Raw genomic sequence first — 144,179 nt, forward strand, 5'->3', positions numbered from 1 at the left:
ATTTCACAACAACTGTGCATTCCGTTGACCAGAAAACATATAACAAGGCAGACATTTCAAGAAATGACTTATGGCAAAGATGACATCCTATGACAGTGACACATTTAAAGTCACTAAGCTCTTTAGCACAACTTGCACTACTGCCAGTGTTTGTCTATGGTAATAGATGGAGGTAGATGTTTTTAATAAAGTGGCCAGTGGGGAGAATTAGGCAACTCTAGACTGGCCTTCATCACTAACAGCAAACATAGGTTTCTCTAGGAGTAGAAAGCGGAAATTATGGCTTTCTTTCTCCTATTAAATCAACAGTCTTACGAAATAATGACAGCATTTGCTTTTATTCAGAAGTGTTGACAGTGAAAGTTCAGAGGAAAGATATAGTTTACATGGTTTGAGCAGAAGGGCAAAAACAGCATATCAGATTATTTGTTGAGCCAGATATGTTCAGTATGATTCCTTCACTTCCATAACAACATAGAAATGGCCACAGCAGTGAGCAGAGAGAACTGGCCAGAAAAAGTGCAAGTGGAAGTGTACCATAATAAATAGGCCAGTGAGTGAACGTAGGAGATTTCTAATAAAGTGTCCAGTGAATAGACATAAAAGGGAGGTGTTTCTAATAAAAGTGTCCAGTGACTGGAAGTAGAAGGTAGGTGTTTCTAATAAAGTGGCCAGCAAGTGGACATACATGGTAGGTGTTTCTAATAAAGTGGCCAGGGAGTGGACATACAAGGTAAGTGTTTCTGATGAAGTAGCAGTGGAAATAGGAGCTAAATGTTTCTAATAAAGTGGCCAGTGAGTGGACATACAAAGTAGGTGTTTCTAATAAAGTGGCCAGTGAGTGGAAGTAGGAGATAATTGTTTCTGATAAAGTCGTCGGTGAGTGAACATACAAGGGAGGTGTTTCTAGTAAAGTGTCCAGTGACTGAAAGTAGAAGGTAGGTGTTTTTAATAAAGTGGCTGGTGAGTGGACATACAAGGTAGGTGTTTCTAATAAAGTGGCCAGCGAGTGGAAGTAGAAGGTTTGTGTTTCTATTAAAGAGGCCAGTGAGTGGAGATACAAGATAGGTGTTTCTGATAAAGTAGCTAATGAGAGGAAGTACATTTATATTTAGTTACAAAATCTCAAAGTACCTCACATAGAAACATCAGCAAAACATTCAATAAGTGTATACATTCCAAGATTTGGTCAATTTTGTAAATATCCCCAAATTTTATAAGCAAAAAACATGTTGAAGCCAAAAAGCATATTCTGATAATGTTTTGGTTAATTATGTACAGAATACAGTCATAAACACGCTGCTATTCAAGTGAACAACAGCGTCCTCTAGAGATAGAAAAGTGCAAATGTAAAAAGAGAGGCAGTGTGATTAGGGTTAATGCCCTCATTCATAAAACTACACTTTGACCAACTACAGGCAGCCTCTATTTCATTTTAGGTCAGGGCCTTTCCAGCTTCATTTGATTTGCACCAGCTGAGAGAAAAATCTGTGGAATGTAATTACACCACAGTTCCTCAGCTATTTGATACTTATAATGATATAATTACACTGCAAGTATGATGGTAATATTCTTTATAGTGCTAGGGAAATATCAAACGAGGTGACAGGGTATGACAGGTCTACTGTTTTTCAACTGTTCTAAAGTTTTTAATTAAAGTTTCGCTGACTGTTAGTTTACTCTTTCAGTCAGTGAGTGGAAACAGATGCTGGATTATGTTTTAATCTCATTACCACGTTGGTGACATGTGAGCAGAGATTTGGTGAGATTAGGCTCAAGCCTAAACCAGTCTAAACTATGCATGCGCTCTCTCCCTCACACACACATGCGCACACACACTCCCGTTTCCTGGAACAGCAACAGTCTCAGCAGCAGTGTCCTGCCTACCATTGCTCTGTATCTATCTAAGAGACAGGGATTGCCTGGGTAAGTGTGTGTGCGAGAGAGACAGTAAGAGGGAGGTGAGACATGTATGTTTTTAGATGTGCTTACCACGTTTACAATTGTTAATTGTTTGATGATTAGGAAAAATTCTTTACCTACTTTGCTACACTTAATTTCTTATAAATTTAATGTGAATTGTTAACACCCACCATTGAGCCCATATACAGTTACTTAATGGCAGACAATAAAGCTAAGGTCATTGTGTATGAAGTTCTTTTTTTAGATCCTTTGATTTTGCTAATGGTGTACTTATTTACTTGCTAATGTCTGGCATATATCAATCATAACTGAGTGACTGAGAAAAAAATGAAAACCAACCTGTAACTGTTGGAGCTAAGCCTTCAGTTTAGGCCATAAATGGCAAGACTTGGTCCAAAATGAAATGAGAAAATACTTCTTTGATAATTCTAGGGATTCTAGCACCTGACGCTAAGCTAATGGATTCACATCAATATTTTTGGCCATTCAAGATTAAATATTTGAGGCTTGTCAAAAAAAAGACATCCTGTGTTTATTCAAAGCTTGTAACACACATATTAACATATACTTTGGCCTTGCAGCAGTTTCACAGTGACTCCTTCTGTAAAGAGATCTGGCATCTGTTTTTCATTGTCTATTCATAATTCCAAATGCACTGGTTGGACTATAGCGTAGAGCTAATTAACAGTCACTGCTGGTTTCCATGTATCACAATAGTCACTGGAGTTTGACAATTTAAGATTCCAAAAATACTCAATCAAGGCCTTTAAGATCACTCTTAAAAACTTCATGGGTTCTGTAGTAAAGAAAATTGTTCTATACAGAACGAATCATTTGCATGTGTTAAGGATTCTTTGCTGCTACTATTATTACAATGGAAAACCCCTTTTTGGTGCTATATAGACCTGTTTTCAAAAAGATTAAATTTAGAACCATATTCAACGCATTCTCCATCAATCTAAAGAACCTTTTCACCATGCAAAGAACCATTTAAGCATACAAATGCTTCCTTGAGTGTTCATGGTTCTATATAGAACCAATGTCTTTACTAAAGAACCCTTGAAGAACCATCTTTTTTTGGAGTGATGCCTAAAAGTAATCAAATATGACTTGTCATCCATTTTCTTGTATTAAGTGTCTTCTTTTGATGTGCTACACTCTTTGGTAAAGAAAATGTTTCTATATAGAACCATGAACATTGTGCATGATTAAAGGGTTCTTTGCACCATGATAAGGTTCTTCAGACTGATGAAGAATGTGCTGTAGCTGGTTCTACATAGAACCTTTTGGAAAAATGGTTCTATATAACACCAAAAAGGGTTCCTCTATTATTACGATGTCAAGCCTGTAACAATAGAGGGACCCTTTGGTGTTATATAGAACCATATTAAACACATTCTCCATCAATCTGAAGAACCTTTTCATGATGCAAAAGAACCCTCTTAATCATGTAAAGAGTTCTTTGAGTGCATGTTTATTTTCTTTCAGCGGACATAATAGGTAATGTGGTGTTACAACATAACCAGTTGCACTGAAACTGGTTTCTGGAGAAAAGCGCATTTAAGGATCTGTAAATTGCTGATGGCTAGGGGGTACAACTGTATGATGGTATTGCACACAATAGCACAGGCATTTCAGACAAGCTCTTGGACTTGCAATCAGCATCCAGAAGGTCTAGTTCAACAAAAATGTATCCAACCCTTTGGAAATCAAAACATGATTGGTTGATTCCTCTGTCACATATTTATTATGTTAGTGAATAATCTTGCATGTCAGGCCTACAGTCCAACTCCTGAAGTCCTAATTGATGGTGGAGCTAGTGCTGCTGTATCTACCCAGATGCCACAGGAGGGAAAAAGTGGATCATTTTTTGCCTTTTGTTTCCAACAAAAACATGACAATGAAATGAGTATTAACTGAAATACCTGTAGAGTTTAAAACCAACAAGCATCATGATAACATTAAACAAAAGCAAACTAAAAATTACTTTGTCATGTTTTTCAGTCAAATCATTAGGCCTTGAAGGCACTGTGGGGGTCTTCAGTAGGAATAATAAAACAGTTCTCAAGCACCCTCTAAAAGTCTGATTTTTTTTCTTTTATGAGATAAAAAGCCACCTGTACAGATTTTAATGCAGCCACAGGACCACAGATTATTACTAAATGTGTTTTATCACCACCACTTTTTATCCTTTTTTAAAATGAAAACTTATTTCTGTTGTTTTTCAGGCTGGAAATAGAGGAAGGAGTGGTCATCCTGTGACTGACACTGTCTTTCATTCAGTGGCCTAAGGTTTGGGATGGGAGCAGCAGAGGTCTGTTTTGGGGTGAGTAATGAGTGAATCTTTAACTCATTTTGCTGCATGTGACTGCATGCATGGACTGTGGAAGCTCTTAGTATTTAGACAGTGAAAAGACAGAAAGAAAATACAAATAGGAGAGAACACACCTAAAAGAATGAGTTAGTGAGAAAATCATTAATTAGCTGTAATGGCACATATAGAGTAAGCAGCACTTAATCAGACTAGTATTTTCTAATTAGATAAGCAGCATTATTACATAGAGTTAGCAACATCTCAATTAGTGAATAATAGTTAGACTAACAATTCTCTGAATATAAGCAACACAATTTGTCTTTGTGTTTTGTCTGTCTTTAACAGATCTGTAAAATTTGACTAGCTAAATGTAAGTTGTTGTTCACTTTAGTAAACAGGAATCAGCTCACGTGAGTTTGAGAGGCTGCACTTCGATCTCTGTGGTACACCAGGCTCAGCAATGGCTGCAGCGGCAATGGAGGTGATGGGTTTCTTGATGTCCTTCATAGGAATGATAGGTAACTTGGTAGCCACACTTCTGCCATACTGGGAGACTTCGGCCCACATTGGTTCCAACATTGTCACCGCTGTGGTCAACATGAAGGGCTTGTGGATGCAGTGCGTCTACCAGAGCACTGGAAACTTCCAGTGCGAGACCTACAACACCATCCTTGGTCTGCGGACAGATCTGCAGGCAGCCCGGGCCATGATGGTCATCTCTTTATTATTGTCCGTGATGGCCTGTGTTGTGTCCAGTGTGGGGATGCAGTGCACCGTATGTATGGACGGGTCTTCTGTCAAGTCAAAGGTGGCTGGAGTTGGAGGGTGCCTGTTTCTAACAGCCGGACTTCTGTCTCTCATCCCTGTGTCCTGGAAGATCCATGAGGTGATTCAAACCTTTTACCAGTACAGTGTCCCAGAAAGTCTGAAGTTTGAAATAGGGGACTGTCTGTATGTTGGACTTGCTTCTTCTCTCATGTCCATACTTGGTGGCGGACTGTTGAGTGTATCCTGCTGTGATGACCTAGAGGTACGTCGAGGGTTCAGGCGCCAAAATGGGGGTTACCCATACCCTGACCGCACAGGTACTGGGGGTATGGTCCATGGTCGCTCACATTCCGTACCCTACCGTCCAGCCACCTTGCAGACTGGGATCAACTTGAACCCAACCAACAAGAACCAAACCCTGGCAAGCCATGTCAGTACCAGTAGCCACTCCACTCCGGCTGCTCACAGCTCCAGAAAACCTGCACGGCACAATGCTCCAGCCAGCTACGATGTTACGGGGTATGTCTGAAGATTTGTTACTGGCATTATGTTTTTCCTTTTGTGCCATCAACTTGAAAAGACTAAACTGCTTTATACTGAAGTGAGAGTAATAGCCAAGAGTGGCATTAAGCTACAAGCAGTTAGGCAACTGAACTGAAAAATGAAAGCTTAATTTCTTCCATCACAAACCATGACAGCATGTTATTTCATACTGAGACTCAAAACAGTAAGCCATGCTCGCAAATGAAATGAATGAATACCTCCTAATTCAACTGTGCCTGCTCTGTGTAAACACAGAGCTAATGTTTCACAATGACCTATTTGGCTGTTTGACAGTAAAAAAAAATATTCTTTTTATATGTTGAAAATGACTGAAGATGCATTTTCTACGATTAAAAGATGAGCTTTATTTTGTTTAAATGAATGTTATCAACATTGTAAATAAACATGATTGCTTGATTACATATCTGGGTTAACATTCTTTATAAATTCCTTGTGATCTAATTATATACACAATAAAATAAGCATGTCTGTGGGGCTACAGCAAAGAGTTGTCATTAACTTGTTTGTTTACATACATACATGAATTAATCAATTAAATTGCAGTTCCATTTTATTGGGTGTGATGTTTTGATAGATTTTATAAGACCATGTTTGTACTAATGTACTAAGATAAAATATTGAAGAATCAGTACTGTCTGGTTATCTTAAATGTGGATCAGTTATCAAAAGCCCAATGCTGTATAATCAGACTCAGTCTAAATGGCCTTACAGTTAGCAACACTGCTTTATCAATCAATTGATCAATCAGATAAATGATTTACTGCAGTAGAGCTTATTGGAATCAGAGGGATATACATTTTGATGAGTGACTCTGTAAGAAAATATGTCCCTGCAAAAACCACAGCTAGACTGTCCACATAAGGTTCATTGACATTTAGTCCAACCTCGGGGCAGACCACTCACAGAGCAGGGCTGCCGAGTGTTGGAGTGCGTAGCAAGTAAACATTACCTGTTTTCTGTTGCATCATTCACTCCAGAGGCATTCGGGAGCAACATCAGCACAATCATGTATAAAGTTGAAGTATATTTATATATGAATCTATATATATATATATACATATATATATATATATATATATATATATATATATATACACTGCTCAAAAAATAAAGGAAACACTCAAATAACACATCCTAGATTTTAATGAAATATTCTCATTGAATACTTTGTTCTGTACAAAGTTGAATGTGCTGACAACAAAATCACACAAAAATCATCAATGGAAATCAAATTTATTAACCAATGGAGGCCTGGATTTAGAGTCACACACAAAATTAAAGTGGAAAAACACACAACAGGCTGATCCAACTTTGATGTCCTTAAAACAAGTCAAAATGAGGCTCAGTATTGTGTGTGGCCTCCACGTGCCTGTATGACCTCCCTACAATGCCTGGGCATGCTCCTTATGAGGTGGCGGATGGTCTCCTGAAGGATCTCCTCCCAGACCTGGACTAAAGCATTCGCCAACTCCTAGACAGTCTGTGGTGCAACGTGACGTTGGTGGATGGAGCGAGACATGATGTCCCAGATGTGCTCAATCGGATTCAGGTCTGGGGAACGGGGGCCAGTCCATAGCTTCAATGCCTTCATCTTGCAGGAACTGCTGACACACTTCAGCCACATGAGGTCTAGCATTGTCCTGCATTAGGAGGAACCCAGGGCCAACCGCACCAGCATATGGTCTCACAAGGGGTCTGAGGATCTCGTCTCGGTACCTAATGGCAGTCAGGCTACCTCGGGTGAGCACATGGAGGGCTGTGCTGCCCTCCAAAGAAATGCCACCCCACACCATTACTGACCCACTGCCAAACCAGTCATGCTGAAGGATGTTGCAGGCAGCAGATCGCTCTCCACGGCGTCTCCAGACTCTGTCACGTCTGTCACATGTGCTCAGTGTGAACCTGCTTTCATCTGTGAAGAGTACAGGGCGCCAGTGGCGAATTTGCCAATCCTGGTGTTCTCTGGCAAATGCCAAGTGTCCTGCACGGTGTTGGGCTGTGAGCACAACCCCCATCTGTGGACGTTGGGCCCTCATACCATCCTCATGGAGTTGGTTTCTAACTGTTTGTGCAGACACATGCACATTTGTGGCCTGCTGGAGGTCATTTTGCAGGGCTCTGGCAGTGCTCCTCCTGCCCCTCCTTGCACAAAGGCGGAGGTAGCGGTCCTGCTGCTGGGTTGTTGCCCTCCTATGGTCTCCTCCACATCTCCTGGTGTACTGGCCTGTCTCCTGGTAGCGCCTCCAGCCTCTGGACATTACGCTGACAGACACAGCAAACCTTCTTGCCACAGCTCGCATTGATGTGCCATCCTGGATGAGCTGCACTACCTGAGCTACTTGTGTGGGTTGTAGAGTCCATCTCATGCTACCACAAGTGTGAAAGCACCACCAGCATTCAAAAGTGACCAAAACATCAGCCAGAAAGCAGAAAGGTACTGAGAAGTGGTCTGTGGTCCCCACCTGCAGAACCACTCCTTTATTGTGTGTGTCTTGTTAATCGCCAATAATTTCCACCTGTTGTTTATTCCATTTGCACAACAGCTGTGAAATTGATTGTCAATCAGTGTTGCTTCCTAAGTGGACAGTTTGATTTCACAGAAGTTTGATTTACTTGGAGTTATACTGTGTTGTTTAAGTGTTCCCTTTATTTTTTTGAGCAGTGTGTATATACACACAGACACACACTTTTTTCTTTCCTCCAGGTCATTCTGGACTGTTTCATATACGTGTGACAGTTAAGTGTCCAAATACTTCCATGTGTCCATGTGGCATATGTTGGTTTTGATGGAGATAAGCATAACAGCTTTCACTGATGCTGACCAACATACCAAACATATAACATATGTTTTTTCCAGCAGGGACAGATCAATTTGCCTAAGCATATCTTGCATTCTCCATAAATTTTCTGTACTTTTTTATGCTGATCTTGTTTGCTAACTGGCTCTTGCTGGGTCTCACTCACTATGTTAACAGTTAGGGGTCGGTCTGTATAGGGCTTACCAAAAGACAGCGCCACAAAGCAGCTTTATCTTAAATCCAGATCCAAACCCCTAATGAGCAAGACGGCAGCAACAGCAGGAAAAACACTGTGGCAGAAAGAAGAAACCTGGCTTACAGCCAATACCCAAAAGGGGAACCCATCTTCCTCTGAGTGGCATTATGTACTGATGTTACAATGTAGGATTTAAAAGATACCGACAGAGAGCCTATGACAAATGCCAACAGCTGACTAAAAATATTTGTTTATAGTTACAAATAAATGCAGTAAGAAAAAGCACTAGACCTGAACAGTACACGGTATGTTAATCAGTATTGCAACATTTGCCTTTGCAGTACACCTATAGCTGAAGGCTACAATGTGCAAATAAGCCCTCTAACAAATTGCAATATATTTAATGAGTGCTGTGAGCACTTTGACCAGTATGCGTCTTATCTTTTTGCTGAATGGATGTTTTTGCAATGCTGATATCAGTCCCTGATATTTTGGATAGTGTTAGAATATGACCAACGTTTAACTGTTTGATGTATACTAAGGGGACTATTTAGGCTGCATGTACCTCTCTGCCATGAATGTTTCTTAAAATGACATTTTAGCTCCAAGTCCTATCCTATAAAACTATTGTGAAACAACGTGTTGGGCATCAGGCCGCGTATTCATAACTACGTTACTGTAATAACTGTAATAAATAACATTCTGTGAGGTAGTTTTTGGAGACATTAAAGGGGAATTCCACTGATTTAAAAAATCTGCATAATTCAGATGTTGAGATGTAAATAAAGTCATTTAGGGTGGTCTGATACAAAATTGTGTGATGTCTACAATATAAATATAACCATTTCATTTACTAGCCAAAACCACCTGAGAATTTGAATTTTACATGTAATGTTAATAATAGTAAAATAGTTGTGTATCTGAAAAAAATGCGTTCTCTTCATGGAATACTTAGCCTTCCAGTGGCATTAAACTCTGCAGTCGTCTGGTTCCTATCACCACCATTGTGAACAATTCTAAGTTTTTTCTTTTTTCATTTCACACCAAACCACTCCAAATGACTCTGTTTAAATCTCAGTGGCTTAATTATGCAGACATTGTGGTGGAACCCACCTTTTAGGGCCTGGTAAAGTCACTTCCTTGTGCAGCTTCATAGTGTGTGTGGCAAAGCCAGAAGAAGAGGATGATTAGGGGGTCCTCTGCTGGTTTGAGGGAGAACACCCAAATTAGATGAGTGGGGAAACAGCCCTGCATTATAGTGAAGCTCCATTGAATTTAGCTGCACCATCAACAAAAGTGTTAAAGAAATGTACATACTGTTTTATTTACAAGATTAATATTTACAGCATTTTACTGTACGGTAATTTCAGAATGACGAGCAAAACAATTAGTTCTTGTAGTCTTCCAGAACCACTTGCGTTGTAGTTGTAGTGGAGTCTCCACTTGCATTTTTCCTCTCCCGACCAAACTCAATGACAAGAGGCTTGTCCAGCAGCCTGTACCCATTCAACATATCCAAAGCTGTGTGTGCAGTCTCTATATCTGCAAAACAACATACACTCCAAATTAAACAATGATGTGATGTTATCTACTGAAATATCAGAGCTGCTATGTGACTAAGATTTATACTGTGTGTGTAACATATTCTTAGATATGGAATGGAAAATTCAAAGGCGATGCAAAAGTATTCTGATCTGGAAAGGAGGTGGATTTTATCTTATGGCTGATTGGTGTATCTGCTTAGGTTAAGACAGTCATTCATTCAAAATGATTGAAAATTGTTCGAACATATACAGACAGTAGAACCTTCAAGAACATAAAACAAGGATATATTTACATACAAGAAGATCAGATACCAGGTCATACCAGAGAACGTGATGAAGGCTTGGCCTTTCAGTCTGCCCGTCAATAGGCGGTATAGAATCGGGTTAGTGTCATCCTTCTGAAACCTGGAGAACAGAGACACCAGCTGGGCTAGAGAGGCCCGAGGACTCATATTCTTCACACACAGCACCTGCTCAAAAACATGTAAAGATATGTTTATTAACATATGGATCACATGCTTTATGGGGTGCAGTCACAGTTCTGAAATAATACAGCAGAAATGTACTTAAATATTTATATCTACAAATTTAAATAGTAAAAACTGGTATGAATTAGCAAAAATGACTTGAAAAGTTTTTACACAATCCTGATCATAGTAACAATGCTCACTGTCGTCTGTCTATGTGCTGTGTAACCCACTGATGCCACTATATTCCTTCAAAAATAAATTAAAATAAAATATTACTGTAGCTCCAACATATTCAGAGATGCAGTCTTTGCTAGCTGATGTTTTGCATCCTGCGCAACAGTCAGCGTGGTCAGCAACAAGACAATGCAGAGTTGCTGCAGATACTGCATTTGTGCTACAGTTCAAAAGTTTGGAATCACTATTTAAAACTTTGTAATCGCTGTTTTCAATAGTATAAAACTACTGTTGTTGCAGAAACATGTATAAAATTATTCTAATAATTAATACTTCACATGTAAAAATGCAGACATTTTCAAATATGAATGGAGCTGCAGATTCCATAATAGCTGTATAGCACTGAGAGTACCCCTCTCACAATTCACCTGGTGGTCTGAGGTACATATATGTAAATAAAAGAAAAGCAGAAAGATTTATTGAGACATGTCACAAATCACACAAAAACAAGTTCTATTCTAGGTGCTATAACACATTCATAGAGAAGTGGTGATTAAATATTTACTTATTTTAGAGCTGTTTCTGCCATCAATTGGGAGCAAATTAGCTAATCAAATAGCTGGTCAATTTGGCCACTATTAAAGGACAATCTAATCACTAATCCCAATTATTTATACGGCAGTTAATCATCAGCGCAAATTTCACAATAGCGATAGGTCTAACAGAGAAAGAACTTCTAAAAAAAATTGATATTTAGAATGCCTCTTATTCAAAAAATAGTGTCCAAATAGCTTTCATTGTAATTCTGTAACAGGAAATTACACAAATAATTACACTTTATTATTTAAAAGCAATTCCTGTTCTTACAATGACATAACTTTGTTGTTCCCAAATTACTTTGAATTGTGAATAAACCATTGGCTGGTGTCTAGTTCATACAATTTCACTGTACACAGTGTGTTTCTACACTGTAAAAGTTATCATTGAATTGCAATTATTAATGTGAAAGTGATTCCAAACTTTTGATCAGAAGTAAAACGAACTAAAAAATAAGCAAATAATTAAATATAAGCAAATAAATGGCTAATGTAAACTATCATTATAAGTTTCACTCAGAGCTGTTGTAATGGAAATCTACATGTGACGGCTCTCCACGCTGGTAGTTCTGAAAGCGTGGAATTTTCCTGATGCCCTCTTCCATCTCCCGATTGTTCCTGATCTCCTCGTCTGTAATCTCCTCTATCCTTCCACTGACTGTCACTGGACCGTTCTGGATCTGCGAGGAAGAAGCGGTGAGACGTCCGATCGGCTGGTTCACTGTGATTTTCAGGCCACTGTGTTTCTCTTGATTTTGACACTGTGCTTTGTCAGCTATTGGTGGGACTGGCTCATGGCTTACTGATGATTTAGGGCAGTCTTTGGGGGCGTGCAACCGATCAGGGTCTTGGTCTGGAAGCAGTGATTGATTATGACAGGTATCTGTCTCTGTCAAATAAAGTTTATTTGAGGGAGCTAACAGAGGTGAGTGAGAGTCCAGTGTGCTGTAATCAGAGGCTTTCTGCTGGTCTTTGAGGAAGTCTCTATACAATGTATCCATTGGGTTTGAGGATGTTGCCCCCTGTTGGCCGTTCTGTGAATCTTCTTCTGTGAGTGAGAGAATTAAAAACAGCATTAAAATGAGTAAACACAAATAATATCATCTTAGAAATCTGATACTAGGCTGACATAAAAATCTATGATGCCTGATGAACTATTCAGACATATTTACTGCAGTTGACTCTCTCTTTCATTCTACTTTATTGAACCTTGATGGTAGAGGGCAGTAAGGAAGCTGCAGCGGTCGTTGCCATGGAAGAGAGATTTCTCGATCTCCATTTCTCTGCGGGAGAGGGCTCGACTGGCTGAGAAGCGCTGGGGTCGTGAGAGCAACTCCACTCGCGCAGTCATCTTGTCCCTAATGACTTGGAGCCGCGCGTCCCTCACCTCTGAAGCTACATGTACTCCCCGGTTCTGAGAGACAGCAATAAGCACATACCACTTACAGCCATTCTTTTGTGATAAGCACATTTTTTACAGCTATGAATTAAAAGTTAAATTAAAGTTAATGATAATTACAGATGAAGACTAATGAGATCAAGTTAACAGTTTATAATCATACCATTATAACTGTTCATCATTAGATTTCTTCCTCCCAAATCTTCTGATATTATTATGCAGCACAGAGGGTGAAACACCTACAATCCTTGTAATCACCTTGTAATAAGGACTTTATGTATATTTCAATAAAAATAATGAAGTGTATAAGGTAAAACATTAAAACTCTTGTCTGTATACTGGTTTTGTCCAAATTTATAAACCACTGTTTTCTGTTTTTATGCATTTTACCCACTTTTTGGAGTTCAGTTTGTACAATGATGGTAATATTTTCCTGCTAAAAAATTAGCATTAATGGTTACATCACCCTCTGTGTGGCTCAGAATCTACATGATACTGTATGATCAGGCAGTCCCTATTGATTATAGGGATGCACAAGAAGAATCAACAGATTTTTGCTCCAGAAATGCAATCAGAAATCAGCCAGTTTATTTTTATTTTGGTCATTCTGTTTTACAGTTGATTCATACTATTTTAAAAAGCCACAAGATTTTTCATTCAAAAATTCAAAATTACATTATGGCCCATTAAAGAAAAAATAACATTATTTATGTTGTGGTTATGTACTGGAACTGTGGCCACATTCAGCCCACACATTTTTTTCAGGTTAAATAAAAGGAGGAATGCATAATAATTCTGGAGTCATATGGGTAATTTACTGCATCTGTAATCTAAAATGTATCAGCACTGTGAAAAATATTTGGTATCAGCTGACAATTCTCATATTGGTGCATCCCTATAAATCTGCCAATCTGGCTGCAAAGAAACTGAAAATAGAACTGATGATCAGGTTATCCACAGTTGACTACAGTCTTATACAAAAGTTTAAACACCCGCAGTCAAATGATGTTTTGTTGATTTCTACACCATACATTCCCAACCCTGGTCCTGGAATACCCTCTGGCATGCACATTTGTGTGTTTTTTCTTGCTCTAGAACACCCACTTCAACGCAGGAAGGGCTCGCTAATGAACTGTTTAGTTGGATCAGGTATTTTGGGAGCAGTCAAACACTCAAATGTAGGGCAGGAGTACTCCAGGACCAAGGTTGGGAACCTCTGCTCTATTGGAACAAATTAAAAATTTCTGCATATTTTACTGTGCAATTTCTAATTATTTGTTCAGGTTAACAAATAAAATATAAGTTTCACATTTTGCATAGGCCACATTTTATCTTTTTTATTTTCTGATACATTCAATTCAGCAAACAAACAGTAATTGTGCATTGAAATGTAGACGTGCTCTCTGTAGAGGATGCGTTGACTTATTTTCACTTAGTAAACCAACAAAACGTGTAATTTAACCAGTGGTGCCCAAACATTTGCATAAAACTGTATAACAGATTAATCAAGAACTTATTTCAATGATTAATAGAGAAATAGGAGTTTTGCATAAACAAAATGCTTTTCTGGAAAAGGAAAAAGTGGGAAGCCTTTAAAAAGACTGTGTAGCAAAAATAGCAGATAAATATCCATGAGACTATCATTTAATGACTGATCATCATGCAAATTGCCAATTAATCATTGTCGAAGTACAGAAATTTATATATTTATATATATATATATATATATATATATATATATATATATATATATATATGTATATACACACACACACACGCCACTATATTATTTATATGCTTATTAACACAAATAGCTTATCAGCCAATCACATGGCCGCAACTCAATGCATTTAGGCATGTAGAGGTGGTTAAGACAACTTGCTGAAGTGCAGACCGAGCATCAGAATGGGGAAGAAAGGTGATTTAAGTGACTTTGAACGTGGTGTGGTTGTTGGTGCCAGACGGGCTGGTCTGAGTATTTCAGAAACTGCTGATCTACTGCGATTTTCATGCACAACCATGTCTAGGGTTTACAGAGAATGACCCGAAAAAGAGAAAATATCCAGTGAGCAGCAGTTGTGTGGTCGAAAATGCCTTGTTGATGTGAGAGGTCAGAGGAGAATGGGCAGACTGGTTCGAGATGATAGAAAGGCAACAGTAACTAAAATAACCAAGCAAAATTTCTGAGGAATGTTTCCAACACCTCTATGAAAGTATGGCACGAAGAATTAAGGCAGTTCTGAAGGAAAAAGGGGGTCCAACCTTTTACTAGCAAGGTGTGCCTAATAAAGTGGCTGGTGTGTGTGTGTGTGTGTATATATTTATTATATTTATATATTTTGTGTGTGGGTATTTGTGAAGTTAAAGTCAAAATAATATTATTTTGCAAGCTGTATGCTGTTTAAATTTCAGTAAGGGCTTTCCAGTTCTCTATGCTCATTTGCAACACTGGTGATTCACACATGTCAAGTTACTGCATCAGGTTTCTTGTCAACCATCTCTGATATGCAGTTATGCTGTCCTAATGCCCTAGTATTACTATGTTACCTTCCATTCAGTCTCTATCAGGTCTCTGCTCTGCCACAGCTCAATCTCAGCGTCAGTGAGGCCCAGCTCTCTCAAGCTGGCCAGCTCCTTCTCTCCATCCTGCAGTGCCTGGAATTGGGCCAGGCTGCGCACCCCCGCTGCCTGCTCACCGAAGGGCTTGTACAGGGCAGCTGGGGCAAAGCATTTCTTCTTAGCTACACAACTGCAGGAAGACGAAAAAGACCTCTTTATGGTCTACATTCAACCACAGTCATTAGTCATGATTACATGTACATGCTGACCAAGTTCTTTACCACTATATATCATTTGCTTTAGCTCCATTTTAAATTTATACACAAAGACCAAAGCCATAAACAATCAAAACAGCTCCTGCTGTTCCAGCTGCTCCAGCGTGCTCCAAATGTCAGTAAACACTTCTAATTCTAGACCTTCTGAATGTAATAAAATCCCACTAGCTATAAATGTCAGTAAACAACTTCTGATTGTTTACCACACAAACATGTCTCTTTGGTGCAGTCATAGTAAGTGTGGTAACAGGAATGCCAGAGTTACCGGTCTACGTTAACATCCGTATCAAGCTGCTGGAGCAATAGGCTGTGGAGCTGCCGCTGCCCCTCCGTCTCCTGCTCCTCAGGAACTGGACCTTCATCACACTCTTGACGCGTGACCCTGCAGAAGAGCCAACAACATTAGGATGCTCGTGTGTGCATATGGTTCATACTAAGGATGTAAATCTATAATCAAATTATTCAATTTTATTCAAATCCATTAGGAAATGATTCACTGCGCAAAAAAATCTCAAATTTGTCCACAATTTGATTCAAGCAGGTTGTTTTGAATAATAAATACTCAGTAATATGCTAAGGACTTGAATAAATCAGTGAATAGTAAATAATAAATTCCTTTACAAAAACAGTAAACACACATGAGTGTCTTTAATAAAACTCTGGAGAAAAGGATATTACATTTAAGAACAATCAGAGAATTGACTCTGACTGAACATTTTATTACAGTATTAATTATTATGGATGAATGATTAAATTGAAATGGGCAGATTTTTGCTGCAAAAATGCAATCGGCTAATGCATCATTTTTATTTTGGCTGATCTGTCTTGCAATTTTATTATGAATTATGAGGCACAGCTACTTGTGCTGTATTTGAATGTTCCTATTAAGCCTATTTCAGAATGTTGGAACATATGACTAAAATGTAATATCACAATACTTCCAGAAGTTTTCACAATACACGTAATGCCATAAGATTTTTGCTGTCATTTATTTGCTGAACAGACAAAGCAGTGTCACATTTAAAACAAAAAACTATGTTTTATTACTATCAAAAAACTATGAATCCAAACGTTTGTAATCCATATATCACATACTGTGCTGCACTAAAATACAACTAAATAGGACTAATTATGACCTCTTTGTAATCAACCATGCAGTTGGGGAGTGTTTGTAAGTACTAATATCACCCATAATATGCTCAGAAAAGCACACAGTGACATACTGTAATGTAATGTAATCACAATAACGGTAAATACTGTCATATTGTCCAGCCCTATAGTATCATTATTATCTATAACAAACTCATTTTGCTAAATGGCCTCTAACTTTCGATGTAAGCACTTTATTTGAATCCTGTTATTTAAAACAGACAAATGATTAAAGAGCAAATAATTTACATTTACAGCATTTAGCAGACGCTCTTATCCAGAGCGACTTACAAGAAGTGCAATAATAAAAAAATAATGTTATTTATTTTGCAACTGTGGCTAATAGGAAGTACTGGAAACATGCAAATGCGTGTGATGTGTTCAGTTATCCAACACAGACTGAGTTTCGGATTTAAAAAGGCTAATAATGGATGATTAAAATAGGACAAAAAGTTCTGTAAAGAAGTCAGAATCGACTACAAAAAAAAATCCTAAACTGTATAAAAATGGTTTAATTTTAAACTTAAATTTGATTCAATTGTCAGTTTATTATTGCATTCAACGTTATAATATATATAATAATATATAACAGTACACAAACAAGAGCTGTAAGGCTTTAGCCACAAACCAATATTAGCCCCATCCTAAAACTGATACAACTTGATACAATATGATACAATTATATCTCTAATATATGGCATACCAATAACGGTGGGTGTCGGTTTTGAGTAAATATCAGCAGAAAAACTGAATGAATTTGATTCAATTCTGTAACAAATCTACCCTGAAATAGCACCTACATTGCACTGTCAGATATGTATTTCTTCCTATGAGGGTGTTTGAGTGGTTTAATCAATTGAACCATTTTAAGTGCTTCAATTAAAAATCTCATTTTAAAGCTTAGTAGTTTTTAAAGAACAAACATCGGTTTCGGCGGGTAACCAAGGTTTTACTATCAGCATCAGTACAGGAAAAGAAAACGTGATATGCCATCTCTGATCACATTTCAAAATATATGTAGTTAAACTGCCTTCTTCAGCTGCATTTTTCCAAGTACACAGGAAAACTATAAATACTTACAGACTAATGTGCTGTAAGTTCAGACTAAAGGACTATAACCAAATGAAAGCCTCTCGCCAATGACATTAAAATGAACTTCCCTCTTAAAACGACTCTCCAAACGGATATGAAACCTCTCAGTTTTAGTTTTTAGGAGTTGCTCAAATTATACTGTCATTTAAACACTTTGTACCCGGTTTCTAGTATAGTTTCTAGTATAGTATACATACATATTTCAACCATTACCCAATGGCAGAAGCTAATCATAGTATTTTAGACTAATGGGAGTGGACCCTGACACACCTGCCTTACCTGTCTTCATGACGCTCACACACCCACTGACTAACTGACAGGATGAATACCGTATAAGTCATGCACAGCAAATCTGCTCTGACATGTTAATTTTAAAAGCTGTGTTCATACATATCAACCACCCAGAGAGTACTGCAGTCTTGCCTATGGGCTTAATATGTGCTTATGTAACTTTAAAACTGAAGTAACTACTCTCGCCCTGCAATTTGAAGTGAGCAGCTCAAAAGAATTATTACAAATTTCACATTAAAGCCTATATGACCTGGTAGAGAAAAAGATTACTCCAGGAGCAGCTACTGAAGTTTCCACACTTCAGGGTAGAAGGAATAGGCCCCTATTTGGCCTAAACTGCTGCTCAACTTATGGCTATAATAATATAATGAGATGTCAAATGCGATGTCTCCACTCAGTAAGGTTGTATGTAAGCCTGGATGATAATTTGAACTTAGACAAACAATTATTGTCTGAAGAATCATTTTCATAAATGAACTAAACACGATCCCAAATCAGTTACACAGTAACTAAACGTGGTCTGGTTCGTAGCAGGGGAGAGGGCCAGTCAAATCAACTGACTGGCAAAAACAACACACTGACATTCTTTTTCTGGACAAGTTCATCCACTTTACTCTCTGCCAGACACTTTTAGTTTCATTTCCACATTCCCCAGCACACAAAGGGAACAGTGTAATAAAAGCAAAGGAATGGTTATGATAGGAACCATGGGTTACAATATCTACAATAACACTGGGCAATATGACATTAATAATCATTATCATGATAAATCATATAAAGTAAAAACAGTGAAAACAATAGAAATCATCGTATTCACAGTATTTGATGGTATTTTTAAATGTGACACTACTTTTAATTTCCAACTTTTTCAAATTTGTCAAAAATAAATATATGTTTTGACATGTCACATATTGTGCTTTTTTCCATTTCATCCAGCTTTAATCTACAACAGAAATATGGCTACTTTATTTATTATTTAAAACAACCAGTAAATGTAAATGTCCTCTGACTTTTAATATGCTATGTAATAAAATAGAATTAAATCAGAAAAAGTCTTCTTTGGGAACTTTCTTGCCTTACAACACCTTGCATATATCTCCTTACCATGAATAAATGTGCATTTCATGCATAAAAATGCATTTAAGACCAAAAGCCTTTCATAAGCCATTTCATAGAATAACTTTCTGTGAGGGAGCTTTTAGAGGCACTAAACTCTTCAGATGTCACCATCAACAATTCTGGCTGTGTAAATTTCTCTAGAACAGAACATTTCACAACAAACCACTCAGAATGACTTTGTTTGCCACTTTAAAGTGAAAGTTCCCCTTTACATGGAAGCCATAGAAGAACCATTTCTGGATCCCACAAGATCCTTTCAATTGATGGTCCACTGTAGAGCCACTTTAGCAATTGACGTGTGAGTGTCAACCTATGCACAATGTTTCTTTCTTAGAACCAGACAATGCACAGTTATGTTTATTACCGGACCCCCATGGACCCTCACTGAGGAGGTATTATTTGGGTGGTGGATCATTCGCAGAACTGCAGTAACATTGATGTGGGGGTTGTTTGTTAGTGTGTGTTGTGCTGGTACGAGTGGATCAGACACAACGGAGCTGCTGGAGTGTTCAAAACACCGTGTCCACTCACTGTCCACTCTATTAGATACTCCTACCATGTCAGTCCACCTTGTAGATGTAAAGTCAGAGACGATAGCTCATCTGCTGCTGCACAGTTTGTGTTGGTTATCCTTTGGTTAGTGGACTATTCTTGGTCCACCAGTGACACTGAGGTGTTTAAAACCTCCAGCAGCACTGCTGTGACTGATCCATTCATACAACCCATATATGGAAATTAAGCTGTAAAAATTGTCCATTTTGAAGTCATTGTTTTCGTGGTGTCACAAAAATCACTGCATTTACATATACCAGCTTACTGAGTATACAACAGTTTAGCCCTGCCCGTTCACACTGAAGTTATAAGGTGTGTTTCAGCCCTGCTCTTTGAATGGATTACAATACATGGCAGCTAAACAGAACAGAGTTCATTTACATATAATCAGTCTTAAGGACATAGTAACAAATAAGCTTGGTTAATACTAAGGGTTAAAGAGAGGTTGGACAAAGGTCATGTGAAAATGACACATGACTTTTTGGTACATAAGACCACAGAAAACTAATGAAATAAAAATATAGCAAGTGTCATTTAGTCATTTACTCTTGGTTCTGGTGGAGCAAGTCCACTGCTGTTCCATACATTTTGTCATGGGCTAATCTTTCATGGAAATGTGCTATTTGGAACCAATATCATCATGTTTTAGTTTGCATAAAATATAAGGTTTTCTCAGGAAACTCTGGAATTCACAAAGCAGTAAAGCACTGATTATCTTGGCATTTCTTATATGCTAGATTGTCATGCTCCAGCTGGATAGCTAGGTTCTCTCAAAATGCATGCTTCACGACAAAGACACAGTTGTATTTAGACAGTGGGAAGGATTATACATAATTATACTCAATTTAGAACCAAGAGTGGTTAGAGTATTTAGAACTTTATCCAGTGGTGGGGATAAGAACCAGACATCCAAATTAATGCCCTAAAACCAATCTAACAGAAAGGTATTACACGAGATGAATAAACACACTGCCTTTTTGGGTTTTGGCCCAGAACATTTTTACTCATTACTTGTAGAGAGGTACATGCAGGGAATTGTTAGGCATTTTTCCCCATTTACCACTATTTTACCATCACCAACATTACATTAAAACACACATCTCACGCGTAGGTTCACTGGTCATTTTGGAAAATAAATAAAATGGCTATATTTGTGCTGTGGACATTGCAACCCCTGCCCAAATATCAGATTTGTGCTGATTCTACCTTTCCGCAAGTATTGGTTGTCTAACAGAAAGATGTTAGGCATGCAGGCCAGAACAAGGCAATATCTCGTGTCTATATCTATGAGCCAATTCTGGTGTGACTGTTGTAGACCAACAGTATAGTTGTTCCAGATTTAGGCCACATCAGTTAGTTCTACTCACTGTATAGTGTGTGGGCCAGATCTGGGCCAAGATCCCAGGCATATACTGGGCCAGAACAAACCCAAGCATGTGGTCCACAAGTGGGCATGGACAAATTTTGATAACTAGACTATCAGGTCCATCAGCATGATTAATCAATAGAACTGCCCTGCAACATTACTGTAACGTTTCAATTACACGCCAACCACTGAAACTTCTTAAGTTGAACCCAGCTGATAAGTACTGCATGAACCCTCCAAACTGTCAGAAACGGTGAGTGTGCGTCTGAACGAAGGCACATATAACTGTAAGAAAATCCGTATTTCTGAGGAAGAGTGGATGTCTGTTACTCAAACACTCCGACTGTCAGCTCGCTGCTAGCAGTGCTGCATTACATGGAGACGCTTAACCTACAGCTCATCTTCCGCACTGTAGATCAATATACGATACCCAAAAATATAAACACGCAATTTCTTCCCAGCAAATTTATCCACCAAGGCACAAACACATTAAACACACACTCTGTCACCCATTTGCTCCTTACCGCTTCATGTTTCCCAAAACATGTCAACTTCCTCTTCTCAGCGGAAGTGTTCTTGTCGAAATAAAGGGGTCTGGGATATGTAGTTCAACAGAGTTATGTGACGATGATGGTAATAATAATAATAATAATAATAATTCCAAAATGGGCTTGTGACCTTAAGAGACAGCTGTTATTCAGAATCTCTACGATATAAAGATGCCTAATGTGGTAAGACTCTCATACGAATCCTGTATAAATTCCTGCAGAATCATTTAATCGGAGTCTCTCTCTAAATTTGAGTAAATCTACAGATTTATTACAGTTTACCACAGGATGCTGCACAAGTATTATAGGAAAACAATATTATACAGAAATAAAAAAAACTATATATTTATAAAATACTATAGAAATCTTATCTAATCTATAACTTTTAAGGGCTGTATCTGGATTTCAAACGACAGTAAAAGACAACCATTGTGGAAAAGTGTGGCATTGACACCCATCACCCTTTCCTACCCCACCCCAGACACACACACTGAATATTCAAAAAGGCGTGCTTTCTGACAATCACTGCTGTCGAATACATTTGCACCTGCAAAGGGTCTTTTGTAATGCACAGCAGTACTGATGCTTTTGCATGGGTGTGATTTTGTTTCTGAAAGTCACTTAAACTGAAGAGAAATAACACACATTGACTCTGAAATACTCACATTATGCTTTCTGCCTCGGCTCTCTGACGTGCTGGGCAAATCATACATGCTGGTATACTGTGATATTACTTTTTACTTTTAGCAATATTTTTAGCAATTTATTTTTTTGCATAATGAGCATTATATTCATGCTGTCCATAAAATTGTAAAATTGTATTTTTATTTCTGTAATTTTGATCATGTACACAGTGGCACAGATGAGAAAAAATATATATTTTTAATTGGGTACCATTTTTCCTTCTGCATGCACCTCTCTGCAAATTAAAGATTTAAAAAAAAAAAAAAATTACATACAACAATGTCTCAAGCCTCATGCAATGTATTCATAATCATATTTGAGGTAGCTTTCAGAGGCATTTAAGAGGAAATATTCCCAAATTCTCCATAAGTCAACTGTTCCCGCTGGTGGTGATAGGGGCCTGACATCTAATGCCTCGAAAAGCTACATCACAAAAAGTTATTACAGGAAATTTGAATGAATATGATGCCTACAGCCTTTGCTCTGTCATTGCTCAATGATAGTTATGAGATAAACATTTGTGTACCTTTAAAATCCATTCATGCTGGACAGACACATGTAGGGCGTTTTATGGTAAAGAAAACGTTTTCCCTCCCAATATTGTACCATAAGCATTGCATATACACACTCAGAAGACTTGTGTAGGTTCACTGGTGGGTTTTGATAGTTAATAAAATTGCTATATTTGTGTAGACACCATGGCCACTGACTCCTATCACCACCACTGTATAGCATTGTTTACATCTCAGTGACTGAATTATGCACACATTTTGAAAAGCCAGTTCTCCTTTAAACACTGCAGACGTCTGGCTCCTACAAGTAGTCTACACAAAAAGTAAAATAAAAATAAGTTTTCCTTTCTGGAAACGTACTTTCTGCATGGCTCACGCTTACAGTGCTGTGTAAGACTCACTCTGAACAGAACAGCTGCTATTTAAGGTTTATACACTATTTTGGCTCAGTGACGGTACTTTTTAATGCAAACTGCAACTGTAACATTGTGATTTATCTGGAGAGCGATACTAGACTGTTTAACCGGTATCGCTCAGCTCTGCTCTCAGGTGCAGGGAAGCGGCAGGCAGTCGAGACGGCGAGAGGACATCCGGTACGTGCTGACGTCAGTAGGTGAGGCGGCAGGGTGTGTTCAGTAAACCGTGCAGAGACAGAAAACAGAGACGAGAACAAAACATGGCGAACATATTGAAAAGCTGCGAGCAGGGCAATGCTGCGCTGGGCAGAGTCGGGATCCGCTGCTACTGCTGCTGGTTCGAGCAGCTCTGCAGGCTCTGACTGACGGCGCAGAGGGGTGGGGACGCAGGGTGGGGTCAGAGGCAGGGGAGAGGCGGAGGAGAGACGGAGAGCCTGAGAGCCCAGCCCTGAACACGGCAACAACACGCACTCACACTCAAACACGCTCGGGGGGGAGCAAAGAGGATTTTTTCGACGCTGGGGACATGATTCGTAGGACTCGCTGAGGCGAAGACCTTCACCTTTTCTCCAAAAACTGATCCGAAAGGTGGAAAACTGCCGTCGACATTACCATTATTGAAACACACCCTGCCTGAGCGACCCCCCCTCCGCTCCACCCCTTTTTTTTAACACCGCACCCGCTTAGCTACCGAGATGCACACGGAGACCCGAAATAAGAAAGTAAGTCCATTTTTATTAACCGTTATTGACTAGTCAGAGCACCACAACCAGCCGCGGTTAGCTTCCGGCCCGGCTGAAATTTCAGCCGTTTCTGTGCTAAAGACATTCTGTCAACAAACCGAACTAGCGCTCCCTCCTTCCTGCGGGACTGTTACCGATTTCGCTAGCGGCCAGTCCGAATAGCCTGAGTTGTAGCTGGCCGAAGCGGTGAGGTGTCTCGGGCAAGTGAGCCCGGTGACTGCGCTAGCCGGGTCAGAGCAGCTGCAGCTCGGCGACTTTACAGCAACGCTCCCGTTAGCTCCAGCCTGCCTATTCTCTCCTGCCCGTTAGCCTAAACACCTCCTGCGCAAAGTTAGAGAAAACGGCCAACTCTTTAACGAAGTTTCCTTCTCAGCGAAGCCGGTGTCGGCGAACCGTAAGGTCTGAACAAGGCTGTGCACGACTGGTCCTCACACTCTCCTTCTCGAAGCAGATTTTGAAGTGGTCAGTGCGAGGCAGGAAGGAAACAGCGAATGCAGCTAGCTAGTAAGACACCATCTTAGTTTCTTAAAGCGACAGGGACCTTAGCGGAGTAGAGGAAATGTACAGGTCTGTGGTGTGTGGGCAGGTATTGCACTTTTGCATCTTCCTTTTGTTTCTCTCAGGCTTCTTTGGCATTTAGACTTGCAGAGGTGAAACCAAACAGTTGGCTGTCCCTCATTTCCTGTTGTTTGGTGTCTTAGGAGAAGATTGTCTGCAGAATGGCATGAGTGGGCCCTGTTTAAAGACTGTGAAGGTTTTCAGTCATCCTGGTCATTGAATTTTGTGATAGTAAGTCAGGGTGACTGGATATGTGGCATAGCATAAGGCCTGTAGCCATGACTTACTAATACAAGATGCTAAAAGTCAAGACTGCCTTGTTCAACTGTCAAAAGTGTGCTGCAGCATGGGTTGGGCAGGGCATCACATGCACACGTAGGATTTGCATGTCTTAAATGAATAAGTAATGCATTGCATTTGTGGCCTGTATGGTGGCATTAATATCTCCTGACACGTTGGTAGCAAAGGTGCATTTATCTTAACCCACCTTCTATTGTGCAGATCACAGTTAAGGTAGGGCTGTGTACCATAACAACCAAACAGGTATTTGTTTTGTTACTGTGCAACATGTGTTAAGTGCAACACCCATAGTCTTTTTAAAGGCTTCAGGGGTGTAATCTATAAGCAGATTCTGAGCACACATGCTTCAGTGGAGACGTTGTAGCAGGACCTGACATTGGTGGAGCCGGGGAGGTGAGCGGAGTGACGTACTGCCATTGGAGGAACTAGGAGTGCTCCTGCTTGGTCGTGCCCAACAGCTGGCAATCATTAACAACCGTAGACAAACTTTGGTCAAACTAGTTAAACACTCAGTGCCCGTCTGCTGGTCCCAACCCTTGGGTGTTGTCAGGGAGGCATCATATTGGGGTGACGTCACGGGTTGAAGTGTCTGCTGGCTGGCCCGGCAGGTTAAAGGCTTGTTATGAAGCGGGAGGCTGTTTTAGGCATTGAGACAGTTAGGGTCTGTCACTGTCCTAGAGTGGACAGCTATTTTTAGGAGGCGGGTGCCATGTCTTGTCTACAGTACCACTCTCTCTGGGTGTGACTGAGGTTATGTTTTTGCAGGGAGGTAATGTTGCAGACTGAGGGCTTTAAACCACACCTTGCAGTTTCTCTCATTCTCCCTCCCTCAATCTATTTTGTTTACATCTTTTCACTGTCTCTACCACACCCCGATCTTATGCTCAAGCTTGACATCAACTGCAGTCTTAAAAATAAAGGTTTCTTACTAGTGATTCTGTAGAAGAACCACTGAACCTTTCAGTGAATGCTTTTTTTATATCGGACCATATATCTGTACCAATTAAAAGTTGTCTCTAGAACTGTATAATCAGGCCAAAAAGTATTTGCATATGTTGTGTTAGCTGGGTTTCTATATGGACTGCTGGTCCACTCAATAGTCTGTGGGGTAGTAGTCAATCACTTAGGCCCAACTAATCTGCTGAGACAGAAATATTTCAGCACAAAGTTTCCTGACTAAGTACCCTTCGACCTTTACCCCTTCTTAAATGCCTGACTGTAGCCTATTGCTCTACTGCTCCCTTTCCAGAGACTGCATGCGTAATATTGTTATTGGAGGCTGGTGGGAAAGCATCATGTGTTTCAGGCTCCCTTAGTTGAAACAGTATTCTCAATGTGTGTGAAAGTCAGGCCTGCTTTTTATGATCTAGTAATACCAAGTCATAAAAGAAAAAAGCTTTTCACATATAGTTGAGTATAAAACCTCCTTACTTCCATGCAAAAGGGCAGTCTGGTCAATTTTTACACCTGCAGATCTAAAGTTATTGTTTGCTGCATAACGCCACACTTGGTGCCTAGACCACATGAGTATGTACATGATTACAGTGAAAGTGATGTGTTTTATTGAAATTGTCCTGTCTAACGCTCAAACAGTTGTCATTAACCAGCAGTGATTCCCTGTGGCCCATTTTGGCTGCATAATTGATGGACACATGAAGAAAACATAAGGAATGGCATTATTGTATGAACGCATTCATTGACACCCTTGGAAACCTGTCAGGTTGCAAAGTAAAAGAATTTGAAACACTAAGGACTGTTGGCATCCCCTGTTCTCCCTGTTTCACCATGCATCCTGCCTCACCATGCCTCATGCTTCAACATTTCACTCTGTTTCTTGTCATTCTAGTTTCTTTCCGAGGTACCTACTTCCTCTTTTAACCATCATTCCCACCTTGATGTCTTCTCTAAATTCTCCTTGCAGTCCTCTGACAGTGCACTCTCAGTCTTAATAACCTGACATGGCCCTGTCTAGACCTGGCAAGTGGAGACACAGCTTTGTGGTCTGGTTCTTGGTGCTTGGTCCTTCAAGAGATCTTACTAATATCCTGAACACTGATATATTCTCAGAGTGAAACAAAAAACTGTTGGAAATCTTTAAAGTAGGGCTGCTCAGCGTATTGTTTGCCAGTCAATACTGCAGCATTTGGCCTTTGCCATTCTGATATTGCATATGGGGATTATGCAGTAATGCAAATGAGACCTCTAACAATTCATTAAATTTTCACCATCCTGACCGACCTAAAGGCCAGAGTACACTGACGGGACAAACATCGACAAGTATAAACATTTGATTGGTGTGCCATACCTGTGTTTGCTTGCTGATAGACTCTAGAATGTTCTCTTTCCATTCACTCTAGTTCATTTTACTGGTTGTTGTTTTTCTGAACATTCTAAGGATAACTGCAAACATTATAATGTTTGTTTGTCCCATAGGTGTATTCTGGCCTTTAAACTTTCAAGATGTTTTTTATGGGTTTTATGAATCCAGTCACAGCAGCTCACCGTTGCTTGAACATTCTGCTCTTCTAGAGTACAGGAAATATATAATCGAATATCAGTTTAAAATATTGGTCAAATCTAAACATCTGTCCTGCAAAAAATTTTTAAGCTATTGTTTCCTGATATCAAAATAATTCTGTGATCATCATGCATCCCTGATTTTTGGCCATATGGTATCCACGTGAAAGTGCGTAGGCACTATAATAATAATATATATAATAAAAAAAAAAACTAGAATGTATTGCAAGCCCATGACCAATATGAAATATTACCGCTGTCAAGTGGTCTGATGAAACATCTGTAAGTGCTCTGTGACTGTACTGATGCATAAAGTCTCTGATAATGGCTATTGATAACACTTCTGTTTTTTGTCACAGCCCTCAGGTGCACAAGACTACACGTGTTTTTGCATGTGGGCAAGCTGCCGAGGTTGAAGCCTTCCTTAATGTTCATCTTTTGTTTATTAACTGGCTTCCATTTTGGAGTAAACACATCACTTGCTTTAGTAAGTGCAAACCCATGCAAGACTTAGTGTGCAGAACAGACAATGAAGCCAAATGGTGTTTATATTAATGCCACTTAAAATCAGCAGTTAAAAGTGCTCTGTTGAATGAGTTTTTCCTCTGAACTTTGCTAACATTAGTGGTGGTTAAAAGCGCTTTATATGCCATTTTTCTTGAAAGTCTGTGTCGGGCCTGTGGTTCCTCACAGAGTGAAGAGTGGCTGAAGGCGGAAGTGATGAACATGCAGGAGATATGATCAAGGGCTGTAGCGTTTACTTTGTAGGAGCTGCCTGAGGAGGGTGTGTATGTGTTTGAGTGAATTTTTTTAATATATATATATATATATATATATATAACACACACACACACTTTTTTTTTTCTCAAGAGCATGCTTCAGGCTGCAGGAAGTATGTGAGGGGTTAAATGAGCTTTTGCTGTGTTGTGTGGTTTAAAGGAAGTGTGTATTTTTCTACCCTCATTCCCTGGTGTTGGAATGGGTGGGGATGGGTCTTGCATGGGTGGGGGCTGTAGAACTGAAAGCCTGTGTGTGTGTGTGTGTGTGTGTGTGTGTTGGGGGGCTATGAGGATATTGTCCATGTCTCCCCAGATTAGAGGCGATGTGACAGAATGACCCCCTACCAATGCAGCACAATCATTAACCAGGGAAAGAATCTCGTCCCCATAGCAACCCCTGCAGTTCTGCCAAACTGGCTGCAATGGAAAAAAAGGGAGCGGAGGTGGAGGGGGTGGAGTGCTCAGGGGTGGAGAGGGTGTGTCTGAATATATGTGTGTGTGTGTGTGTGTGTGCGTGTGTGCATGTGCAGCTATTGATGTTGGACGCAGCTACAGCAACACATAGCAGCATACAGCTGAGTTTTTGAGACCAAGGGAGTTGCTAATTTAGATACAAATGCCGTTTATGTGGCCTTTTCATATGAATGCAAGTTATTTTCACAGAGGCTTAAAGAATAGGGGTGTGCATATTAATGGGGTTGTAACGATACAGTCAGCTCATGATTCGTGCGGGTGGGGGTCATGATTCAATATTCTCGTGATGTTTTGAACAAATGCAGAAAATTTTGTTTGTATCCACATTGTTAATTCTGACTCTAGAGCTGGGAGGCAGGAGGAGTGTGGCACAAGGCAGGAATATACTGGACTGGGTTGTTGCTTGGTGCTAGTACATGGTCAGGAGAAGACAAAATGATATAGAAGAAAATAGCTGTTTAATAGCTGTTTTGTTTTAAGAACCTTCATGTGATGTAAAGCTTTTATACCACTGGTTAGAAAACCAAAACAGAAAAAGCTAAAAACATTTACATAAATTAAACATTCAAATTATTACAATATGCACCATGAAATCCAGTGTCGTTGACAACGGAGAGCACGTAGTCGTCCAAGATGATGAAGTGCTTTAGAATTTTTAGTTGTACTTTCACTTTGGTTGTGTCGTTTTTCCACTTTGGCTGTGTCGAAATTTTTTAGTCATTTCAAAAACGAAGGCTACAGGTGATGTCAGCATGCTCACAGGGACTTCCCCTTCGGCCTCTGTTTTGCTGTATTCTACATATCTTGTGAGATTTTCAAGTGGTAGCAAACCTGTAATTGAGAGGTTCTTGGGGGTTGTACCTCCTCTTCGTACTCTGTGTGAACAGTGATTAGCAGTTGCTTGTCTGATGTCCTTCATATAAACCGTGAAATAGTTGCACTTGGCTGACGTTTTCACTTCACTACCGCTCATCTGCACTGACTGGCACAGGAGAGCAAAGGGAACACTATCACTCTTTCTCAGTTTCATTACCATTAATATAAATAGTAAAAGCATTTAGTTGAGTATATTTTGACAGTTTGTTGTGAGTGTATTTAAAGGGGAATTTTACTCATTTTCTAAATTTCTGCAAAATGCAGTGGTTAAGATCGAGGGTGGATATCACAATATTTTCACACACACAGTCACAGTACACTAGCAGTGCCACATTTTAAAAAAACAGCCATCAGAAAATCCAGTTACAGTGATCTTTATTCAGCACTTTACATACAGCACTTCACCAAATCCAGCTAAACAGGACTAATTATGTTCTCTCTGTAGTGAAATTCCCCTGTGTTCTTTAAATACCAGCGATTCCCATGATAGGTTCAGAAAAGTGTATTATGTATTAGGATAATGAAATTAATCACAGTAATGATAGCGTCATATTTCTCAACTCTAGTTGAGATGTAAACAAATTCATTCAGAATAGTTTGATGTGAAATGGTTCATTGTAGTGAAATGTACAGACTCTGATGGTTTTTACAGTGGTTGTGATAGTGACCAGGGGACGTGATGTCCACAGAGCAAATATAGCCATTTTATTTACTGTCCAAAAACAACAGTGAACATATACGAGTCTTCTGAGTTTTTACATATCTTTTGATTATTGTCATCTAGTGGTACATCTTAATTGTAAGTTTTCTTTGGGGACTGTTTTTCCTTATAGTGCCCTGAATGTACTTATCTGCCATGAATGGATTTTGAAAATATGGTAATAATAATAAGTCCATACTATATGTATAAAACTATTGGAAGGCAGTGTCTCAGGCATCAGGTGGCATGTTCACAACAATTGCGTGTAATAACTTTCTGAGGTAGTCCCCAACTCATTAGATATCAATACTACCACCACAGTTCTGAGTGGGTAAGCTTTTCTAGAATGGAGCATTTCACATTAAACCACTCTCAATTACTTTGAGCATTCTGTAAAATTCTCCTTTTAATCTCCATTTGTTTCAGTCAAAATCTTTACACATTGTTTTCTTTCCACTTTTGACAATTTTCTTACAAAAATTTCCAGTGGCTGAAAAAGGTACAGTCAATCCAAGAACCATTGAGGAGCCTGTTTTTAAAGAAAAACATGTATTGTGCTCTTGGTTTGGCAGACTTTTGTGCTTTTATTTTTTTCAGTGAAGATTCACTTTTCTTTTTCACCTCTGTATTGTATCGTATCGGGGTTTAAAAGCCACAGTACATGTCATATCGAGACACTTGTGCATTGTTACGCTGCTGAACACCAAAAATGGTGTGTTTCCCCTGTCACTGCTCTTCCATGGAAGTCAAATAGACTGTCTACTCAGGTATGCACTCTGGGAATAGCAGCATGTGCCCCTATGCCTCTAAGGCTGACATCACCAGTTCTCTCTCTCTCTCGCTCTCTCTCTCTCTTTCTCTTTTGCTCACTCACTCGCTGTCTCTTGCTTTTTCAGGATGATTTTTCTGCAGACAAGAGTCTCCCCTCCCTCCGCCCGCTCTCTGTCTCTCTCTCAACGATAGAGGGGAAGAGAGAGAGAGAGAGAGAGAGAGAACTGGTGACTTCCTTCCTGTCGTGGGTGCTAATCTGCCTCACAGTCAGTGAAAGGCTCCTGAAAAAGAACCCAAACTAATAAATATGGTCTGTATAATATGTAAAGGGTTTTATCATCTAGGAAGAGTTTGTGTTATTGCTACAGCAATCCAACCAAAAGTTCTTTGCTTTGGCACATAGGGGATTTAGACAGAGGCTTTCATGCTTTGGTGTAACTTCTGAATTTAGGCCATGTTGATGGAGTTATGCACAGATGAAGTTTTGTTGGGGCCCAATAGTAGAATGCATAAGTAAGCAAGTGTGATATGGAGTGCGTGTTTGAGGGAGGGGAGGTCTGTGAGAAGTAGCAGCAGGGTTTGCGTCAGTAGGGTGTGGTGAGATAAGAGCTTGCTGTCTCTGCTGTGGTGACTGTGCCAGCCATTTGGGAGACACTCCTAGGCGTGTATCTCTGTGTGTGTGTGTGTGTGTGTGTGTGTGTGTGTTTGTATGTTTGTCTTAGCATTTGTGCCCAATAAACTGTTGACTCCCAGCTGTCATCTCAGGGGCTGTTAAGTTTTGAAGTGCCGTGCCAGAGTGTTGATGGGATTTTAGTGCATAAGTGACAAACTGAAATGAAATACTGCCACCATTAAGAGTGGTCCCATGAGCCTTCTGTGTCTCTTCTGTCCCTGTGACTCAGCACGAGCGTTGTCACGATACCAGAATTAATGCCACGATGCAGATATCAAGTGTAATATCGCAAAACATTGCATTGTATTGAGTTTTAGCACATTGGATCGTATTGTGTTGTGACTAGCATGTTAGCTTGTGGCTATTGTGTTAGATTGGGATGCTATAAAGCACAGTTTTTGTTTCAAATGTTGTGCTTTCTTGTTGAATGATCTAATAAATTGAAATTCGAAAAACCCATTAACATAAGGCACAATTTCAGCCACTCTTTTTACTGTATTGTAAAAAACTGAAATCTGAATTTTGTAAATCATTAAACCCTTAATGATGCTGCAGAAAGCTTGATGATGATTTGATCTTTTTAATCACAACAAAACTTTTCAAATGTTAAAGATTCTGTCCATTTGCAGTTTGATTCTGAACATGTGCAGTTTGATTCTCCTGTAGGCACAATCCATCACTCTACTGGCCTATTTAATACTGTACACCATAAGAGGCAAGTCCGAGTCAAGACCATTCACAATCATTAAATATTACCTGACAATTAATTGGAGTATAAACTATTGAAATGAAAGATTTAATTATCTCTAATACACAAACATTACTCACCATTACCTTCTATATTTTGTTAAAGTGCCATGTCAAAAGTTTCATCGCTTTGTGTGAGCCATGATGTATCTCAATAAATATGCAAATAAAACACATTTTTTCATTTATACCACAATTTTTCCATTATCAAAATTACATACGAAACCCAAAAGACTCATGTAGCTTCACTGGTTGTTAATGCGTTAGTAATGGAATGGCTGTACTACCACAGTAGACATCATGACCCCTGATCTACTAAGGCATTTTCAGAAGACCACCTAATGTCAACTGAATATAAACCAAATAACATATAACATGTAATCATTGTTTATCATATATTACTAAATGAAGACATAGTAATAATACAATTTTGATCTTCCCTCAGGGGATGTTTGAATTTCGTAACTGACAATCATTAACACAAATTTTGAAATATCGAAGGGGAGCAATGCTGAACAGTTTTGATTATGAGGCCACACTTGGATTCGATTTTTGATTTTTTTATGTGTTAAATAATCTTGAATCTACAGATTCTACACAAATTTGTTTGGGTCAGATAAATAAAGTTTCTCAACATTTTCAATGCACTTTTTCATGCTAGCCGTTATGCTAGACAAAATACCTTCATAAATGACAAACTCTGGGATTTATAAGTGGCTTTAGATAGACAGGCCACTTTTTTGGACTTTGGGTTTGTGCATTGCCCTTCCCTTCCACCTCGCCTACTATGACAGATGTACCCAGATTCCTAAACTGTGCCCAAAACCACACACTACCATAATATACATACTAAAGTAATGCATGGTGTACTATATTTGACATACTATTTCATATGTGTATGGTAGTATGCAGTTTTGGACGCAGTCCTAGTTTTCATCACTGACAGCGGCCTCTGCAAAAGATGGTAAATGAGAAACTATCAGAAGAGATGATGGTGGGTGTATCAGTGATACCATTTTAAATTTAGAACATTTATCTTTTACAAAATAAAACTTCTACTATATTGAAGTTATACACTTATTGTTTACCAGGTTGTCATATTGAAAAGCCATTGAATTTTCATTATAATGTGCAACACTGTTCTTACACAACTCTTGATAAGCTTATGTGACTGTGTACTGTGAGTTTGGGTTCCATGTTCGTTGGTTTATTTGTCCCACTTATAGACGCTCCTGTATGAATTCTTTTACCTACCAGGCCAGGAGATAATCATAAGAACGTCCTAGCGGACATTTTCTCTACATTGGCAGCTGCAAGTAGAGGTCACGACTCAGGCTCACACCCTGCTAAAGAGGAAGGGTGGAGTTGTCAGAGACGAGGCTTCGCCTTAGTGGTGTATTCATGCTTGCTGTTTGGAGAGAGAGAGAGAGTGAGTGAGCATATCAAAGGAGAGATCAGAGGCCACAGACAATCAAAGAGGCTGCAGTATCAAAACTGGGGGGAGCCCACTGTTCTAAACTCAAGAGATACACGGACGTGTAGAGATGGAGAACAGCAGAGTCATTTCAAAGGCAAGTCCAGAGGGAACGTAATGCGGAGACACTCTGAGCACTGAAAGAGATCAGCTCTATACACCCGTGGGCATTTATATGGCGGGATTAGTGCACTAAAACTCACAAGCTTCAACAGAGATAGATCAAGTATAGACAAACGCTTCTCAGAGAGCAGCATCAAGCCATACCATCTTTACTGACATGGAGATAAGTGTAGAATAGGGCAAATGTTTATTTCTATGATCTATTAACTATTATTTGCTTAATGGACTAATTAAACCATCTTGCTTTCTCTGGTTTTCTCTCCGTCACAGCACTGCCATTGTTCAAAGTTCTTTATGTGTGATGAGCAGTTTCTTCTTTTATGGTGCAACGAATCAACAGAAGCCACATCGCCCGCTGCACTTCCTGTAGCGTACTGCAGTTTAGCGAAATGAGCACTGATTTCATATGAGCAGAGAATCTACTGAATCTGGTTTATGAATTGATTAGTTGATTAATTGATGAGTTGAATCAGCTGTTTTTGAGCTGGGAATTGATCAGACTGCTGGACTGATAATGCCCCTCATATAGAGCATTATAGGCCCTGTTTATTGCTGCTTTTAACATTTTTCTCGAGTGATCAGATCAAAGGTGGATGGATAGAGAGGAGTATACTTGGCATTTCCATGTATCCCAAATGCATTTCTGTGGATATTGAATGTGTATATCTCACTTCGAGGCAGAAGGAAGAAGGGTGCTGTGCACATTTTCTGTATCAGTCTGTAGTCAGACGAGAATGTAGTTTGAGCCCTTTCTTGTGTACGTATATAAGCTGTTACGAACCTCACATGGATTGCTACGACAAATTATTAACAAACAGGAGAGAAAACAAAGAGAGAAACTGCAGCTACATTTGGCCCTGCTGTGATGATGCATTTGATTAAGACAGTTGTTCAGACCACAAATGTTATGTGGTCATATGCATCCCTGACCACATCAGAAGTAGGTTTGAGTGATCACATCACAGTGCATCTCTAAGGACCTTTGCTTGGCACTGTCCACTTATGATTGGATCACTCAAGATCAAGGGTGTTTAAAGTCAGCCTCATCGACCAAATATGGTCCACAGACAGGTGTCAGTTGGCCCAGCTTTTGTCTTAGAGGTGCCTGCCAGCTAATACATTACAGTTTTCTTTACTACTTAATATTTCTAACCATTTATAAATAATATTTTGGCAAAGACTGACTAGCCTTCGGGTGTTCCGATATGGTCCAATCTGTCCCCTTTGAAAAAGGTTTGCATACCCCCACCCAATATGTACAGTACTGTTCTAGTAATATTTATGGTTAACTACAATAATAACGGCTATTGCCCAGATAAATAGCCTTTTAACAATATTAATGCTAATATATGTTAATATATATTAATGCTAAATATATATTCATTTTACTATTAAAATATATATTAGGGGTTGGCATCTTACAGTGCTGTTGTTTTTAAATTAATGACCCCCCCCCCCCCCCCCAATTGATGTCATCAATGATGAATTAATTTTGTGTAATCGTTGCAATTCATGACGACATATGAAAATGAACTCATGGCGTGATCCAGGACATTATGGTAGCCCAAAGAGGCCACAATCTGTATACTGTGACCCAACGGAGGAGGAAGTCAGGCATGGTACTGTAGAGGTAAACAGTAACACAGTGCAGGTGGGTATTCCATGTAGGGATAACTAAAATGTGCACACAAGAGAGGGGGTGTTCTGGGCCTTGTACCTTTAAGAGAGTAATGCAAAAATCCAGAGGGAAAGAAAGTCCTTGCTCTACAGCTCTCTCTTTGTCTTTTCCCTGTCTCTCTCTCATGCTCTCTGTGTTGCTAACCCCTCTGCCTACTCATCTCCCTTTTTCCTCCCTCCCTCCCTCACATGCACCACACAGCTGTGACCTTACATGTGTATTTTCTCTCTCTCTCTCTCTCTCTCTCTCTCTCTCTCTCTCTCTCTCTCTCCCCCCTTTTCATTTTCATGACTCTCTTGCTCTCTCCCCCTTTTTCTATCCCTCGTTGTCTTGGACTGCACGATGGCCACATAGAGGGATGCAGCGACAGCACTGACTGGTACGCAGAACAAGATGTGCCCCAGGGCCTAACAGGCTGCATTAAAATTACACTGCCCTGACATATTTAAACAACACAAATACATAGGCACACATATGTAACCCCCCCCCCTCCCCGCCAATACGATCATCAGGGAGACTATTCACTTTTCTTTAATCCCAATATTAACAGTAAATGGACAATATTCTGCAGTCACTCCACATTTCAAGAGAAATTCCCCGTTTTGTTAGTTGTCCCTATTCCATGTACACCATATTTGGTTGTGTGCTGTGGGCAGTGCTGGAGAAAGCAATGACAAAAATAAGTTTACTTGTCAGTCAGTTGCATCATGGTGGTCAGTTTGCATTTCACTCATGAGGTTTTGCATGTAACAATAAAAACTCAGTTGCAATGGAGCTTCTATATGTATACAGAGTGCTAATGTACTGAAAATGGACAAAGTTTTTTTTTTTAACTGTTTCACCTGACAAGGCATTTAATTTTCTAAAAGCTAAGAGCTTTGTCCTGACAGCTTTGTTTGGCTCTCCTTACTAACCTAGACCTCGGCTGAGACCTACTCACACCATTAGCATATTTCGGCTTGCTCTTTAATTCAAATAAGGAGGACAAAGCTGACTTCATAGTAAGCTGGTGAAATGCATTTTTACCGATACTGTCAACAAAAGGCATGTTGTGATGTTAATGACAACCATATTTTGGTGATGTATTGGAAAAGTTCAAACAGGGCTTAACAAAAGTAGTTGTTTGGCAAAGAAATCTTTTATAATTTACATATTTCCTGTACCTTATAAATGTAGCTTATCTTTATTATTATTGTAAATAATTGTGATTATTAATTAAAACTTAAAAGGATTTTAATTAAACAGATTTTTGTTTGTTAATTGTGTAAAGTTGCCAATAAGACTGATCTTACTCTCTAGCTATTGATATTGACTAGTTCCCAAATAACAATGGAAATAGATCGAACTCATATAAACAAACATTACTCACTGCTCCCCTCTAAAGGTGTAACTGTGCATTTACACTGCTCTGGCACACAGACGGAATGAACACATAATGGGTCTTACAAAAACATCAGAAGTTTAGACTTCTGACATGGTGCTCTTGCAGTGCATTTACACTGCAGTGTATCCCATTCTTTTTCAGTGGGTGGCATTGGTTCGGTCAGATGCGGATGTGCAGTGTATGATGGGTTTGTTCCATTCAAATAGTGTTTAAGAGTAATTGTACTATACAACTGATTGGTTTATTTATACACTCCTTTCTCTTCTGTAGGATTGAGCAAGGTGTGTATAGGTACATTTTTGCACATTTTCATGTGACCGTTGGACAGAGAGGGAAAAAATATGGTGCATGTACTCTGGATACTCCTTTTAGACAGGCTATGAATCCACTGTTTGTTTGCAGTGCACATTTGTCTGTGTATGCTGGGTCTCCTTGTTGTCCTGGCTGATTGCCCCTGCACCCCCACCCTGTTTTCCACTGGCATTGACTTGGGGAGGAGCTGCATTGTTGACCCTCGTCTTACCCTGCCCCAACCCTTGTGTCAAACCTGTCACTTATACTCTCTCTCTCACAATCCCACCCACCTCCAAGCACCTCCATCAATCCTGCCATCCAGGACAGTGGGTGGGGCCTATGCGAGGGGCAGCTCTTGCACTCTGGAATTTGGGCAAAGGTTTGACTTGTGTACCCAGAGATGTTATGGAATCTAGGTATAGGGGAAGGCAAGAATTAGCCCTTCTCCACTCCTCTCTAAAGCTGTCCCACACAGCTCTGAAAGCAGCCCAGCCCTGTCCCACTGGTGTCTACCCCCTGTGTGTGTGTTGGGGGTTTGGAAGGGTGGTGTTGGGGAGGTGGGGGTCGTTGGTCCACTCGGGGCCAGAGCTGGGGTGAAGCACACTTGGCAGCTCAGGTTACATGATTGTGCAATGCGCCGCTTTGAATGCACACAGGCAGTGCCCTTCGGAGTTGACGCTGTCGCTCTCTCAGGGCCTCATGTGGTATGAGTTTAGTCTTCCATGGTTTCATTAAGCCTTATGGACCATCTGCTTTGAAGAAGCAAACCTCATTAAACAAAATAACGGCGTGATTAATAAAAAAGGTGCGGCCGATTTGAGAGTTTTGCAGAAGTGGGAGTTTTCAAGGCTGGAAAGCCCCCGAAGTTCTTAGGACCAGCCCTCATGGGATAGTATTAGTCATGTGGCATTGGGCATCCGAGTCCTCCCAGAACATTACAAAGCTGCATTGACTCACCAAAGTAAGCGGTGGTGCAGTGGGCTCCACATCAAGAAGCAGAGGGTTCCTGGTTCTGTCCCAGTGTGGGCACCAGGAATGTTGACCTTTCCTTGAAGGGTTATATATTCAAATGTCTTTATTCTGCCCACAGACGTTTAACCTGAAGTTGCCTCAGGGGAGATGGAACCTGGCATTCTTGTCATAGACACGTACATGCCAAGTATCCTCATTGTTAGTATACAAGGACTTGTATCTGATATTATTTGATCTGTTTTATTTTTTGCATCTAACAAACACATGATAAGCTCTCCATTTCCAGGGTATGGGACAGAGAACAGCAATCCTTTGTTAGCACTTGCGTATGACAAGATGTTTATCCTTTAGTACGCAGTTTGAGGCACGGCTATGTTCAGTTCTAGTATTGCCAAAGTACCCATTAAGCAACAAACATGGGCATTGAAGTTAATGAATATTGAGTCATTTCATTGTAAAGGAATATTCATTTGAATGTCAGTTGCTTTGTTTCTGGTGCACACCTAATATTCCATTAGTGAATCCATGGATCTTTACCCAGTTAGTTCTGCTTATGCCTTGCTCTCATGGAGCAAAGGGCAAAACTAAATAAGACACGATGTAATAAATATGGTCTTGGCATTATATTTAATGTGCACACACACACACACACACACACACACACACACAGACTCAAATCTTGTTATTCTAATTGTTTTTATTTAGTCATGTGCTGCATATTTTATTCATAATTTGTTCCTAAAGGTTAGTTTCCCCCAAAACCAAACAAAAAAGGTCAAAATGTAGTCTTTATACCATTCACAGCACTTGCTATGGGATGATTAATAATTATTATGGTGTCATCGCTCGACACTTGTTTGACTACCAAGCCTAGGTATTAATTATGGTTGGTAAAATAAGACGAATTCAATAATTTGTTGTAAGAAAAGAAAAGAATCAAACGAACTAAGAAATGCAAGAAGACTCTCCAGAATTCAGAAGTGCAGGTCATTTTTATTCCTTCTTGAGCATGGAGAATGCCTCCCAAAGGCCTTCGGGCAACACTCACACATATACAGGGTTTGTACACATATTTTATACCCTCAGTAAGGGTGGGGTGATATCGCCCCATCTCTTTTTGTTATCTCCTGATCTCATGACACCACCATTATGTTCAAATCTATATGTCTATCATATGGGGTCATGTGGAAACCATTATCTCCAAGCCCGGTCTGTGTCATTTTTTTTAAAAAGGCATTGTACCAGGCACATCCTAACACATTCTAGCATAATCGCTGGTGTTTTTCCATCTTGGCCATCTTGAAGTGTTTTTCTTCTCTCTTACACCCTACTAAGGAAACTTGTTTTAGGGCACTTGCTCCAATGTGCTAGGCCATATTGTACTTTATTTACATTTTATCCTGCATAATACAAGGCATTTTAATTTTGGGAATCTTTAATTTACATCAATGGCTAAATTGGTTAAATAATGCTTAACCATGAAATATTAATGCATGCTTAAATGCAATTGGATAGTGTGTTGTATTTGTAAAGCACCGTGGCATGCTCTTAAAAATAAAGTTGCCAAAAGAGTTTTTGGAGCGGTGCTGTAGACAAAACACTTTTGGTTCTCTACTGGTTGGTAGTTTTCAGTTTTGCTTTCTGTTTTCTGTAAATTTCAGTGCACAATTTCTGTTTATACTGAAAAAGAAAAAGAAAACATAAAACCTAAAATATTTCAGAACTTTGGCACAAGCCATATTTTATGTTTGTTTTAGTGAAGAAACATTCATTGTGCATTAAAATATGCAGACATTAAAATCAACAAAATGTAGTCTGACCGGGCACCCAAACCTTTGCCTTTGACTGTAAATGTGTTTGAAGGAATGAGAATAGACCAGAAGGGTGTGTGTGATGAGCATTGCTCTCCAAGGCGCTCGTTCGCTACCCACGCTCCACTGGGGTAGGGTCTTGCTGCCATAGGGGTTTGGGAGCGACTGAGTGGAGCATGGAAGCCATGACCCAAATTCTCTCTCTCTCTCTCTCTCTCTCTCTCTCTCTCTCTCTCTCTCTCTCTCTCTCTCTCTCTCTCTCTCTCTCTCTCTCTCTCTCTCTCTCATTTTCTCCTTCCCATCCCCACTAATCCCTTCTATGGCCATTCTCTAAAGTAAGCCCCCCGGCCCACTCACTGTGTAACTTCCTGCTGGGGTGTAGAGGGGTTGGAGTCACACCCACCCCACCCTCTTTTATTCCTTAAACTACCCACAGTGCAGCTCCCTGGGGAGTTCTAATACGCACACACACACACTCAGACTATTTCAATCACAGATACTCTCACTCACTCAGGAATAGGTTGGTCTCTGGAGAAATGGAAGCTTCTATTTCTCTTAAACTTTACAAAGCACACATAGTCAGGATCTCCTGCCTTTTGCCAAGCATAGTCTCAAGAGCTCAGCTAGCAGAACATGCGTCTTCTATCCAATAACTGCATCATGTGTGCTTCGTTTACAATGCTCACGTTTGCAAGTCATGTTTCAGTGACTTCCTTTGAATAATCCCATATCCTACTATCCTTCATTGTTACTGCATTTTATTTGTTTTCTTAAATAAGGCCTCAGTTGGTTCTTGGAGTGAGGCCTTAGAACCATTTTGGTTTTCTGGAGAACAGTTTTTGTCTGAGTGTGAAGAACCTGTCGTCGCTTGACACTTGTTCGACTACTAAGCCTAGGTATTATTTATGGTTGGTAAAATAAGACGAATTTAACAGTTTGTTGAAGAAAAATTAAAAGAATCAAACGAACTAAAAATGCGAGAAGACTCTTTGGATTTCAGAAGTGCAGGTAATTTATTCTTCTTGAGCATAGAGAATGCTTCCCAAAGGCCTTCGGACAACACTCACACAGATACAGGGTTTGTACACATAGTCCGATCTGTATCATTTAAAAAAAAAAAGACAATGTACCTAGCACACCCTAGCACGGTGTTTTTCCATCTTGGCCGTTCGGAAGTTCATAAGTTCACTCGCCTCCTAAAAAGTGTTTTTCTTCCCTACTAAGGAAACTTTTTAATGTTTTAACGTTTTAATGCACTTGTTCCAATATGCTAGGCCATATTGTACTTTATTTATGTTTTATTCTGCATAATACAAGATATTTTAATTTTGGTAATCTTTCATTTACATCATTCCCCCCTTTCGTGACAAATAGTCGCGAACCATACAGCTTCTGTGTTTCTATACGATTATTGTAACTATCAAATAGTCTACTTAGTTAAGTTAATACCTGGTACTATAGTCAAAAGTAAGTGTGTCTATTAATGATTGTTTGAATATGCTAAATACCTCATACATCATTAATTTACGTCAAACCTTTTAAAGGTTCAGAGGACCTTCACATAATGTAAATTTTCTTAGCCAGATTAAGTATTCTCTAGAAACTCTACATTGTCTTGTTGTTCTTTAAGTATCAGAAAGGTTCTTTACACTCACAAAAGTGTTTCTCTGAAGAGCCATTTACTGAAAGGGCTTTTTGTTTAAACAGACAGTGCCTATTAAGACTTGTATAAGTAAATGAGCTGTGTTCTGGTTGGCTGTCCTGTAATGTGCCTCATACAAAAAACACTCGGAGATAACACTTCCTATAACTAGCACGAATGGGTGGGGCTAATCAGCTGTAGGCTGAATATGAGAATATACACAAATGTGATCTTTAGTGTGACATCACAAAAATAGTGTTCAATTCAAAACAGCCTGTTTTCGTTTATGGACATGTGTGAATTTTATTTTATGAAACATACATAGTACTTATTTCAAACATGTGAGGAAAATTCAGTTTTACATGATAGGGGCTCTTTAACATATATCAATAATGAGTATGAGTGTATGTTTTTCTTTGAGTGTGTGTGTGTTTGTGTGTGTGTGTGTGTGTGAGGTCAGGGGGAGGGGCACACTGAGTGCAGCCACACCCTGGCTGATTGGGGCCACACCTCTGCTTGGAATCTGCTGCAGCTGGGTCACATGACCCCTGGCACCCACCCCCAAGCTTAAGCATTACCACATTTCTCTCTCTCTCTCTCTCTCTCTCTCTCTCTCTCTCTCTCTCTCTCTCTCTCTCTCTCTCTCTCTCTCTCTCTCTCTCTCTCTCTCTCTCTCTCTCTCTCTCTCTCTCTCCACCCTTAAAGAACTGGGTGTGACTGTGCTGTACAGAGAGAGAGGGAGGCTACACAGGACTGCTGACAACTCCTCCCTGCTCCTGTTTCGGTTGCTCTCTCTGTCTCCTTCTTTCTTTGCCTTTCTTTCCTCAGTTGCTTCCAGTCTCAAGGCCTAGGCTAGTGCACAGTTTGTCCTTTATTTTATGTTAGCCAGGATTTCTGCATTATTCTCAAATAGATTGTGAAAGGTAACATTATGTTTACCGCTTTATGTTCCTCTAGCTTTTCTGCTACCTTTTCTGTATTTGACAGCTTATCAACTGCTCAGCATATTTTCTCCATTGTCAGGGTTGGTCTCTCCTACCTTCTCTAATCTTATTAAGGCGATTTATCATCCAATTTTTCTGATATCTATGTTTGATGGTTCTTCATCCTTTAGCCTTGGGGCTTTTCTTTCTCATTTACCTTCTGGATTGGCCTCAAACTTTCTTAATATTTTTTTATCCACAACTAGCACATACCTGGCTGTTTCCTTTGCCTTGTCTTTTCCTAGATTAGCATTTTGGGAGCTCCTGAGGCTGTTTCATGGCTTCTTTGTACTGATTAGCATGTGGCTAACTATGCTCTGTTTCTGCTTTCCAGTGCCAGTCGTCAAGTCCTGAGAAATCCAACGCTGCCACCTCAGATCCTGCCGAGGAGATGCCATCCATACAGATCAAGCCAGAGCCAGAGGAGGTGGAGTGCACAGTGGTGAGTGTCCTTTTGTATGTGTGCTGGGGGGGTTGGAGAGTTTGGTGAAAGAAGGAGGAGTGGGTGGAGATGAGATGGGGGGCTGAAAGAGGTGTGGTCGTTTGTCATGGAGAATGAACTAGATTGAGCTTTGCTAGGAGGTAGCATATTTGGCGCTCTTCATTTCAGATGAAGCAGAGAGACTAAGCTTTTAAAGCTTCTTTAAAGACTTTAATGATGCTCTATTTTGCTCCCACGCCATTAGTGATTAGTCTTTCCCAACAGTACCATCAATCTGGGTGGGTTAGGTCTTCATGAGCTTCTTCCAGCATGAGCGAAGCCTGCAGCTCCATCTTTTAGTTATGCTGCATTGCCAAGCACCTCAACATACATGAAGGAGAACGCTTATCACTTAAATTTATAATGCAAGTGTGCACGCCAAACCAAATGGGCACATTACTCATGTGAAAGAGTGAGGGTGTCACTTTACTGCTCTTAGTTTCCAGTGGGAAAATGATCCAATGTCTGGTACTTACCATATCAACAAGAGGCTCAGAAAAGTGTCTTGCAGTGTATTGTGACATAATTTATTGCAATAACGTTTACAATATTGTCATATTCACTCCCTCTCACATAAACATAAATATCCAGTAGAAGCTAATGTACCAGAATGTAAAATACATTTGAATGTTTTTCTAAATAGTGATGTTCTGTCAATTAGAGCGGGACGACAGTCCACAATACGCTACAATACATTACTTCATAAAATGGCAAAATATACCTATCACAATAACTATAAATATTGTCATATTTCCCAGCCTTAGTCACAATTTTATTACAACCACAGCTGAGGAACAGCTTCCAATATGAATCGGTTAAGCCTGATCTGCTTAACAAGGTTAGTTTCGGTGCCAGTCACTATTTGGGACATTGCAGGTACTTTGCCAAAGCCCTTATGAAGCTAAATGTGAGGAAATGTAAAATTGAGTTGCAACAAAAATGCTTTTGTACTGCGTGACTATGATTTGAAGCCTTTTCGTGGTCTTCATAATGTGCAGAAACTGTGGAAAAAGAAGGGCCGCACGCTTCAATAGTATTTTCCACACTCAGAATTCTACTCAACACTGACTAGAGCATTCGTACTTGGATCGTAAGTGCTCTTTGTCTTTCTCTCTCAATACCTTTCCATTTCTGTCCCCCTCTCTATCTGTTCGTTCCAAGTCTCGGCTAGGCCCTAATAGGATATATCGAGGGAGGCTTCCGTTCTGCAGTAGTCATGGCAACGGGGCTCTGGCGGGAGTTGGAAAGGCTGTGATGTAGGCTGCCCACACCCCTCCTTCCACACACACACTTGCACACTCTTCACTATAACCCACCCCCTCACAACACTCCCACTCCCACACCCACACAATACCCTTAGCCGTGAGGGACATGCTGAAGACCACATACCTGCAGGGGTACATACACACATGCACACTCTCACCACCATAGTTACCGTCCACATGCACGTGAGTACTCCCACACCATACATGCCCAGTGCACACAGTGCTCGTGTGCACATAGGAGTGCACTCATCCTGGAGCTAACGGGAGCATTCATGCACAGAAGATGTGCTCCACGCCCTTTTCATCCTCCTCGTCATCATTACACACACACTCACACGCATACACACTCACAATTTGTGCCGCTACCCAGCCAGTGCTGGAATGAGAGACAAATAATGCAGTGAATCAGACCTATTTCTCTTCTACCAAAAGGCATCTTTTATCCAAAGCTGTTAACTGGTAATATTGCCGATCCACAAGAGGCTTTCCGATTCTAACTGAGATTGGTGTAGGTGATTTTTTTGGTATTTGATTGCAGTCGGAGTACAGAACAGTTTAGTGATTTCACTGCTATGACATTTGGTTACAGGTGTTGCAGCAGCATTCAAATACAGCGCAAGGGTACTTAACTGTTAACATGAGTTTTTTTGTGTGTTTTTTTTTTTTTCATTTTCAATGTGGTCTGTTTCCTTTTCTCAATAATGGCTTCTTCACAGAAGCTTATTCTTTTAGATTCATAGTGTAGGTTTGTCTTCTCACAGTGCAAAGATGGACAGAAACACCTGTGGATATTTTCAGATTTGAAGTAAGACTAGAGCTTGTTTTTATCTGTCAAAGATTTAAGTGAATCTGAAGGTGACAGATTTGGTGGTCTGCCAGGACTTTTGTGGTTGCTAGGAGTCCCATTTTCTCTATATCTTTTAATAAATTTGTGAATGTGTTTCAGTTACTTATTTACATTTGACATTTCCATTTCTTATGCAAGTGTTATATCTAATATCCTTAGAAATATCTCATGAGAAACCAGTAACTTGTATTCAGTAAAAAAATAAAATATGCTTGTTGGAATTGCTGGAGTCTGGTCTGTTGCCCTCTCAACTGTTGGAGTAGTTGTCTCAGGGTGCGGCTGACTGCCACGCCCTCTGTCTGCTGGGCAGGGCTGCGGGCGCCGACATTAATATCTCCCTCAGCTGCCTCTCCCTCACTCCCTCCCTCACCACCTCCTCCAATTTATCTTCCATATCTTTGCGTCCACACCCCACCCCGGAGATGTGGTCCAGGCACCTTGAATGTCAAACAAACAGATGGCCACAGTACTCAGTACTACCTTAAATGTAGTCAGTCAGCCAGTGTTTGAATTCTAAAGTTTGCCTCTTTAGTTTTGTGTATGGGAGCTTTGAAACTAATGTAGCTAAGAAATGATCAAGGCTTATAACTGGTAGGTTAGTATCTTTGGTTATGTATTTGCCTTAAAGTGTATAATATCACGTACACTTGCTTATGTATGTTTTGACTGTGCACAACTTGGAGAACTACATTTCACAGATAAAACATTAGAAACAGCCTCCCTGAAATTGAGCGTTTGTGATTTTATTCTCATTTTTTTCCAAATAACAGCATATAAACAGACAAAATATGATGATTTAAGTTTGCGCAGTGAAATGGGGTATACGCTCCTATTAATTGTTAGCTACATTAGCCTCATAGCTCCAGTACAAAATGACTGAAGCAAACCTCAGACACCAAACATGTCTCAGTTGATCAGCTACATTTGGGATTATTTCCTGATTTCAGTTGCCTGGTGCTTGGCAAAGTATTGTCAGCCATTGTTGGACAAGGTTACACAAAACCCACTTCATCGTAATTGTTTTGAAATAGGAGTAGGGGTTTATGGAGGGAAGTATGCAAATGTTGTGTACTAGCTTCTGAACGCAGGACAGTGAAACTTTTGTTGCAGGTCTAATAGATGGTAGAATGGAGTGCGGCACAAATAAGGCAAGAAATTCATCCAAAACAAAAAAACGTGGAACATATTACAGTTTACCTGTTTAATAACTGACATAAACGTTGAAGGCTCTTCTTCTCTTATATCCAATACACACTAACTCTCACTCATTCATTCTGTGGTGCAGTAAGAGCTTAGCTTGGAGAGAGGCAGCTTTTTAAAATAGTGCTGCTCTCTTTTCACTGACGGACTTTACTTAAACTCCCTCCTCCATCTTCTCCATCTCCTACAGCTTGAAGGAGCTGATCCTGCGGATTCAGCCTGCTGTAGTTGAACCGTTCTGGAGGATCAGGCAGTAGAGCAGAAAGGCCTTCAAAGCTGATCTTGTCCTCCACACGTGGCTGTAAGGGCTTGCAAAGCCATTTAATGCTTGAGAACATTTTGACTCCATAGCGTTCACTTCAATTTCTCACTCCCATTTAGAGTTGGCAGCTCCATCTGATGGCAGTCCTTAATATTTTTATTTGTTTTTTTAATGGGGGAATGCTGCACTGCCCCAATGTACCAAGGCATCTCTTACTAGAAAGCTCCTCCATCACCGACCCTGTTTCAGTACTGTTTATATGCCCTCCCAAATGAAGGGCTGAACGATTTGGGCAAAATATCTAATTGCCATTTGTCCAGTCAATATTGTGACTGTGATTTGGAATAGGCTTTTTTTTTAAAGCCAATAAGACAAAGAAATCCAGTTTTTCTGGCTTGAGGCTTGAATGCTGAACATAGGCCCATTGAACCAAATGGTTCCTAGGACTGTACTCTGTCATTCTTCACATCTTTTTCCATCTGCTGTGCTGCTGAATCTGAACCAGAAAATACTGATGAAAACTACACAAAAGAGTGGCAAACTGCTAATAGCCTAATACATACACACTACATAATGCATTTCACTGTCACTCAGCATGCTCTCAGATTCTTTATGCTCTAAACAGATGAGCATCAGTTATTGAAACCAAGCCTGTACTGTGGGGGGTTGCGCAAGTAGCTGGCTAACTACGATAGCATTAGCGTAGCTCAGCAAAGTACAACTCAATGCACCAAAGAACAATTCTATTTTTTAATCTTTCTGTCACTTCAACACCAGAAATTTTAATTTGTGCGGTCAGATTGAGTCTTTATCCTCTAAATGGGCGTTTTTCTAAGGATCTATTCACTGGAACCAAGTCTGTATTACGATGAGAGTTATTGTACACTCGCATTAGCTTAGCCTAGCAAGCTACAGCTTAAAACACTACGGAACAGGTTAGATTTCAGCTTTCTGTCACTACAAGAGCAATCAGCTGATTACAATATGTAAGTTATAATCTATACTTTTTATAGCAGTGCACAATTTATAAGAGTGGAGTTGGCTTGTAGTACCTTGGCTAGGAGGCTACAGGTCCAGACACCACAAAGCAGATTTAATTTTGGCAAGCCACTTGGCTTGACTTCCTTGAATTTCAGTCATAATTAACTAAATATGTGTCAGTAAAACATTTGTTTGTCAGAATCTAACCTGTTCTGTGGTGAGCAGACCTGGTAGCCTGCTAGCTAATCTAATACTAACCAGCTCCTCCCTCCTGGTTAGCAGTGCTGTTTAACATTTAGAAACTTTTAGATTTAAACTTTGACATTTACTAAAGGGTGGAGTGATCGTGCACTGCTTTCATTTATCTGGCATCTGTGTGAGCGAATTGAACATGTTTTTTTTTTCGGATCTTAAATAATGCAGGTGCTGTGACACAATACTGACATAAAAGTAGAACCAATCAGCTATGCCATTACATCATCCCACAGAACAGATCTGTGGCCCTGAAGCCTCTGATAATTTATACAGACGATTCACAGCCTTGATTTTAAATTTCCCCAGTTAAAACCTAAGACAACATTGTTGCTAAGGTGGGTTATAATAAAAATGCTGCTCTTGAGATTTGGAAATTGCACACTTTCAAATTACAATTTTGATATAAAAACAATTGATCTTTCAGTCCTACCTCAGGACCAACTGACCTCTCAGAAGTACCATTACATGTGTCGCACAAGTGGCCAGCGCTTGTGACGGCAAACAATATATTATTTTTTAGATGAACATACTAGCCCAATTAGATTAGCCTCAGTGAGCTAATTAGCTAGCCAAGCAAAGATAGTAATGCAGTTTTATTGAGAAACAAATTTGATGATGGCATGTTAAAATGCGAATTATAACAGGCAGTCAGTATTTCTTTAATGTTGCTCAAATTAAATCGCTAGAGTAGGTACTTTGCTTAAGCTTTCAAAACAAAGTGTTTTCTTAGGCTTGTACTGCTAGCATTGTTCTCCATGCAAAGAAGTAAAAGTGGCAGTGGTAACGACTGATTTCTTCTCTACAGCGGAGTAAAGATACACAATATGGAATTTTTGGAAATTTACTGGAAATTTGATCTCATCTGATTTTTTTTTTTTTTCTAATTCCATATAATTCCAAGAGACTTTGGATAATTTTCTGATTATCATTCTGATTTAATTCTGACAATGATAATTTTCTATTGTATCTCATATTACTGAATAATAAACATTTGGAAATGGACATGCATAAAGGTTTAAGGTTTAAAAGGAGAAAGAAAGAGTGTGGACCTGAGGATACCCAAGGCAAACCTCAGTGAGGCCTACATGACGGAAGATGATGATAGTCAGTGATTTTATATTTGTTAGGTGCTTTCACATGCTGCAGTTACACACTGTTTGTCAATACGTTGTATCTCTTTGTTAGCATGAGCATTTTACCATGTCACTCACATCGACTTGTCTTTAACCGCCAGGTGACAAAAAGCTATTGAACATACTGAGAGTAACACTATATGCAGCTGGCTGATAAGAATCGGGTCACTTTATTGATGCTTTTCTCTCCCAAACTCAAGTGTGTGATTTGAAAGCAGGGAGGGAGGGTGAAAAAACTGGATAGAGAGAAATGAGAGAGGGAAAGGAGAAGAAAGGTGGAGTGAAGGAAGGGTGGGAATAGCAAGAGGGTGAGGTGACAGGGTGGAGGACCATGAAGAGAGAGAGAGAGAGAAAAGAAGAGAGTGAGAGGGGGTGGGTACGAGGGAGCGAGGGGGAAAAATGAGTCAGCTGATACCTCCCAGTTTCCATGGCAACCAGAGGCCTTTCCCACCCACTCTTCTTTCTCTCTTTCTGTTTTGCTCCTGCACCCTGCCCACTCCCTCTCTCGTTTTCTTTTCTGTCTTTTTCCCCCGCAGCACCTAGCCTGAACCTGGCAACCTCTTTAACCTGCCTGTGAGGAGAATTAGTGGAGTTTAATTTTTCATTTTATCCAATTTCTTTGCCCCACTGTGTTTCGTTTCTGTTTGTGTGGCCTGTAGAGCTTGCATTTTCACCTGTTATTGCTATTTAGCAGTGTGCCACGTGAACCGGAAATGGTATAATCCCTTTGTTATTGTGTGGAACTCGAGCAGCCTCATTAACGAAAGCACAGAGCTGCAACATCATTTAGTGCAGGTTTCTGCATTTTGCCATGACTCCACAAATAGCCAGCTGCACTATACCCATAAAATACTTTCTCTTGAGTGCTGAGATATGAGTACAGTACATATCTGAGTACTAGCTAACTCAGGCTGTGTTTTGTAATGTGGTGTTTAGCTGGTAGCATTGACCTAATAAGATTTTAGTGAATTCTCAAAGGCACTTGCATGGTCTGCACTCTGGGTCCTACTAAGTAAAACCACTCTGCTGCAAGGTCTTATAGCCCTGCACAAGTGAGAGCTTTTCTTTATACACTTACACATATATACACATCAGTGGTGAACCGTTACTGTTAGAGCTACGCCTTAAATATCAAAACATTTTTACAATGATGCTATTATTTGCTAGTGCCCCTATTGTATGCTAGTAGTATGTTACTATTAAATTTGCTTCACATGAACATTCTGGGTTAAACACAGACATTTGAAGTTCTGAAGCTTGAAGTAAATTCCATGTTTTGTTTGAAACTTGTAACAGACGTTTGAGTGTTTGACATCTGTAGTAACCAGAAATGTTCCAAACCCAATACATGTTGTTCTGTATTTTAGCAACAAGAAATACAGAATAAAACATTAATAAAATACATGCTGCAAGCAAGCTGTGTTGAAATGATGTAATGAAAATAAGTCTGCTGATAAACTGTTATTTACCAACACCAGCTGATGTGAGTTAGTGCTCACTATGTGTGTGTATGTGTGTCAGGGCTCAGCTCAGCTCTGCTGATCCTGTGCCAGGATCAGGGCTGCTCCTCTACTGCATTGAGGCCCCATCAGGCCAGTCATTGTTTCTGGGCTGGAGGAGCTGCTGCATAGCCCAACGCTCAGCTCTCTACACTCCAGCCATTTAATAATATGCTGATCACCTCCTCTCTTTGCTGTCCTGTGCCTCTGTCTCTTCTCCTCATCTCCTCTCTCCTTTCTGTGCTTCTCATCATCTTTTCTTCCTTACTGCTCTTTTTATTCTTTGTCTCATCTTCCAACCCTTTGTCTCCTACTTTGTTCTTTTTTTGTCTTGCATTTCCACATTACTCTCTCTGTTCTGCCTTTTTCTTTGCCCCGTTTCTTCTGTGACCTCTAATTCTGTCTCCTTCTTCCTGCCATTGTCATTGTCTGTTCTTTCCTGCTCTTTTCTCTCTTGCAACTCTTCAGTTTCTGTTTGTCTTCTGTTTTCTGTTCCGTTCCTCTTATATTTCTTCATTCCTCTATTTGTTCTGGTTTCTATCTTTCTCTATGTCCTCGCAGTGACCTGTTGTTATTGTCTTTCCCTTTCGTTTCCTCGTCTTTTTCCTTTTCTTCTCTTTCTGCCTCCGTTTTTACAATGTTTTATCTTTTGTCTCCAGAAGGAGGAACCTGTAGATGACCGCACTGAGCCGACGGACCTCAAGCTGAAGTCCTCTCCGCCTCCCCTCTGCATCATCGACACACACCTGGCCGATGCAGACCAGACGGAGCCTGTGGACCTGTCACTTAACAAGCCTCGGCCTTCTCTTCCCGTCTCTACCCCCACCGTCGTGCCGATCAACCCACCGCCAGCGCCCGCCAGCATCACCACAGGAACAGCTATCCCGGCAGTGCTGTCACCAGGCTCCATCCTGGCCTCCACACAGGGTGTGGGCGGTCAGCAGATTCTGCATGTTATCCACACCATCCCCTCCGTGAACATGCCCAGCAAAGTGGGCCAGTTGCAGACGATCCCTGTGGTGGTGCAGTCGCTGCCTGTAGTCTACACCACCATGCCCACTGACGGCGTGGCCACTGCTGCCATCACTGTACCCCTCATAGGAAGCGATGGACGTTCTGAAGGATCAGGTATGACTGATCTGGCTTGATCTGCCTCCCCCACTCTCACTGTTTTATTTAGTATAGTACACACTGCTTTGGTGTCAGGTAGCTGACAGCACTCATGCCCTTTGAAGAGCACTGTGTCAGTTCTGGTATTATAGCAGGGCTGAAGTCTTTTTTAGGAGAACTGAAGTTAAACTCAATTGAATTTGCTGCAGTAATGATCAATTCAGATAGATACAGAGATGTCTAAGGCATCACATAGTCTACAGTTTTCACTATATTTAATCACAGATGTCCTGATCTGTTCAGGACCGGTGTCAGAGCCCATCAATATCATCAACCAATTTAATGGATCAGTATCAGCTATATTAAACCCTATGACATTTCAAACATTTCAACACTATTTTACCCAATTTCACCCTACTTACACCACTCTTGTAAAGTTGACAGATGTTATCCTCCGCTTATGGCAATGAGACACATTTTCAGAAGTTAGCAAGTAGTCTAAATGTGTGCAGTCTGAAACGTTATTATATTGTACTGTATTGTTATAAAGTGAAACCTTAAAACTAAATCAGCTAGTAATAATTGTATTACCAGTGTTTCTGTGCTTCAGCTATAGACTTTTTGTTTTAAAAATAGTTAAATTAGCTATACATATTACATGGCTGTTACGCTATTACCATAAGTGTGACTGCACATAATAACAAAGAAAAAGGATTACTATGCATTTTCAAAGAAAAAGTAGTTTATACAAAAATGTTGTTCATGACACTTTCAAAATGATAGGAAAAATCCAAAATGTATGTGTGCATAATAAAATTAATGTGATTCTACTCTAAATATATGAAGGTAATTTGTGAGCTAGCATGTTGTGCCAAAGTGGTTTGGTTTTACTAGCTGGAAACTAAAATGTATGTGAATTGTGAACTGCGTGGTTGTATTATCTAAAAAAATGAATATTGGATTAGACTCTGCATTTGTAGATGTTCAGTGTTAAAGGATTCAGAATGAGGACTAAAATGTTGATAGATTATCACAGCATAAGAAGTATTTTTTTATTAGCTGATGAGCTGAATTGTATTAATGCAGGGAAAATTATAACTATTTTGGTACACTATATGACCAGACATCTACTCAATATTTGGTACATTATATGACCAGACATCTACTCACTACTGAATAGTGAATTTAGCTTTAAGGTGTAGTCATTACTGTGCACACCATTACACAGGTGCTTGATTGCGCACACACAGCTCGTATAATCTCCATAGAGAACCTTTGGAGCAGTGGAACTGTATCCTCTGGATTGAAGTACCATCCTGCATATTTGGGATGAGTGGCGTTTGTGATGGAAAACTAACCATCCAACATTAGTACCTGACCTCACTAGTGCTCTTGTGGCTGAAATTTTGAATGAGCAACCAAAAACCATTGGATGTATAGTGTAGATATAGATATATGATGATGATGATAATTATGAGGCTGTCTAATGTTTCCTGTTTCTGACTCTGGTGACGCTATTTTGAGGGTTTTTGACTGATAGCACTCTCTTTTCTCCACCCACCACTGCCTCTATTGCACTGTCACACACCCCCTCTCACCCTTTTGGAGCTTTGAGCACATTCTTATCATGTTATCAGCACACATGTACATGTTCACGTACAAACACAGGAAACATACATTGGAAAGACTGAAAACAAAAGGCAGAAGCTTTTACTAACAGCAAGATGGTTTAGCAAAACCTGTAGACCTGTACCAGATGGTACCTTTTCTTACTTTTGCATCGTTTCAGCATGGTTACATTGAGTAAAAAAATCTTGCTGACATCTGTGGTTAATGTCACATGACCTACTTTAAGTTCGGTCTTAAAGGAGGCGCTCAACCTCACATACTAAGGTTTCTGGGAAATAATGTAAGCCAGTAGCCACCAAGTTATGCCAAGATGTTATTTTAATGTTCCTTATTATTGGATATTTGCTTTCATTCATTATTAGCAATATTAACTTTATAGACTGAACCTTCCTTTTATGGTTTAGATTTATTGATAAAGTTTTATCAGGCTGAGAGTCGGAGCTCCTATATGACTATAGCACTGTATTTATATCGATATGAAAGGCAAAGATGGTACATGTACTGGGGATGGCAGACTGAAAATCATTAGATTTTTACTAAATATCCTTAAATAAAAAGGTATAGTTTAGATTTCTTCAGAGTCTTAGAGTAGGAGTCAGTGGGTGCTTTTTCTGACTCCCCCTTTCTTCGGTGTGAAATGGTTCACTCCGCCTCAGGACTTTTTCTTCTCGTTGCCCTTTTGACTTCACAGCTTTCCACTTCACTCTGAAAGAGGCCAAGAAGGAAACTGATCCAAATGATGAAAAATAAGTGAATGCTGAAAAGAATGAAGGGAAATGAAAATGCAAACACTGAATGAAAAATGTGGAGTGACTTTAATGGCAAAACTTAAGTCAAAGCTGATCTTTGGAACAGGGAGAATTGTTCAGCATTCGTATTATAATGTATTGTTAAAAGGCAGGGAGGAGTTGAGTTGTCCCTGGGTGTTAGTTTCACTCGGCCTGCTCTGAGCTTTGCATATAATTCTTAAGATCTGAGTAAAATGTCGTAGACTGAATGTGAAGACTAGCATGACCAATTATGATTTTTGGGTGGAGTTCTTTTTTAATTAAAGTGGCTTGTAAAGAGAATTAGTACCACTTGTGTTCTGTGTGGAAAATGTAGAGGTGGAGCAGAGAGAGCAGAAACAATTTCTGTTGTTCCATTTGTCATGACGTTTTTACACCTTATAAAATAACATGGAAGCTGGCACTTTCAATTTATATATACAGACAGACATAGCTGCTGTTGGATCAAAACCTTGTATCTCCAAAATAGTAACTTTACAGCAGAGAAAAAATATACTTTCATTTTCATGTAAGTACAATAGAACCAGACATCTTTTCATGTCATTTTAGACCGTTTCTTTTAGTCCATTCATTATGAAATTTACACACAATGTAAAAGGCAGTAGGCATTTTCAGATTATGACATGGTGGCACAAATAAGAAGTGGTTGAAAAAGCACTTACAGTTGACCAGGGCAGATCTAGCAGGGCAGGATTTTCATGAACTGACTTGGCAAAGTTATAAATATCTTCAGTACCACATATTCTACTACCAGTGTTTGTGTAGGTGATTACATGTCTTTGCTTGTTTTTACATACCGGTTACCGATAGGTGTGGCTAAAACAACTTAATTATATATATCATCGCTGTCAAAGGAAAACAATTATCTCCAAAATAATAACTTTACAGAAGAAGACAAAAATGCTCTTACCTTTCAATGGACGTCAGTGTAAAGAGGTTTTATTCCAAGTGATTGTAGAGCATTTCTATTGGTCCATTTATCATGAAATTTTTACACAATGTAAAGGACAACTGATTTGTGTATGTACATAATGTATGTGTGTGTATATTTTGTGTGTGTGTGTGTGTGTATAATATATATATCCTGTTGTCAGAAGAAAAGGAGAAGCAAAAAGCATACTTCACTTTTAATGTAAGCCAATGGAACCAGAATGATTTCCAAGTCATTCTGGGCAATTTCTTTCAGTCCATTTGTCATTAATTTGTCATACAATGCAAAGAATAAGAGGCATTTTCAAATTATGTAAGAAACTGAAAAACAACAAAAATAAAGATACGAGGTTTTCTTCTGACAGCAGCGGTATGTATGTATGTATGTATGTATGTATATTACAGTACTGTGCGAAAGTCTTAGGCACCCAAGACACATTTTCAAAATCTATTTATTTGTGTAGTATGTGTTTATTTGCTGAGAAAAATTTTCATATTTGAATAAACAAAATGTATAGAATATTAATGAATAATGATTATATATATATATATATATATATATATATATATATATATATATATATATATATATATATATATATATATATATATAGTGATTTTGTGAATGTTGGTGTGTTTGTTTAACCATTTTAAAACGTCTCCTCGAGGAAGCCCAGTATTATATGTAGTTAAAAAGCAGCTCCTGGTTTGACCAATAAGTGCTTCAGTAAATTGTGCTCATGATGTAGCCTAATTGGTGATATTAACAAGTCTCTGTGGTGGCTGTGAAGGTGTCAAGGAAAAATATGGACCCAAGAAATTCTTATTTTTTATTGTTTTTATGTTTATTTGAATTATGAATATGACTTTATTCTAATGTATACTGTTATAAACTCACTGCTGAGGTAAGTTGTTTAAAAATTTGCTTAGATGCCTAAAACGTTTGCACAGTACTGTATGTATGTATGTATGTATGTATGTGTGTGTGTTTGTGTGTGTATATATATATATATATATATATATATATATATATATATATATATATATATATATATACACACACACACACATTTGTAAGTACCTTTGTTTTCTCAGACTGGTCATGTTCTCATCATTTTTTTCTCCTCTCTCTCTTTTCTCTTTTGTATTTTCAGTGCGAATAAAGCCAGGCTCAACCTCTCCAGTAGAGTACCAGAGTGACAGTGATGCAGAGAGTGGCACGGAGTCTGGATCAGCAACCTTCAGAACGCAGAGCATGGACAACAGGTGTGTCATTTCATACAGGACCATTACTCTGAGTCTGTGTGTTTTATATGTCTGTATATAGAGTACCTTTCGAATGGCAGTCCTGCATCACTGCTGTGGACACTTACATAACCCCGCAACATGCTGGAGCAGCACCACTGCTCTGCTCTTCTGGGGTTTCTATGAGCTGGGTGCATGTACTTTCTGTGTGTGTGTTGCTGGGCAGGGTTCTCTCTCCAAACTGGGTGTAAACAAGGTTATGTAACACAGTTTGCCGTCACACCTCCTTATAAATGCTTTGAAAGAGGGAGTAATGGGGGAAAGAGAGACAGAGAGCAAAAAGTGGGGGTGGATGACAAAAAGACAGAATGGAGCACTGAAAATTACTTTTGCCAGCATGCTGAAGTGTGTGGAGAGAAAGGAAGAGAAAGAGAGGCAAAGAGAGACAGAGTCTTTCTGTGAGAGAGAAATGGAAAGAGACGGAGAGCGAGTTGGGGAAATGGGAGTGAACTAGTTGGCAGGCAGGGAGGGGAGAGGCAAGGCCAGGAAGAGAGAGAGGGTTAGAGAGAGGAAGGAAAAGAGGAGAGAAAGAGAAAAAAAATGAGGGGGAGGGATAGTTAGGGTGGGAATAGAGAGAAAGAGAGAGAGAAGGAGAGATCAGCACTGGACTGGAAGTGCTCCAGCTGTATGGAATTTAACCATTTACACTCATTAGCCCCCTCTGGTGGTTCTCTATGGGTCCACAAGCATATGGATGATTATAACCTCCTAGTGTACCTTTACAGCATTAGTTGACTTTTATAGCAGTGTACTGTGAAATGAACTACATTCAACATTGTGAATAACAGTGTAATCGTTCTTAACGGTGGGTGGAGAAAAGATGCAGGGGGTGAATTGTCAAACAAAAACACTCGGCTTTTCAGCCTACAAAATAAGGCACGGCTCGCGGGGGAGGGACTTTTCAGTCCTTTTTCTCTTCCGCTCAGCTCAGTCGGCTCGGTTCCGGTCAGGTCAGGTCAGGTCAGGTCAAGTCTGCTCTCGCGCCTTCATGGGTCTCCTTCTCTCTCAGGGTTCTGCCGCCTACTGAAAGAAGAGATGACTATAAGTAGGCTGGCAGAAACAAGACACAGGTGAGCATCATCAGCTACTTAGCCATGCCCCCTTCTCCACAAACAGTTATTCAGTGTTCCTGCAAATCCTTAAAAAGTCTTACTAAAATACATTTTATTAATCTGAAATGTCTGATAATGTCTTATTATTTACTCTCAGATCTTCCAATATAATGCATGAAAGCAGGATTTCAAGCAATCATCCTGTGTATTAAACTAATTCAGAATAATCCATCACTTGCTATACATAATATAGCACTTTGTTGGTCCATCTTGTAGATGTCAGTAACAGTAGCTCATCTATTGCTGCACAGCTTGTGGTGGTCATTGTCTAGTCAGTGGTCACAGGATGCTGCCTACAGGACACTGTTGGCTAAATATGTCTGGTTGTTGGGCTATTCACAGTCCAGCAGTGACACTAATGTGTTTACAAACTCCAGCAGCACTACTGTGTCTGATCCACTCAGACCAGTGCAACACGCACTAACACACCACCACCTCCTCTGTGGTGGTCCTAACCAATGAAGAATAGGATTAAAGGTAGTTAACAAAGTATGCAGAGGAAGAGATGGATTGAAATCTGTAATTGTGAATGTGGTATAAATGGTAATGCCAGTCTGCACTAGGGCTGAAGCAGTCAGTTTAATGCATAGTGTTTCAAAATAATAAAAGGAATGTGCATTATTCATTTTTAAATCCCATAAAGTCAGTTACTCTGGTAGCCAATAAAAAAGACTTTAATGGATTAATTGACAATCAGGATTTAAATGATTATTAGAGCTCTGGTTTAAACATTTGACTTGGTATATGAATATATTTATACATTTATAAAGCATTAAATATGTGTAGAGAAATGCACGATGTTGACTAACTTTACCATGCAAGGTTGCTTTGTACCTTATAGACAAGTTAAGATCTTGAATGCTACAGCAGTGGCAGTACTGTGTAATCACCTGTGTCTTTAAATGCCCAAATAAAGTGGCTGACTAATGGCACAGAAGAGAGCAGGCTCAGAGAATTTGTGCTGGAGTGGACAGAAATTCATTTATTCCAAGCAGTGCCCATTACATGATTGGATCAGTTGTCTGTGTGAGGTAATACAGAGTGCTGCAGACATGCAGACAGACATGGAGAAAGCGTCTGGGAGTTTGGACTGAAACATGAACAGAAGTCGTTGCATAAAGAAAGTCCTGTAGATCCTCAGTAATGATTAGAATTATCTGTGCTGCTTTATTGTGTGATGCCTTATGATGACAGATGAACGCTTTAGTGGAGGGCTGGCCTAAGTGGGCCCTGTGGGCCAAGGATGACATGCAAGCACGCTTGATTTGGCCTGCCAGAAAGTTGCCTAGCCCCCTAACTACTCCCTCAGGTCTCAGCGAGAACATTTGTTTTATATAACTTGTTTTTTAGCTTCTTATTTTTCTTATTTATTTATTTATTTATTTATTTATTTATTTTACTTTCAACAGTAATTTTAGAAAATAAAATCTGATACAACACGCATGTGCAAAAGTTTGGAAGCCCACAGTCAGAATATGTTTTGTTGAATTTCCTTTCTTGCTTTTCAGTTTAAGCACAGACGTCGACATCCAGGCAGACCCTGACTCACCTGACATGAAGAGAAGGCGTGTGCACATGTGTGATTACGACGGCTGCAACAAAGTGTACACGAAGAGCTCCCATCTAAAAGCGCATCGGAGGATACACACAGGTTTGCCTTCCCTAAATTCTTTAAAAAAACCTCTAAAGTCATCATGAATCAGAAATCATAAGTCATTCTCCTACCATATTGTGATGTGTTGCCGAGTGAATCAGGGAGTGTCTCTGCTAGCTGAGTCCTCACACTCCATGATAGGTGGGGGTGGAGTCAGGGGCAGACAAAACAATTACTTTTTTCCGGCTTGCTCGTGCATAATGATGTAACCAAAACTTTAAAAATGTTTTTAAAGCAGGCAAAAGTCACTACACTTTGGGAAAACATTGCAGGAAAATTTATATAATTTGTATAAATAAAGTATAAGTAATATGAACTAACAAAGTAGAAAAGGTCAGTCTTGATTTCAGGATGACTTTAAAGCATATAACCTATTAATGCTAATGTGGCTAACAATGAATGAAAGCTAATGAGAAAGTTAGTGAAAGCTATGACTTGGGCTGCAATGATTAGTGATGCGTTGAACTTTTGTTGACCTATCCATAATGCTCTTTACTCCTAATACATGATACACATACTCATTCTAAATAGAGGAATACATTTGGAGTGATTTTCATATTTTGTTGCATCATAAATGAAGAAATCACTTATTCCACAGGCAGGACATTGAATGGTGGCGCTGCTATGACTGGACCAGTAATAGTCAATAGATTAATTAATTATAGAAGTTATCCTTAGTTGCAACCCTACTGATGACATTTCCATTTATTATTTGTTAGCAATTAGCATTGTTTGACTGAACCATCCCTATGAGTCGATCCTGTGCATGCTATACCAAGTTGATAAAACTTTGGGGTGTACAGGCCTTCACTATTTCTGTTGCTGGTGGTCTTGTCTTCTACAGGAGAGAAGCCCTACCAGTGTACGTGGGAGGGCTGCACTTGGCGCTTCGCTCGCTCTGATGAGCTCACACGGCACTTCCGCAAGCACACGGGCATCAAGCCCTTCCGTTGCACCGACTGTGACCGCAGCTTCTCTCGCTCAGACCACCTGGCCCTTCACCGGCGGCGCCACGTTATGATGTGAGCCCACGCTCCGCCTCTTTCTCTCCTTTCAGCCCCACCTCCCCGCCCTCCCACTCCTCAGGAGATCCGCCACCCCTGAGAGGGACTGAACTGTGAAGCTATCCCTCCTTTCCTCAGATCCGGATAATGAACGTGTTAGTCAAAGACGGAGTTGGGATGGCCATAAAGGCTTTGGGGCTGCTCTTTCTCATCAGTACACGCCTGCAGTTGTCTGCTTTTCAAGAAGCCACAGTCCACCCCGTCCACCCCTTGCTAATTGCCTGAATTTCTCCCTCTTGGCGCTTGCTTCAATGCCCATCGCTCAAGACGAGACTACAGGGAAATGCACTGCTGTTAACTGAAAGCATATGAAGGGGGAAATGCCTTTCCTTGACCCATCCTCACCAAGCAGGACAAGACAATGGAAAGGCCACAAAAAGAGAAAGCAGACATTTTTTCTGGAGTTTTTCTGACTGGTTTGATCATTTTGCGGAGGCAGAGATGAGTCTTGAAGCTGTCTTCTGGTCATTTGATTTGTACCTTTTACCTGAACTTTTTAGTTGTCCTTTGCATTGGTCGTTGGTATGTCTGAGTTAGCCTCAGTGTGTAGTTGTGTATGTATGTGGCTGAAAGATTGTGTAGAGGTTTTTTGTTTTTTTTTCTTTTCTAAAGTCTAAAGACCGTTCAAAGCATGTCCTGCCCTGTTTGCTGTCATTAAATGAACAAATGTGTAGGGGGTGTTTGCTGTTCTGTCTTTATCAACCACCCACCCAAACCGCCTCAGAGGTAGAGACAGGGAGCTAACAACAAGACTGTGAATCTTTTTTATAGAGTTTCCGTTTTCTTCATCGTATCAATTGCAACTGTAGCCTGGCTAATAAGCCATACTGTTGTGCTGTAGCAGCATGCTACATAGACCAAACAGTCTGGGGGCTCGCTCTGAAGTTATTTAGTACAAGGCGCAGTTAAAGAAGGGCCTGGGAATTTTCTGCTGAACGCGTAACGTAGTTTTTAAATCTTTAAAAACTTGGTTTTTCAGATTGGCTAATTATTTTGGTCATTCAGTGCTATGTTTGTTTTCTGAAAGATTAAGGCCTCATCCCATGCAAATAAGCAAAATATGTACAGTGAGAGGAAAATGAAGTTCCTGAACATATTCTCTCAGTGTATTAACTGTTGAGTTTTCACAACTGAAAATCTCCCACAAAAATATTTGGCATGATAACAGTATTCAAAATCTTTTATTTAATGTTTCATTATTTTTTCCTGAAAGATTTGGTATCTAATATAATTAACATTATTTGATGGATGTACTTTATCTAACCTTGTTTTATGAGGCTGTGAAAAATGTTCAGTTACAAAGGTGATGCTCACAGGGAACGAGGGGGGCTCAATAAGTTTCCGTGTGCTTGCGTGTGTGTGTGCGTGTGTATGTGTGTTTGTGCGTGTTTTTAAAGAAGACATAATCAGAGTTTTAATAGTAGAGTTGTGTAGGCACATATTGTTACTTCTAGCCCGTCAGAGCCTTAATTGAAGTAAATGTGCAACTTGGCTTTGCACATTTGGTTTTCGGAGTTCCTCAGGGTTCTAGGTTGGGACCCCTAGTAAAGTGAGGCACCCTTAAAAACCACATTTGCACCTAGATAGAGAGTAATCATGTCTTAAATTAAACAGTTTTAGCTCCTGCCCTGGGTTCACTTGATTATGCAAAACTACTCAGACGTTACCCCGATCACTGTCCATGCTGTTCTGATGGGGGTCATTTAAAATGTTGAGCACAGTCCTTGCCGATCAGTTGAGAGAGGGTGTTTTTCGACCTTGACTGTATCCCCTCGTGCTAGCACTCATAGCCATGGTCATAATTTCAACTGCTAGCAGTTTATGAAGAGTGTGTTATGCCTTTTTCAGAAGCTATAAAACAACACTTGTTCGATTCCAGCCTTCAAGAGTTGACTGCATGTCTTCAAAAAGTGGCACGATCTTTGGTCCAGAGAGCAATGCAATCTTCAGACTTTCTATCATTCTCTTGCTTCAACTCTAAAATGTTACTAAGCACATCTTTGTAGAAAAGTATATGCATTTAATTGCGATCCTTTCTTTTTTTAAAACTGTTCATAGGCATACAGACAATTATGAATAATTAAAGAAAAAATGTACATACTGTATATAATCAAAGTTCTGAATAAATGTAACGGGTGGATTTCTATTTTTAACACTGACTAGACAATGTGAAATATTATTTCTTTTCCCTTTGTTGGTTCTATGATGTGTTCTCTTTTTTTGTTTTTTTGTTTTTTTAAGAAAAAAATCCTTTCTTAAAGAATCTCCTGAGTTTCCTGATGTGTTGTACTCCTGTGTTGCATGGAGAGTCTGATTTTCTTTGTGAAGTTGGTGAGCATGTTGGTGTGTTGGTGCCCTGACAAACGTGGCCTGTAAGCACTGATAATCCATGACCACCTGTATGACATAACTTGGTGAGTGTGCGAGTAAAGCCCTTCCTTGCACGTACCTGACTTCAAACATACATTCTCTGGATGCACACAGTAAAAAGATACACATTATGAATGATCAATCACCCTCAATTCAGAAAAGAGAAACCTTTGAACGAATGAAGTGAAGTGCATTGTCTGACTTCAGTACCACAGAAATGCCCTCAATACACCAACCTGAGTGGTTGACTTTTAGTCTAAATTGGTCATTAATGCCACAAATTTCCATTGGCCAATATTTAATGTGTAGAATTTACATCCCACAATTTGCTGACATCCACATCTTTCCTAGCATGTTTACCCATTTTCACTTTTGACTGATTAGTTAAGGAAAAAGTTTAAAAAGATTCTATATATACATATATATGGGGGTTTGTGTGAGTGTATGTGTGCAAGTGTGCTTATCATAAATCAAACTCCTCAAAAAAAAAAAAAAAAATCAAAATGATAGGTATTTTATATTGAATGCAGTAACTTATGGGCCAGTACTATATTACTCAGTGCAATGCAGTTATCATTATAATAATACAAGTAATTAATGTTATTTCTTTTGTATTTGTACAGAACAAATGTGTAAAGATCAGTGAGGCAAACACAAGCTTTTTGATACTGTGAGAAATGGTGTTAAAAGTCAGTTTCCCCTGTACAGTTGTGATTACCCACTCCTTTTATAGAATAAAATGTTTTTGGTGCAGATGGTGGTGTGATTTTATTTGAATTTTCTGTTTTGATCCAGGGTGACTGGAATGCTTAGTAATAAGAAATCTCTATGAGTGCTCGTATGCCTCAAATATGAGCAAAACTAAAGTTTGAGAGAAAAATATTTGAAGTGTACTTACTGTAAACACAATTGCCAAAAAAAAAAAAAAATCCTGATCTCTGTGCTGTTGGATGACTAAGAATGAGGAGTTTGTACCCCAGTGAGGGGTAAAGATAAGCAGGTATGAGATCCTGATGATCTGTGTATTAAAGTTTAAGAAGGTAAAATATAAATAGGCTAAATTATGAATGGCAATATATGTGATATACAGTATATGCCTTGCTCATAAAAGGGTGTGCCAATAATTATGAATGTATACTACTGTTTAAATGTGTTCACTTTTCCTCAGTATTGTAGAACCACTTTTGTTGTAAGTGTATAAATGACTCTACCATTATGATTATGTGATTTGATTATTTTGGTTAACTTGTTGGATGCTGTAAAAATGAACACATTTCACGTGTGACCGGAAAGATGAACCAGATGATTCTATAGGGCAGAGCTGGGCTGGTTGGCACTCTGCTGAGTAAAGCAACACATTTAAATAATCTGAGCTTTTAATTTAAACCAAGGCATAAAAATTCAAAAGTAACCATATAACATTTTTGAAAACAATTAAATGCCAGTGGTTTCATTTTTTGTATTACTGGCTTGTATTTGCTCATCAGTAGCTGACAAAGTACACAGCTCCTGCAATCAAGTTAAATGTAGAGCTACCCTACACAAAAATATTACTCCTGTAAAAGGAGAGGATTTCTGTTTATATTTCATATAACAGACACTTATTTTAGCGTCAACAGGCCCACCACAGAGCATGTATAATTTGTGTGGTAAATATAACAGAATGGAGCTTTTTAGTGTTATTTACCCCTTCAGCCTCAAATTCACACGTTAGTTCAAATCATCTGCAGTTCCTTCTCATTTACAATGTTCTGTAATAGCAGGGCGCGACCTGGGGGAGGCGCTGCTGCTGCTCTATTGCAGCGCTACCTCTGCAGAGCTCGTCCAATCATATCAGACCTCGTAAGTTGTAAGCCAATCACATCAGACCGAGGGAGGGTCTCTGGTTTAACTGCCACTGCAAAGTAACGCGTTTCCGCGACTGCTGAAGCTGAAGACGGGCTTTTTGGCTAAAAACCTTTCTAAAATAATCATTAGATCTTAATTTAAAATCCGTAATGTACAGAGAGAAACAATAAATAGTTACCGTGAATATAATTACCCTCCACCAATAGGGATTTGTGGTAAATTATGATCGGTATAGCTGGGTTTTACTCAGTTAGCCAACTTTGGTTTTACACAAGGCAAAGAAAAGCGGTTAGGCTAACGCTAACATTAGCCCGCTGACAGACCATCTAGTTTAACCTCACTTCTTAGTGAGAGTGGGTGTGAACAGGCGACAGACAGAAACTACGTTATTGACAGCTCTCTAAATCTGTTTGTGTTATATTTCGTTTCAGTATTTGGAAATAGTGACACCAGTATTTGCCATATCATGTTTACAGTAAGTTAATGTAAAGTTAATGTTGATTATAACGCAGTGTTATATAAGCTACTTCAAATCCTCAACCTGTAGATGGGAATTAAGCGGCAGGCCAGTTGGAAGAGAAGATTTTTACCAAAAACGAACAACAAAACCTTGATTGATCATCTTTTCCTAGAGCCCTTGTAAGTCTGAGTTTAATAAATGACTGTATTACTAAACGCATGAAGAGAGGCAGAGATAGGAGCAGGAGACTGAGAGGACTGAAGGATCAGATCTGATGGAGGTTAGTGAAGAAAGAAGAAGAAACAGAGGGAGATCTGTTTAGACTTTCAGTCAAAACTAATACTGAATTTAATTTAACTTCACTGAGGACATATATTTGTCACTCTGACCATGAAATTCTGTCACTTAGCTCATTAAACCTGCCCACAGAACAAAATCACTCTTCCTGGCGGCACCAACTGAGACTGGGGATTTTGGACAGTAAATATGGCTATATTTGTTGTAGACATTGTGACCCCTGGTTCCTGTCCCCACCACTGAGGAGAAATCAGAGTTGTTTCTCTACAATGATCTATAATCTGTGTAATGAAATAATTTATTTAGGATCTTGCAGCATATCTAAGAGAGAGGAGAGAGCATTGCTTGACTTCAGTGCCTTTGCTCAGGGCCTGCTGTAAGCGGATTCATATAGTGTTTGTCATATTATCTCTGTGCTTAATACAAACTTTAAAGAGACAGATCTACTTGTGCCAATTTGACCAAATAGCCATTTGTTGACTCTAGTACAGGCTTAGCCTCCCTATCCATGTACTGTGTGATGCCCCTGCATATTTATTTATAATAATAATTATATATGTTTGTGATAGTAACCCTAGACTTGGGCAGGCTGACACATGTGACAACCAACCCCACAATCAGTATGCAGAAAAGTGCCAACCAACCCCACCTACATCAGGTGGGTACGCATGTTAGCAGTTAGTATTACTTATCGATTTTTTTTTCAAATCATATATCAAATTATCCACGGCCCAGAAGGAGAAGCGGCTTAGAAGATTTATTTGTTGTTTTAACACAAGTAATATTTTTCTCTTTCATTTTTCTGAGATTTCCCACTGCTGACCCAGATCAGAACGCTGTGCCAACCAACCCTGTTCTCCTGTAATGACTGAAAGAGTTGTGTAACATTGAGAATGGGTTTATATTAAAATTTAAATCCAGGATTACTTGTATTTGAAACGTCATGATCAAAACTTAGACAGAACGTGCTCTGAATAAATAATTATTGTATATTATTTATCATTTATTACATTTTTGACATTCCCAAAATCATGACATTTTAAATGAAACATCTTGAAATACCTTCTGGTGTCCAACTAAAAGTATTACAAAATTCCTCCGATTGATTATGACCATATTAAGATGACATTTTATCATTATCATATAGCCTATTATTATAACATCTGTCATATATCAATATGTTTTAATCAGGCCAATATGTTACAAATAGCCTTACTGCTTTTCACTGTGACCACAAGAGGGAGCATTGTGTTCATAGTCGTCTGTTAAAATCTTTACCTTCAGGTCTCTTTAAAGCTTTTGCTCAGTTGTCTTGCATGCTGTGTGTGAATGTAGACAGGTCTTAAAGGGGAATTTCACCAATTATTCAAAATTTCTGCATATTTCAAACATTGTGGTCTAAAGAAAGTCATTTAGTGTGGTTTGATGTTAAATGATTCATTGTAAGGAACTCTAATTTCTCTTCAGTGGTGGTGTTGGGAACCAGGGCTGGCAATGTCTACAACCAATGTAGCCATTTTAATTACTGTCCAAAGCCTACATAAGTTTTTATTTGTAATGTTGATGATGGTAAAACAGTCAAAAAAAGTTTTATTATTTTGCCTTACAACACTCTGCGTGTACCCCTCTGCCATGAATATATATGAAAATATGTTTAAAAAGTTTTACTCCAAACTTATTCTCAAAACAATCATCTTTCTGTGAAGGAGCTTTTAGACTCTTCAGACGTTCCTATCACCACCACTGTGAATTTTGACGTGGTATCTCTAGAACTCACATCAAACCACACCGAATGACTTTGCAACTTAATTATGGAGAAAATTGGTGTACTTCTCCTTTAACTCATTTAAGCCTATGGATTTAAAAGCTATCTTGAATCTGTGACGAAGTCTTAACATATTGCAATATGGGTGCTATTTTAAACCAAACCATAGATTATGTTCTGAAATGAACTTGTAATAATAAGAAGTAAACAATATGAAGACAGTAAACGTATTTGAGTACATGCACAACTCTGAGATAGTAAAAAAACAGCACTTTGCCACAGTTAGTTCCTAAAAGTTAATTGCTCCAAGAGCCCAGCAAAAAGAAAGGTCAAAACACGATCTTTATAGCATTCACTGCTCTGGCTGGGGGAGAATGATTAACATGTATTATGGCTCATTAAAAACACAAGAGGAAGATCTGAAGAGGAAGAGGAAAATAGTTTTCTCGTTCATTATGCAGTTTTGAAGACTGTTCAAGAGTTACTTGGCAAATGCGACATTTTCAAAGCATCTGTGCATTTTAAAATAGCCAGAAATAAAAATGAATTGATCACATTACCTTTAACCTGAATATTTGTTATATTGCTGCTGTCGGAATGAAACCTTGTATCTCCACTTTTGTCATTTTTCAGTGTTTGACATAATTTGAAAATGTCTGTTGCTCTTTACATTGTGCGTAAATTTCTTGATGAATGGACCAAAAGAAACGGCACAAACTGACTAGGAAAGACATCTGGTTCCATTGACTTACATTAAAAAGTTTATTTCCTTCTCCTGTAAAGCTACAATTTTAGAGATACAAGGTTTTCGTCCGACAGCAGTGATATACACACACACACACACACACACACACACACACACACACACACACACACACACACAGTGGCAAAAAATGATTTGGACATTTATGCCATGCATAAAAAATTTATTCTCAGGTAAATTCCTCTGATTCCCAACATTTTTTGCATATTCAAATCATCTAGAAGTAAACAAAGTCACTCAGAGTGGTTAGAGTTCCAGTGAGAATTGAATAGAGCTGGTTATAGGAATCAAACGTCTGTGGAGTTTAATGCCTCTGAAAGCTGCTTCACAGAAAGTGATGAAATGATAAAATCATTAAGAATATGTTATCATGTTTACAACTGACATCCATTGTAAGAAATAGCAATAGTTAAATGGTTGAAGTGTCTGAATACTTTTGGGACCACTGTGTATGCATTTCCTGAGACCCTTTTGTCGAGGTTCATCTAGTACATACTATGTTCATTTGGTACATCTGTTTAAAGTACACATATTTTTTTTTCTTAAAAAAATCTCTGTGCAGCGAAGCTCATCTAACGTAGTGTCATGAGGAAGAGGCAGGCAAGTTTTAACTGGATTCTTGTGCTGTGCTAATCGCTTATGAGGCCACAGGAATGAGCAGTGAAGAGTTTATCACCCATCCCTCAGGAGATGGTATACAGAGCTTTAATCTCCCTCCTGACACCGTATATATACTATGATGTGCACATTTGTCAGAGGCAATATTTGTTTACTTGCGAGTTATCATGAAAAACGAGGGTGTAGTGGTTCGTTCACTCTCCGTCAGGTATTTTTGTCGGCTGCGCACATGCTACAGTATAACTATAACAACAAGGGTGGCTCCCTACTTGAGTAATCGCCTTTTATTGTTTAGGGGATCTCGTCAGTAAACGATTTTGGCAGACAGTGTAATTATTATTTTCAGTGTAGGCTAAGCCCTGTCCCACCCAGTTGTATTATTTTCAATCTGCTGTTTTTTTTTCTTGCATAAGTAAGGCATTTATTCTCCAGAAACCAGTTCACTGTTTTAATGTTCTCATGTCCAGGAGATTAAGTAAATCAAGCAGGCTGCTCTTTTATGGGCATACCTGTCTTATGTCATTGAAAAGGTATAGTAATCAAAATTTCCTCAAAATATGACTATGGTCATGTCAGTGCTTCAATATCAAACTACATGATTAAAAAATAATGAAAAAAGAACAACCTTCATGCGATGAACAAAAGCACAGGCTGGACCAAATACATTTTAAAACTGAGGCAAGTTCATGGTAATAATTAACTTTAGCTGGTTTCCACTTAAAGGCAATCAATCAGTGTTTTAATGCCTCACCGGGTTTGCTAAGAAACTACTGCAAGACAATGCCAGTTCTTTTCAAAATACGATACACATTAGGAAGCCTCAACAAAGGGCTTTATTGTCTTAGTTCCAAGGAAATGTTATCCCCTTGTAGATCTTCTGACACCGCTGAACATGGCTAATAAGGAAACAGACTAGCACATACTAGAAAGTAAAGGCCATTCAGGTTGTGACATTTGATTTGTGTTTTTTTTTTTATTTTAGGATTTTCCATATTCAACCAATACAATACAAAATGATTTTCTGCAAACTTGAGCGATACATACCCATTCAAAACCAAACTCCCATTTGTTCATAAAAATAAAATCAAAAGAGAGAAAAAACTAAAACATATTTACAGGCTAGTTATTTTACGTACAGTATGTACAATACCTCATGGTACATCAGAGTTCCCTCCATATGGTCAATGAAGGAAATGTACACAGGCACTCAGAGAACTTTACATCGTGAGCAGGAAGTGCTTACAAAGTGCCTTCAGAAAAAAACATGTAGACACTAATAGTGGTCCTTGAGGCACACCAATTAAAGGCAGGCAGAGACAGAAAAGTTTTGTTCTTCGTCATTGGGCAGAGTTAACTGTGACAGTCATTGCTTTATTTTTAAATCCAAAAAGTTGCTGCTTTAAATTAAAATCTATTTTAGACATTAGCAACAACAGTCCATTATATATTTTCTAAACTAATCTATTGCTTCTTATTAGTAATTTGGCACAGATGTTGTGATAAGGTGATATGGGCTACATATGTATGATGAACAATATACAACTGTGAGTTCACAAGGGTTGCTGTGGCCAATAACTGGTGTATCCATATTGTTAGCTAATCAACATTAAAGCAGTGTCAGAACTGTGAGGTTAATCTTACAGATTAAGCTTTATGAAGGTCTTTGGCTGACAGCATCAGAGTGAAATGCTGCTGTTCTTGCTATTCTTTTCTTCAAAGATTGTTTTTATTTTCATCTAAATAATGATTATCTATACCAGCTTCTAAAGGTAGAATGTGGTGTCTTGCATGTAACTGATTGTAGTTAAATCCTGGATGTAGTTCCTTTAATACAGCACACAGTGAGGCGGACTGCCAAGTTGGTGATCGAAGAGAGCGATACTTGTTACTCAAGCTCACCATAAAAAGCTTTGTTTCCATGGATACGGACCCCAGAGGAAAACAAACATTACTCAATGCTCTATCTTAACTCCTTAGCAAACAAGTTGAGATTCTTATATAAAAGGGGAGGAAAAATCCAATATAAATAGTGTGAGCTAGAATGCACTGCCATCTCGAACAATGGCCTAACCTGACTTATCATCCTAAAGGGGCGGGTGGGGGAGGAGGGCACTGGATTCACTGAAACATGATCAAGAATTTATGATGAAAACATTCACAAAACCAACCAATGGATGATGGGATCTTTTTCGCAGTCCTGACCATTACTGCTCTGAAGTTGTACTGAAACATTGTAGACAAAATGGGAAGGATGAGGTCCGCTATAGATTTGAAAACATTCTTCGTATAATACAGAGAGCACTCACGTACAAACATACAGTATATACAGTTGTCTACAGATTCAAATAAAACATGTATCTGTTGCAGGTGACACTCCAAAAGATGTTCAGTCCATGTTCTACAGGCTCAGAGCTGGTCACATGGAATTGGCAGCTCTTTCTTGAAGATAAAGATGATTTGATCTTGGTGAAGATGGTGAAATATACTTAAAAATAAAAATAATATTACAAAAAGTTGAACAAAACAAACAAAAACCCAGTAGGACAAAAAAGTCTCTCAGTTTTGGTGACGCTTCATATGGAGCGCCAAATGATCTGAGCGTGAGAAGCATCGGTTACACGCCACACATTTGAATGGCTTGGCTCCTGTGTGCTTCCGGTAGTGGCGCGTGAGCTCATCAGAGCGTGCAAAACGCCAGTCACATGCTTCCCAAGTGCAGCGGTAGGGCTTCTCACCTGAAACAAACACACAACCAGACCTTGTTAGACTACCTATAGTAGGCCATGCTATGATTATATTGAGAATAATGCCTCCACACCCATCAGAAATACAGACGTTATTCGAGGGGGTGTTTCACAAAGCAGGATTTCTCTAACCAGATAACTTAAGTCTCAAGTCTTAGCAGTCCAACAGAAGGAGACATACAGCACATTTCTACTAGACAGCTCTTGCTTTAGGCTGAATTTGACTAAATCAATGCCAAGATTAGGATGCAAACAAAGTCATTTAAAGTGTTTTGGAGTGAAATGCTTCGTTCCAGAGACAGTTGCTGGGCTTAATGCCTATAAAATCTCCCTCACATTAACTTATTACAGGAAATGGTTTTGACATGTTGAATGTTTGAATTTTTTGGTTTAAAACATCTTTTTAAAAATACACCGGTGTGTGCATGCATGGCACACACACATTTTCTAAGCTGCTTGTCCTCCTGGGTCCCTGGAGTCTATACTAGCAATCATTGGGCAGACCTAGTGCCACATTAGCTTCTCCAGTTCATGGACTATGAGAGGAAACCTATGAAGACATTCCAGACAGAAAGGACCCTGGTCACCTGGCCAGGGAATCGAACCCAGGCCCTTCTCATTGAGGGACAAAAATTCAAAAGCAAGTAGGTACATATCTATATAATTTTAAATGGTTTATACATTTCTTTTGCATTTCACATCAATTCATTCTTAATGACTTTGTTTACCCCTCAACTATTGTATACTGTGAAAAAAATGGTGGAAAGTGACTAAGAAACTATGAGCCACAGTATCAACAGAAACAACAGCATTATTAATACTTGCTCCATACAATTATATAAGTGTCCTGGGCTATTATAACAAAAGAAAAAAGAAAATCACCTTCAAGTATGATTGCTTTTTTAAATTGTAGAATACATTTTCCCTCTTTATTCTATGAAACTCAAATGAAAACTATGGGGATTCCCACTCTTTAGAAACTAGTTCAGAAAGAATAACCGTCACATTCATAACCATAACTAAAAAGTGTCTTTAATTCATCAGGGTGCTGTGTTTGAGCCCCATTCAAGCATGTTGGTGGGAATGGAGGGCAGTGAAAGTACTTTTTTTAAATGCCAGTTAAATGCCAGATGTTATGTGAATAAGTGCCTGTGGTTTTGAGAGCAATACACCTCCCTTGTGTAAACAAGAAAGTCATTTCCATGGCTGATAAGATGTCGAATGGAACAGTTCGCCATAGAGCGGGCAATTCCTAAAAAGTTACAGCATAATATGCTCTATCTACAGACCAGTAACCTGGCTGTGTGATCTGGAAATATGAGACAATACCTCACTTTAGTCAAAAAACAAAAACAAACATGAGCAAGTGGTGATAGAGATCACCAAGTGGAGAGATAGAGAGAGAGTCAGCGACTCAGTAAGTGTCGACATTGCTCAGTCTCTTACGCTATCTCTATTACTGTATCTAAAGAGCTGAAATATTAATCTTTGCTTACTCATTATGTACTCATAATTTGTATGTGGTCAGAACCCGATTAATACTTTGACCCTTCATCAGATTACCACTAGTTGTATTTTCAGTCACAGTTAAGAGTGTTGTCTTCTGGGTGTGACTGGTAAATATTAGTAGATGTGGCATGGGCCAGTGTTCATTAAGTGATAACGTGTTTATTAGCATGACTATATGAGTTGTGACATTATGTGATAAGGCTCAAAAAGCATAAGCTAAATTTGAGTAATGCTCACGGAGGAGTCTGCTTAAAGTAGGGATGCAATGATACCACATCTCCATTCCAATACTGTATGTGCCAACACCAAGTACAGTATTTTTGGTTAAAACAGTGTTCTGTGTTACAAATAAAATGTACTAAGCTTGAATTAATGGCATTCACTGGTTGGATAACTTATTTTGCATGGTTTATGTTTAAAGGCTTAATTTGCGAGTTCGGACCATGACTTCAGTGAATGGTGGTAGTATGAGGAGAGAATGTGTGATTGAGGGAGGGGAGAGAACTCTGAAAATCTGGTCTGGAGTTTTAGGCAGCTTTTGCTTGGAAGTGTCACAGGAAATAGGTATAAATGCGATGTTTTAGGGCATTAAATTGAAAGGAGAAGCATTTTCATACTGCAGATATGTTACTTACTGCAGTTAAGCTCCATCTACTGGCTTATACAAACATGTCCTTTGTAGCACTCCGTGTGCACCAGAAAGTGCTTCAAAGAATCGGTATTCTCTATTGCCGATACTAATACTAAGTACAGTCCGATCTACTTTGGAAGCCACTCACTTCTTCACCAAAATGAAAATGCTTGACTTTGGTATCAAGGGCAAAACCAGGGGAAGCTTCAGGGTCAAGTGTTCATGAAAGAAGTGACAGACTAAGCTGGCCTGCTGGCCCTGTGTGACTGGTGTTAACAGGTGTATTTGTTTAAACCCTGGACCTGTTCATGGGGTCAAAAGCATTAACTCCACCTCCCCTTTCAAACATGCCTCAAGATGAGCTACCATCAAGATCATGCAACACAGGAAAATGTTCTGAGTCTAGTGAAATACTGAAGTCTTTCAAAGAGTGAAGGTCCTATTGATCTCTTCAGCCTCTGGTGTCTGCAAAGGCTGACTTTGTAGAAACAACAGAGAAAGTATGACATTATTTGGTTAGGTGGCAGTTGTGCAACGGTTGATTTGTTATCGCTAAGACATTTTACTGCTCTCACACACAGGCAGACGCACACGTACGTCCAAGTATAACTCAGACACAAAAAATGTGGAAGTGGGATAGTAAAGGCAATTGTAGTGTACTCTTAGCAATTCATATATGTTATAAAACTATATAAAGTTTGCCTGCAGACATCGTCACTTTTATGAATGTCTCCTGGCGACTTTACTCAATCAATGTAAACAGCACACACTTAAGGAGATGCCAATTAAAAACACAAAGGACCAACCAAAGGACTTTAGCAACTGCTTCTGTTTGAGGAGGGTGGACAAGAAGATAATACGGTTCTCTGCACTAACATAACCTAGAGTCACTATACTCAAATGTTCAAAACCTGTAACACTTTCAACACTTTCATTTTAACATTTGATTAAATGTGCTCTCATAAGCCTGGCCAAAATTAGTGAGAGCAGCAAATAACACACTGATAACACTGTTAGATTAAAACTTATCTTGTACACCTAGTCATGGGGGCTAGGATATATTTAGCTCTCGGCATAAAATTACTCCACACCACACAACATTCCTGAAACAATCTTACTGCTTTGATCAGCCATCTATTGTCAACCTTTTCTGCCATCAAAACCCAATTCTGTTGTCAGTACTGAATGTTCTAGAGCTCCAAAGGTGTTTTTGACTACTTTCAGCATGACAGGGTCAACTCCCCAAGAATGCCTCTTGAAACTGAAAACCACCTAGGTCCAGTTGACCTTCTACTATAGGATGCCGTGCCAATGGAAACAGGGTCTAAAGGTGAGTAAGTCTATTGTATGAGTACATAATAAAGGAGTAACAAATCAGAGCACATGGTTTCATCCATCTTTTTCCTCAGAGATATAGATCATCATTAGGGAATGCTTACAATTAAACTTAAAATGCCAAAAACTTTCTTTGGAGCAATACAACAGAACCACTTTTTGTACTCTAAAGAACCTTTTCAGGGGATTGTACAAGAACCATTAAGAAACTCATATTTCTAAGAGTGTAGATCGGACCAGCACAGTTGTGCAACAGAATCTAAAATGCACTAAAATCCCACCTCAAGACTTGTGCCACAGATAATTTTCTCTACTTAGCAAAGCTCTCTGACTCAGGAAGGCAAAGCTGGCTCTGTTTTGGAAAAATGGATAATACAAGTGCTTACTCATTTAGCTGACATTTGTAATTTACTGGGTGTCCAATGAAAACAGTTTTACTTCCATTCCAACAGTATGCAGTGCAGTGTGAATCTTAGGTTTGGTACTGTGAAGTGTATCGAGACTAAATGTTACCCTATCCTCAAAAAAGAAATGGGGGCATACAGCCTTCTAGAATAGAATAACATTAGCCCCCAGTTTCTGTTGTTAGGTATAACAAAGCAACAACGCCTTAGGGTTAAAGGGAATCCTTCCATACCACTCCCACATTGCGACCAAGAGAGGGGCGACAGTGGGGACAACAGACTGGGAGGTACTTTATAATCCTACACAGGGAATTCAAAGCATTTATTTTCCCTGTCTACCATAACAGAGCCATTGCTGCTTTACTGGAGTGTTCTGAGGTTCAGTCTGCGCAGAGGGGCGGCTGGGTTTCAGCTTACGGAGAGCTGAACACAGTGAAACTGCAGCACTCTTTCACTCCTCCCCCCTCAAGGCAGGCACAGAAAAAGCAGGAGGAACAGGTTTTTCCTCCACCACTCGTCGATTTCCCCCTTGGGGAAGCATGCAGGGCTTGTACGGGCATGCAGACACAATGTGTATAAAAGCGAGAAAAGAGAGTCAATTAATCTCCCCCTCTTTCCTCGTCCTCTTATTCTTTCCACATCACTATTTCCCCTAGGCCATCTTCTCTGTTGGTGCATCTGAGGGCTTTGTGTTGGTGGTACATAGCATGTGGTCAGGCAGTTACAGCTGCTTGGAACCCAGCTATTCAGGTTTGTGTTTTTGGTTTCATACCTGTGTGTGTCCTCTGGTGTGCCTTCAAGTGAGAGCTCTTTGTGTAAACTTTGGTGCATCCTGTCAAAGAGAAAAAGAAGACATTAAAATAAGAAAATGAGCCACACCTAGGTAGCATGCACGGAAAGTGACCTAAGATTAAATTCACAATGCAAAGGTTGTTGCTAACCTGGAAAATCGCAGTGGTGGATCCTCCTCTTCTCCAGCTCGGGGTTGTTCCTTCGGTTGTACCTGGGCCCAGTGAGGACACCCTGTCCATGAGTCATCAGCACAGAGTGAAGGGACATCTGCCCCACTTTGAGTCCCACTCGGGCTTGATATGGTGGGGGTGGGGGGACTGTGTTAATCAGCTCCGCTTGGTTCTCGGGACTAGCTGGCTGTGAGTTGGGTGGTGATGGGGGGAGGCTGTGGGGCTGTGCTTGAGGATAGAACTGCTCAGGCATCACAAAATCACCTGATGGTGTGGTGAGGGCCACGGCGTTCAGGTTGAGCATGGTCCTGCCTGCTCCATTGATGGCCTGGCTGTGGGAGAAAGTCATTGAGGTGAGGTCACTGCTGCTGACGGGCATCTGGTAGACCTGCGGCTGCTGGGGGCCAATGTGGAGCTCGTCTGTGGCACCTAAATCGGGCTTGATGTACAGGCTGTTTACGGTCTGGGGCACGCTGAAGACGGAAGTGAAGTCAGGAAGTGTCTGGATGTTGCAAGGAGTGTCCACCCCAGGTTCAGTTTTGATCTGTGGCGCCACAGGTTTTCCTGGACGGTACAGCCCTGTGCGCAGGTGTGTAGTGTTGGGTAGAATCACGTTGATGTTAAGGCTGTAGGGTGCAGGTTTTTCATCTGAAAAATACTCGTCCACCACAGAGGCGCTCTCCCGACGGTACTTCTTGTCTGCAGCGGTTGGGGACAGCATGGGTCCATGTTGGGGCAAATATTTATCCAACTCCATTGGGGTCTGAAAAGAATTAGAAGAAGAGGATGTAAGCAGGATGAGAAGATTCTATGTGTTTACCAAGTTAAGATTTCATTGGCTGGTCTAATCTTCTTGAGCAAGACTTCTTGGCATGGAATGGTCAGAGTGTGAATGTGTGAATGTGAATTCCTTGTATGAGCTTACTGCTCAAATGGCCGCACTGTCCTAACCACATATTGGATTATATTGTTCATTTTAGACCAATTTGTTTCATAAATAATGATAATTAGTTCCAGAAGAGGTCAAACAGACCCTGTCTTTAGTGATGCCAAGAATGAGGTGCCCTCCCTTTAGCCAGCCTACCATAAAACACATAATTGAAGCAAAGGAGATGGTGGGGAGGTAGCTCAACAATATCCTTCAGCTTTCTCTCTTGATCTGTAAGAAGTTGATTTGTGACTGTAGAGCCTGGTATGCATTCATATCCCTAGACCATCATTTCCTGCTTTAGTATAGCACACTACACTAAAGTGTGCAAGAGAAGAACTGTACAGCCCTGCAGTGCAGAAAAGTAAACAGAAACCCCATAGGTGTGGCAATCTCAAGGGACTAGAACAAAAAGCAAAACCAAAACAATGACATGCAATAAGAAACATGGGGATGAACAATGCATGAAAATAGAACAGTGAAAAAACTACACATAATGAGAAGTGGGTTCGGAGTAATCCCACTAAACTATACTGCTCCACAACTATCTAGCTCTGATGGTAATTCTCGCCATCCCACCATCAGAGCTAGATTTAATCCCTCAAATGTCAAGATTATCATTTATCATTAAGGATTGAAGGAATTCAGGATATCCGATAACAAATCATAAAAGAGTTTACAACCTCAACTAAAGGTTTGTATAAAAAGTTACCAAAGTAAAACAATTATTTATGAATCATTAAAGGAATGAAATTAAATGTGTTTCATTTACTCCACATGTTGTTCATCAGCCAAAACATGTTTTTTTAGTTTAACACTGGAGAGTCAATAGTTATCTAAATCTTTAACATAAATACATGACCAAAACTGAATGCTGGAGACCATTTAAGACAACAGATGTGCCAAAATGTGGCTTCCCACAGAAACCAACACTTTATGTGCACATCATTTTCAAAATTCTGTTGTTTCAGTTTTTAAGAGTACTTATGAAGAGAAACAAAAGAAATCGTAAGCATAATCCATATGCCTGAGTGATGAGTGGATTGTGTAGAACACCCCTGTTGTCTAAAACGGCTCTTACACAGTGAGGTTTTGTTCATTTTTGTAGTTCATAGTAAGTCTGTGATCTAAACCACATCTAAACATAAGTGAAGAGCTGAATGTAGTTTGAGCATGTTTTAGATAACTTTTGGGGTGTGTATTTATGGAAAAAGATTGGGTGACCATTGACTTCTGGTGTTTATGAGCAACATAAGCCTTGTAGCTCCAGCACTAAAAAAGCAATATTTGTACACCACATGTCTTGGCTGATTGTCTACATCTGGGGTAAGCGGAAAACTGTAAACAACAGATAATTGCATTAAAAGATGTGTATAGAAATACATTAAATATGCCCACAAAGGCCTCGGATAGCAACAAGCTCCTGTCAAAAAGAATGAGTTGTTGAAAGGCTCTCCAGCTGGCTTCAGTACTTGCAGCATTGGCAGTCATCATAGCTGTGGATGACAAGTATTTCAACAGCATCTCTGTGTACAGATATTCGACAAGGTATGTCAACAGTGGCCATATTGTTTGTCTTCCAGCACATTTCCTTAGCAACCCACTTGTTACATGGTCTCACATATATACTGATTCACCTCTCTGAACACCTCATAGCCTAATATGTAGGGTCACATGTGTTTGCCTACTTTAACAGCTACAAGACCACCACCAGTTTCAGCAGAGCCCCTTTTGGAAATACAAAACCAGGTAATTAACAAAAAATTACTTTTGATTTGTTTTTTCAAGGCCTGGCAAGACCGGTGCCCATGCTATTAGGCCTGAGTACAAACAGGCCTTGTGTTGTGGTCCTGCTGGCAGTGAGAGTGACCTTGGCTGTGCCCCCTTTTTGGCCCATGTGCCCTGCTCCCCCTCTGAGCGACATGGCCTGAGGGCTCTATTCATTGTTTCTTTGTGTCAAGAGAATGGAGGGCACCTGAACCCTGGCCCAAGATCCTGCAGGTTAATGATTGGAGGACATTTACAACTGTGCAGTTATGTATGGCAGAGGTTGATAACAAGCGAGAGATGGAGAGCACAGAGCATGAGAATATGGGAGACGGAGCGAGATGAGGGAAACATTGCCGTTGGCACAAATAAATTCCATTTTTTTCAAGGCACATGTGTTTTCTGAGTTAAGAAAAGCCCAGGAGGAGTGAGCAATGCTTCAAAACAAGGCAATTTAAATGATGAGTGAAACAAGCCTTCGTCCATCTTGCTGTTTCCAGATGACCAAATCCAGAGCCTATATCTCTTATTCGCTTTGCCCCCCAACAGTCAGCATGTTTTCTCAGGCAGCCTCATTCAGCAGGGCAGATAGCCTAATAGTCCAAAGACCTTGTATCTAATTGCAAAACAAATGTTCTTGTTCTGAACTAATTGAGCTTCATGGCCAGAAGGAATGCAGAAAGATGGTCATTTGTCCACAATTCCTCATAAAAAAGTGCTGATAGGCTCCTAGTCTGTTAACCTGAGCAATAACAGCACAAATCATCCAAGGATGGCAGAGACAACAAAACCTTTGAGTCCCAAACGATGTTTTATTGCTTTGGGGAAAATAGATAAGAGTTGTTTCAGCTTTTCAGGACGTTGGCTTCTAAAGAAGCCGTTTTGGCTGATCCTCAGGGCCCATAGCATTAACGCTGACACAGCCACAGTGGCCACCTAACTGCCACTGAGAGGAGATCAGACAGAGGACTACACCACTACAGGAGACATTGCATGGCACCAAATGAAGATAATGACCGAGACAGCCGTATCTACAGTATGCAACTGAAATGAAGATATAAGTCTAATAAGGGAAGATAAAGATAGTCATGTGACTGAAACTACCAGTTTATTGCAAGCTTATTTGTGACTATTGTTTCTACACTGAGTTGACCTCTTACTGTTAGGTATACATCACACTGTGTGAACATTTTAAACATGTGAGAAAATGATTTAAAAAGCTGTTTACCTGGGCAGTAAGTTTTATTTGCTAAGAAAAACATTAATATTACAGTAAAATAAGTAATGATTTTATGTATCTTAACCATTTCCAAAGCCTTGTATTATTTATAGTAATTGTCCAGTGACTACTCAATGCTTCACTAAGGTTAATCTGGGGTGCTGGAACAAGTCTGTGTGATGGTTGAGGGGCAATGAGGATAAATCGCACAATAAACTTGTGTTCTTCTGACCAGCTCACAAGATATCAACTGCTTTGTTGAAAAGAAAAGAAATTTTTGTTCATTTTTAGTTTATTTGTGTTCACATTTATTTTACTGTTGGCAGAAACACACTCAATGTCTGAGATAAAAATGGTTATAAATGGTTTTGCGTAGGACTTTTATACAGTACTGTGTATACATATACAAAACAAAGCCTTGTATCTTCACAGGAGAGGGAAAAAACTTTAAATTCAAAGTAATAAAAAGGGGATTTAAAGGGGAATTCCACCCATTTATTTATTTTTTTCATTCTTCATAATTTATTTGGTTAAATGTAAACATTTTCATTCAGATTGGTTTGATGTGGAATTGAGAACTTACTGAGTCAGAATATTTACAGTGGTGATGAGGTCTATAACATGAATATAGGCATATCATTTACTAAAATCTGAAATGACCAGGGAACCAGCAATGGGAAAAAAGTCTTCTTTGAGGACTCATACCTTTTCAACATCCTGCAAGCAACTCTCCACTCTGATTAGATTTTTTAAAAATACATTGTAGCCCAAAAGCTACTGTCAGAACTATTGTAAATCAGTGTCTTAAGCAGCAGGCAGTGTATTCATAACCATTTCATGTAATAACAGACTGTGAGGGAGCTTTTAAAGGTATTAAACTTGTTCTTATCACCATCATTGTGAACAATTCTGACTTGGTAAGTTTCTCTAGAATGGAGCCAAATTTCACATCAAACCACTCTGATTGACCTTGTTGATATCTTATATTCTGGAGACTTTGAATAATTAAAGAGTTCCTCTTTAATGTAACAAGATTTTATTCGAAGTCAGCTTGAAGCATTTCTTTTGGTCCATTCAACATAAAATTTAGAAACAGTGTAAAACGGCAGCTGGCATTTTCAAATCACCTTAAAAACCACTAAAGAATAGAGATAAATACAGATACAAGGTTTTGTTTCAACAGCATATATATATATATATATATATATATATATATATATATATATATATATATATAGCATGACAGAGTAAGAGTGGCCACACTATGGGCCATATTTAGTTCAGTGAAATACCACAATGACTCAGGTGTTTCACACACAGGTGACACAAAGCATACCCGCTTCAGCCCTGCTGAGGAAACAGCCAAGTTATTACTAGCATACTTATCTGTCATTACCAAGCCAGGAATATATTAAACACTTTTCAACAACTACCTTTTTTCCACCAACGATATGCAACAAGCAATAACAAGTCACTGAAATTGTTTACCTGCCCACGCAGAATACAGCTAAGACAAAACCTCTCCACGTTCATAAAACGTGGAGAGGTGCATATTTTTAATATCAATATGAAGCATCAGGCTTTTTAACAACACAGCTTATGTCATGGCACCTCAGAGAGTCATGCTTAGAAACAAAACATCATTTAAGGTATAGTCATCATCAGTACAGCGTGTAATTTAAGCTCATCGCCACAATGAGAGTCTGCTGGTCAGAAGAAGCAGGCGTTTTGAGGATGGCACATATATACACCGTGGTGTGCTTCTTCCACAGCAGATGTTTTTTTCCTAGTATTTACGAATCGTGGTGTTATTGAGAAGAACACAAAAGAAAGTTACACAGTTCATATGTGTTGATCGGTTGCAGAGGAATAAAAGGTGCTGCTACATTAACACAAGTCCAGCAGTTGTGTTGATGTAGTATATTATGACATATCTGACCACTTTTTTCATTTGTTGTGTATTTTCTACAGTGTGGCATTATGCTAAGCAACTGCAAATGACATGAGTAGAGCAATAGGAGTAATACTTGTTTATAGATTTGTTTCGAGCATAATAATAATAATAATGAATTGTTAATCTATTGTTATTCTCACTGTTATTGTTTACACGGTTGGAGCTCCACACTCTTTCTACAGTCCACATAAATAAATGATTTCTACTATTACTGCTATTAAACTGGACCTTTTTTTGTGGAGTTTTCCACAAAAATGACCAAACTCAAACACAAATAAATGAAGCTACAACAGAGTGGGCTCCACCTATGAACCCCCCGCTGCGCCAGTGGCTCGTTCAAAACACACTAACTCTACATTCGTTATCGTGTATTCACAGTTTACATTACGCAAAGGTTACGCGTGTTTCTCTGTGTGTCAGTGCTCATCTAGCGCCGTAGCTGCGGTGAAGGCCCGGCCCTGCAGCGCTCTCACCGTGGGCTTCACGTCCTCGAACACTGACGAGTCTTCCGCGCAGTCCGCGCCGGACAGCCGAACGGGCTTCAGCTGAGTGAAAACGGCCCTCTCCTCAGTGCCGGAGGCGCTCACGGCCACTCCTATACTCGCCATGTCGACCGAAAAGAGACGGGTTTTTTTCTTTAAACGCTCGTCCTCCTTTATCGACTGCTAACGCGCATATGAGCGTGAAGATAAAGGACACCGTGTGCTCGTAAATCCTGGAGCTCAGTACATCCACAGCTTTTCTTCTGTCACTTCAGGTACGCTCACCTGTGGAGAAGTACTTCACCCTAGTCCAATAGAAAGTGAACGGGTAAGGGCAGCGACCAATCAGCACACGGGACGGGCACTTCATCCAATCACCGCTGTAGGCGTGTCTCACCTGTGCACTGAGAAGGTGGAGGCGTCACTTTACCTTCCAGCTTTAGGGCAGGTTTAATGCAGATAAACAAACGCTTTTTACTGTTTTAGATCATTTTAAAACATCATTTTCTGCTTAGTTTACAATCTAATGTGTTCTGATTTGTTTCTTACTGACAGGTCAGTTAATTGTGCTTTTTTATGAAAGTAGAAAAATTAACTGAATAATAATAATAATAATAATAATAATAATAATAAATCTTAACAATGATTATAATGATAATAAAATGATTTCTGTTTATTTTTGACAGCCCCATTGAATAAAGAATAAAACTGCAGTGCACAGAAGACCCCCATTTAGTACTGGAGATACAGATAACTCTGAAACATCTCTGTGTTTGCCAGGCAGAATAGGTTCTCATGGAGTCAGAGAACACGTTCGCCTCTGTTTGTTCACAAACAGCGCCGCTTCATTTACCCAGCCTGCCTCTCAGGTTGATTGACATTTTTGTGGCCTGCTATTAGTAAATCACATTCAGCTTCAGTTCTATGGCTGTAATGCGTCGAGCTAGTGGAGACAGGACTAGAGCAAAAGAAATCCAACTTCCTAGATCCAGCTGAAGTAACAAGTCTGAACAATCTTTGGTCACCTGAGGGGCAGTGTGCGGTACTGTGTGAGCACACAGAAACACCTACACAGGCTTGGTCATTATAAGGTCATGTCACTGCATGCTCTGTCTGTCTTCTCCACCGTGCAGATTCTTATTACATGGGTCATAATCCTGAAAATAAGGTGCCAAACAGGGTTCCAGAGAGCAGTGCTGTACACCCTTACAATGTTCCTCTGAGGTTATTTACTAAAGGTAATGGTAAAGTTATCCATTAGGGGTTCTTGAGGGAATCAAAGGTCATCTAAAATATTTTTCACTGTATTTTAGTAAAGGCAGTGAATATATATAGAAAAAGGAACACTAAAAGAACCTCTTGAATGCATAACTGGTGCTTTGCATTCACTTCGCTATGACAAAAACTTGTTTTAATGGTTCTTTAAAAAGCACAAAAAGGTTCTGCTATTCTTAGAGGTCATAGAACCACTAAGAACCACTTTTGATTCCCTGAAGAATCTTTCAGTGGATGATTCTTTAAAGAGCCGTTTTTGTAAATGGGATGTGCGAGTGTCAAGAACCTTTTAAAGGCTTAAAGAACCTTCATATTACCATAAAAAGAGCAAAATATGAAAATGATTCTATCATGAAATATAATTTCTGTAAGGATAATGTGTGAAGAACCTTTTAAAAGTTTAAAGAACCTTCACATAATGTCAACTCATTCAGCTGACTTACAAATGCGGTTCTCTTAAGAACCATCCATTGAAAGGTTCTTTTGTAAACCAAAATTGGTTCTGCTATATCATTGTGCATTGTGGCATCTTTTTTTAAGAGAGTAAACGTTTTATACTAATTAAATGTTCTTATAACGCATCAAAACGCTTTTTTTTCAGAGTTCTTTAAAATGGCAGTAGTTATATATCGAACTGCCAACCATTTGAATGCATGGTTATTTCTTTGCATGGTTAAATGGTTCTCTGTGATAGATAATGTGTAGTATATGGTTCTTTAAAGAACATTTGGTAAAAGCACAAAAAAGAGTTCTGCTATTGTAACAAGTCGTTGTGCCCTATTTGTACTACATAGAACCCTTTTGCTAAGAGTCAAGAAGCCAAGAACAATTTAGGAACATTTATTGTAGCTGTAGCTATGTAGCTGTATCGTTAAGCCCCCCATCCCCCTCCCCACCTTCTTTTCTTTTGTGGCTTTACTAACTGGTTGTGCCAAGCAACTGATATTAGTTATGACATGTTACAGGTTACATCATCATAAAATGGTGCAAAGTCTAATCAATTAATCCAGATGAAGCAACAAACGGATACATTTTGATGACTGTGCATGTGTCATGTTAGCATGTTGGACAAGTATAGACTTTGAATGGCTGATGATGATCTAGTTTATGTTTCTAAGAAATGGACATTTCATCATTCTTACAAACTCAACTCATTCTTCCAAGCCAACAGCACTGCAGGAAAATTTAAAAAATTCACAATGATTCAGTTGTCAAACTGTAAACAACATCATTCAGGGTGGTCTGTTGTAAGACGTGCTAGAGTCAGACTCTTTTTGTTCTCAACAGCGGTGATTTGAACCAGACATATCAAGACATCTCTCTAAAAGCTGCATCACAGGCATGTATGAATATGTCTGAAGCGGAAGATAATGGATGGATGGATGGACATTGATTTATAATAGTTTTGAGAGAAGGTTTATATATTTTTAAATTAATACATTGAAGGGGTACATGCAATTTTTTTCGGATTTTACTATTTCATTATCATCAAAATTAGATATCAGATTTTGATAATGCATGTAAATTCACTGGTGATTTTCTGCAGTAATAAAAGGAAATGGCTATATTTGTAAGGCAGACATTGTGACACCTGGTTCCTAGCATCACCTACTACTATGTTTCTCTACACAAACGATTTCACATCAAAATACTCTCAACAATTTTGTTTACATCACAGCCTTTGAATTATGCAGACATTTTGAAAAACAGGTGGGATTTCCCTTTAAGGCAAGTGTTGGTGATGTGCCTTGTAATCAACCAGGGGATTCTGTTTTGTCTGCTTAAATGATATCTCAGGCTACATCAGCACTCTCCACCAGACTCATTGAGATGTACAACCAAACTAACCAGTTTCATGAACTTTATCAGTTTAGAGCAACAGGTTCTACATTCTATGTTCTTCCCCCTCACATTCCCTCCAAAAGAGCCAGTGGTAGGGAAGAGTGGCAATATGGAAAGGTTTGTTGGATGCACAGAAACTGGATCCTCTGCATTCCAAAAGTCTTTGTGACAGGACCAGGAGACCAGAGGGCAGGATTAAAACAGATGTGGGCACTGCAGGTGCAATACCAACCTGTACAGGGCAGATCATGTGAAAACATCTCCCATCTTCTGTGGTCTAAGGTCAGAGAAGGCCTGTGTTGACATCTGGGTATAGTGATTGCTCAGGTTTCACCTTTTATTTTTGAGTTAAGACTGGACAGGTGGCTAATTTCTGCCTCCATGTCTTTTTCTTTTGGCTAAGGCTTTTAAAACCCTTAGAAGTCTTAGATATTGCTGATGACATAAAAATCATGGTGTCATTTGATATTAATTGCTTGTCACTGAAATGCAGTACTACATAAAAGTCACAAAGCACTCTTTATTTATTTCATTTCCAGTCAAAATGGCCATTAAGTACAAGTTTTCATGATATATTTTTGAGATATTTTTGAGGAGTTTGCTTGCCTTAGAAGGGGAAAAGTCAAAGAAAAAATAAGTGACAAAATAGTTTGAGAGGAGGTTAAACTCTTCTTTTTTGCTTCAGATCTGAAAAGCTCCACAGGTGTTTCTGTCCATCCTTCCATGTGAGAAGACAACTCAACACTCTAAATCGGAAAGGATGTGACGCTGTCAAGAAGCTGTTATTGAGGAAAGGAAAGTTGGAAAAATGAAAAAAAAAGAGCTGCTGATGTTTTCAGAGTCTAGACCTTACAATTATTGAATGTGTTTGAAAAAGAAAATGCAGCCAACTTCTAAGACTGAACTTTGGAGGTGGAAAAAAGTTGGTTTTCTGCTCTTTTTCCTCAAAACTAAAAAAAATAATTAACTTGAAATGAAAGGGTCATCTCTGACTGACAGCTGTAAGTGAAGCAATTCTGTTTAAAAAAAAGCTGCAATACTTTCAATTGAAAATTTGTGTTTGGAAGCAGGAGATTTTTATGCTTATTTGAATTTGATGAAAAGTTGTGTGTTTATGTGTTGGTGTTGTTTTGTGGAAAGCAAAAACATAATTTACATTTTGGACACGTCAGTTGTTGCCATCAAAACAAATGGAAAAAACCCAGAGGCTGTCACTATAGGATGTGAATCGAATGTAAATGTTTAATCGCTTAACTATGTAATAGTTAAATGTTTAACTATGTAATAGTAAATTTCACTTCCTCACAATTGATTTCCACACGTTTGCATTCACTATGTACTTTAACTATTACAGAGTAAAATTGTAAGCCTTTGAATTGACGAAGCTTTCCTCTGGAGGACTGTTTGGTGGTAAAAATAGAGTGAGAGGATGGAGCGTGCTTGGTCAGAAGGGGCAGGACTAGTTGACAGAAGAGCCAGTGGATGAGCTCTAAACTGTAATTAGAAGCAAAATGGCGGCAGTTGGACTACAGCCTGGAGGCTTCTTACATCAAAGTGAGAAACGCAGCTTACTCAGGTTTCATGTGCCTTTCACTTGCGCCAACATTCCAGCAAGATTTCTACACATTTCCTTTCGATTACGTAAACTCTACCAGAAGAATCGTCTACAGGCATTTGCTGTGTACGTCTAGCCCTGAGATCTCACATACATTATAAGATGTCTCAAAAGATGATTCACTAAAAAGGAATGATTTTAAACTACCCTCTAACTAAAGTGGAATTCCCACTATAACTGATTCAGCATTCCTTCTAGAGTGAACATACCAACTTCTGACTACACTCTTAAAAATCAAGCTGGGGCAAAGGGTTCTTTGGAGTGATGCCATAGAAGAACTACTTTTGGTTCCCTAAAGAACCTTTCAGTGGAGGATTCAACTGAAACCACTCCACCGAAAGTTTCTTTGGGGAACCAAAGGTGGTTTTTCAGTGACATCTGTGCGGAGAACCCTATATGGCACCATCATTTGTAAGACTGTAACTGCACTTATATTTGATGTACTATAATTAGTGAACTGTGCGTAAGCTGAGGGTGTGGCCTAATGACAATGGTAGGCGTAAACTTTTAATGCCCTTAGGTCCTACAGGATGTGTTCTGTGAACTCTAGGGTACCTTACTACCGGTTTCTGTATTATGTCTCTTCCCACTAAAACTTCTTTAGTTTGTGATAATTCCGAGAATGAGGCTCTGTGGCAGAGGTCACTTGAGGTCACACATATTAAGCTGGGCATGAGCCGTGCAGTCTATGAAGGCACAAATGCTGCCCCGACACAAAACATGCCACATGCAGCCGATCAACCAAACGGTCATATCTAAAGACAAGAAGTGATAAAGGAAAACATTCCAGTCAAGTGTAGATAGTAACTTGACAACTTACCTGGTATCAAACATCATGTTATGAAACACTATTCCTGGTTAGTGAGGTGTTTATTCATGCCTGATTTGCTAGCTCCACTGCACAAAAGCACAGTGTGCAGAAGAGTCTTGTATGCTTGTGTAATAAACAAGGCAGTCATTGCCTGACTGGTTCATCATTTGCATGGGGAATTGGTTGATGGACTGCGGTGGGTTTTGAGTGTGCGGTTACCCATACTATACCTGAGATTGCTCAGCCAACTGAGCTCAGGTTTCAGAAGCAACTCGCTCCCACACGTTCCTGTGCACGTGTACTACTGGGATGTACACGTTTGCACAGGTGCTGTTTGGGATGTAATGCAGTGTTCCCTTAGTAGTACCACTTTAGTACCACTGTTGCCATTCGTTATGTCTGTGGAGTAGTATTGAGCTGCCAAAATCATATGTGCAATATAATAGATTAATCTAAACTTTGATAAACATTGATACCCATACAAAACAATTGTACATGATATACTGAATTATTTTGTAAGTGCCAGACAGCTTTAACATTGTGTGAATATTTCATGATGAATGGACCAGTAAAATATATCCCTTGGAATAAAAGTCTGTGACACACATATATGTACTTTATCATTAACTTTCATAACCTACTTTGAGATAATAAGGGTTTAACTCAGAGTATGCTGCAGTAACAGCTTCCATTCTTCTGAGAAGAGTCTAAACTGAAGTTTGGAACATTGCTGTGAGGATTCGATTGCATTCAGCCACAAGAGCATCAGTGAGGTGAGTAGTGATTTGAAATAAAACAGAGTATAGTATTTAACCGTATTTTTATGAATATATATATATATATATATATATATATATATATATGCATTTTTTATAGATATGTAACTAAGTTATTAACATGTAATGCAAATACATAAACTTTCAGGCACCTGAGGAGATTAAAATTACTATTTATTGGGTCAGGATACATTTATTTGCTCAGCAAAAACGGTCAATATCAGAATAAATAAAAATAATATTAATGAAATATGTACTAATTATGGCAGTGTGTTTGTTTAAACAATGCCAAACCTGCCCTCATGCTTGGTATTATCTGTGGTAAACATGCAGTACCTGGTTTGGATTAGGAGAGCTTTTGACTAAACTAAGAAAGTTGAGTTAGGTGAGCTCTAGTGTCCTCAAGTTGAGTTAACTCGAGAAAAGCTATGTAATCAGTTACCTTATAATTCTACATTGAGTGGACTTGCCGATTACTGATGTTTGCATTTGCAGCAATTCAAAGCCGCCACATGTGAATGTTCACATATGACAGAACAAAGGGCTTTTTTAACACAACAGTTCTGCTAAGCCAAACTTTTGCTTACTGCGCTTTCATACAGTTAGCACCAAAATAGTATACGGTCACAATAGACCTGTAAATGAATATCCAAAGCACTGAAAGTAAGTGATGCATTCTGGGGCCGGAGAGCCTGAGCTCACTATGGATTTGAGAGCCAAATGTTGACTGAGGGAGGGTGTCCTTCAGCTCTGAATAGGCTCTGATTGTTCTCCCCTACTACAACACAGCGGTTAAAATGTGTACTTTTCAATAAGGCAAGAATCAGCATTGATCTGAGCAAACTGAGCATTGCTGGCACATAACTCAACAGATCTAACCAACCAAGCACACGCCCAAACTCTCACTGTGCAATGACAGAACAAGCAACATGACAAAAAAGTAAAAAAACTGCCCTTTTTCCACAGTTATTGCCACTTCTGAAAGCTCATATTGCAATTAAGCGTTCAATAAATCACTAAAGTATTTGCATACTGCTTACACAGTGCATACAGAACGAGTCAAGCAAAGTGAAACATTGCACCTATTGCAGTCACTCTGACACTCATACTTACAGACATGCACACATTTGTAACCTTCCCAGGCCTCATATGCAATATATGAGTGTAATAAGTCCTTCCAGCATTTATTCATTTTCCAGTTAAAACAGCCATTAAGTACATGTTGTTCATTTTTCAGGAGATGTTTTGAGGACATATCAGATAATCCACTTGCATGAGGAAAGAGAAAGTCTAACGTAAAGTGAAAAATCAGTGTACAAAACTGAAGTAAAAATATTCTTAAAAGATACAGAGAAAATGAGGCCGAGATGACTAAGTTATCAGCCCCTTGGCACAAACATTTGGTGGGCCCCTACCTGGCTACCTTTTTAGATGGAGAGAGAATTTTTATGGCAGCACAGCTGGTTACATGAGAGATAGAGCCAACGTTTCTGTTACAGCCTGACCCTAGACTGGTTGTAACACACAATGGTAGCATACTGAACATGTCAGCCCCTATTTTTTTCTATTTGAGACAAAACAATAGTAAGATTATGCACACATTAACCAGAGCACAGGTTAACATAAACTCATCATGCAATGCAACATTACGCTATAAAACATACGACAGCAATCTCTTCACAAGCAAAATATTTATCTCAAAGAAGATGAGAAATTAAAATTGGACAACTGAAATGTACATAATAAAGACAGAAGAAAGCAGCAAACTTAAAAACCCAAACCATCAAGCATCCTAAGCTAAAGCATACTGCCTTATATATCTTACCTTGGATGACTTTATGCTCTAAAATTTTATATTTGTTTTCTCTGTTCTGTTAAAGTATCAGGTCTAATTTTTTTCAGATTCCCCAGGCACATCTTTTGAGTAAATAGAGCAAATTCAAAGTACTGAAAGGACCTAAGGTAAAGGATTGCCAAAAGTATTCACTCAACCATCCAAATCATTGAATTCAGGTGCTCCAATCACTTCCATGGCCACAGCTGTATAAAACCATGCACCTAGGCATGCAGACTGCTTCTACAAACATTTGTGAAAGAATGGGTCGCTCTCAGGAGCTCAGTGAATTCCAGCATGGTACTGTGATAGGATGAAGAAATTTCCTCACTACTAAATATTCCACAGTCAACTCTCAGTGGTATTATAACAAAGTGGAAGCAACTGGGAACGACAGCAAATAAGCCACAAAGTGATATGCCATGTAAAATGACAGAGCAGGGTCAGTGGACGCTGAGGCGCATAGTGTGCAGAGGTTGCCAACTTTCTGCAGAGTCAATCACTACAGACCTCCAAACTTCATGTGGCCTTCAGATTAGCTCAAGAACAGTGTAGAGAACTTCATGGAATGGGTTTCCATGGCCAAGCAGCTGCATCCAAGCCTTACATCACCAAGCACAATGCAAAGCATTGAATGCAGTGGTGTAAAGCACCACCACTGGAATCTAGAGCAGTGGAGACGTGTTTTTGGAGTGACAAACCACGCTTCTCTGTCTGGCAATCCAATGGACGAGTCTGGGTGTAAAGTTTGGTGGAGGGGGTATTATTGTGTGGGGTTGTTTTTCAGGAGTTGGGCTCGGCCCCTTAGTTCCAGTGAAAGGAGCTGTTAATGCTTCAGCGGACCAAGACATTTTGGACAATTTCATGCTCTCAACTTTGTGGGAACAGTTTGGGGATGGCCCCTTCCTGTTCCAACATGACTGCGCACCAGTACACAAAGCAAGGTCCATAAAGACATGGCCTGCACAGAGTCCTGACCTCAACCCAACAGAACACCTTTGGGATGAATTAGAGCAGGGACTGTGAGTCAGGCCTTCTCGTCCAACATCATTGTCTGACCTCACAAATGCGCTTCAAAAATTCTTTTAAATACACTCTTAAACCTTGTAGAAAGCCTTCCCAGAGAATGGGATGTCATTCAAGTTCATATGTGTGTGAAAGCAGACGACTGAATACTTTTGGCAATATAGTGAATTTCACTACTAAAATAGTGGATAATGGAACAGCTCCTAGTCAGTAATTGGTGGAGAGAATAAAGCAGATGTACTGAAGGGTTCAAGACATAATTGGCTGTAACACAACGATACATCTGAAATGAGTTCATATTTTCTGCAGTACTACTAGCGAAGTTTCTACCACAAGTCAAAACAGTTTAAATAATCTAATTATTGTTTCAAGGGGGGCAACCTAGTGGCTTGGGCCCCAGGACATACATCATTATAAAACCCATGGGATGATCTGGGGTGATCTGGGAGACCACAATCTGTCACCATCAGATACACAGCTTTTGTCTTAAAGTTTTTTTGACAGATCAAGCTTCACACTCGCTTCAGATCTGAAAAATCCATACATGCTTATGTCCAACCTTCCACTGTGAGAAGATAGTCAACACTGAGTATAACAGGATGTTAAAGATGTCCAGAAGCCATTGCTGAGAAAAGGAAATAGACAAAAAAGTGGGAAATTTTCCTAACAAATAAAGAAGCTACTGATGTTCTTAGTGCAAAGATGTGTATAGATGCATTAGTACATCTGTATATCTATAAGGAACTTATATGTCATGACAATGTAGCTAATTCCTATTACATATATGCAAGAACCTATATGTATATAACATTCTCATATTTCTTTTAATATTTCTTTTGATACTTGTTTTGTTTTCATGCAGCTCCTCATTTTTGTTACTTTTGTATGTTCATTCTTTTACCTTATCCAATTCAGAGGAATCAGATTATGCACACTCAGTGACTCTCCAAACTTTATTGACATTATGGAGACAGGACGAAGCTGAGTAAGAGCTTTTATTGCCAACTTCTCCGGTGCCTCATTGGTGTCGTGGGTGGACCTGAAAGATTGACACAAAGAACTTTGGCTCAGCACTCTTAAAATGTTATATATTAAATGAGAGCAATTAAAAGCGAGAACTATTGTCTCTGATTAAGGTCTGTACATGCAGACTGACTCCAGGGTCTTAAGCAATATTTGCCTGGAGCTAACTCAGAATGCTATCAGCATTTTTCTTGAACTTTCTGGGCTCCCAGCAGACAGGCATTTTGTTTAGACAAATTCTATACATTGCTCTTTTTGCTGAAAGGACCCACCTGGTTAAACAAAACCAAGAAAGCGTAAAGGAAGAGTATACACACATGGATCATGTCAGACTGCACAAATACAATGCAAACAAAAAACAACAAGAAGGTACAGAGTACTAAGCTTTCAGATAAGACTCTCATTTTCATTTACCCTCTGTAGTTTATACCAGGGCTACTCAAAGTGGAGCCCACAGGCCAAGGTTGATTTGATTGGACCCACCGGACAGTTACTCTACCACCCCCCACCCACCACCACCAAATAAGAGAACAAACATTTTTAATACTCTATATAACTTACATAATGCATTTTAATTTATTTTATAGTATAAAATATTATTTTAGAAAATACATAAAAAATCTGATGGCTTCAGCTCCAAAATCTAATTAGCTGAGCTGCTTTCAAAGCTGTTCTATACCTAATATTCACACAACTAAAACTGCCAGCTGTTAATGGAATCATCATTGACTCTAATGCTGCTTGTATGGACCACTGAGTCTAGTGATGAAGTAAGAATCCAGTTCTGTTTAAACTGAGGGGCAGACAACCTATGTTCTTAATTAGAACTAGGCTGATCCTCTAGCTACAAGGCTAAATGATAGCTAACAGGCTAAACAACACCTCCATTCATATTGCAGGCTTTGAATTACAGTGTATACTAATTGACTTGGTTCAATGTAAGACCGCAATATAACAAAGTAAAGAAAGTCACTTTAATGTCAGTGGCTGTGTATTAGTCAAACCCAGGTGAATCTTAAATAGCACAAGGATGGTGAAAAGTATAAGGTGCTAATTAAGACTGCATAAAGTAGTTTATGGTACTTTTGCAACTGTGTGAAACATAAAAAAAAACTAATTATAACGTGAATCTTTTTGCTCTGTACATTGTCATATTATGATAGGTGTTTGTAGCAGTCCATCATACTCTAAAGGAGCTACATTTAATAAGGGTGGATTTGGCACCCCATTAAATAATACCATTACCTTAGAAAAACCAATGCACATCCACCTGTGGCTCATCGTTTTATTTCAGACTCATTTTGAAACCTAGCTGTTTCCATTATTTGTACTTTGTTTTGTCTTTTTAGTCCTTGGCCCACAACAAAAATATATGCCGAAGCATTGTAGCTCATGCAGAATGTGAACTGCTATAAGATGCTGTCCCATTGATCCAGTCAGTTGAAAGAATTTCCCAAATTTTACACACTGACTGCTTTGATATCAACGTGGACATGAAGTATTTTTTCATAGGAATAAAAAAACTGGAAAATCTAACGATAATTCTTTAAAACTGACCAGTAATTCATCAGCAATTGCTTAAAAAGTGACAAAAGTGCCAGATCTGTCTGTAAGTTTACTCAGTGGTGAGATGACTCCATGAGTCAGGACAATACAGGAAATGAAAGGGTTAAAATGAGACACCTGGCAAATTTACTTATTGCACTAGTGCAACTGTGCATGTGTGAGTAAGTAAAAGGACCCAGGTATCTAGCAGGATGTTGCCTGTATCTTTAAGCGGGGGAGTTAAACGGCTTCAAGTACAGGATTCTAGCAGGAAGTGACCATATTTGGATGCAGGAAATGCTGGAATTCCTTCAAAGTTGAGATAGAGGAATGACGTCACAATTCAACAATTCAATGAGGGCCAGAGAACATTCAGTTTAGTGATTGCTGCGCTCTGTCAATACCACACGCAACATTATCTCACTGTTGGCACACCCACGTACAGCACGTCAGTATAGCAGTGATTATTTTATGGGCAAAAGTGTGAACAAATAATGGCACTTCCTTCAAAGTAGAATGAAACACATATAAAGTTCATGGGGAAGTATGTATGAAGCAATGCAAAGTGTCACTGAATATTATTAATAATGAATTAATTGGCAATTGATAATTACTAATTAAATAAATACCAATAACATAAGTAGAATAACCAGTAGTGCCAGCACTGTGAGCAGAGGACTTTCAACCTGTTGCATGTCATCTGGTGGGCGATAGCTTGAACATGTCATTTATTACAGCTATCATGTTTGCAGAAGTTTCTAGATAGTCTCCAAATAGTGCTGCTGTTGTGGTGACCACCTGTCAAACAGACCAGGAACATTTTATGGCATGTCCACAACAGGACATATTAGTGCTGAAATGCATTAACCGCTAAATCCATTAAGTCCAGAGTTAATGTTATTTTTTCTGTAGGCTCCTCTTTAAATGTAATTATGCTCTTAGGCAATTCATTAAGGCAAGACTATCTTTGAAGGCTACCTACATAAGGACTTATAGCACACTTTTAAGCACTAAAAATTTTTATTAAGCAATACTTAAATATTTACAAGTAACTTATGCCAATAATCACACCATAATGTTTCATGAAGTAAAAGACACTGCCTTGAAATAAAGAGCCATAATGTAACCCCACAATTGTATTTAGAAACATATGAGGATATACTTTATTAGGATTGGAACTGGATGAAATGTTATTGTTGTATGCAAATTAAGAAAAAGCTACATTTTTGTCTTTGGTGATTTGATATCAAAACAAAGGGAAAAAAAAAATGAAAAAAGTTCAAATCTGAACCGGAATTTTGTGGCTGATGATGTACAATTAAATGTCTAAGTATCTAAAAAGCATTCAGTTTTACTGTTAATTTATATTAATTCTAGTAATTTTCAAGACATATATACATGGTATTCTTAATTATGCTTCTGCCTTGTAAGTTTCCCTTCTTGGGAATGTTGCATGATGGCAGAGCAATGTTTGTAATTTTAAGTTAGTTTAAGGCCCTTTATGTCAATGCAATGTCATTTACTCCATGAAACATCTCAGGTCATCTTGTTCTTAGATAATATTACGCATACCATTAAACAAGCATCTCTAAAATAATAACTTCACAGGAGAAGACAAGAACATTTTTACTTTTAATGTAAGTTATTATAAAGAAATTTTATTTCAAGCAGTATATGTAGCATTTTTATTGGTTCATCCGTCATGAAATTTTCACACAATGTAATGGACAGCTGTGGTGCTCAAATGATGTAGAAAAATGATGGTTGGGGGAAAAATGTGTGTATATATATATATATGTATATATATATATATATATATATATATATATATATATATATATATATATATATATATATATATATATGTGTGTGTGTGTGTGTGTATGTATATACAAGCTATTTCGCTATTTATAAACATTCAGCCATTGCTTTATAAATATGATTTTTAATGCTTATGCATTTATTATGACAAGCCTAACTATGTATCCTTCACATAAAGTCTAAGCATTGAGTACATAGTTAGTTCCATAACAGGTTCAAGTCTGCACCTCCAACTTCTTTCTCTTTGTTTTGATGTCAAGTTGACAAACACATGGCAAAAATGTAGATTTTGTTTCATCCTATAAACTAAGAATGTACGCACTATGATGACTTTTCACACAGTTTAAACTGTAATAGCATATCTCCTCATCTATTTATGAAAACAAATTAGGTTTTGATGGAAAGCATCTGTGCATTTCCTCACATGAGCTACAAGACAAATAATATAAAATGACACCATGCTTTTGTTATTGCTGGGGATATCCGTGCCTTTTAAGTATTATTCCACAGAAAAGTGAAAATGTGCAATTTCTAATAAGAAAAAATGCAACTGACATGAGAATGACTTTGCATTCATAGCAAATTACTTTCAAACAACAGTTTAGGAAGATGTCACAAGGCTTAAAGAGTTCCAGAACATTATGAGATGGTATATATTGTCTGTACTCACTGCACCTGGCTTAAAGACATCCAAAAGATAATGTCTATTGTTCTCAGTCATGAGACAGTATCAACAACGCCTGTCAAATCAGATTAGTGGAGTTCCGCAAACAGCTGAATACATAACTTTCACTATGAATATTTAGCAGAGATGCAGGAAATGGGGGTACTTAAGGTGTTGCAACGTGCTAGACTAGTATGTTTATTTCATAATTTTAGTACTTTTATTTCATGTTATATTTGTATATTGTTCCAGCTGTGCATTAGCCAGTCACATTTTTTGTGGTAGATGCAATCACTGTTGAGGATATAGATATAGAACTACATTGTCAAGTTATAACAATTGCAATATCAATACCAATCTATCCATTAGTCAGGATTTTACCAAGATCTGTTTGACAACATATTTGGCATAGCATTTAGTATGATGTCACTGTGTCTAGCGCATACAGGCCTAATTTTCAGCAGGGGAGTAACACTTATTTTTCTAAATTTGTATGTAATTCAATAGCTGACCACAGTGGTGGTGATAGGAACCAGGGGTCACGATACATACAATGCAAATACACCATTTCATTTACTATCTCAAACAACCAGTGAACTTATACATATCTTCTGAGTTGTATATGTAGTGTTGATAATGGCAAAATAAAACACCATAATTTATGCCAAAACCGAATCGTCGTAACCAGTAGGGCTGCCATCTTAGCCCTGTAACATGACTTTTTGCTGTATTCAGTGAATGGATAGATAACATGATGCAGTCTAAGGGAGTCAGGTGTCAGCTACAGAACCATCTTCTCAGTTATCATGTTGAATTGCTGCCTTGTATCTAAACATGTCACCAGCATTGTGCCTTTCCATGATGGAAATCTAAATTAATCAAATTACTAGGCTCGTGAAACTAGCAAATGGATTTTGCTTCTGCATTAGACATGGGTGTGTAATGTCATGTTTGGTTAGCACGTGTCCATGATTTAGTGATTGTACCTGGCTCTCAGCATAAAGAATCTTAAAAATCCAACATGTACAGTCTCATACCCCTTACCCTGCCCCTTCTACTGAGACAGCCAATGAGAGCAGTGTTCATTAGCATACAGAATCAACACCAAGAAAGTAACCTTATCTTTACAGGGGAGGAAATGACAGGATAAAACACAGTGCATAATGGCACATTTGTCTTTCAAATAGCTCCAGGGACTATATTGTGTTTAAAAAAAAAAAAAGGAAAATATGTCTTCTTTAAAATGCCTTCCCATACCGTAGTAGTACCATAGTTACTGGCCTGCTTTGTGTAGTGTATGTCTGGCCACACCATTTTCCTTTTTTTGTTGTTGTCCTTTTCTTTAGCACCTTTAGGCCTCAGAGTGTCAGATTACCTTAAGTTCGGTTTAAGACAAGGCACATGGATCGACTCTCCATTGTTACCCAATAAACTAACAACTATTTAGGCTGGGATATTCCCACACTCAGGGTTGGACAGAAGCCTTTTGTTACCTCTCTCACCTGCATCCCTCCTTCTCAAGCTGAGCAAAATCCCACTTTTCCTGGTCCAAACTGGCCCTGATTGTGAAGTAGACAAGAACAATGAAAATACAGTGATCATTATCATCCACTGTCCAGTCAGTATTGACATTCAGATGCCATAAAGTGCACTTCTGTGCTCAAGAGGAAGCTGTGTGTGATTACATTATGAAGAATGTCATCATACTCTATGTTGCAACTGACCAGCTTTTCAGCGTCTCTTCATTCATCAAAATGACAGATTCAACCATAATGATCAGTAGCTCTCAAGCTAAATAAACATATGCTAGAGAATCATAGATTGATTCCATAACTACTCGCATGGACAGTGTGGAAGAGGATCTCAGAAACGTGGTCAAATACATAGCAACCATGTTGTATGTGTCATTGTGTCATCTGACGAAACCAACCTGGGGTTCACAAAATATGACATCTTGGTTCATTGTTCAAGCAACAATGGAGTTTTCATTTGAGCTACAGTATTTTGTCACTGGAGCTTTCTTAAACAAAGCTGGAGGCCTTGTTTCCACAGAGGGTTTATTTCATCCTCCCTGATGCCTGTTCCTAATACACACTCGTTTAATCAGTTTTCTCTTGTTGATGTTACTTAGCAAATGTATGTATATATACATATACATATACATATACATATACATATATATATATATATATATATATATATATATATATAACTGAGTGAACTGAGTCAGTTGTGTTGTTTCAGTGTAATAAAGTGAGTTGTCAGATTTACTTCATTAGTTAATTTTCTTCATTCTCAGTGGCTCCCAGAATCATCTGTCTGCATACTGTTTTATTGCTTTACTCAACATCTTTATGTTATCTTTGCCCTAACTTAAATCCAACTGGTGTTGCTGTTCTGTGCAAATTGCAAGCAATAACATGAAAGCATACATGAATTTTGCTGCCCTGAAACTTATTTCCATCAAACTGAGTTAAAATTAAAAGCGATAAAATAGTGTACATAATGTCATTGCCTGCAACCTGTCATACCTGTTTTTGGTTTATCAACACCAGAACCATTACGCAAGAGATTATGTTTCTGCCATATGCGTTCTTAAAAGGAATGTTCTTCAAGGGTTCTTTAATGTAAAATGCAAAAAAAAAAAGTACACATTTGGATTACTTGAATGGTTCTCAGATCTTCAGAAAATGGTCCTCTTTATGTGTACCAAGTGGCCTCCATAAAGTTATGATACTTAACTACTGCCTTCTCAATCTTTGATGACGATGGAGAACATTCTATATGTAGTTCTTTAGAGAACCTTTCTAAAATGGTTCTGTATATCATCTAAAATACTACAGCTATTGTTTTAACTCCTAAAACCACAGGATTATTCCATAGTAACTCTTATTATTTTGTTACCACAGGGACATCAGTGCAAACTGGCTGAGCTATTCTTAAATTACAGAAGTGTGTAATAAAACTTTGGGCCTGCCAGTGGGAGGCCCTGACCCTGGCCATTTGGTACCAAAACACAACACTAAAGCCACTTTTCACTGCATGGTATGGCCTGACTCTACTTGCCTACTCACGTTTGGTACCAGCTACTTTGTTTTTTTGCAGTTATAATACCTCTTCAATGTAGCTGGTCAGGAAGATGGCAACAAGACAGAAGACTGCTGAAATAAAAAATCTGGAGAATTTAGAAAATGCTACATCATAGTTCATTCTGGTCCTCAAAAGCAACCATTCAAATGGAGTGTTGAGATGGTGTTTGATAGCGGTGTCAGTGTTTAAACCAACCTTCCGTGGCATTAAGGAGATAAAAGAAATCACGATTCAGATTACCCACAAAAATATGGTCAATTTGTTCATTAATAAAAATTACAGCACTGTGTACAGTGTTCATAATTGTGAGATATTGTTTAATTTAGTTTTAAATTTCAGGCTTTTTTCTTCACTGCACTACATGTCACTGCTGAAACCAACAAGACTCTTGTGCCTAGTGGGCCCACAAGACAGTGATGTGTCCCTTTAGATGGAACCCTAAAGACATCCTCAACAGTGCAACCCAGAAATACACCTAAATCCTAGTGGAGCTACCAACCAGGAAGGAGCTACTCTTAGAACTGTAAACTCACACAGTCTGCCCACAAAACCCAGAGAGGACAATGTACAATGCAGACACACAATGCACAATGCAGTGTTGATCACACTGTCAATGTGTTTCCACAATTGGCAGTCTCATTGTACAGAGTAATAGACCAGTTTTGTTATGAAGCTAAATTTGCCCCTCTGTGCTGAGACCTCTGCATACATTTCTTTCTGCTACATGAAAATACCCACATCTGCGTCACCATAACTTGCTTTTTGAAATCAGATCCTGGAGAGCCATTTTTTCTTGTCAAAAGGGGATTAAACAGATTAATTGCTGAAATGTGCTGATTGAAAATCTGTCCAAAAGCTGAATCCACCCTTAAGTCAACTGGGTCTTATGTAGTGTCACTCAGTACTGCAGACAATTTCATGAATCTCCTCTATGCTAGGAAGCAGCATTGCATAATCTCTTCAGTATAGCAATATATTACAATTACGCAGGCAAAAAAAACAAAACAAAACAAAATGTCTTATAGGCACTTCCGTCTGTGAACTAGCACCTTGTTAGAATGCAGCCTGCAGCATTCCTTTGGCTCTGCTAATATAAATCTTGGTTTAGCTTTATAATTAAAGCAGTTGTAGGTGAAATATGTAGCCTAGTTACATATTTCAACTGTGGGAACGCCTGTCCTAGCATTGTACTCTGAAGATGCAAATCAGGTTAATATACCATCAAAGGTACAAAACAATCCTTAAGAACAAACTATGGATGAATTGTAAAGGTACTCTGCATTCATTTTCCCAGAGGAAACAAGCATACTTTTAACTTTTCAAATAAGCTGTAGAGAATACGGAATGTATGGAATCAATGCGACTTAAAAAATTACTGCAACAGAATACAATTATATTCCGTAAGTAAAGGTATTAAAGATGCACTCTTAGGTTACCAGCCCAGTGATGTGAGGGGTACATCCCAGAGATTTATTAGCTGTTTTCCCTGAGATTATATGTGTTGGATATTAAAACTTTGAAAAACTACTTGAAGTAAACTCCTAAAAACATGCAATAAATGATTAAATCCAAAGAAGAACTACTTTTGTGTATGAAGAACCTTTTAAAGGCTTAAACAACCTTCACACGACAAAAAGCTTCTATAATATTTGAAGGGTTCTACCTAGATCTGTTACTTTATGTGGAGGTTCTTTTCCAGGAGCCAGTGTTGTTGTTATAGTAATCATTTTAATGTTTGGCTAGTACACTGTGTTTCTTTGCTGAGACGTACAGAACTCTTTAACTGCCGCTAACGTGACACCATCTTCCCCCACACATGCCCTGAGGCTTTATGGGAACCAACTTGCGTCAGGACGCTGAGTGTGTAAAGAGTGTAGTTCATACCTGCGGTTAGGAGCTTTGCGTGTGATTTAAATGTTAGGATGTCCTTCTTATTGTTGTCTAGGCAACCAGAGTAGCACAGGCACAATGACAGCATGAGTGCAGGAGTTGCTGAGCAAATGGAAAAATAATTTCACAACGAGGGGAAGGGGAGGAGTTGGCCTAGAGGGATGTTTGAGAATGTATTTCTGAAGTGCTCAGAAAAAAAATCTTGAAGAAAAAAAACTATATTATATTATACTATAAAGAAAATATATTAGCTTGAACTTGCTGACAGACAGGTTATTTGCGTGCATGCAGAAATGCATAAGCTACGGAAATGAGGTGAACTCAGCCGTTCTTTATTGATGAAATAGCAACAACATGGTCCGATCATGCTTCCATAGACTGCCAATATAAGCCTGGTAACACCTTATCTGAAGGCTGTTAGGGACATAAGAGCACCGAGTGACCTATTTATAAAAGGATGCTTGAATATTTATGAACAGCTTTTTATAGTCATTGCAAGGTGACATATGATGGTTTAAGAAGTAAATGACATTATTCCCAAATTATTCCCAAGCAAAGGAACTCATAGCGCCAAGACTTAGTTAAAAAACATATATCAGATCAAAAGTACAAAAGTACGTGTATTGAGGAGACTTGTGTGCCTGGAGACATGTAATATGATACAAGCTAAATTTTTATATTCACTCAAGTAAGTACATGCTCACCATATGGCCAAAAGTATGTGGACACTTGACCACCACAACAATGCTTGTTGGATATCTCATTTCAAAACCATGGGCATTAATACAGCGTTGGACCCCTTCTATGCAGCTAAAACAGCCTGCACTTTTCCACAAGATTTCAGAAATTCATGGCTATTCACTCACAAGAGAATTTGTGAGATCAGGCTGATGTTGAATTAGAAGGCCCGGAATGCAAACGACAGTTCAGTTCATCTCAAAGGTGTTAATCCTTTAAATGGCTAGGCCCTACCAGCAGCCCAAAAGTTTTACAGCACACTTCTATAACCTAAAAATAACTTGGCTACTTTGCATTGTACTCTGTGGAGTTACTGAATCATAAGACTTAGTATTTCATAAGCCTAGGTCTTTAAAGGGTCTAAGTGGAGTTAAGGTTAGGGTTCAGTACAGGCCACCGGAGTTCCTCCACACCAAACTTGTCAAAAACATGCCTTTATGGACCTCGCTTTGTACACTGAGGTAGTCATTTTGGAACAGGAAAGGGCCTTCCCCAAACTACTGCCACAAAAGGTGATGTTAATATTACAACATACAAAGACATTTCAGATATAATTGTCTAAAATGACTTTGTATGTTGTAATATTATTACCCTTCACATGAACTAAGGGGCTGAGCCAAAACATTATCCCTCCTTCACCAAATTTTATTGTTGGCACTATGTATTCCAGGAGGCAGCGTTCCTCTGGCATTCGTCTTACTCAGATTTGTCCATCAAGACTGCCAGATAGTGAAGTGTGATTCATCACTCCATGAAACATGTTTCTGCTGCTCCAGAGTCCAGCAGTGACATGCATTACACCACTCCAGTCGATGCTTGGCATTGCGCATAGTGATCTTAGGCTTGTGTCCAGTTGCCTGGCCAAAGAAACTCATTTCATGAAACTCCTGACTCCTGAACTCTGTGATGAGTGACGCAACAGAGGATAAGGGCACTCTGATCACTTGGCGACCCTGCTCTGTTCTGCTGTTTGTGAATGAGCTGTTGTTGCTTCTAGTTGCTCCTATTTCACAATAATAGCACTTACAGTTGACTGTGGCAGATCTCACAAAAATCCACACACTGACTTGTGGTAAAGGTAGCAGCCTATGTCACTGAGCTCTTCAATAGGACACATTTCCTGGCCAGTGTTTGTCTATGGAGATTGCTTGGCTATGTACTTTTGGTCAAATAGTGTATAGCTCTGTTTGCATGATTGCATCCTTTGTCTGTGCTTGAAGACAAATTTGATTGCATATTTCACTTGTCTTTAGCTACACTCATCTAAAGTTTCTTCTGAAAATATGGGTACTAAAATGGAGTTTGCTGCAATAACAGCCATGCCGTTTCTAAGCAAGATTATATTATTATTTAATATAAATGTATGGAGATGAATGCACCTTATAGTAGCTGTATTCACTAGACAGAAGGTGTGTCTGGATACTTTTGGACACTGCAGCCCATTATTACATGCTCTACAGACATGTGAGGGTTTACAAAATGCTGGGACCTAAAAGACATACACTGAAAAGGTGATGCATTGTAATAACATGACATGGGGTGAAAAGCAATATGGATATTTCATGTTTCATCATGATAAGATGAAGTTACCTTTCATCTGTTCTCTTTTTTAGTCTCTTCTCTTTTTGTTTCTTCTCTTTTTGGTCCTTTTCTTTCTTCTATTCTCTTCTCTTCTCCCTGATAACAGGCTGATCTGCTGGCTATCCAGATGACAGTTGACATATGAGATGGTGGCGCTATTTACGGCACCTTTACCCGTTAGCGTTACACTGCTCAGGTGTGTGACCATGTGTGCTTGTGTATCTCTTTACGGTAACACCACACGACCCGAGCAACTGCCCAATAAACTCTGCTGCACACAAAGCATGAGGTAAACTGAGGCGTCAAGGAGCGTGTGACAGCCAAACAGCGATTACTTTAGCTGCTGATCCCTCTGGAGCTGTGAGCGCGGTGACATGGCCAATCAATGGCTCGCCGTGTGGAATTTCAGTGCGTTGCTTTTGTCTCACTGCACGAGTGCTGGGATGCTGTTTCCTCACTTTGCGCCCAAGGCTATTGTGGCACCACCATGAGGCAGCAGAGGTGATGAATTATTTCAGGAGCAGCACCTTAAGGGTCAGCTTTCTCAAGTCTGCAGCATTAAACAAGGCCTGAAACAAAGGCAGTATCAGTGTAAAATAAACTGTCAAAGATAAGTTGTCACTATGAGCTTTTGATTTCAGGTGATGATTACTTCCACAGGGATTTGAGAAAAATTTCATTTGATGACTTGAACTACATGATCAAAAGTATCTAGACACTCCTTCTAATTAGTGAATTTAGCTACTTTAATGCGCACACAAAAGGTATAAATCACTCCAGCAATGGGCCGTAGAGGAGTAGAACTGTGTTGGAGCCATCCAGTACCTTTGGGATTAGTTGGTGTGGCATTTGTGATCCAGAAAAAATCATTCAACATCAGTAACTGACCACATTAATGTTCTTGTAGCTTAATGCAATCAAATCCTCACAGTAATACTCCAGAATTCACTGTGAAGGCTGTTACTCCAGCAAAGAGGTGACAAACATCTATTAGTACCCTTGACTTCTGAATAAATGTTGATTGAGCAGGTGTCTGCAAACTTTTGGAAACATAATGTATCTTTAAACTCACCTGTATTTATTGCAGTGACCATGAAAATTAGTCCTCACACATCATTGTAGTCATCAGAGATCCCTTACTTGGTCTTCAAGGTTGCAAATTACCAGACTAAGGATCTAGTCCAATGTTTTATGCACCAAGCAACTGTAAAACATTGCATTCAATCTAAAGTCAGTCTGTGTCATTGGAAAGTTTGTTTCCAGTGAACTTGTTCTATATAAAGATCATAGTTCACATGATTCAAGGAAAATGATTCAACTCATTTTAGATGCATTTACTAGATTTAATAATGAAGAAAAGCCATGTGTAATTAGAGCCAGTAGAGAATGCGTACACTCCTAAAGCTTCAATCTGGCTTCTAGCACAAATTATCATTCTGATTATAGGCAGTGCAACATGAGTACAATATACAGTATGTATGACCCATTACTTTAACCCCTTAAATGGCGTGGGCAAACCAGCAGACCCAAAGTTTTATGACACACTTCTATAACCTAAGAAAAGCTCAGCCAGTTTGCATTGAAGTCCCTGTAGTTACTGTATAATAAGCCTTAGTATGTAATACTAGGAATGCTATGGCTATGGATTTTATGTATCGATCCTCAAGTGGCACACGGTGGGACCTAGTGAGTGTTTATCCACAGTACAGGAAGAACTTGATTAATATGTAACTCTGGGAGTCTGTCTATCTTTGGCATGAGGCCTGGCATGAGGGCCTCAGCAATAACCCATTAGTACATTAAATCATTCAGGCTACAAAAGGAGCAATGTCATAGAAAAGTTTTAGTTCCCTAAACAACTTTTTGTTCGGTAAAAAGCCTTCATATGCCCCTTCAGGGGCAAACAATTTTCTTGCATTTTATTTTTTCCCCCAATGTCCACTTTTTGTGTAGGTTTATATATTGGATAGTTTATGTTGTTGTATCTTTAAGACTTACAGAAGGGATGTGATATCATTCAAAACAAAACATTGCAAAGCAAATAGGTATCTCTTGATCTCATCTCAGTTGCATCAGCTCCCTGAAAATGCAAATGCTCTGCTCAGATGTTCTCTGATCTGGCTCTGGGTTCAAAGGGTCCAGATGTGGATACGAAATCTGACAGTGTGAAACTTGCTTTCTCTCAGCACAGTGCCAATATCTGACTATGGAAAACATCCAAAACAACACAGTGCACTCACTGTGCCAAACTAGAGCCATGCAATTTAACCCCTCAAACCACATGCTTATTCCGTTATAATTGAGTTATGTCTACAACTAATATAAAACTGACAGTCATAAGGATATCTTGCGAGTCCAGTTGTAAAATTTACTTTTCTATTTTTCTACTAAATATTCCACAGTCAACTCTCAGTGGTATTATATCAAAGTGGAAGTGATTGGGAACGACAGCAACTCAGCCACAAAGTGGTAGGCCACGAAAAATGACAGAGCAGGGTCAGCGGATGCTGAGGCGCACAGTGTGTAGAAGTTGCCAACTTTTTGGAGAGTCAAATTTTACAGACCTCCAAACTTCATGTGGCCTTCAGATTAGCTCAAGAACAGCGTAGAGAGCTTCATGGAATGAGTTTCCATGGTTGAGCAGCTGCATCCTTGCCTTACATAAACAAGCGCAATGCAAAGCATCAAATGCAGTGGTGTAAAGCGCCGTCACTGGACTCTAGAGCAGTGGAGACATGTTCTCAAAGCAAGGTCCATAAAGACATGGATGAGTAAGTTTGGTCTGAAAGAACTTGACTGGCCTGCACAGAGTCCTGACCTCAACCTGATAGAAAACCTTTGGGATGAATTGGAGTGGAGACTGCGAGCCAGGCCTTCTCATCCAACATCAGTGTCTGACCTTACAAATGCACTTCTGGAAGAATGGTCAAAAATTCCCATAAACAAAAGCCTTCCCAAAGAGTTGAAGCTGTTATAGCTGCAGTGGGTGGGCTGACGTCATATTAAGTCCTGTGGACTAAGAATGGGATATCACTCAAGTTCATATGTGTGTGAAAGCAGACAGCAGAAGAGTTTTGACAATATAGTCCATCTCACTTCTAAAATAGTGGATAATGGAACAGTTCCTAGTCAGTAATTGGTGGAGAGAATAAAGCAGTTGTACTGAAGGTTCAAGACATAATTGGCTGTAACACAACAATACATCTGAAATGAGTTCATATTTTCTGCAGTACTACTAGTAAAGTTTCCACCACAAGTCAAAACAGTTTAAATAATCTAATTATTGTCTCAAGGGGGTGTCCTAGTGGCTTGGGCCCCAGGACATACATCATTATAAAACCCATTGGATGATCTGGGGTGATCTGGTAGACCACAAAACTGTCACCATCAGATACACAGCTTTTGTCTTAAAGTTTTCATCTTTGACAGATAGGTCAAGCTTCACTCTCACTTCAGATCTGAAAAATCCACACGTGCTTATGTCCAACCTTCCACTGTGAGGAGATAGTCAACACTGAGTTTAACAGGATGTTAAAGATGTCCAGAAGCCATTGCTGAGAAAAGGAAATAGAGAAAAAAGGGAATAGAGGGAAATTTGCCTAACAAATAAAGAAGCTACTGATGTTCTTAGTGCATAGATGCATTAGTACATCTGTATATCTGTAAGAAACTTATATGTCATGACAATGTAGCTAATTCTTAGATTACGTGCCGGAACATAAACAGACAGACACTCTGTGATGTAAGCAGGTGCTAGGCTGTTATGAGCTTTAAAGACTAGTAGCAGAACCTTGAAATCTATCCTGAATGATACAGGCAGCCAGTGCAGTTCCTTCAAAACGGGAGTGATGTGATCTTTTTGTTTCTGTTAGGATGGGTGCTGCTGCATTTTGTACGAGTTGTAAGGCATGTGTAGTTTTCCTAGTAAGTCCAGTAAGAAGAGCATTACAGTAGTCACGTCTGCTTGTAACAAAAGCATGAACAAGTTTCTCTGCATCGCTCTGAGATAGAAAAGGCTGAACTATCTCAGAGTCTAAGATCACACACAGGTTTTCTACTTCAGGTTTGGTATATGAAGTATCTTTTAAAAAATAATTTTTCTGAGTTTCTGTACCAATGATCAGTAATTCAGTTTTTTCATGATTTAATTGTAGAAAATTTTGCGACATCCACTAAGAAATATCTGACACACAGCTGGTTACTCTGTCCACAGAGTCTTGATCTTCAGAAGGAATAGAAATGTATAGCTAGGTGTCATCAGCATAGCTATGAAAATGTATATTATGCTTCCTATGACTTCACCTAGAGGTAGCATGTACAAGGAGAACAGCAAAGGCCCTAAAACTGAAACTTGGGGGACTCCACAAGAAATAGCAAATCGTTTTGATGAATGATTTCCAAGTGAAACCATGAACTGTCTATTACTTAAATATGATTTAAACCATTCTAAAATTGTGCCCGAGAGGCTGACCCAGCATTCAAGATGGTATCAAAATGGTCAATGGTATCAAAACCTGCACTGAGATCTAATAAAACCAAAATAGAAGGATTTTGTGCATCAGCGCTTGAGGTCATTCATAATGTGGATCAATGCTGTCTCTGTATTGTGGTTGAAACGAAAACCTGACTGAAACTTCTCATATAAATTTTTTGATATTAGATACACATTTAGTTGCTCGAAAACAACTTTTTCTAAGACTTTACTTAGAAAAGGTAAGTTTGAAATTGGTCTAAAATTATTTAGTATGGAAGGATCCATGCTACTCTTTTTTAGCAGTGGCTTCACCAGGGCAGTTTTAAAAGCATCTGGAAAAACATCTGTCGACAGAGAACAATGTACAATAGTTAAAACATCATTGTGCACACAGTCACAAACCATCTTAAGGAATGAAGTAGGAACAGGGTCAAGATCACATGTGGATGAACTTAGTTTGGTTAAAATAGTTGTGAGCCCCTCATAGTTGATAACAGAAAAAGATAGCATTACTGATGTAGCTGGCTTATTATTATCAGGAGCTTGTTTGAGTCTGCTGAGCTACACCCTATCATATCAGGTCTATTTTATTTTGGAAATGAATTACAAACTCTTTACAGATTTTAGAAGATAAATCATCATTCAATGCACTAGCAGACAAGTTAGGGTTAATTAGTTGGTCTATGGCAGAAACAAGGATTTTGCTATTCTTTTTGTGTCTATTGTTTACACTGGAGAGATATGACTGTCTGGATATTTTCTTAGCATTATTATAGATTGAGATCTGCTCTTTGAGAATATCATAATGTACCTGCAGTTTAGATTTCCTCCATAAGCCCTCTGATTTATGACAATTTCTCTTAAGCTGGCATATTTCCGCATTCATCCATGGATTTGAGAGTGTGCGAGCTTTTCTTCCTTTTTATTGGGGAGAGAAGGTCAAGGCTTTCCGGGAATCTAGCACTTAGATGGGAGACTAGATCATTACCAGATGTATTTGCTGAACTATTATAAACAGTTTTAAACTTCTCAACTGTTTCTAAGTCAACGTGATGTTTTTAAAGTCACTTTCAGGTACTTTCTTTCTTTCTTTCTTTCTTTCTAATTGATTTGAAAGAAAATACAGAGCAAGAGGCCACACAAAACCCCTGCTTACTGTCTCAGAGTTCTGTATTTTCCTCCCTTTCTTATATTTCATCCATATGTTAAAGACATGTTCAATACACATACGGTTATTCTACAGATTTCCTATTGTGACAATACAACAGCCAGCAGAAAAGGATTAAAAAATTGAGCGCAAAAAGACAGGCTACATACAGAAGAGAGGCTGGAGTATAAAAAGGGGTTGTTTGAGCTTACTCATGTGGCTGGTTATCCTATCACCTTCCCTTGACCACTATGAACAGTTCATCACAGACCCCTTTTTCTTTAATAATATTGATGGAATATAATGTAATCCAAATGTGTATGATTTACGAAATCTTAACTTACTGAAAGTGAGCAAGCCCATCAACATTTATAAAAGTGGGTTTAAAACCTACTTAGTATTGCTTTTTTGATACAGCTGTTGTATCTGTTTATAGAGGAGGCTACAGAATCATCCTTTGAACAGTATTTACATATCAAGCCAATAATTATAAAAGCATTTATAATGCGTTAAAATGCTATTTTTATTGTTTTTATTTTGGCAGGTTCACACGTTATTTATTTATTTATTTATTTATTTATTTATTTGGGGGAAATCCAAGAAAGCCACAGTGTTTTGGTCAATCTGATAACAGAGTCGCTTTCCACTGGCAGCAGTGTTCACAAAATCTTATGTTTAGTTTCTTTAAGTGATCAAGAGTAGTTCTTCTATGGCATCACCCCAATGTATCTTTTTTGGTGGCTTTATTTTTACCTTTCTGTTTCTATTTGTTTCCTTCCACATTTCCCATGTTGAAAATGTGAAAGGCATGTGGTTATGTCACCTCCGCTGCAAGGCAGCGTACAGCACTGAGGCTTCATTGTGCCAGAGGGAGCGTGTATGACTTCTGAGAGCGTGTGCTGCTTGCAGTCACTGTTGTGGCCAGTGTGGAAATCATAGAGCCCGGTTTCAAACACATGAAAGACGATCTGTACCAAAGCTGGGCAACTGCTGGATAGCGAGTATTGACTGAGCATTTCATCAGAGTGAAGAGATTGAGGGAACATGCTGTTGGCCATGTGGTTTTTGATACTGCTCTACTATGTACTCAAGTGCTGTAATTACATAAGAAGGTTTAAGGGCAAAGTGAAGCCACTGTGCCAGAAGAGTCTGGATGCAATATAAAATGTTAGTGGCATCATGGATTCTGAAGTCTATGTTTCATCTACAAACTCTTTCTCACACACACACAGACACTCACATGGCACATCATAGCTCAAAGCACTGCTGTAGCATGGTAGCCTGTTGTAATACTTTGCTGCTGCTGTGTAATCAGCTATATCAGTGACAGGTGAAGACAGACACAAGAAGGCACTGAATACACACATACACACACACACACACACACACACACACACACACACAGACAGCGCACTAAAAACTCTGACAACACCTGTTCTCAAAGTCTGAGGAGTTTAACAGGTCTCCTTAGGCCAATGTCCTCATAAAGTTGAAAGGTACAGCTTGTGAATATGTTATAGAAACAGGCTGAGAACAGTCGACAGCCTGTTCACTACTCAGCCAGTAGTGCTATTATGACCCACCTACATCAGTTTTACCATCACATAAGGATATATCTGTATAATATCTGTGGCTTAAGGATCACTGACAAAACCTCAAAACAAACATTTACAGCATGGTCTGAAATGACACAGCTGGATGTGCCCAAAGCAGTGGATTATCACAGAATGTTCTGGAATTGATCAGAAATGTGACTACATATTAACAACGTGCTTGACTAACAGTATAATATTTCAGATCATAAAATTTAAACAGCGTGCCACATTCAGGCACAGCATAATCTGATGACGGATACACAAGCAGTCTGATTGGTAAAGATGCTTACACAAGACATGCCACACAGATCTATAACACAGACCTACAGCCAAGCTCACTCAGGTGTTCGCCACTGGGATACAGCCATTGGCTATGACGGAGAAAAAGCTAATATACAACAGGTCGGGTCGCATTTTCTGTCAAACTAGCATGGCAGTGTTTCGGTGCGGGTGTGTGACCTCAAACATGGTGTCATCCATTCAGTGTCCATGCTGACTCAGTTTCTTCTATCTGTCCAGACACGCTTGTTCTCCAAACCGCATGTCAAACATAGTTTTGTTACGTAGTGGAAAAAACTGAGAATTGTACAGGATCAGGGAGACTCTTTTGTGTTGGGGCAAGTGAGCTCAGAGGACGTTAACAGCCTAACCCTTATTTGACAGTTGTCTTGGTGACAAAAATAACAGACATAGGTCCAGTATGTACACGTGTCTTGGCCTGCATGTCAGTGCACTTGTTATGTTTGGGTACAAATAATGCATTGAACTCTACTTGATTCATTACTTCATACACCAATAAAACTTTGTCTTTCTGTTATTTACTATAAATGCGGCAGGACTTTAGTTTAGTCTTAAACTCAAGATGATTTTTCTACCATCTTGGACTTGTCTTGGACTCCATCACTGGTCTTGCCCAATGTATTCTGCGGGCTTAACTGAGACTAACTTAGAAATGTAATAAATTATGTTTATTCGCATTTTCATTGACTGCTGGGATTGACTCCAGCACCACTGGACACTGCGACACTGAGGGAGAAGCGGCTTAGAAAATGTGTGTGTGTGTGTGTGTGTGTGTGTGTGTGTGTGTGTGTGTGTGTGTGTGTGTGTGTATTTTCATTCTTTTTACTGTCTCCAGTCCACATTGACTCAAACTCAAGCAACTCTTAACCAGCTTAGTGTGTCAGTTTGTGTTTGATTTGGCTAATTGGCATTAGCACTGGTTGTATTCATTTTACAGTGGGCAGTATGTATGTGCGCAGGCACTGTGCCAAATGTGCCTCAACTTAAATGCAATATGTGCTCACAATGCACCTGCAATTTAATGTTTAATATATGAAGAAGCACAGTAAAAAAACAGAATAAGTTACTAAAAGTTCTTTCTCACTAAAACATTCTGAAAGGGTGTTATTTTACTACATATACTAAGAAAACAGAGTTTGTGAAACGATAGCACAGACTAATATACAGTGTGTAGTGGATAGTGTACATTGGCCATCCCATCTCTCCTCTAACTTTTTACATGGCCCTCCCTCAAATGCATATGCATAAGAAGGAGAAGCATGTTTAGGCTCTTGTGCCAGTTTCAACAACATGCAGGTAGAATGTGTCCACTTGCCCCTAAAACTGGCACAAAGCCCACTGTCTGAAAAGCTGAGACAATTTTACTAGTGGCCTGTTGGAACTACGTTCTACTCTTCCAATCCATACCACATTTGTATTTTCAGTAGAAGAGGAAATATTTTATTATGATTTGACTGTGAGTTATTGTTGCTTTACAGTTTTGTTTCTTGAAAATTCCTTTCAAGTCTTCAAGTGCTGATGCAGTGCAAACTCAAAGCAGTTGATATTTGTATATAAATGAATATAAATTTGCGTATAAAGAAATGCAAATAGGCGGCACGGTGGCGTGGCGGGTAGCGCTGTCGCCTCACAGCAAGGAGGGCCTGGGTTTGATTCCCCGGCCGGATGACCGGGGTCCTCTCTGTGTGGAGTTTGCATGTTCTCCCCGTGTCTGCGTGGGTTTCCTCCTACAGTCCAAAGACATGCAGTCAGGCCAGTTGGACATGGTAAATTGCCCCTAGGTGTTAGTGACTGTCTGTGTCTGTCTGTCTGCCCTGTGATGGACTGGCGACCTGTCCAGGGTGTATCCTGCCTTCCGCCCAACGACTGCTGGGATAGGCTCCAGCACCCCCCCGCGACCCTGGCGGAGAAGCGGCTTAGAATATGGATGGATGGATGGAAATGCAAATATGAATTATTACATAACCATGCAACTAATTATGTAATCATAGTTTAATTAAAACAGTACAGCAAAATTAAAAGTAATAACTGAGTATAAATTATAAGCACTCTTTCTGTTGTCCTTAGTGACTCAGTGTAAATTTGAACTGGAGGCAGTTAAAGACTAGTTAAGGCTTTGTCTTGAGGAGGACTCTCATTTTGACTTGGTTTCTGCCATAGAAGCGGTCTTGACTTGTTCTCGTCTAGTCATAATCTTGGACTTCTCTTGAACTCAACAAAGGTGGTCTTGGCTATAGCTGTACATCCTTTTGGTAACAGCTATGTAGGCGTAAGATGTGTTATTCATGTGGAAATGCTCAAATTCAATGCATTGCTTTTAACAATGTACGACATATTTGCATGCAATGTTCTTTCTGTCAGCATATAAGAATTGCTTTCTTCATGACTTGTTTACTCTATTTTCTTATGTACCTAGGCATTGACATTGTTAGATATTGTTCAAAGACCAATGCAAGCTGACAGAAGGACAAACGTTGTTTACCAGACGAACTCCTAAGAAAGGAGATGAAGGGGAAAGATGAGATAACTTGATGTCAGTGGGTGTCTTATCAGTCGATCTGACACCTTTCTTTCTTTCACCTTTATGTACGTTAAGCCTGAAATTTCTCTGTCCCTGCAATTAACTGGCCGCAATGAGCTTGAGACACAAAAAGCATGAGGAGAAACGTTTTGCCTTGGTGAGACAGCACCCTCTGGTGTACGGCTGAGAGGCTTTGCCTAGTGCCATTGAAACAAAAGGTGCCACAAAGGGTTTTGTAAGCAATTCCACATTTGGTTCCTTACTTTAAAAAAATAAAAGAATTAATCAAAGAATCGTCCACTGAGAGATACTGATTTACAGTCATGTTATTATTGAATCGAAATTTTTGGTATCATTTCTCATTTGGATAGTCCACTATAGTCCCCTATAGATTATCTACAGATGATCAAATTGTTAACAAACCATCTGTAGAAACTCAATTGATTCTAAACAATAGTGGGGTTAGAGTTAAGAATTGGACCAGGGTTAGGGTTGGGTTTAGGTTTTGGTTAGGGTTAGGATTTGGACCTGACTTAGGGTTGATTTTAGGTTTTGTATTAAGGTTAAGGTTAGGGTTAGGATTTGAACTGGGGTGAGGGTTGGGTTTAGGTGTTGGATTGAGGTTACATTTAGGGTTAGGATTAGAGACAGGGTGAGGGTTGGGTTTAGGTTTTGGATTGAGGTTAAGGTTAGGGTTAGGATTAAAGCCAGGGTGAGGGTTGGGTTTAGGTTTTGGATTGAGGTTAAGGCTAGGGTTAGGATTAGAGCCAGGGTGAGGGTTGGGTTTAGGTTTTGGATTGAGGTTAAGGCTAGGGTTAGGATTAGAGCCAGGGTGAGGATTGGGTTTAGGATTTGGAAGGAGGTTAAGGTTAGGGTTAGGATTAGAGCCAGGGTGAGGGTTGGATTTAGGTTTTGGAATAAAGTTAAGTTTAGGGTTAGGATTAGAGCCAAGTTCAATGGAACTTCAAAGTAAATTAAATATCTAAAAAGCATGTAAAGTGGATTAGCCAAATAAAGTGTTATCAGACTTTCCTACACTGTTTTGTTATTGCATAGCACTGCAACTGAATTCTTTGTGGTTAAAAACAAAGACATTAAAAAGGGCTCTTTACCATGCTGTAGAAATGGATGAATGGATGAGTCTTTAAACAAATGGAATGTAGGAGATGAAGAGCCCGTTAAAAGTATTATAAACATCCATATAATGTTCGGGTTCCTGTATCCAGGCCAAACAAACATTAAAAACCATTTATTTTTAACTGTGGTCCAGCTATGTAGGTCTACACAACATTCTTTCAGTCGGTTTAAAACTTTGAAATGTTTCAGAAAGAGCCAGTGGGTAAAACACAGCCGTGTCAGCTGACATGAATCACCTGGAGAAAGCGTCACTGACCGCATTCACCTGCTGCCAAGGAATTCTGCGTCGTCAAGGGAAACAGTTCGCCTTCTGCAGTACGGTGAGTCATTTCCCAATCGCTAGGTACATGTGGTCGGTTCCAGCAGGTTCCACCATTGCTGCATGCAGAGAATGCACAGTTGGAGCATCAGTATAAGGACAATTCTCCTGGATTAGTTCAAACTGCAGTCCCACAGTAAATAATAATATATAAACACATTTATTTTTTCTTTTTTTAAATATCTTTTGGTACCACTTTACAGATTGGTAATAATGGGTAATGTTATGATAATATTATAGTAACAAGTTGTACTAAATTATAGGCTAGTAATTATAATGCAACAATGCAGTATTAACATGTAATACTAAAATGGTGGTAACAAGTTGTGTTAACCTAAAAATGAATAAAGAAAATGTTCACTTTCTAGTTGATGCTGAAAGTGAAGATAAGTTTAGATAGAGAGAGATAATCATTATATAATGATGTATGTGGTTTGGTGTGAGTCTGTTCCATCGCTGAATACATTTCAGAGCCTTTTGTCAGACTTGCTTTAAAAAAGATGAACACTTGTCTCTAAGTGGGCCTACGTACAAAAGTAATAGACCAACCATAAATGATTATAAAAAATTATTTTCATAATGCAACTGCAGTTATAATGTGAGATACAGTAACTGAGAAACAAGACAGAAAGAAGTAAGTTTGCATTTTACAGCTCAGTACCATTTACTTCCTCTGTAATTGCAGCCTATAACAGTGTCTATATAACATCACACTGTGCCTGATCATTTACATTAATAACAGGCAAGAAACAAAGCAGAAACAATTGAATTAGTAATTTACAGCACCAATAACACATCATTTCAGCAGAACTGCTGCACTTTGGTTTGGTGTGATTACCTAAATATTATAAAAGCCTACAGTCATTTAAAAGAATTTGAGTAATATGTTAATTAAGGCAAAATTGTATTCCTTAAAATGTGAAAAACTATTATATATTAACAGGAAAATTAATATTTATTTATGGGTAATTAGAATGTGTTACCATTTTCATCAACTAGTTTCTATTACAATTACTAACTTACTATTTATTAACAACTAGAAAATTAGCATGACATTTTTAGGTAAGTACAAAATGTTACCAATTCTTCATCATTTTATTACAGAGTTGTGACTGTCACAAATAGTATTGAAATTATTTATTAACAACTAGTAACATTGGCCAAGAAGTTGTAAAGAGTGTTTCAGCTGTGAGTGCTCAGTTAGAGCATAGCTCATGTACTCTCACACACACACACACACACACACACACACACACACACACACACACACACACACACACACACACATGTATCAGTCTTAAAGACAAATACAGCTTTATTAAATAAGAGATAAAGAGAATTTAGGAACTATTCATATTATTTTTTGGTACATAAAACTACATAAATGTAGGTGGACATCAAGGGAAGGAAATAAAATAGAAAAAAATGTAGACTTTGGCCTCTTTATTGAAAGATCTGTAAGGATACACACAGTCTGTCATTGATTAACTCTATCATATGTTGTACGTTAGAATTGAGCCAGTAGGAAGTACCAGGGGCCAACTGCCAACTTCTGACAGTAAATGGGCCGGAATTTTATATTTGGAAACAAAAGTAAAGCCTTTCATTGTTTCTAAGAAACCAGTGAGTGACTGTGAGAAACAAACAGGAAGCCTAGATAGACTGAAGCTGATCACATACCAGATAACACACACACCATAAAACATTATACTGGCGGAAATGAATAATGGGAGTGATTTGTGAGGTGAGCTATTCATTTGGCATTACACGCACACACACACACACACACACACACACACACACACACACACACACACACACACACACACACACTTGAATATTGAATAGCTGATGTTCCAATCTGTTAGTCTCCTAATTTAGAAAAATCTGCTGTCACTCTCTATACATCTCACACTGACACTGTACTGGTGTTCCTGTCGTCCTCAGCAGAGAGAGAGAGAGAGAGAGGAGGTGAGGACATGCTGGCTACAACATACTAAAACCTAACAGAACATGACTTGCTTCTGCCTCTTTTCCTGACTGACACAAAGGCAGTAAAGAGCCTTCATGTATATTGTTGTTTTAAAATGTGGTCAAAGTTACAATGAAAAGCAAACACAATCTGTTTAAACTAATAACACTAAAAATAATGTATTGATAATGTATTGTTCTTGTCCATATTGAACAGATCATTCAGACATTGTAGGTTGGTACAAGCGTGTGAGCATCCAGGCTAATGACTTCCACAAAAGCTAACTGGAATCAAGAGTTACCAAACCTGGAGTCCAATCAGTAAAATAAAACTAGAAGTGTGAGTCAGAGGTATTTTGACTCATTTTGAAGTATCTGCTGATGTGTACCATGTCTCATAAAAAAGATCTCAGAACATCTATAATCAATAATGGCTGATTTACATAAAGATGCAAGGGGTCAGAAAGTAATTTCAAAGAGTTGTTCATCAGTCAAATTATCTATGAATGGACATGATGATTTAGTAACACACACACACACACACACACACACACACACACACACACACACACACACACACACACACACACACACACACACACACATATGTCAGAAAAAAGCTGTTTTCCCATATTATTTCCAAACTGGTTACTTTACAGAAGAAGCAAAACACATTATTAACCTGTAGCGCAACTATATTGCAAGCAATTTTGTAACAACGGTTTCGATTCGATGGTGAGGCAGCCATGGGATGGAGGTTAGGGAACCAGCCTTGTGACCAGAAGGTCGCCGGTCTCGATCGCCAGAGCTGACTGAGGTGTCCTTGAGCAAGGCACCTAACCCCCAACTGCTCCCCGGGCGCCATGGATAGGGCTGCCCACCACTCCGGGCAAGTGTGTTCACTGCCCCCTAGTGTGTGTGTTCACTAGTGTGTATGTGGTGTTCCACTGCATGAATGGATTAAACGCAGAGGTGAAATTTCCCCGTTGTGGGACTAATAAGGGTCTCTTAATTTGATTCACTATGAATTATTAACCCAGTGCAGAGGGTCAATGGACTTGTCAGATTATGTAAAAAAAAATTAAAAAGTGACAAATATTTGAGCAACAGTGATGATATATATTTACCAATATGTAATAACAGTATGCCCTTTATTATTATAGATACTAAAAGACACATCATAGTAATGATATAGGCGATGACATAAGTACCTACATATATGTAATAAATAGAGGGCGTATTAACATGTAGGTAGGTACCCATATCATTACTGTAACAACAAAATCTTCAAAATGGTAATTTTACAGAATAAGAAAAAAATCTGAAGTTTGAATGTAATTTGACGGAACAAGAGTTTCATGTTACTGTGTCATGTGTTACTGCTGTACTGAGAATAATCTACCACCCAAATAGTACCTGCTCTGTATATATGTGTGTATGTGTGTGTACACACACACACACACACACACACACACACACACACACACACATATATATATATATATATATATATATATATGTGTGTGTGTGTGTGTGTGTGTGTGTGTGTGTGTGTAATTACCTACATATGTGTGTAAGTACCTATATGTGATTATGAAATATATAGTTCATAATATAATGTTAATATAGGAATAGAAATGATTTTGTCCTTTTGGCTTGATAAAATGAAACATAAAGCTTTGAAAAAAATCAGTGTCAGCAGCACTATGATATCCCTGACATTAAAAGAACCATTTGAATGCTTAAATGGTGGTTTTTCCTTATGAAGGAGAATGTTTATTTCAAGAATGTAACTTGCTGTTACAAGTCAGAACTCTTTTTCTGTACTACATAGAACCCTTTATGCTAAAATGTAGGTTAGTCTATTTTTCTCGCATTGTCCTACAAAATCTGGACATTTTGGTCATGAAAATTTACAAACAAACACACTCACACTTGTGCTGATGAGATCCAGCCTGCAACAAGCGACTGCTCCAGCTCTGTATTCGTAGTTCTGGGAGGAAATGAGAAGGGGGGCATTCCCAATGTCCCCCTGGACCACTGGATTAGAGACCCTCTCTCTGGAGGTGTCATTAGCCCGTATGATTATCTAAAGATCCAGTGATCCACCACCACCCTCAAGCCCCTTTTCCCCTCTCTCTCTGCATAGCAACTCCCCTGGGGTTCAGGTGGGGGCTGGAGGGGGCAGTCAGTAGTGAGGGTCCTGTCATTTGATATCACTGTGTGAATTTCTGTGTGTGTTTTTGGACGTTTTCAAAAATATCTGACTTTGGGGACATAATGGGCAATCTATAACATCAGAACCAGCCAAATGATCGTGACTATATAAGGCCCTTTTTAACAAAAACTACATGTTGTACACATATGTACTTCCATATTTAAAATACACATAAAACAAACATATGTTAGGGACATAAAGGTAGAGGATGGGTTCTGTGGTTACAAAATACAGCAATATTTGCATTTCATACGTTCAAAAGCAAAATCCTTGGATTTCTGATATTATATTAAGGGGAACCAAATGGAGTGAGATATATGTCTGACTGGTTCATCAATAATAAGTTAAAAAGAACACACATGAACTACAAAGCAAAACGTGTTTATCTCAGCTTGACTCTTTTCCTGTGTTTGGACAGGTCTGATATTGATGAAGGTTGCTGACCAGAACATTCTCAGAGTGCTGCTTTTAAACACAATCAAGACATCTTCAGATATCTGGAGGTAAGACAACGAACTGCTTCAGGGCAAGTTATCTGAGGAGCAACTGCAGATGTTCTCGCGGCGAAGGCAACCACCACCAGGTGGCAGTAGTCAATCAGAAGCCAGCTGGGTTGGCAGGACAACAAAAAGTTACCTCCTGTTTGTCAAACGCACGCTTGGCAACAAGCCATCTTTATATCAGGGACTGTTAAATGGGCTAATTAGCACCTGATGTTCTCTTCATTAAGATCACTCAGATGGTCCCACTGAGATGCTCTTAATCTCACGACAGATTGTCGAAATTATGCCAAACGCTGCCATAATTAAGACATCAACACACACAAACAAAGCTAAAATCGCAGGCACTGACTCTCTGACTTGTTGGATTTGATGTGCCCCCGAATGCTGCATTTGTAATAAGTGCTTGGCATGCAGTGCAACAAGCACCGTGACCAGAGCTCAGCTGAGAGGCATTCATCTCTTCTCGTAACACTGAGTGATCAGGAGTGTATATACGCGTGGAGGGGGTGTGTGCTATATGTTCTAGCTGCATGACTTGGCTGAGTGCGAATACTGTGCGTTCATGAGGCCTTGCTGTCCCATCAGAGTCCAGCCTCTTTCCTGCTCTAATCGTTCCAGGCCCATTAGTGCACATCCATTAGAGCACTCCTCTGTTCTCCGTCTTCCTCCCCTCCCTCACTTTAGAGCACCTCAGAGACACACAGCGTACAGCTGGCGGGACAGGAACAGGTGAGTGTGTTTATGTTTATTTGTTTGAAAATGCTCAGTGTTTGCCGATATTGCCCAGACGCCCTGGCCACAACATTTCACATTCTGGCCACTAAAATTGCAATGCAATGGTTGCCTTGGAGATTTTTTGCATTAGTTTTCCTTTTCAACAAACCTGTTTGATCACACATGGAATCAATCGCATCCAATCAGATTTTGTGGGAATTCTGTAACTGTAACAACCACAGCAGCTATAGATGCTGTTTCATTGGCTGATGTTTGCTATCACTTTATGAAATTGGGTTTAAAAGAGTACCTAAACAGTACCTAATGATCTGATGTTGATGTTATGACATCAGGGTGGGCAAGTTTGGCAGGGGTGACCACCGCAGTCACCACAACAGAAATGTTCTTATTAATGTAGTAAAGTTTTGAATAAACATTTTTTTAACATCTTTTTAAAAAGCAGCTCATGACTGTTTTGGTGTGGAAACATGCTTGTTAGTTGTAAATAAAACTATTTACAATAAGTGTGTTTCTGCAATTCTGACCACAAATTATTAACTTTGACCCAAATGGCCACTGCACATTTTTATATCTGCCTAACCCTCACATCACAGAGTGAACCCTCACAGAGTTCAGCAGATTTGACTGATATCACAAACTGATATTTTGGACATATTTATTGTGTTCCAGAAAAGCACAATGTTTACCCTGCTAGAAAAAAAACAAGCACAGACCAGCTTGACTGATCAACAGCAAAACTAGCATATTTTGCGTTCTGGATGCTGGTACACTGGTCATCCAGAATGGCCATGCTGGGAGACCAACTAAGCCAGCATAGACCATCATGGAATTATTTATATAGTTGCTGGCCAAAGAAAAACAAGCATTTGTTTATGGCAACTTCGCATGAGAAGATAAAACTGGTCTTTACATTTAATATAAGTTAATGCAAAGAGATTTTTTTCCAAGCAATTTTGAAGCACTTCTGTTTGTCTATTTATCATGAAATATTAACATGTTTTTCTTTGGACAGCTATGATATATACATGAGATATCAACATATATATCAGATATTGGCATCGGCCTAGAATTCATATATCAGTGCATTCTTAATTGTTCTTTAGGGAACTAATAGCAGGTTCTTCTATAGTACTGCCATACTTTATTTTCAAGAGTGTTCAGAGGAAAAACTGACCTAATGTGAAGTGTCTGATGTCTTGACCATTGGATAAACTGCACTTCTGAACAACCTGCTGCCAAAAGTTAGAAATTTAAAATGCTTTTCTTTTTCCTTTTTTTTGCCTCCATTGAAATAATTAGACCCACAGAGGTGCTCAGCTCCATAGGCTTCCAGCTCGCTCTTTCATGGTAAACATCAGAGCTCGCTCAGCCCTGTATGAGCACCTCCACATCAGAAACCTCACAAAGTGTTTGAGGCTCCAAGACTTGTCCGGCCTCTGATCAAATGTGTCAAAACAACAGCTCGTGTGAGGAAACACGGCTCCAGGCCGGGCGCTGGAATTTCCTCTTTGTTCCGACACAGTGGGTGCCTGGTGTTACATAAGACTTGCACACCTGACTCTGGTAGAGCAGCGGCGAGGTGAAGGAACATATTTATTTCAAGCGCCAGATCAAGCCTCATCCCCGTGGTAAAATTCCCATACAGTGTCAGCTTCTGAAGATACATTTTTCATAGGGCGCCATGTGCCTCTCTGTCACTCATAGCTGCGGGGCATTGGAACTGGAGGATAATATGAGAGGAGGAGAAGGAGGGGAAAAAAAAAGAGGAGAAAGATTAAATATTAAAGTCTCACTCTTCCCCAACACCGGGAGCCACTTGTTCAGTGGTCCCAAAAGAAACGAGGCAGGAGCTCCAGGATCAAGGGTGGGGCACAGGGGTCACCGCCATGTGGACGTTTCGGGGGGGGAGAAGTAACATACAGCCTGTCTATCAGGCAAAGCCTAATGATCTCCTGTGGTGTGGCTAATCTAGAAGTTCTCTAGTCTGCATAGTCTGGTTGATCAGGAGCAGATTAGCTTCTGCTGCTGGTATGCAAGCAGTGACTATGTGAATTAGAGGAGTGCTAATGCTACAGGCTAAAATGTCTTGTTTGATTCAGGTTTGCATCTTGAGGAGATCATCTATTACCAACAAGCAGGCCTGTCAGTCAGGTGGCCGCTGAGGGAGCACACAGCATACGACAAGCTGTCAACGCGATGATGCCCGAGCAAGCTGACTTCACTAAGCTTCATGAAAAATGGATCCATATGTGTGAACGAAATGCTACCACGAAGAACACACAAATGCAATACAAAACAGATAATAATACTTAGATCACACTTGTCAACACAAGATGGGGCTCGAACAGTGAAAACTGAAGGCAGGCTTGAGTGAAAAAGGGGGAAAGAGACTATGTAAAGAGAGCAAGAAAGAGACAGCTACATGCTGGAGAAGGTCCCTAACAATATAATCTTCCACAATACAGGCATATGCCAACGTTTGAATACATGTTTTGCTGATTTTCTAAATAAAAATAACAATACATCCTCTATAGAACTCCTAAAGGGGAATTTCCCCATGCTTCAAAATGTAAATAAAGTCGAAGGATTGTGGAAAAACTGACTTACAGTGGAGGTGATAGGAAGCAGCAGTCACAATGTCTACTAGACAAATATAGACATTTTATTTACTATCTAAAATCACCAGTGAATCTATGTGTGTCTTCAGAGTGTTTATATGTAATGTTGATCATGGCCAAATAGTGGTCAGTTTTCTTTGGGGACTATTTTATTAAACAATGTATCAGGTCTGAGGGAGCGTATGTATAACTATTTCATACACTAACTTTTTATGTAGCCTGTAGAGGCATTAAACTCTTAGATGTCTGCTTCCTATCACCATAACTGTGAACAATTCTGAACTGGCAAGTCTCTCTATAATAGAACAATCCTCATCAAACCACTCTGAATCACTTTGTTTACATCTTAACTATTGAATAATTCAGAAATTTTAAAAAATCAGTGGAATTCCCCTTTACATATGGCAACTTTTAGTGTTGAGTTTATTATACTGGAAAAAATAAAACATACAATGTTAAATGTGGCATAACTTGTAATTTGACCAGGGGTTCAAGCATTTGTTTACTAATCAAAATCTTTATTCTCTTAATAACCAAAATAGTCATGTTTTACCCATTGTTGATCTTTGACTAAATAATACATTACATTACTATTTTTACATTGCTTGTTGGGCAGTCCACTAATATCTGAAAACATCACTAAACCTGATCAGCAAACCTTTCCATCTCCACCAAATTACTGTCATATGAGCAAGTCTGCTTTTTATATCCTGATACAGCAGTTACAGTATGTTCACTAATTCCAAAGATCACGCCAGAGAAAATCATGTGCTGCTTTCTTATAGGCGGCTTTACAGTCCACAGAGATGTAAATGTAATTCATGACAGAGAGGTGTTCTTGAACTTGAGTCAGAAGGAGCAGCAGACAGCAGGGAAAAGGGCTCCATTAATGGGACCCTGGCCGAGGGCCTTAAATATTGCATAGCTGACAGAGTGAAACATTTCCAGTTCTCTCGCTCCAGCTTTCCCCAAGAGCAGCAGACACGTGGGTGCAAGAACAACCCCGATCTCAGGAGCAGTCTTTGAGTGACCTCCAAGGGAGTTATTTTTATTTGATCTTTAATTATTTTTTGTCTATATTTGTATTTTTATTAGAGAACACATCACTTGAGCTTGGTTAGTACTGATGATTTCAATAAAACATCTATAATTTCACAAAGTTTGTTGAAAGTGGTGCTTACAAATGTAAACAGATGTTTTCTTTTTTTATAAATCTGTTTTTACTGGTCTTTTTGGGTCAGTACTTTTTTTTTTTTAAAACATTTACTAAGTGACTATGTAAAGACTTTATTAGCAGTATTTATAAAGTTGAATAGAGCTAAGCGACTATGCAAAGGCTTTATTAGCAGCTTTTATAAAGCTACATAAAGCCAGATGACTGTATTAGCCACTGCTCAGAGGGAAAGAACAGAATAGATGCTGGAAGAGCTGAAAACAAACAGATGCTTCCTTCAGTTTGTCCACAAACTAAAATATCTATCATTATCAGTAGTTTTATTCATTTTTCATCTTTTGCTAATTCTTAGTGGGAATGTGATGTGCTGGAAAGTACTGTGGGAACCAATTACATAATTAAGTCATCTTAAGCTGCTGTGCTAGAGATGAAATAAATGCTCCTATAATTGCTCATATTTACCTAAACAGTCTTATTGTGGCCTGTATGCAAAAAAATGAAAGGGGACTTGAACCCATGCCAGTTGTGGTGATCTCTCATCAAGAAACAAGTGACTTAGTTATTCAGAAGGCTATCAGTGTAGCACGTATAGTACTGTCTTTAAGAGAACATCCACTGTTTTTATTAGCAGGTTTTACACATTTAGATAAGTGACTATGTAAAACATTTTTTTAACCTCACATAAAGCTAAGTGACTATGTAAGAACTGTTTTAGCTGGTTTTATACACTTACATGAAGCCAAGTCCCAATGTAAAAACTTTTGAGCAGGTTTTACACATTTATATGAAGTTATGTAACTAACATTTTATAACATTTTTAAAAAGCTAAGTAACTATGCAAAAGCTTTATTTGCAGGTTTTATACAGTTACATAAAGTGACTTCATGACTATTCAAATGCTTTATTATTATGTTTTATAAAGTGTATAATGTTTATAAAGTGTAATGATATAGTATAATGACTATAAAGTCATTAATGATATAGTATAATGACTGTAAAGTCATTAATGATATAGTATAATGATATAGTATAATGACTGTAAAGTCATTAATGATATAGTATAATGACTGTAAAGTCATTAATTATATAGTATAATGACTATGTAAAGTTAATAATGATATAGTATAATGACTGTAGTCATTAATGATATAGTATAATGACTGTAAAGTCATTAATGATATAGTATAATGACTGTAAAGTCATTAATGATATAGTTTAATGACTATGTAAAGTTATTAATGATATAGTATAATGACTGTAAAGTCATTAATGATATAGTTTAATGACTATGTAAAGTTATTAATGATATAGTATAATGACTGTAAAGTCATTAATGATATAGTATAATGATATAGTATAATGACTGTAAAGTCATTAATGATATAGTATAATGACTGTAAAGTCATTAATTATATAGTATAATGACTATGTAAAATTAATAATGATATAGTATAATGACTGTAAAGTCATTAATGATATAGTATAATGACTATGTAAAGTCATTAATGATATAGTATAATGACTGTAAAGTCATTAATGATATAGTTTAATGACTATGTAAAGTTATTAATGATATAGTTTAATGACTATGTAAAGTTATTAATGATATAGTATAATGACTATGTAAAGTCATTAATGATATAGTATAATGACTGTAAAGTCATTAATGATGTGGTATAATAACTATGTAAAGTCATTAATGATATAGTATAATAATATAGTATAATTACTATGTAAAGATCTGTTAACAGTTTAAAGTTAACAGTTTAAAGCAACATAAAGAAGACAACTAAGGCTTTATTCATATTTTATAAAGAGGCATGAAACTAGATGACAACATGAAGACTTTATTAACAAGTTTTATAAAATTATGTAGAGCAATTTCATCAAGTCTCCATTAGCAGATTTTATGAAGTTATGTAAAGCCAAATGATTGTATTAGCCACAGCCCAGAGGAAAAACTGGCAGACCTGAAAATGAATGGATGCTTCAGTAAAACCACCAGCTAAAATATCTATTATCATTAAATAGATATCCATCTTTTTTCACTAATGCTCAGTGGGAATGTGATGTGCTGGTAAGCACTTTGGGCACCAATTAAATAATTATGTAATTTTAAGCCACTGTAATGCTAGATAGCATAAACAAACATAATGGCTCCTACTTACCTAAATAGTCTTACCTGACCTGTATGCAAATGAATGAGAGGGGGAATTAAAGTCATGCCAGTTGTGGTTATCTCTCATCAAACAGATCATTTAGTCATTCACAAGACTATCTATACAGCACATAAAACCTGTATGTGGGTCTCCCACCACTGGATATTTCAATAATAGATCCAGAATAAGGATCAATGTATCACTGTGTGTGTCATCTTTAGTGTGAAGAGGAGATAACAGGGACAAGTCAGTGTGCCGATCCACTGAGTTGTTTTTGTTTGTAAATAGTATAAACAGTCACATTAAAGTGCCAGTTTGTGAGCAGGACTGTTTCTGTGCGGTTGCCATGGAGCAAGCGCCTGAGGGTGGGGTGGCTATGAGTCAAGAGTCAGTTAACCACAGCAAGCTCCTGGAACTTCAGCAGATGTTCCACTGTTGACTGTGCTTGACCGTACAGTGAGCGCGCTATCAACCTCCTACTGGTTTATGCACTCAACTCCACTTTTTCACTTGTCATCTACATACTCCCCACACTGTAAAATGGGGGCAATTCAGTTCACGCAAATGTTAAACATAAACAAATAAATGAATAAATAAAAGACCACCATGAGTCACTGGAGTCAGTCTAATCTGTTTTTGAAATCTGAACCAATCTTAGGCTACAACTTGACCTGGATTCACAGATTCACTAAGCCAAACAAATAATGTTATTAAACTGTACACTGTGACAGTATGTATTGTTTTAACTTAATCAACTAAGAAACCTGGCTCATCAAGTAGTATGTCAACAGAACTGTCTCATGTTCTGATAACATTTGAAGTTAAAATCCACCAAAATCAACCACCAAAACATTAAAGTGTAATCATAGATACAGTTTTCTCTGAGATGTGGAAATTTCTTGTCTAGTTATACTGCATTATACTTTCTTTATTTAGAAGAAGTATAACAGCTTTTAATGACTCCACTACACGACACCAAACAAAGAAAACATTTCATTCATTTGTTAAAATGTTTCATTTGAACTTTTAGATGCTTAAGTATATTTAATTGATAAATTATATTTTTGACTTGTCTAAAATGATGAAGCTTTATCAAACTATTGTTCCCAATTCTAATCTGTTATAAAGGCCAACAGATGTCAGCTGCTTTTGTCAATTTTGGTTGCATTTTACCTCAAGCAAGTGTTGTGACAACTGATGCTTTCTGGAATAAGCCTTTATGAATGTCTTTAAGTTTATATAAGTTGTGTTGAAAGACTTATATATGTGTCATGCAGCTCTATGAACTGTTCTTCACAGAAAGGTTTTACTGTTATAAAATGCTCATACTTTTACTTTTACCTAGTAAAAAAAGTAGTTTTTCTGTATTTTTTCCACCTCTGCTTTCCCTGTGCCACAGTTAAGAGTGCTAATCCACTGGTGTCATTATCTGGCCATCAACTGATCAATAAGTAAGATGGTGCAGACCCAAGTGGGCTTATAGTGAGACTAATGATTTCCTCAAGGGAAACCATCAATAATCCTGGCTTTAGCATGGGAAAACATTCACATGGCTTCAAAGAGTAAATGTTCCTCTGTGGCAGAAATTCTAAACCAAGATGCCCCACAGAGCATGAATCATATCAGAGAGATGGAAACTTTCATTTCAGCATCATTACTGATGCCATTGATGGGCAGCATGGTGTAAAAAGTGCACATCAGTGGTATGCATCGATATACTCCAACAACACTGTCTGTGTCTATCTAAGCTCATATAGATGATTCACAACAAAACAAAGCAGGAGTCAAAACCGTCCGTGACCGAGAATATTTGCATGAGATGGTTCATCAAACGGCTTGGATGTTCCTGGGAATGACTGATCTTTGATGATAGTTCCTCTTTCTCTACTTCTGGAGGTGTTAATCTTATCTTTTCATCAAAAGCTTGGTTGCTGGCATCGTCCTATTCCCACTTTCTATGAGGTGCCACTGCTGTTACTGTTATTGAGCGATAGGGCTAATTAGCTCCAGGGCCCAAACATACCACCCATTGCCTGCCTTGTATTCCACACCTGCTGCTGGAAAAGTAGTGATCTTTACAATGACAACAGATTGTGCTATTTTTTCCACTGGGGCAAAGCAATAGCTTTTGCCAGAGGGTCTATTATTCAACACCAAAGTCATAAAAACAGTTAGCCTTTTCAGTCATCTGTAGTTGCAGCAAGCAGCATGGCAATTTTAACAAGCCACAAGCTGTGTTCACATTTTGATTGCCATACTGCCTTGTTTCAACCCCCTGAGTTGATAAGGACATTAATCATCCTTGCAGTCATCCCAGCACAGAAAAAAAGTCAGCTAGTAGAAGAAGTAATTACATATGGAAATATAGCACTACGGTAATTCATGTGTGCACACTCCCAACAATGTAAACACGTATATGATGCTCAGTAAACTCATAGTAACCTGACCTCTGAAGTTCAAACTTGTATGGCCTGTATTGAATTGAAAAAAAACTATTACTTGGTGTTTTACCTTAACAGCGTACTCCAAATTTAGTGCCTGAAGACAGTGGCTTGTTCCATCACTTTTCTCTTTTAACTACACTTAATCACCATTCTACCATAATGCAAGTCTTCAGTTGTACAACTGTACAGAGCACTTGTTGTATTTTGCGCTTCTTAACATGCAACATGGTTTCCAAAGTGAGACAGATCTGGACTGCAGGCAAGCCAGTCTCAACTCATTCATTACACAACCATGCTGTAATAATGTGTACAGAATGTGGCTTGGTGTTGTAATGAAATAAGCATGGATATCTCTGAAAAAGACGTCATCTGGAACTCCATCCTTTAAAAAATTGAGCTGAGAGTCGTGAGTTATTCTTAACACATAGCCAGCACTGCTCTCAAGCAGAGCATGAGAAATCCATTCTGCGAATCAGTGTACAGTACTTGGGTCAGGTGATGCAACACTGCCGCGAACTGTTTTAGGGAGAATCTCAAATCTCTCAAAATATCTCAAAATATGTCTAAAGTGTGCTTACAAATCACTGCTGTCTTTTTTGATGTGCATTTCACATACTGTTCCGACCTTTTGGAATGAGGATTTGTAGCTCCCTAGGACATTTATTATTCCACAGTGTGAGATTCAATCTTTTTGATTTAGTCACATTTACAAAAAGGATGTTATATATGCTCAGCCTCTGTACTGGCACTGCAAGCCTCAGCTGAAAAAATAAAAAGAATCACATCAGATCCCTTTCCACAACACTGGTTCTCCCATGCTGGGCACGGCCTTTCCCTTCACAAATCACAAAAATCCCAATAAAACAAAGCTTGGATATTGTCGCGAAGTGTGGCTAAGTGGTGCTGATTGATCGCAAGTCGGCCAGATTGGCCGTCCCGCAGGGCTCTGCTCTGTGATCCAGGTAATGTTGGAGCACGGCTGGCTGGCGAGGCCTCGCTAACAAGAGCGGACTGTCTCATCCATCTTGGGGAAGCGTTCCATGGAATGTATTGATCCAGGAGGGGAGCAAATCCCAGAAAAGCTGTTCCTTGATGGACCCCTGACTCCGCACCACGTGGCGACAAAGCTCTAGAGACGTCACACCATGTCCCTGAGATGAAACGAAACACTGTGGGATATGGTGGGTGATGATCTGAGAAGATGTCTCAGAGCTCCTCCAGCACCGCTAACCTCCAGTCTCCAGCTAAGCGAATTCACCTCAGGGCCGCTAACTAGAATCAGAGTGGACAAATTACTAGTAGCCAGTCAATAACATTCACAAGTAATCAGTCCCTTCAAGGCATACATGCACTTATTGGCACATGCTTCAATAAAACCGCAGAGGCAGATTTGAATATAATACCTGCCATTAATCAGAGATCATTATCACAAACCACAGGTTAGCTCTTACAGTTTAGCACTTGACATCAGTTCAGCAGTACATAGAACAAATGATTGATCACAGATAGGGACTGGACTGCAACACTCGTTAGTGCCGACTCAGCCAAAGATTAGCATTTGATAAGCTATAATCTAACCACAAATATAAACGGTATTGTGGTTTATTAGTCCAGTTGAAAGCATTTAGCTTTAAGTTACACAAAGTATAAAGCACAGTGTTTTGCAGTTTTTTATTACATTTATGTTAACTGCCATGAATGATATCACAAGTGATATCACAATGCAATCTTTCACACAGACACCCATACAAAGTACACACTGACTCACATGTTTAGAGTCAGCTGCACAACAATAACAGCAAAAATAGTGGATTTAAGGTAACAGTGAATGTTTCCATTGTTCCATTTCGTAGAAGATTTTTTCAACCACTACCCCTGAGTGACACTCGAAAACAAGGGTTAGGTGTAAAAATATGAGATTGGGCCAAAGCATGACAAATGAGAACTGGCAATCAGTCACGAAAGCATAACTACTAGTGTCTAAAATTTAAATATAGAATATAAAGTTAAATCAGCTAATTTCTCTGAATGTTTATCTCCTGAAAATACACTTATCTGTTCATACTGGTTAGGGCCTGTGATAAAGTTAGGAAATAGAAGATGTCATTGTGATTGCAACAATAAAATAATCAAACCTGGACAGAGCTTCAGTATGCCTGAGTGTGCTGAGATTCCCTGAAAAGGTATCTGACCTTAAGCGTGCTGTAAAGACAGCTGTGACAAACTGCTACAAACTTGTTATCTTCAAACACTATCGGTTAGGTCAACCCTGAGGGCTCAACATTAAAAAAGAGCAAAACAAAGGCTCAAAGCTGGCACACAGACAGTGGAGAGGCCACCAAACAGAGCAGTTTAAATAGCCCGCCAACGCTCAACGTCCAGATCTGCTTCTCATCTGACACCCGAGAAGAAAAGACAATGCAGGAAGCCACTCGTCAACAATGCACAGGGTGCTCCTCATGCTTATGGCAACAGAGGAGCAGTAACAGGAGATAAGGGTGTAAGAAAGAGAATAGACAAAAAAGAGAGACTGGATTTTCTATCCAGTGATGGGCTTCAAAGTGGCGGCCCACTGGAAATGATAAAGAGAGGCTGGCAGATATTTAAACGGCCAGTGAACTTACACTCTATCTCATCCTCCATTTGTCATTCTCTCTCAGCGCTGCACTCTTTCCGCTTTGTCTGCATCCGTTTGATGTACAACTCCCAGAAGCAGAGCAGACGTAGGAAAAAGGCCGTCGACGTCTTCTGATGCCTCACAATTGCCAGATCCGGATGTGCTTAATGGTGGTGTGTGAGCTTATAAAAGACTTAAGTGCCTTCTGAGAGATCGTCTAGCCAAGTCTGTTAATGAGCAAATATTTCACTTTAGGTTGCCGCAGTAGCGCCGTTTTTAATTACACAAATACATGAACACATGAAACCCCTGCAGTTGAAATTCAGCTTAAATGAGAGCCTCTGGTTAAATTTCCCACATTTTCAGGGACATCCTCTTCATACCCCTACCATACATATCTTCTAATACACTGTACACTGCCTGTCAGAGGTTTGAGGCACCCAGCTTTTCAAAATATGTTTATGCACCTTATAATTAATGGTGTTTGTGGTAACACTGAAATGTATATGCTATTCTGATCCTTAAATATAGTCAGTATCATATTTATTTGATTTTTAGGAAGCCCTATGACAAGGTTATAACACTGTAATGTATGCACTGAGTTATGTATATTTTCTCTGAAACTCAACTTAATTGAGAGTCATTTTGCTGTTATATAAAATTATATAAAACGTAATGGCAATGCCAAAACAATGAAAGGAGTCATGTATATTTCATTTTATTTGGCTCTTAAGTAAAATGAACACACAGATCAATCTCATAGAAAAATTACCTTGATGTACACTCTGGTTCTTCAAGGGTTCTTTGGTAAAGAGGTTCTATTTAGAACCATAAACTTTCAATAACACTTTGCATGATTAAAGGATTCTTTGCACGGTGAAATGGTTGTTCAGATTAATGCCGCAAGTGCCGTATATGATTCTTTTTGAAAGGGGGTCATTAGAACACCAAGAAGGGGTCTGCTTTTGTTTTGATGTCAAGCTTGTAAAAACAGCAGAACCAATTTAGTGCTATAAAGAACCCCTTTCACAAAGGTTCTATATAGAATAATCTGCAAAACATTCTCCATCAATCTGAAGAATCTTTCATGATCCAAAGCACCCTTCAATCATAAAAAGGGTTCTTTCAGTGTTCATGGTTCTATTAGGACCATTTTCTTTACTAAAGAACCTTTGAAGAACCATCTTTTGTTTCAGAGTGTAAGATAGTTTCAGGTCATAGTTATCTCATCTTTGGGAATCACTTTTCTCAGGGTTAAAATGGCCAGTATAGCAGTTTAAGAATTGTATGTGAAGTGGACAGAGCACCGGTCAAAAGTCAGCTGTCATAACATGCTATGTCATTTCACCCAAGAAAGTGTTATGACAACCTACTGTCACTAAAAACCTGTCACTTGACATAGATTGTAAGTCAACTTGACTCTGAAGTTGACAAAAGCAGCCTTCATGACAACGACTGCCAACCACAATAAGCCTTTATACATTTATGTATATGTTCATGTCTTCATACGTTTATGTATGTTTACATCAGTTGTCATGAAAAGCATCTATAAATGCCATGTAGTCTAATGAGCCTGACCTACAGTAAAGCACCACCATGTTTTCCTTGTGAGTTTGTAATTATCTAAAAGACCAAAAAGATTCACTGAGCGAAGAACATTATCACACATGTAAATATTTGTGACAGTGCTACATTTGGAATAATGCCATAGACCACACTTTTTATCCCCTTGTTGTGATGCCAGCACCCAAAAGCACTTAAACCTTTCACCTGTACAAACCACTTTTGGGCGCTATTAACAGTGAAAGCTGCCAAATAATTATTTAAACAAATCCTGATCTTCATGCCAATGAGTGAGAGTGAGTTACAAGCCAGGTCTACGAAGTGATTTGCATCTAAAAATTCAAATATGAAAGAAGACAAGGTGTCCTGAACTGCAGGTTGCATGCTTACTGTGATTTTATATTTAAAATGTAGGCTCCCAACCAGAAACCAACTCATTTATGCAAAACAAAAACTGAAAACATAAAGATTCTTATCTGATGATCTTATCTGATAAGATTCTTATCTTATCTTATCTTATCTAGGGGTTGCATAGAATAGTTGACCAGTATAAATCCACAATTTGACACTGTGGTCAGTGGTTGACAAGTTGAAGATCATGTCTGACATACAGTGGCAGTATGCAAATGCTTGCTATTAGCATTTAGCTTCATAAGCAATAATTTGTTTCCCACTGAACGGTGCACAATCCAGTTCAAATTCAAATTCTCTTTGAGACGTGAGATCTGTGGTAATTTTAGTGTGCAGCTGACATCAAACAATCTATGTACTAGCGTGGGTAGAGTGACTGAAGCTGAAGCTTATAGTGCATCATTTTAAATGTAAAGTATCTCCAGAGCACAATGTGAATGACTAAAGCAGGTAGCTATAGATATGTTATAGCAGCTCCAGCCATTCTGACTGCCTCAATACACAGATCATGGCTGAATCAGAGTAAAGTGAGCTGATTATAAACAATTTCTCAACTTCAATGTCATTATGTTTATGTATGCCTAAGAGACATGTATTTTGTTGGTCATTATGATAGCAGGATAGCTAAAAAATATGAAACTCTGATATATTGGTATGATAATTTTACCCAGGGTACTTTTCCATAGTCTATATGCATATATACTATCACAATGTATGTTCTACCTACATACCTCATAATGAGAGAAGCAGGCCTGGAGGAAGATGATTGAGAATTCAGGATCGGTGGAAGAAACATCAATAACCTTCGATATGTGGATGATACAACATTCATAGCAGAAAATCTGGATAACCTGAAGCCCTTATAATACAGCTTAAAGAACAGAATGAAATATTACGCTTTAGGAAAGAGCACTAACTTAACCACAGTTGGAGAAGATGTGGAAATGGTGGACAGCTTTTGCCTACTCAGATCAGTGATTAACATCAAAGGATCCAGCATTCAACAAATAGGACAGAATGGCACTTGGCAAAACAACAATTAAGGAGTTTGAAAAGATCTTCCAGTGTCTCAAATACTTAATTTTTTTAAAGTTCCTAAAAAAAAGTTTACATCAGATTCATGACATTTTTTAAACTTCAGAATTGTTCTTTCTTGAGTGTGTGTAGATTCTGTTCTTACCTAAGAACAAATCCCAAATAAGAAAACATTGATGAATGTCAGAATCTTTGTGAAAACTGTGTATGTGGGTTTTAAGTGGGTTCTTCTTATGAACGGTTGGTGAATGAGGCCTAAACAACAGAACTGTGCAGGCTATGGTCTTACTTGTCATTCTTTATGGAAAATTATTTTAAAGCTGGGCAATAAACAAGTAAGACATGAAAATCACTGATGCCTTTGAACTTCAGTATTGGACAAACACTTTTGGATAGCAAAGAAAACAAATTAATGGATCCTTGAGACAAACTGAAGCTTATTTTATTTTGGAGATATTCTAAAAAGAAACAATCCAGTGGAAAAGACTTCTATGTTTGGAACAGTTGAAGGTAAAAGAGAAAGAGAATGACCTGCTACAAGATGGATGGAGACAATGAGATGAATCATGGACAAGCAATTCAGAAGCCTAAAGACCCAAACGGAAGACTAGATATTCTAAAGAAACACTATCCATACAGTGAACAGAAGTAGGAGCCGATTTGATGGCAATTATAATATGTGTGTGAACAACAGCCAGACTTTCCAAACCTACTGTTAAATGATATTAGGCCTATGAAAGAGAAATAAAGCCTTTTTTAAATGTTGTTCTAATAGGTTTAAGAGAGTTATGCTGGGGTTGGAACACAGGGGTTTTTCTGTTAAAAATGCAGGCCAATGAATTAATCCTGAATTAGACAGGCATACAATATAACAAGCCACTGAGTCCAACCAGAGAGAACACCATGCAGTGAAGGCCACACATAAGTTCAAAGTCCAGTTGTCCTGACACTGAGAGTAAATGGCTGGACTCATGTTGCTCCTGCATTGTGTTGCCCTTGTAGTTGTCTGCAGTGGCCCTGCAGCTTCCATTGTGTCTCCACTCTTGCACCCCGTTGGGAACAAGGCCTGGGGGTCAAAGGGGAAACGATGCATGGAAAGAGAGGACTTGTTCCACAGCTGACCCCTCACACAACAAATTACCCCCCACCCCTCAGAACCATACACAGCCTTATTTCAATGCTCAGTGAAAACCCAAAACACAGCAGCACACACAAACACACATTGTTTTGGTGCAATGTGGGCTGTTGTGTAATGAATCTAGGCTAAGCTGGTAATTAGGAGAGGACACAACGCCCCCGTGGCTGAGGCCCGGACACACAGGCCAGACCCGCAGTGCCAGCTCCACAGCTGACAGGAGCTCACGTGACCCCGGTGAGGCAGCCCTGGAGGCGGAGGGCCCCCTGACGCCCATCATATGGCATGCCCTGGAGGGCTAGAGAAAAGAGCAAGAGAACAGAGGTGGTCGTTACAAGAACTGGCCAATAAAACGAAAGCTTAAAATAGTGCTTATGGAGTCCGACCTCTTTCTGCCCGAGGGTAACTTCCTCACTCACCTCATCCTTTTTTGTTTTCTTTCAGTTGTTCTTTTCACATCTCTGCCACTGAAGACTAAAGTCCCCTTTTATCACCTTGTTATTATGTCAGCACTCAGACCTTTAAGTTGTTTAAACCACCTTTGGACCAACATGTGCTTTAACAGTAATTTGGAAAACTTTCAAATTTAGGCAAAAAGCAATTAGATGTACATGAAGCTGAGTGTTGCAAAACAGCAATAAAGCACTTTTTATGAATAAAATAAATAAAAGGATTCATGATAGTAGATAACTACAATCCTTACGACAATCAAGAAACCTTTTATTGAGTTTGATACAATTTAGGCAATGCAAGCACAGTATATATAACACTACCTACTGTCAATACCAGACAAACATGTATTAAATTCAAACTATACATGGTTCTTTCTACTGAATTGGCTCAAATCTGAATTTTCAGACTTTTAACTGACTTGGACTTTAGACTAAAATCCTTTTGTTTTGAGTGACCATATACCTTCATTATGATTATATTATGAAAATAAATGACTGAATATTCTATTCTGTCACTACAATCATAACTAAAACCTTACCAAATGTTTCAGGTGTAACTGCTTTGGTAGTGACATTTACTCAAAAAGTTGGCCAGTACTAGCAGACAAAACAGCTGTACACACATAAAATCATAATATTTTAAAATTGTTTATTAAAAAAGTTATTTAATAGCAGAAAGGTATATGTTTTCCTTCAAAACAGCGTCATCTAACTACTTAACATGTGGCCATAAGGGGCAGGGATACAGTCTCATTTCCTGCTTTGAAATGCAGGGGTGTCTTTCACTTCACATTGAAAGAAATTAAAGTGATGTTTAAAAACCAGCCTTGAAAAAAAAGGACAAAAAAATGAATTATGAATTATTTTCACAAGTGTAAATTTAGGGGAGAGTTTTTGGAGCAGACACTTTCCATAGAAAGTGTCCTACGAATGATAATTTAGTATATGTTTGGCTTATCACCATCTCAATTAATGCCTTCGGTTTCAACAGATCCCAACATAATCCTTATAAATACCTAAAGTCTGAATGCTTAATTATTTTTTTAATCTTTTGACTGTGGGGCTGCAGTCAATACAATGGTTCATATAGCCAGATGGGAGAAGAATATCACTTTCCATGTCGGATTAGTGGAGAGGGAGAGATGCGGGGGCTGGGTGGTGGAGGAGCTGAAAAGCAGTAAATGCTATATTTGAAAGTAACAATTGAAAAAACTGCAAGTGTCAACACATTCACAAGAAAAATGAAAATAAATGAAGGATGAAAACACCAAGAGCTCCTTCTTAGGGTACATTGAATAAGGTCATGCAAATTTGGCTGCTCGTTTAACGCTTCACTTTCCTTCAGAAACTTCTGAGCAGAAAAAAAACTCTTTCACTTCAGTTCATGTTCCAGCTTGAAGAGAAATGATCCAAGAAAATACTTTTGCCCATGTAACTGGAATTACAGGATCCAGTTCAGTTATCCATGAGAAACCGAGCAGCTCTATTTTTACTACTGATTTGTAAATGTATTAGTAAATAAGCTGATAGAAGTCAAATCTGTTTTTTAAATGATCTTTATCTCTATCTCTTTAAATATCAGAGGAATATCAGAGGACACGTTTTAATGAATGAATTCAACTAATGTGCACTCCTTGCTGACACAGGTCTTCAGTTGTGCATACAAAACTTATTTAATCTCTACAGAAAAATGAATGGGGTGATCTGGAGTTTCCATAGAACCTAAAGTCACTATATCCATTGCCAATCTTGGGCTAGAGGGGATTAATCACCCCCCCCCCCCCCACCCCCCCAGCATTTTCTGGAGTAATGAAGCAACTCGACTGGATAAATGCAATCAAATCCTCACAGCAATGTTCCAACATCTAGTATAAAGCCTTTTCAGAAGAGCAGTGCCCGTTACTACAGCAAAGGGGGAAAAACACCCTAATACCCTTGATTTCCGATATATTTAGTGTGTGCTTACTTTGGCTTTAATATAGTTTCCACTCTTTCGGTAACAGTTCCTCCTCCACACTTCCAAAGTTCAGTTATGTCTACAATCCTGGCTTCTACAAACCTGTTTCCAAAAAACTTGGGATGCTGTGCAAAATGTCAAAAAAACACAGTGCAGTTATTTGCAAATAATTTAAATCCTATATTTACATTAAGACAACATATCAAATGTTGAAACTAAGACATTTTATTATGCTCATTGTTGAGTTGTACAATAGGACAATGATCCAAAACATACCCCAAACACTTCCTTTACACAGATACATACAATGTCTGGAGTACAGTGCAGTGTAAAGAAGCAAGCTTTTGTTCTTCTAATGGTCTTCTTCTAACAAAGACATCTTTTTTTTTTTTTTTCTAACTAAGACATCTTCATAAAATCCTTTTTACTGTGTTAATGTTTATTTGTATGTATTCTGATGTTACATGGTGTTTTACAGGCAGACACACATTTACTGCTGAGACAAATAGTCACTGCTCCATCACCAGACAAAAGCCTCTCTGTAACTCTTTGTGTCTCTAAGCAGCTAAGGCAGCGCTTGTTGAGGACGTGCCGAAGACGCTGGCGTGTTAAAGTTTACCGAGAGGCAGTGGGACTGCCCCACTGCCCTCTGGAATGCCCTCATGATTGTGAGAAAATGTAATGAAGCGGGACTATTCATTATACATCAGCAACATCATTTATTCATCTCCCCTCTCTGTCTGTAAACATGCCTACAGCCTCTGATCGACACTGCCGCGACCCGTCCGTGTGTGTGTGTCGGAAGAGAGACTGTGTGTTTGAACCCTCGGTCTCATGTCTCAGTCTATTTCTTAAATGTCTGTCTGTAATTGTTCAAAATTATCGACAATATTCTCTGAAATGAATGAGGACTTTGGAGCTCTGCTGACTGCATAAATTATTTAGGCATAAAGTCAAAATGATTATTCGTTTACTCGTCAGGTTAAGCTGTGCTGCAACACACAGGACAGTTTGTGTGTATGTAAATAAAGACAGATACAATACAGGGACACTTTATATAATTTACGAAATGTCACCAAACTGAGGATTTTCAATCTAAAAAAACAAACATCAAAGCTATTCATTATAAAACAAGCTAAATAAGAACGAGCACCTAAAATATTATTTGTGGACAGCATGCAGGATTGTTTTACTAAATGGTTTGAGAACCCAAAACAGTAAACATACTTGTGTGAATAGATTTTTAGCCATTACACTATAAGGAGAAGTGCTTTGCCTGTGGATTTCAAAATGACAAAATGTCATTACAGTTGAAGCAGCATTTTTTTCTGTTTTTGACATTATTTGAAAATGCCTGTTGTCTTTACATTGTATGTAAAGTTCATGATGAATAGACCAAAAGAAATCACCCAAATGACTTTGAAAAAAAATCTGGTTCCATTGACTCACTTTAAAAGTAAAGTATGTTTTTTTGCTTCTCCTGTAAAGTTACCATTTTGAGATATGAGGTTTTGTTCCAACAACAGTGATTTGTTTAATGTAACTTAGATAAAGTAAAACCCAATCATCAGGTGATCAGCAGGCTGCCCAGCTACAGAACCCACTGGCTAGCTAATCTGACAAGACCTCACACATTCAAATATGACGAGCTATCAGTTTTGACTACTGGGTGAATTTTTAGAATTTATCATTTTTGCAATTCTATAATTCAGACATTGAAAAAAAAATCCTTTAGATTTCAGTTTGATGTGAAATGGTTAATTATAGAAAAACTTAAAGTAATGACTTGAGTCACATAAAGACCAATGAACCAGTCTTTTGAATGTTGATATTGGTGAAACAGTGACAGAAGTTTTCTTTGAGACTTTATACCCTCGATGTACTTGTCATGAAAGGATATTAAAAGATAAGCTTTATGTCAAAATCTTATCTCGAAACTATTGCAAACAATATCTCTGGCATCACACAGCATATTTTAGCCATTTCAAATAATAGTGTTCTGTGAGGGAGCTTTTATAGGCATTAAACTCTGTAGATGTCTGGTTCCTATCACAACCACTGTGAACAATTCTAACTGTTTATCTAGAAAGGAGCATTTTACACCAAACCACTCTGAATGACTCTGTTCACTTCTTGAAATTTTTTTAATTTAGTGGAATTCCCTTTCAACAAAAGAGGCAAATAGGAGGTATGAGTTGTGTCTTGTATTCTTACTCTCTTACTCTGCATCTGGATGGTCTTCTGCAGCTGCCTCTGTATTACGTTATTATATAACGAGTTATTGCACATTGAAATGACAATAGAATACAGAACAAAATTTGCAGGCCTTTCCTCATGAAGCACATGCACAATTATAACAGAACTGAAGGCCTAAGCATCAGTAAAAGACCACCCAGTAGGAGTGGCTGTGGTGTGCGGACAGGTGAGGGCTGCTAACCACATAACCTCACTTCAGGTTATTAGCTCACCAACAGAGAAACCTAATTATGTGAAATCAAATGGTGCACTTCGTGGCTGAAGCACTACGGCCTTCAATTACTGAACCTGAATGGCTTTGGTCTTAACTGTTCCCCACAGCCCCCCTTCTCCAGTAAATAGAGGCCTCGCTGATCCAACAGGCTTCATATGATTGTCAATGCATTTTTCGCTTAATGGCCTCAGAAGTGCTGATATCCACAATAAGACAAACATCAATGCACCAGCGAGTGAAAGCAGCTCGGCATCGGAGGGGATGTTACATGCATTACAAATATTGAGTCCTTGAGAGGAGACACTACTCAGATACAATAACATCTGAATAGTCCACAATTTAAAGGACAGCTAACAAATAGATTTAGACCACTAAAGGGAGGTTTAGGGTCCTTGGTTAAATGCTAATACAGAAGTGCTGGAATGGGTGAGTTTATAGGTAACTAAATGATGAGTAATGGAATTAAAAAAAGAATTACCAAATACTGATATTCTTCAAGCCTCTTTAAGGCTTACTTTTGTAAGTGAGACCCCTTAAATGGCCAGGGCCCACCATCAGGCCCAAATTTTTACAGTATAGCTCATTCAGCTTGCACTGAAATCCCTGTGTACTTACTAAATAATAAGCCTCAGTATGTAATAATCCTGAGATTTAAAGGCATTAATTTTGTTTTCTAGGGACAGTGAATGAACTGAATGCACATTTATACCTTTTCATATAATTTTTCACCTGCGTAATTCTATCACTGCTTGATGAGTTAGATCAGTTAATCTGTGTGAAAAAAGTCAGCACTGGGCTTTGAGAGAGCAAAGTGATTGATATTCAGAGCAAGTCAGAAGTTTTAAAACTGCTTTTCAATGAGTCTTAGTTATTATTTCTACTGGCCACAGTTCCTGACAGTGGAGAGAGAGAGAGAGAGAGAGAGAGAGAGAGAGAGAGAGAGAGAGAGATAGCTGAGAGTGCAAAGCCAGTGCCACATTGCCCTCTGGTATCTCCTTTAAGTGGAGGAGGCTTTTCCCTGTTTTCTCTCTTTACCTTGCTCGTCATGAAAAATTCACAACTCCATTCCCGGCTAATTGTTAGCTACAAGACAGAGTGTGCTGCCTGGTGGAATTAAATTAACCCATTAGCCGGTGCCTCCATCAAAGCAAAGAACCTAGTGAGAGCATGAGCAGAATTTTATATTCCATTCTTACATTGCCTTCAAATGACCTGAATAACAAAAACATTCTCTCAGAATTCAATTAATGAAGTCATTTATCACAAAGACGTGACGCTCATTCATTCATCTTTAAATGTGGTAAGAACGTTACATACAGCAATTCAACAAGATTATATGAAGCCCTAAATAACTGAACAGAGAACGGCACTCAAAGACATCAGTGATGAGCATCCACACAAACTGGGTCATATACAAACACAACAAATGTGTCGCTCCGCTCTTACCCTGGGAATTGAGCGAGCTGATCTGATTCCTGTCTATCTTCATTGTCACTGATTATTAAGCAAGTCATCAGCAGCAACGTCCCCAAGTGGAGAACAGAAAACACGGACAGTGGAGGGTGTGTTAATTGGCAGCTCAGAACTCAGTACTAATACAGCCTGTAAGAAACCAACAAGCTACTGAGAGCACAGATCCTTCATGTAACAGCTGAGGTCAATGATGATGTATTGACAGGCAGAAATGCCCTACTTAGTCCCCACTTTAGACAGCGTGATGAGGGAACCTGGTGACCGTTTCAAGTGGCAGACACTTGAGGAGAGAGAATGAGATCTGATGAAGGCACATGGGTAACCAGACCTCCTCAAATGGCTAAAGAGACTGGAATACACACTAGAATGTGCTCTGCATCACTGTAGGGCACCAGCAACTATTACCATCAACTTAAGTACTGTCAAAACACTGCCTGTCATTTACTGCTGGAAAAGAACAGTACTTGAATATTAATAAAAAGCTTATTCCCACCATCACAACATGGCATAAGATGTAAATATATAGGTGTATATGTGTTCAGTGTTTATTATAAATGAAACAAATATCTGACAATTTAGGTTAAGGTCCTTTATGTCAGTGCAATGCCATATACTTCATAAGTGCATATTATTTTGCCTTGAAATTACTGGCATAAGTTTATAACTAAATAACTATAACTAAATATGCAAGTAATGCTTTATAGATACATTATTCAATGCTGTTAATAAGTTAATGGTAGAAGGAGTACTGAACATCCTTACTTAAGTAAGAGTACTTTTGTGATAATTTGCTTGAGTATGAGTAAAAGCATGAATAAGGGAACTACTCAAGCTAGAATAAGTAAGTTGTTTGTTGGAAAAACACCTGACTGAGTTACTTTTTCGTATATTTGTTGTCACAGTCTGAAAAGATTTTACATTGTTGGAAATAATCTGTACAAACAAAATGAAAGCCAAACACGATATTACACACAATTGTTTTCACTCTGTAAAAGTAATTAAAACTTAAGGTAGCATAGTAAAAGTACTTTATTAGAATGAACTGAAGTAAAAGTAATATGATTTATTCTACTCCAAAAAATACCATTACAGGGAAAATGTGCTCAAGTACTGTAATGAGTGTGTCATTTTCTGCCTTCATCTTGCGCATAGATATGCATGTTAATAGTTTGGCCATTGAGCAGTGCATGTGATTTTCCACCCAAATTTATCCCAAACATTTTTCAGCTCCAGGAATGAAATAAAAACACCACCTTGGACAGTTAGGAAATGATGCACCCTCTTTTAGCTTATGAACTCTGACTAATTTTCTGCTGCTGCCGTTCTCACTGCAGGTTTGTACTGACGAGTCTTATCACGAGTTTTCCTTTTACTTGGACGCAGAGGAAGTAGCGTTTAGAGAAAGTTGTGATAGATGTGATTAATAATATTGTCATTCATTGTTATTATTAACAAATCCTAAGTAAGAAAAGAAAAAGGAAAGCAATCATCGGGGTTAGAAATGCATTACTAAAATTTAAACTCAAGAAAAGCCTTCAAGCAGGAATAGCTTTGGCGCCTCATGCCTTCGCCATCTGAAGGGGGGCAATAAATGTGTCACAGTTCTCTGTCTTATCACATGGGGAAGGAAAGACGGGGCCACTGGAGACCGGCTCCTGGCTCCTCCTGCGCTGCGCTGGGCTCAGAACCAGAACAGAGCCTTGGTCTAGTGACCTGTTTCGTGGCAGTCCAGGGGAATCCACTTCTGACAAAAGAAACTGCTGCATTCCACCACTAATTAAGACCCAACCTCATTAGGCCTCCGTTCTCAGACGTCTCTCAACGACTCCAAAATGTCTCCC

The 144,179-nt window shown here is 38.9% G+C and overlaps 4 protein-coding genes across 6 annotated transcripts; 2 read left to right on the forward strand and 2 right to left on the reverse strand.

The window, feature by feature from the left end:
- Positions 1-1,849: 1,849 nt before the first annotated feature.
- Positions 1,850-5,543, forward strand: cldn2 (claudin 2). The gene is made up of 3 exons (XM_017704264.2): positions 1,850-1,926; positions 4,152-4,249; positions 4,629-5,543. Exon 3 carries the CDS (start codon positions 4,698-4,700, stop codon positions 5,532-5,534), a length of 837 nt encoding a protein of 278 aa, XP_017559753.1. The 5' UTR covers positions 1,850-1,926; positions 4,152-4,249; positions 4,629-4,697; the 3' UTR covers positions 5,535-5,543.
- A 4,319-nt stretch (positions 5,544-9,862) lies between these two features.
- rbm41 (RNA binding motif protein 41) lies at positions 9,863-21,711 on the reverse strand. Its single transcript, XM_017704336.1, has 7 exons — positions 21,674-21,711; positions 15,846-15,962; positions 15,294-15,495; positions 12,557-12,761; positions 11,890-12,395; positions 10,430-10,577; positions 9,863-10,105 (listed from the first exon to the last, which is right to left on the reverse strand). Exons 1-7 carry the CDS (start codon positions 21,679-21,681, stop codon positions 9,951-9,953), a joined length of 1,341 nt encoding a protein of 446 aa, XP_017559825.1. The 5' UTR covers positions 21,682-21,711; the 3' UTR covers positions 9,863-9,950.
- A 1,992-nt stretch (positions 21,712-23,703) lies between these two features.
- On the forward strand, positions 23,704-63,446 carry klf8 (Kruppel-like factor 8). 3 transcript variants are annotated; one of them, XM_017704330.2, is made up of 6 exons: positions 23,704-24,031; positions 43,143-43,250; positions 51,391-51,859; positions 56,343-56,454; positions 59,114-59,256; positions 60,104-63,446. In XM_017704330.2, the coding sequence occupies exons 1-6, from the start codon at positions 24,005-24,007 to the stop codon at positions 60,283-60,285; spliced, it is 1,041 nt and encodes a 346-aa protein (XP_017559819.1). In that variant the 5' UTR covers positions 23,704-24,004; the 3' UTR covers positions 60,286-63,446. The 3 variants fall into 3 exon arrangements, with proteins under 3 accessions (XP_017559819.1, XP_017559820.1, XP_017559822.1); XM_017704331.2 differs by lacking the exon at positions 23,704-24,031 and adding an exon at positions 33,977-34,018; XM_017704333.2 differs by lacking the exon at positions 23,704-24,031 and adding an exon at positions 42,652-42,748.
- A 5,946-nt stretch (positions 63,447-69,392) lies between these two features.
- Positions 69,393-82,644, reverse strand: klf5l (Kruppel-like factor 5 like). The gene is made up of 4 exons (XM_017704329.1): positions 82,371-82,644; positions 76,009-76,792; positions 75,840-75,899; positions 69,393-71,179 (listed from the first exon to the last, which is right to left on the reverse strand). Exons 1-4 carry the CDS (start codon positions 82,503-82,505, stop codon positions 71,001-71,003), a joined length of 1,158 nt encoding a protein of 385 aa, XP_017559818.1. The 5' UTR covers positions 82,506-82,644; the 3' UTR covers positions 69,393-71,000.
- Between the last annotated feature and the right edge of the window lie 61,535 nt (positions 82,645-144,179).

Source organism: Pygocentrus nattereri, chromosome 16 (genome assembly GCF_015220715.1).
Source record: "Pygocentrus nattereri isolate fPygNat1 chromosome 16, fPygNat1.pri, whole genome shotgun sequence".
NCBI lineage: Eukaryota > Metazoa > Chordata > Actinopteri > Characiformes > Serrasalmidae > Pygocentrus > Pygocentrus nattereri.

What these genes read in the sequence shown, in the direction of transcription:
- cldn2 (XM_017704264.2), top strand. Translation starts at nt 4,698, where the DNA reads ATGGCTGCAGCGGCAATGGAGGTGATGGGTTTCTTGATGTCCTTCATA.
- rbm41 (XM_017704336.1), bottom strand. An exon ending in TGATAGAGACTGAATGGAAG is followed by an intron (nt 12,762 to 15,293) that starts GTAACATAGTAA and finishes GCTGTCTCTCAG; the next exon opens with AACCGGGGAGTACATGTAGC. An exon ending in AGCCTTCATCACGTTCTCTG is followed by an intron (nt 10,106 to 10,429) that starts GTATGACCTGGT and finishes GTTGTTTTGCAG; the next exon opens with ATATAGAGACTGCACACACA.
- klf8 (XM_017704330.2), top strand. Translation starts at nt 24,005, where the DNA reads ATGCACACGGAGACCCGAAATAAGAAA. An exon ending in AGGAGGTGGAGTGCACAGTG is followed by an intron (nt 43,251 to 51,390) that starts GTGAGTGTCCTT and finishes TTTTGTCTCCAG; the next exon opens with AAGGAGGAACCTGTAGATGA. An exon ending in GCATCGGAGGATACACACAG is followed by an intron (nt 59,257 to 60,103) that starts GTTTGCCTTCCC and finishes TGTCTTCTACAG; the next exon opens with GAGAGAAGCCCTACCAGTGT.
- klf5l (XM_017704329.1), bottom strand. Translation starts at nt 82,505, where the DNA reads ATGGCGAGTATAGGAGTGGCCGTGAGCGCCTCCGGCACTGAGGAGAGG. An exon ending in CCACCACTGCGATTTTCCAG is followed by an intron (nt 75,900 to 76,008) that starts GTTAGCAACAAC and finishes TCTCTTTGACAG; the next exon opens with GATGCACCAAAGTTTACACA. An exon ending in ACACCAGAGGACACACACAG is followed by an intron (nt 71,180 to 75,839) that starts GTATGAAACCAA and finishes TGTTTGTTTCAG; the next exon opens with GTGAGAAGCCCTACCGCTGC.